The 121,896-nt window shown below is 37.0% G+C and overlaps 3 protein-coding genes across 4 annotated transcripts; 1 reads left to right on the top strand and 2 right to left on the bottom strand.

Moving 5' to 3' along the window:
- Nucleotides 1–2,157: 2,157 nt before the first annotated feature.
- On the bottom strand, nucleotides 2,158–12,284 carry LOC137012199 (prolyl 4-hydroxylase subunit alpha-1). Its single transcript, XM_067375339.1, has 10 exons — nucleotides 12,150–12,284; nucleotides 11,623–11,790; nucleotides 11,144–11,214; nucleotides 6,819–6,918; nucleotides 4,806–4,856; nucleotides 4,627–4,686; nucleotides 4,503–4,526; nucleotides 2,624–2,668; nucleotides 2,418–2,514; nucleotides 2,158–2,228 (listed from the first exon to the last, which is right to left on the bottom strand). Exons 1-10 carry the CDS (start codon nucleotides 12,282–12,284, stop codon nucleotides 2,158–2,160), a joined length of 822 nt encoding a protein of 273 aa, XP_067231440.1.
- Nucleotides 12,285–17,890: 5,606 nt separating this feature from the next.
- p4ha2 (procollagen-proline, 2-oxoglutarate 4-dioxygenase (proline 4-hydroxylase), alpha polypeptide 2) lies at nucleotides 17,891–46,379 on the bottom strand. Of its 2 annotated transcripts, XM_067376099.1 has the most exons (15): nucleotides 45,917–46,379; nucleotides 41,814–41,908; nucleotides 40,912–41,008; nucleotides 40,655–40,806; nucleotides 36,377–36,514; nucleotides 29,921–30,160; nucleotides 29,566–29,765; nucleotides 29,170–29,346; nucleotides 27,697–27,767; nucleotides 27,344–27,443; nucleotides 25,314–25,367; nucleotides 22,237–22,296; nucleotides 18,842–18,910; nucleotides 18,422–18,518; nucleotides 17,913–18,236 (listed from the first exon to the last, which is right to left on the bottom strand). In XM_067376099.1, the coding sequence occupies exons 2-15, from the start codon at nucleotides 41,893–41,895 to the stop codon at nucleotides 18,166–18,168; spliced, it is 1,608 nt and encodes a 535-aa protein (XP_067232200.1). In that variant the 5' UTR covers nucleotides 41,896–41,908; nucleotides 45,917–46,379; the 3' UTR covers nucleotides 17,913–18,165. The 2 variants fall into 2 exon arrangements, with proteins under 2 accessions (XP_067232199.1, XP_067232200.1); XM_067376098.1 differs by lacking the exons at nucleotides 22,237–22,296; nucleotides 36,377–36,514; nucleotides 40,655–40,806; ... (1 more) ...; nucleotides 41,814–41,908; nucleotides 45,917–46,379 and adding exons at nucleotides 22,086–22,151; nucleotides 32,399–32,552 and having other exon boundaries at nucleotides 17,891–18,236.
- A 3,012-nt stretch (nucleotides 46,380–49,391) lies between these two features.
- Nucleotides 49,392–117,013, top strand: cngk (cyclic nucleotide-gated potassium channel). Its single transcript, XM_067375338.1, has 42 exons — nucleotides 49,392–49,517; nucleotides 59,469–59,748; nucleotides 59,851–59,950; nucleotides 60,107–60,192; nucleotides 66,366–66,444; nucleotides 66,561–66,735; nucleotides 66,814–66,978; nucleotides 67,096–67,242; nucleotides 67,325–67,387; nucleotides 67,657–67,771; nucleotides 67,882–68,012; nucleotides 72,969–73,034; nucleotides 73,109–73,244; nucleotides 73,499–73,612; nucleotides 77,507–77,670; nucleotides 77,899–78,041; nucleotides 78,138–78,247; nucleotides 80,628–80,760; nucleotides 81,166–81,282; nucleotides 81,967–82,066; nucleotides 82,566–82,712; nucleotides 85,397–85,459; nucleotides 86,470–86,591; nucleotides 86,684–86,741; nucleotides 87,656–87,945; nucleotides 93,997–94,059; nucleotides 94,835–95,487; nucleotides 95,606–95,709; nucleotides 97,616–97,759; nucleotides 99,730–99,891; nucleotides 99,977–100,057; nucleotides 100,216–100,365; nucleotides 100,836–100,969; nucleotides 104,494–104,687; nucleotides 106,802–107,046; nucleotides 108,574–108,645; nucleotides 108,786–109,057; nucleotides 110,523–110,644; nucleotides 114,430–114,656; nucleotides 114,786–114,943; nucleotides 116,489–116,592; nucleotides 116,721–117,013. Exons 1-42 carry the CDS (start codon nucleotides 49,392–49,394, stop codon nucleotides 117,011–117,013), a joined length of 6,408 nt encoding a protein of 2,135 aa, XP_067231439.1.
- The last annotated feature ends 4,883 nt before the right edge of the window (nucleotides 117,014–121,896 follow it).

Raw genomic sequence — 121,896 nt, 5'->3', positions numbered from 1 at the left:
TGCATTTCTCTAAGCCTTAATACAGTGATTGTGTCGGGTGACTCTGAAGCACATCTCAGCGACGGCGCTCACACACAGTTAAACCAGCAGCGACTCAAATACGCCCAGAATAAAGCCAGGCTTACCTAGAAAACAATCCGCCACGATGTGCCACAGTCCACAAACCTCAAATCCACAATCATGGTCCTACATTTTTCTCAGCATCAGCAGCCGTACAATAAAACGACAAGCTCCGATGATGCTGCGTAACACCGCCCTCCTCCTGCTGTCAGAGTGATGCTGCGTAACCCCGCCCCCTTCTGCTGTTGAATGATGCTGCGTAGCCCCGCCCACTCTCGCTGTCACAATGATACTGCGTAACTCCGCCCACTTGTAATGTCAAAATGACCTCATCACATTCAGTTTACTCACTGCAGTCCTTTAGATAGATAGATAGATAGATAGATAGATAGATAGATAGATAGATAGATAGATAGATAGATAGATAGATAGATAGATAGATAGATAGATAGATAGATAGATAGATAGATAGATAGATAGATAGATAGATAGATAGATAGATAGATAGATAGATAGATAGATAGATAGATAGATAGATAGATAGATAGATAGATGTTATGCTGGTTTAAAAACAACCCAAGTTGGGTTGAAAATGGACAAACCCAGTGGTTGGGTTAAATGTTTGATCAATCTGCTGCATAGTTTTCTCAACTATTGTTTAAAAATTATTGTATTGCATGCTTAAAATGAACCCAAAATATGTTGGAAATCGCCATTTATTAATTATTAATAAGTTTAATGAATACTAATTAAACCATTTATTAAATTGCATAAATGTTCATTATTATTGTTGCCTCTATAATTATGTCTGATTTTTAATTTCCATTTCATTTTAAGCCAGTCATATAGTAACTTTTTTAACAATTTGTAAAGTAATTTTTAAATGTTTACCCAACTGCCCAGCATGTAAACATTTAACCCAACTGCTGGGTTAAAACAACCCAATCTCTGGGTTTGTCCATATTTAACCCAATTTGGTTTGTTTTTAATCGAGCATTTTTAGAGTGTATATAGTATAAAAATCATTTTGAACAAGTAATTTTTGTTCATTAACAAAATAAATGGTGAATTCTTGTAAAAGCCTTGATGTCCTTGTTTTCAGTGTCTTCATGTCTATCTTGTAATGTTAAAATCCACCATATAATTAATTTGAAGCAGATACATGTAGAAAAAAAACACTGCAGTTACAGATGTTAAAAGCAAAAAATGTTTCGCTAAAATAAATGACGTGTACATTTTTCCATGACATCACATTGTCTCTCAAAGGGTTAGTTCACTGAAAAATTAAAATAATGTCATTAATTACTCGCCCTCATGTCGTTCCGCACCCGTAAGACCTTCATTCATCTTCAGAAAACAAATTAAGATATTTTTGATGAAGTCCGATGGCTCAGTGAAGCCTCCATAGGGAGCAATGACATTTCCTCTCTCAAGATCCATTAATGTACTAAAAACATATTTAAATCAGTTCATGTGAGTACAGTGGTTCAATATTAATATTATAAAGCGATGAGAATATTTTTGGTGCGCCAAAAAAACTAAATAATGACTTATTTAGTGATGGCCGATTTCAAAACACTGCTTCAGGAAGCTTCGGAGCACATATGAATCAGTGTGTCGAATCAGTGGTTCGGAGCGCCAAAGTCACGTGATTTCAGCAGTTTGGCGGTTTGACACGTGATCTGAATCATGATTTGACATAAAAGATTCATAACGCTCCGAAGCTTCCTGAAGCAGTGTTTTGAAATCGGCCATCACTATATAAGTCGTTATTTTGTTTTTTTGGCGCACCAAAAATATTCTCATCACTTTATAATATTAATATTGAACCACTGTACTCACATTAACTGATTTAAATATGTTTTTAGTACATTAATGGATCTTGAGAGAGGAAATGTCACTGCTCCCTATGCAGGCCTCACTGAGCCATCGGATTTCAACTAAAATATCTTAATTTGCGTTCCGAAGATAAACAAAGGTCTTACGGGTGTAGAATGGCATGAGGGCGAGTAATTAATGACATTATTTTCATTTTTGAGTGAACTAACCCTTTAATGACATCATATTGTCTCTTCTGTGCAGTCTTCTTTGGGTCTTTTAATCAGATTTGATCGCAGAGCACTTTCTTCTGAACTCTTGCCCATGAGAACGAATCCACTTGTTGGCAACTAGAATGAGGAATTCAAAGAAAGAAGTTTTAAATTGTGTAAGAATGTCTAGTGCACACTGCACATGAGTCACATTTATATTATTCCTTTGATTTTGGGATGAAATGTGACCTGGTCATGTTTTCTTAATTTTCACCATAAGAGAAACTCTTTTTCACTAATATAATACAAGCCTCGCAGAACACTTACCCCATTTATTGCCTACAAACACAGGACATGCTGCATGTAAAGTTCTGGCATCTTCATCTCCATTTCTTAGCAGGTTAAACCACAACACTGCTGTACCCTGATGGAATAATCATAAACACGTGAGCACAATTATAAGTAATTTAGTTATTTTGTCTATTTAAATTTCAGTTGAAAACATTGTGGTAAATAAAGGTGTTTCAACTAACCCTCTTTGGCTGAAGAGCTGCACCAATGACAGGAAACACTGTTGCCTATGGAAGCCCGTTTCCGCCACTAAAAAAAAAAAAAAAAAACGCCACTTAAAAGAAAAAAAAAAAAAAGCCACTAAAAAAAAAAAAAAAAACAAGATTAATTGCGACTTTTTATCTCAGAATTGCGAGTTATAAAGTCAGAATTCTGAGATATAAAGTCGCAATTGCGAGTTATAAAGTCAGAATTCTGAGATATAAAGTCGCAATTGCGAGTTATAAAGTCAGAATTCTGAGATATAAAGTCGCAATTGCGAGTTATAAAGTCAGAATTCTGAGATATAAAGTCGCAATTGCGTGATAAAAAGTCAGAATTCTGAGATATAAAGTCGCAATTGCGAGTTATAAAGTCAGAATTCTGAGATATAAAGTCGCAATTGCGAGTTATAAAGTCAGAATTCTGAGATATAAAGTCGCAATTGCGAGTTATAAAGTCAGAATTCTGAGATATAAAGTCGCAATTGCGAGTTATAAAGTCAGAATTCTGAGATATAAAGTCGCAACTGCGAGTTATAAAGTCAGAATTCTGAGATATAAAGTCGCAATTGCGTGATAAAAAGTCAGAATTCTGAGATATAAAGTCGCAATTGCGTGATAAAAAGTCAGAATTCTGAGATATAAAGTCGCAATTGCGTGATAAAAAGTCAGAATTCTGACTTTTTTTCTCGCAATTAACTGATGGTCAGTATCTCTGTCTGTAACAGCGCATCCAACGATAGCTGTGCTGCCGTGAAGTCTGAAGCTGTTGGATGTATTAAAATGTTCCACTTCAGCTTTGTCTGATTTATTGCGCCTCCGCCACAGCTGATTCTTCTTCTTCTTATGATTATTATGATATTGTTATTATCGTGTAAAATTCATTAGTGTATCCATTCTGTTAAAAACAACTTTTATTGTCCAAATACCTCGACTGTAATTTGCAGAATTGCATGATTCTATTTCTACCCTTGAGTTGCAAAGTTAATGAAACATGATAGGTATTGGTTGTTTTAGTATTAAGCCCACTAGATGGCAGTAAAAGCTGTTTTTTCTCCTTGAAACGCTGTGTACAAGGTTACCGTGGAAACATTCTATATGCATATTCCTGCGTAATGCATATGTCCGGAGACTAATCTATATGTGTCTCCTCCAGTAAATTCAATATTTCTTTATTGGTAAATCGGCGCTAGAAATAATCCTTTATGATGTCCTCTATTTAATGTATAATAATAACAAAGCAGTAATACTGATGGTCAGTCGCAATGAAAGGAAACGCAAGCAAAGTAAGAACTGTGAGAAATAACGTTTCACAGTAGTGAGAAAAAGTCAGAATTCTGAGATATAAAGTCGCAATTGCGAGAAATAAAGTCAGAATTCTGACTTTATATCACGCAATTGCGACTTTATATCTCAGAATTCTGACTTTATAATTCGCAATTGCGACTTTATATCTCAGAATTCTGACTTTATAACTCGCAATTGCGACTTTATATCTCAGAATTCTGACTTTATAACTCGCAATTGCGACTTTATATCTCAGAATTCTGACTTTATAACTCGCAATTGCGACTTTATATCTCAGAATTCTGACTTTATAACTCGCAATTGCGACTTTATATCTCAGAATTCTGACTTTATAACTCGCAATTGCGACTTTATATCTCAGAATTCTGACTTTTTATCACGCAATTGCGACTTTATATCTCAGAATTCTGACTTTATAACTCGCAATTCTGAGATAAAAAGTCGCAATTAATCTTTTTTTTTTTTTTTTTAGTGGCTTTTTTTTTTTTTTTTTAAGTGGCGTTTTTTTTTTTTTTTTTTTTTTTTAGTGGCGGAAACGGGCTTCCATAGTTGCCCCACCAATGTCCACATCACTCATCTACAATAAAGTAGTCAACTGTCAATAATCTGGAAAGTGGGAAATATTTAAAGTAAATTAAATAATTGGTTATATTATACTCCACTTATTACACCCTCACATAGATTAGGACAGTAGAAATCCGGCCTCCTCTGAGTTGAAAGTCTGAGTCATTTGTCAGCTGTGGAGAGATTTTGGAACAAAGTAATGAAATGTTTCTTCTCTATTGCAGGTACATATCTTCAAACAGGCCCAGAGGAATAACAATAACACATATTTAAAAATGTTCTTATATTCTACCTTTGAGTCATAATGTGGCTCATACTGGCCTCCAATTCCATAATTTGCAATCTGTCAAAAAAAGTGAAATTTTAGAAAACCATAACAGATAGACTCAATTCTCATGTGAACAGTCAATTCTGGCCTCTGTTTGAATGTTGAAGGAACCAACAGGGTGTACTGTACGTTTTCCAAACATGGGAAATGTGACCTACACGTTGATTGCATCTCTACATACATAGACCTACACGAAATCTGACAATGCTATTAAAGAAAATCATATTGCAGTAATTAAGAACTGAATTAAGTTAAAGTAATTAAGGTTTTTGATGAAAACATTCCAGGATTATTCTCCTTATAATGGACTTCAATGGCCTCCAGACGGTTGAAGGTCAAAATGACAGTTTCAGTGCAACTTCAAAGACCTTTAAACGATATCAGACGAGGAATAAGAGTCTTAGCTAGCGATACGATCTGTCATTTTCAAAAAAAAAATATAGCTGTATATGCTTTATAAACACAAAATATCGCCTTGAATGTATTTCCGGTTTCCGCATTCTTCAAAACGCTTACGCTGTATGTCCTACGCCTTCCCTATTCTATTTACGGAAAAAAACAAAACTGGCACCGCTTTCGTTCCTTAAAATGTTCAAGGCGATATTTTGTGTTTATAAAGCATATACAGCTGTACTTTTTTCGAAAATGACCGATCGTTTCGCTAGATAAGACTCTTATTCCTCATCTGGTATCATTTAAAGCTCTTTGAAGCTGCACTGAAACTGTAATTTTGACTTTCAACCATTTGGTGCCCATTGAAGTCCACTATAAGGAGAATAATCTTGCAATGTTTTCATCAAAAACCTTAATTTCTTTTTGACTGACGAAAGAAAGACATGAACATCTTGGATGACATGGGGGTGAGTAAATTATCAGGAAAAGATTATTTAAAAGTGGACTAATCCTTTAATTACATGATCAGAAATTACATGAACAGAAACCATCTGTATTGTACGTATAAAGTGCTATATAAATAAAAGTGACTTCACATGACTTATTACAAGGTAATACTTCTGTTTGTGTTACATAAGTTTTGGTAATGCACATAGCTAATAAATCCTAAATCTATATATCTTGTTCTGTAATATCCAGTTCTGTAATATTCTTGGACTGAAAGTCTAAAAGTTAACTATTTAAAATTAGCATTCTAAACAGATCAATCCATTACACTAGTTTATGCTTAAAATTCAACCTACCATTAGGGGCTTTCGCATCGGGTAGTTCTAGGAAATTTGTTCTAGGAACTAGCCACCAGGGTGGTTCCCCAAGAACTAATAGTGCCGTTTTCCTGGTTGCATCTGCACCGCCAGTGGGAACTATGAAGTGACATAAGCTGCGCTTGTTGTTGTGACTTTTATTTTGAAAGCGCGGCAGACTTTATTGTAACGGTGCTGACAATGCCAGAGCCTGAGTACACATCGCTCACATTCTCCGTCTTCATTAGTTTACAATTTGTTTAACAGCCTGTCTAACATGTTATTAGATTGAACTCTTATACAAAGAAAGAACACAGTATATGAAAAAGTATTAGCATTTGCCATGTGGTTGATGTCCAATGTCACTAACTGAGCAGAAATACATAATCATGTTTCGCTTGGTCCCCTCAAAGTTGTGTTGGATTTTTTCCTTAACTTGCCATCTATCATTATTTACCATGTTTGTAGAGTTAATTTGTGGAGTAAATATATAGGATATAAAGCTTTTTTAAAAATGGCAGTTGCCGCTGTTTTGCGTGCGTTTGGCCAATCAACATACACTTATGTCACTGGTAGTTCCTATAGTGCTGGTTTAGACTCTACTCTGAAGTAGAAGCTAATTTAGTTCCCCCAAAAGGAGTTCCTAGAAATGAAATCATTCCTAGTTCCTGTGGTGCAAACACAGCAAAATCCAGGTACTTCCGCTAATAGTTCTAGGAACTATGAAAAGGTTCCTCCAGTGTGAAAGCCCCTATTGTGATTTGGTTAGGAATGTGAATACCTGGAGCTCCTCTGCTGTCTCCAATTCTAGACCAGTGACATCAGCGATTCTTTGGTTGATCTGTGTGATCACAGGATCTTCATCTTCAGAGAGCCATGCACTGAGAGACAAAGCGGACAGTCACATTAAGATCTGTGTCTTCTCAACTGCAAACTGAAGACTGCCCTAGACTACAAATATTCCCTTACGGAGTAGTTTTCTGTTCGTGTCACGTAAAGCACAGAGACAAGAAGGTAAAATCCATATGCAGCTTTAATGGGGTAATCCAGAAACGTAATCCAAACAGGCAAGGGTCAAAATCCACAGAAACAGTCCATACAAAAACAAGAAAAACAGGAAAACCAAAATGGAGAAACCAGAAACCTTACATGAAAACACCATAAAAAAGCAGAGACAACCCAGGTATAAATAGACAGACACTAATGAACAAACACAAAACAGCTGGGTGCAATGAAACAGGATAATGAGTCCAGGAAGTGTGTTATGGGAAATGAAGTCCAAGAGTGAAAACAACAGTCCGGGTTGGAGTGCCCTCTAGTGGTTGATTAGGGCACTCCCACTAGTGATCATGACAGTTCGTGTTTTGTTTTGTTTTGTTTTAATTTAATTACAAGCCCATCCTAGTACACACACTGCACAAGTCCTCAACCTTGACACTAATAACTTAACTCACTGTACAAAGCTAAGCTGCATATTATACAAAAGTGCAATTATTTGTCATGCCATTGACTATTATTTACTGTATATTAACCTGTTAGCGTTCCACTCTACCGCCAGTGGTACACATACCTTTCAAAAGAAACCATGCATACTTAACATTCCTAAGGTCTCTTTTTCAATGGTATTTGTACCACGGTGGTACAGTGGAAAGCTAAGGGGATATACTCCAAATGGTTCAAGAACAGCATACAATTTACTTTGGGTATGCCTTTTTTAGGCGTTTAGGCAAATTTTACAGGAATGGGCAAATGTGGGGAAACAGGTGTCACATCACAACCTTGTATGCCCATTCTTCCTTGATACCCTCAAGGGGCTGTCTGGCTAAACCTGCCACAATCTGGGATTCAGTCAGTGGCAGTTCCCAACAGGTCGTTCACCCATTTTCCACACATCACGTCTGCCGAAACATGGTACGCGCCCATAATTTGGAAGGTTTCAGGACATATGAGGTTATTAGAGCAGTTTGCCCCTAGAGAATACTGGCACTGCCTTTTCAGAAAGTCCCTTGTTCCAGAAGTTTGGCTGTTCCCTGCAGTGACATTTCAGACAGCCGAACGCCATTCCCCCACCTTATTTCAGGCTATGCCCCATGTCAATTGGGTAGACAAGTACAGACACTTGATACCTTTTTTCAGAACATTTGGCAATGTGGCAACTTCTGCCAAATGTGTCATTGTGGATCTGGAAAAAGGTAAGCACAAAGTCCAGTTCTAGATGAAAACATTCCAGGATTATTCTCCTTATAATGGACTCCCACTATTCGGGAAACCATGCATAATGGGTGGCCCTGGCTCCACTGTGACTCCAGGGCACCCATATACTGAATAACCTTGATGACTGGCCTAATCCTAGCTCAGACTGAGGCTTTAGCAGTTTAATATCAAGTTGTTGTTCTAGCTGACTTAAGTTGCCTGTGTCAGTCTATTTTAAAGGCTTCTGGGTCTCATGGCAACAGCTTCCCCGGTTATTCCGCTAGGCTTACTGGGACTCTTTATGAGATCATTATAATATAGGCTCCAGGGCAGAGGCTTTGCCCTTGGTGTCACCCTCCCTTGGCCACAATGGTTACTCGCCGGTGCGGTAACCCCAGTATTTGATTAGGCTGTCACACTGGGCGTGTATTAACGTCAAAAAATGATGAAGTTTATTTATGAAGTCTTCTTTATGGGCTGGGGTGTGCTCCTGGAAGGCCAGACTGAGCAAAAGCTGTCATCTCACTTGGCACATAAATTGCTTGTAGATTATGGCAGTGCTTCTGGCATTGAAGTACTTTCTCCCAGACCTGAGGGGCTGAATATACAACATGTCAGTAGTGTCATATATAAATCACCAAGGCAGGTAGAGTTCGCACCCACTGTTCAGGTTGGCGCAACATACCTTGCTTTGAGCTCAGGGTAGGCTAGTCTCACTGAGAGCAGTCTATATCCTGGGATGTCTGAATGTGAGAGCAGACTTCCTGTCAAGAATGGGGCTGAGGCAATATAACAAAAATGGCACAGACTGAGGGCACGTCTGTATGCTTTCTCTAATAGCACTGCTTCTGGTTCTGGCAAGAGTATGGCAGAGTGCATCCCTTGTTTGTAGCTCTGTTTGGCATGCCTGAATATGGTACTTGGACCTAGTAGCTCTCCTGGGAGGCTCTCCTTAGGATATTTCAAACAGGAGCGACCTTCTGTCTCATGTACAGGGTTCAATATGGTGCCCTTGTCATAAGATATGGAAAATGTCCCTGAGGACGACCCATTTCTAGATTATTGTCTCTTGACTGATGTTGTTGAGACCATCTTGAATGCTAAAACACCCTCCACAAGGAAACTGTACACTCTAAGTGGCAGCTCTTCACATAGTGGTGCGAACAGCACCATTTGAATCCAGTCCACTGCATGGTTGGTTCAGTGCTGGAGATCATCCAAGAGCTGCTTTTGGCAGGGATGGCCCCTGCGATGCATGTGCCATTTTATGGCATTTCATTAGGGAGACATTTCCTCGCTTTTTATGTGGAGACAGACAGCTGAGGACTATCTGCCCATCAAATGTTCCTTCATATGATCTTTCTATAGTCCTGGAAGGTTTATCAGGTTGTATCAGGTTATCTATCTGAACCATTGGAGTCAGTGTCTAAGACATTTTTTGACCCTTAAGGTGGTTCTTTTACTAGCCTTAACGTCCCTTAAAAGAGAAGGTGATTTGCAGGCCTTTTCACTTGCTTCAATTTCAATTGCAATTTTCAAATTAATAATGAATTTTCCTCTGGTCTGGTCAAAGTATTATTGCACTCTAGGCCGGATTACGTTCTGAACTTGTCTAAATTATGCATCACTACGTGCAACTGGCTCTAAACCAAACCCTAATCCTATACTAAGTACATGTTGTTAACTAATATTACTCAGTATTTCAATATATAATTACATTGTAACGGACACCTTAAAATAAAGTGTAACCATGTCTTCTTCTCTCCGCCATTCCAGTCACCAGAGCCAGAAAGGTTTATTGTGCCAAATCATACCCTTAAGATTTATGCAGATTACTCAGCTCAGTGGAGTAAATTTACTTATAAATGGTGTGCTGTAATGGTCGCAGCAAAAAGAATTGGCATGATTACACACATGCTTCAGACACAGTCAAGCAGGAGGTGTTACCCATAGCTTCAGCTCATAATGCAGCGTCTTGTTCCCTTCTCAGGGAACCAGGGTTACATGTGTAACTGAGACGTTTCCATCAACCTAATTTTATGCAAACTTTGGGATATCACATTTAAAAAATGCTGGATGGAAACTCCAAGTTTTAAGAATGAGCATAAAATCATATGCGGTCAATTGAGGCGAATATTTGTTTTATCTGATAAGAAGACATGAGCATAAACTACGATGAAAACATATTTACCAAATGAATCCCTCCATGTGCAACAAAAATCTCACGTGACTTTGCCTCAGCAGAGAATGTGATTAGATAAGTGGACTAACCAGCGGACTAGTCACATCACAGCATCTCAAATGTTGGTTCTGCAATGCCTGAGCCAAAGTCTGTCATCAAAATGGCTCGGTATAATAATTACCTCCCAGATATATCTCACACAATTGTGTTCTCAAACATCAGACATCTGCCTCCAAATGCAAGATAACATGATAGTGTTTATTGCATTTTGTATGCGTGATCTGAGATATATCATTATAGTTATTGTCTTGGCTGTGAATGGTCCTTTAACATACTAAAATCCAAAAGGATGTAAACACAAGGAAAAGTGTAACGATGAAAAAAGTTCACCGACTAGCACTCTGGTTTTGTTATATTTGTGAGGTTATCTGAGAATTACATGCATTTTTGAAGGGATACTCCACCTAAATAAATTTACTCATGCTCATGTGGTTCCAAACCTGTAAACATTTCTGAAAAACACAAAAGAAGATATATTTGAAGAATACTGGGAACCAAGCAACAATGAAGTTCATTGACTTCCATTGTATGGAAAAAAACAAAAAAACAAAACCTTGAGACATATCTCAAAATATCTTTTTTTATGTTCCACAGAAGAAAGAGAATCATACCTTTTTGGAAAGACAGGAGTGCAAGTAAATGAGTTTTCATTTTGGGGTGGAGGCACATACCTTTTTGACACACGGGATGCAGCAGAAACTTTTTGCCCAGTGACTGGATCTATGACTTTAGCTCTGGAAAGCTAAATATAAACAGAGTTTTGTGTTGCATTAGATGAATATTGTTAATTACTAATAATACATTATTTGATATTTAAAAAATGGTACAGAGAATAATAATAATATTAGTTATCAATTAAATTTTTTTTTAAATTCCCTATATATACATATATAATCACACTGAATGCTTCAGGGAATAATTCTTCCTCAAATATTAACCTTTTCCCCACCAACTATTTAAAAAAAAAAAAAAAAAAGTTGCCAGGGAAAAAGTTAACATGTCAACACTGAAATAATACTTTTAAAGAGCAGTTTAAAATATGCAATTGTAACCTGTTATAATTATTTTATATAAAGAATTGATGATCATGTTGTACCGCTACTTTAACATAAATGGCATTTAATGTACCTTTTAAATTAAATTTGCATACCTTTGGCCTGGCCAGTGTTTTGATGGTGTCTATCTCTCCTTCAGAAAGAAAGTCATGGTATCGTAGTATTGTAGGCTGATCCCACTCCACTTCCTCTTTGAATAGCACCAGCGGGTTTCCTCTTCCTGTTCTGTACCTGCACACCAGTTTTCTCTTTCTCTGTGGTGTCTATAAACCATAATACAATATTAATCCACATTAACACATTCAGTCTAATCTTCAACACTTTAAGTGAACGCTTTAGATTATACAGTGTTATACCAATTTTCCAATATTCTTGTTTTGTGTAAAACTTTAAAAATTTAATTTTGGTGTGTAATGTTTGTTTTATTAAACCTTTTGCTGCATAGATAGCTATGCTATGGAGTATATTAGCCCAGATTATCCCAGTAGCTAACCTAGCAAACTTTAGTAATTCCAGTGAATATTTAGTTCTCAAAAGCACTTGTTGTATCACACTAGTAACTTATTAAATTACTTTGTTTGCAGGCAGACTTAAAAAAAAAACTCTGGCGTCCAGGGGATACTCGGTGGTCCCACAGGTCGAGCATGCCATTGCGATACATCTGTGCCCGCAGAATGCCGCCACCTGGAGGAACTGTCTGAGGCTCCTCCAGGCAAGGGCGTACATAGACCCTGGACAGGCTGCCTCTGCCCTGCATGCCATAGCGATCAGACCAATTCACTTAAAGATCTGCATGAGGGTAGTCCTGACCCAGAGCTGACGCAGGAGCTGCGTTCGGCAACTGAACTTGCCCTACAGGCGACCAAGGTCATAGTGCAAGCTCTGGGTCCGGCAATGTCCACTCTGGTGGTCCTGGAGCACCATCTGTGGCTTAACCTTGCAAAGATGAGTGATGCTGAGAAAGCGAGCTTTCTTGATGCTCCCATCTTCCAAGGTGGCGTCTTTGGAGATAGTGTCGAGGACTTCTCACAGCAGTTCTCAGCACTGAAAAAGCAGACGGTGGCGATTAGACACATATTGCCCCGGAGCGACTCGGCAACCACCTACAAACAGGCCTCCGAGGTCTTGAACTCCATCTTCCTGTCACCAGGGATGTCCCCCTGCAGCAGCTGCACCAGCTCCGCCACAGCCTGAGCTGGCAACCAGGCTTCAACGGAGGGCCAGACCACTGCCAAAAACCCAGGGAAAAGTTTAGCTGCTCTGACACGCCTGGCCAAGAGGAAGGCACAGCCTCCACTCTGTCCCCCGGTGGAGATCCAGGAGGAGATGGATCTTTGATATAATTTGGATTTTTGTTCGGAGGAGGTGATGCAAGATGCCGAAGGGGCGATGTCTTTATCATTGGCAGAAAAGGAGCAGTTTCCTCATTCCCTGGGCCATTCACACTGTCTGAAGTCTGCCCAGATGAAATAGGAAACAGGAGGCGAGAAGGAAAACCTGAGGCAAATTAACTGGCAGCCTGGATGTGGAGCCTCCTCAACCGTTACAGACCAATTCCGTTGCGGGCTCTCGGAGTGAGGTAGGTGTTTCAATGCCTCTATGGCTATGGTCACTAGATTGAGACGCGAAGCCTCTCAACATGGAGACTTCTGCCCCTCTAAGGGAAGTGGGCATTCACATGCTAAACTATCTCGATGACTGGCTAATTCTAGTGCACTCTCAAGACCTATTGTGTCCACACAGATATATGATGCTCGAGCACCTCAGCTGGTTGCAGCTTCAGGTTAACTGGGAAAAGAGCAAGCTCTCCTAGGTGCACAACATCTTGGTATGGAGTTGGACTAAATCACTATGACAGTGTGTCTTAAGTTGGGGTGTGCCTGGTCAGTGCTGAGCTGCCTGAATTCATTACAATGTTCGCCTCCAATACAGGCTGGGGCACTGTATTCAATGGGCATGCAAATCTCGGGACCCCGGACAGGGCCTTGACTGCGTTGACACATCAACTGCCTCAAGTTACCGGCTGTATTGCTGGCCCTGCAGAGGTTCTGGCTGTTGATTCATGGCAAGCATGTGTCGATCCAGATGGACAACATGGTGATGGTGGCGTATATAAATTGCTAGGGCGGTGTCTGTTCTCGTTGCATGTCACAACTCACCTGCCATCTCGTCCTTTGGACTGAAGTCACTGCATGCCACTCACATCCCAGGCAACCTCAATCACGCAGTGGACTTGCTCTCGTGACAGATGACACTCCGCAGAGAGTGGAGACTCCATCACCAGGTGTTCCAGCTGATCCACAGATAGATCTGTTTGCTTCCCCAGGAGTCCTCCCACTGCCCTCTGTGGTATTTTCTGATCGAAGCTCTGCTCGACCCCGATGCCCTGGTACAAAACTGGCCTGGGGTTTCTGTGCAAGTATGCATTCCCCCCAGTGAGCCTGATTGCACAGACTCTGTGCAAAATCAGGGAGGACGGAGAGCAAGTCTTGCTGGTTGTGCCTTTCTGGCCCACCCAGATTTGGTTCTCAGAGCTCACGCTTCTTGCGTCAGCCCCTCCCTGGCAAATTCCCCTCAGGAAGGAACTCCTTTCTCAGGGAAAGGGCACAATTTAGCACCCATGCCCAGACATGAGTGGACTATCACCAGCAGTGATTGACACGATCACTCAAGCCATCTACAAGGTTGCTGTGTGCTTTGAATTGGCAACAAGTGGTCAGTGCTTTCTTCTTATATGAAGGAAAGGCTGTAGAGGAGATTATCTCCCTCCACCCTGAAGGTGTATGTGGCTGTTATAGTGGCACATCATGACACTGTGGGCGGTAAGTCCTTAGGAAAGCACAATCTGATCATTAGGTTCCTCAGAGGGTAATTCCTCTGAGACTGTACCTTATTCCTTCTTGGGATCTCTCTTTGGTCCTGCTGGCCCTACAGAGAGCTCCATTTTAGCACTTGGAGTCAGTCGAGCTCAGTGCCCTCTCTTTGAAGACAGCCCTCCTGACCGCAAGTGCCCTTTGTTACCGATGCATATATGGATATTTATAGATCTTCTCAGGCTACAACTCACCATCATAACCTTCTTGCCTGTGCATAGAGCCTCATATGCTTTGTCCATGGAGTGAACAGGTGAGTCAAAGTGAGGGATGTATTTTGCGGTCCAGTCCCAGGTCTTGATGCTCTCTATTAGGCTTTTGTAAAGTGCAGGCTGAAGCAGATCTCCCTCGGTGAGGTCTAAGAACAGTTGTAAATTAGATGCATTATAAATGAGTGTGAATTAGTGGATTTGTTTCAGGTGATTTTCATTTAACCTGTGTTGGTTATTGTTAAAGCACACTGCTAACATGTAGCATTGTTTTGGTTTGAATTATTATGCATAATGCTTTAGAAGTCAACATAGAGTGTGGAGCTAATGTGTAAGATTATTTTAAAAATCTTGGAATTATTTATCCATTTAAACCTGGAAAATCTTTAAAACAGAGAAAGTTTTCTTGGGCAAATGGAAAACCTACTTACAGGAGTTGTTTTTCTTTAGCAGAAGAGGTAGATGAATACATGGGAGGTGAATATAATGGAAAAATCTCTGAATTAATTACCATTCTTGTAAACTCCTTACCTTGCCCAGATGACAGCTGAATCTGATGGGAAAATGAAGCAAGCTGGTAAAGAACCTCCTCTTTAGTAACAACGGCTTCCTCTCCCTTATTGAGTTTCCTGAAGGTTTCTTCCATCCAGAGGAGGGCATACTGAAAGCGTTGTTTGAGATAAGAGATCGTGGCGATATGGAAAGTTTCATCTGGATCCAGTTTTAAGTTGTGGTTAATTTCTGAAAAGCCACACATCAAGTTGACGTCACTAAAACCCTCATACCCTCAAGATTTTTCATGTAGAGTGGGGCTTGGCCATGTGTGTGGTTGCCAAGGCATTGCTAGGTGGTTTGTTACTGTTCCCAGATGAAAGTACCCACCCCAAAACTCTTTTCTGATCTCTACATATGACTCTGTCTAATGTAATTCTATGGGATTGTTCACATGTTTTATCATCGACAAGTCAATTTTATTTCTAGAGTGCTATTTCACCATACACATTGTTTAAAAGCAGCTTTACTGAAAATCATAATGTTAATGTTTTTAAAATGTTAATGTCAGGCCTTATGGTCACATTTAGCAGATTAGTTCTGGGTGAAAATATAGTTTACATTTTGCAACGATAGAAAAAATCAAAAGTTGAGATACAGAGCTCTGCAAGTATATGTATGCAGATAAAGTAAGACATAATATCCAACTTTACATCAAGATCTCGGTGATAAAAAAAAGTTACATTTTGTGATGTAATAAAAAATAAAAAAAATCATGCAGTTGAGTTTTGCTTTATAGTGTTACACTGTTTAATACTCATGGTTAGGGGCTGTTCAAATCACTAAGCAAACCTTATCAATCAAGAAGAGTGATAAAGAAAAAATAAAACCTCCATGAAACGCACCAGAAAACAACGTGATGTTCCTCGGATCCAATCTGTACATTTCTTGCAGTCTAACCAAAGCCATCACTACACCTTCTACATCATCTGCACCGGGGAGTGTCTGAGCTGTAGATCTCAGGTTTTCCAAAGCATCTGCGAGAAATTAAAAATGTTACTGACAATGACCTTGATCTTTAAGACCTGTTCAGTTTAGTTTTCCATCATATTTACATAAGTCCCTCAGAAACCTCTCAGTTGCCTCAACAACAGGACAAGCCTTCACAAATTCACATTGCAGTTAATAGCCTAATTAATCATAATCATATTATAATAATAAAAAAAACAGTTTCTGAATGATATATTCTGAATGTCTAAAGTTAAAGTTGTGTGTGTCTCCTTAAACCTTTTGCATGTCTTCCCTCTATAAGGTCCAGTGTAGCGGGCCAGACTTGACTTAGCTTTCTCACAAGCTGGTACGCTGCAAGAGGGTTGCTGATGAATTTCTCTGGATCTTTGGGAGCATCATCAAAGTCATTCTCAAATGCATTCAGAGTCCTGATAAATAAATTATATCAATAATAAAAATATATATATTTTAAGATGCATTACAGACTGTGGCAAAATAAACACAAAACTCACCATTTGTGCTCTGTGAATGTCCCCATAACTTACTGATAATTAACGGACACTGAACTTAGTCACATTATTCTATTAAACGCGCCTAATTTAATTAATGTAATAAAACCTTTGTTAAAATTAAATTTAGCATGCTTTCACTGTTTGTGTAGTTGTTAAAAAAATACTTGATGCATTTTATTAATGTTGAACTCAACTTACATAATACTCTCCTCTCGACCAGTCTCAACTGGTTTTAAGATTTTAAAGTTTAAATATTCTATATATTCCAAAATAAAGTTCTTTGTGGCTCTTTTAATGCTCTGCTCTATTTCTTTATACACCATCACCCCCATAACAAAGTAACACTTACCTTCTCAGAAGGTCTGATTGGTGCTCCAGCGCTTCTATATATTCATGAAGGCATGTGACAAACTTTTTTTTGATGTCTATAAGCTGAACCATATGATCTGCAGATAGTATATCACAACCGTTGGCACTTGTTCAAAAACATGCATGGTTAAAGAGAGACAGAGATGACATAAACATGCTGTTTTATCATCTTATTGCAATAGACTAACCTGTTGAAGAGTAGAATTCATTTACAGCAACACAAGAAATCCAGCATGTTGATAACAATATAATCCACTTTACTTCCATTTTGAGCCGTTAGTTGAGCTGAATGTTCAGTCTCATTCTGTTCAGCACAGAACTAGTCTCTATGTTCTGATGCAATGTGGTGAGTTAACTCACACCTTTCAAGAAAACAGATTACAGCTAATTGTGTTGTTGTCTGACTGAATAATCTGCTATGATTAGACACGCTTACAACCATGACAGGTTAGAAATCTAGGTAATTACAGCAGGTAACATACCCAGACATTGAGGTTTTCATACTGAAAAGAGAACTGTGGTCTAAACAAAGATGTGTTTACAGTAAAAACATTACAAAATCAAATCTAATTGAGAAACAGGTCATTACAGAGGCTGTTTATGCTTGTGGTGAGTCATTTCATAGTTTCATGGTCTTATTATTCCTGATTTATATTTACTTGAATTCTAGTGACTATAATACTGTATTGAACACATCACAATGCAAAACAATCAATGCAAAGCAAATAAAATATATGCACAGTGTGTGTGTGAATGAACAGATGGATCTGTTCTCGTCAGTCGGTGAAAATATTCCAGATTTTGGAACAATATTAACAGCTCACAAAAGGCAAACAAAGAAACATGACTTCAAATTTGGACATTTTTATTGCAAACGAATATAAAATAAAACACTGAAGAACAATAATTTATGCATTACATGAACACAATGAGAGTTCTGTTATGATGTGATACTCCAGTTTAATCTGCCAAGAAAGGTTAAGCAACGGTAAAAACACTCAAAATAAAAGAGAAATCCCTCACAGACAGAATGGCTGACAAAACCCAGCCTGCTCACATCTCTTAGCAGTAAGTCCTGACTGGAGCTGATGTGTGTTCTCGAGGAGTCTGGAGTGTCTGATTGTGTAGTCAAGGCACTGATGGTACTGAGTCCAAACGCTGACATCACTGGATCAGTCCACTTCAGTCAGGCCACATGGCCGTCTGAACTCTTGACCTCTCTCATGGATCCATTTGTTTGAAACTGCCAAACGAGAGGAACTTGTAAATGCGAATTGGTGGCCTGGACATTTGATGGATTTAAATCAACCTACTTTTCATGCCATGCCTGATTTAAAAAATATTGATTTTTGCATTTAAAAAGCAATTGCACACCAATCTCTAGCCTATTCATGAGCATTGCTGGCATTCTTTACTTAGACCACTTACCCCATTTACTGCCTACTAGAACAGGACAGGCTGCATGTCTCGTTCTGTAGTCTCCTTCTCCACTTTTAAAGAGGTTGTACCAGAACACAGCTGTTCCCTACAGAAAGAATAGGAGTTTAAATGCTACATCTGTGAAATGTAAAACACTACAAGCTGATGTCAGATCAGATTGGCAGATGGTCGATATTATTCCAATATATCAAATACAATGTAATGACAGAAACTAAATGTATATTTACTTAAAATTCTTTTTAAAAATTTTAAAATCACAAAATCTTTATTATACATTGATTGGAGAGGCTGTTGGTAGATTTTGAAACTAACATAAGGGAAAGATAATAGTTTGGGGAAGAGGACATCATCTTTGATGTAATGATTTCATACATAAGGTTTATAAAGTATTTTAAAAGGTGTCCACACCTTTCTAGGCCAAATAGCAGCACCAAAATCAGGGAAAACCGTCGCCCCACCGGCCTCAACATCACTCATCTGTAAATGTAGAAAGATTATTAACATCAACATGATATGTCATCAGTGTTTCACATTTTTGTTGTAGAAAACTACACAGTCCAGAATAGGACATATCAGAAGGGTCTAATTTTTGAAGATCTGGACTGCTAATGCAAAAGATACAAGTTCAGCCCGAAGTAAAGCCATGTTAGGAACTGGAGACGTACTAGGACCCCTGTATTGTACTTCTATAAAGTGCTCTGAATGAAATATATCTGCTATATGACAACTTTTGATTAGAGTTATTCAATGTAACAAAATATGAACAAAAGAGCTTTGAAAAGTGTAGTGCAGTGGCTCAAGCTTTTTTGACTCCAAGACCTAATTGTTGCACCACATTTTCCAATTGTTTGCGAATTTACTGGATGAGGATTAAAGGGTTAGTTCACCAAAAAAATGACATTTCTGTCATTTATTACTCACCATCATGTCCGTTCCACACCAGTAAGACCTTCATTCATCTTCAGAACACAAATTAAGATGTTTTTAATGAAATCCAAGGTTTTTATAGAATAGAAAGCAATGTAATTACCATCATTCAAAGTCTAGAAAAGTAGTAAAGACATTGATGAAATAGTCAATGGGACTACAGTGTTTCAACGTTAATGTTATGAAGCGACGAGAATAAACACGCATGCGTCGTGCCGCTCACGTGAACAGCATCGACCAATACTGAGCTGGCGTTCTGACTTAAACATGGAAGTGCTGCATTGAGTACGAGACTGACAGGCTAGAGAAGAGATTGTTGAATAAAGTCGTTATTTTTGTTGTTTTTGTGCACAAAAAGTATTCTGGTTGAACCACTGCAGTCACATGAACTGTTTCAACAATGTCTTTCTGAACCTTGAATGACATTTATTATGTTGCTTTCTATGGGGGGAAAAAAACGAAACTCTCGGATTTCATCAAAAATATCTTGATGAAAGAAGGTCTTACGAGTATGTAATGACACAAGGGTGAGTAATTAATGACAGAAATTTCATTTTTGGGTGAACTAACCCTTAAATGAAAAACAGACATTCTACTGACTATAAGTAACTTTGCAACTACATGTAATCTTATTCTGCTAACCCGAACCCTAACACCTAACCCTAACCCTACCCTTGCTTGCAGTTAGTAAAATGTCTAATGTAGACCATCGAAATAAAGTGTAACCAAGAAATATCTATTTTTATTTTTATTTAAAGTTTGTTTTGTAGGGGTGTAGCGGTACATGTATTCGTCCTGAACCGTCACAGTCACATGTGATCCACACTCCACTCCAGAAGGGGGCGCATGAGGTAATGCAATGCTGTTTGCTAACCACCACAACAGGAAAAAGAGCAGAAGAAGAGACGATCTACACACCAACCCAAAACAAGAGTTCAGATGGCACAAAAGAGATTGCTAGTAGCCTATAGACCCCTTAAAAGTTTGTAAACATTGCAACGTTTCCTGGTGGGCGGGGCTTAGCTGGAGGCAAAAAGAGACGCTGGACTCAATGTTGACAAGCGTAAGCTAGCATGTTTTAGGAGGGATTTATTAAACATGGATGCAGAAGAAGGTTCAGAACTGTCCGAATATGTACAGTCACAGACTGCGGGATTGTGACAGCTATTTTTGTAAATCAACTTAGGTTTTGGATATTTCCTAGACAACATATTAATTACTTTCGGGTGGTTCTGGGAATTTTGTCAAGTCTTATTGTCTAATGTAACCTACGCTGGGTTAACTATGATTATGGCTAGCAATGTGGATTATTTTAAGAGACCATTCAAATGATGGCACACACATCTATAGCTGTATGTTTGTTTAACATTTAAGCTAGCGCACTGAAAGTTGGCGACTTTTCACCTATAAAACAGAAACTTGCTGATTTGTACTAGATAAAACCAACACACCATTACATATGCATCGATTATTTTACCTGATATGAAATGTGCACTGCAAACACAAGCATTATTTATGATCATCTCCTTCCAGTCTGTACGCTGTATTGCATTCAACCACAATTATCTTATTGATTTCTGTGAAGGAATGTCTGCCGGGATCTGGTAAAACTTTAGTTTTGAACCAAAAGTGCTGTTCCTTCTATTCTGGCAGCCAAAAACACAACAAGACGACATTTTAAAGTCAAAACCTCAAACTTTTAACGCGCCCGCTATTAGTTCTTATTTATGTTTTGCCTCCAGCTAGAGCGGTGACGTCACAGTGATGTAGGCGATTAAGGGGTCTATACGCTGAGTTTCGATTAATTTTTGTGACGCATTCCACAGATTTCACAGACAAGGGAACCGGGATGGCAGAAAGTGTCATCCTGTGTGTGTTTTCTTTATTTTTCAAAAGCACACACAAATCAAAATAAAACCCTTTAGTTTCAAATGATGTCTTACTCTTATCTGTATGACGATACATGACGGAGTATTTTAAGTTGTTTCCATTGTTATAATGAGAGAAAATCATTTGGCATTGTGCCGATTTGCGTGGTGGAAGTCTCACTACAATCCAGTGATGAAATATGCGCGTCCTGGAAACGGGAAACCTCAGGTGCCACTTTACTCTCTGTCTCCTCATGGAAAGGTCTCCTTCTCGCTCATCTTTCCATGATTTCTTGAAAAAGCGTAATATTGAACTTTGTACAGCCGCCATTATTAATGAACTCATGCGCAAAGAAAACTAATATTTTATTTTTCATTATTTTGTACTTTTATAACACAAGAGATGCTTTTTAGTTTTGCAGCTGATTGTGACCAAATACCTTTTGTCTACAAAAAAAAAAAAAAAAAAAAATGACCTATGCAAGAGTGCTTAATACACTAAAGGAGGCTGTACTGTACTGTAATACCTCAGGAGGACTAAATGCCGCTAGGTGGAACAAACTGAAATTTGCACTACTGTCTGTTCAAAATAAATGAAAAGAAACCTAGCATTGGGAATTTGTTGCTTTTTTCCTGTTGTACCGAACTCACATCGAACCATGACCCCTAAAGCGAGGTATGCACCGAACCATGACCCTATTGTTTTGTGTTATTGTCCCTGGCTGAGACCCACTGGTGTTGTGTGTAGTGTTCATGTGGATCCATAGAAGCCGATGACACAAGACCTGATGCCAAGTCAAGAGCAATCAAATACACATGAGTTCTGGAACCAGGTACCACAAGATACACATACTTACATAATTTAAAAAAGTAGCCACACGATTTCCAGTGCCTAATGTTTTGAAAGCATCAGGTTCATCTTTCTATGAAGATAAAATTTTAGAGCAGAGTAAAGACAGGCAGAGAGGCAAGAAACGCTCGTCTCCGAGCGCACACACATGTACTTACGTAGTTCAGATAGGTGGCAAGTCTATTTCCATCAACCTTGAGGTTGCTGTCAAAAGGACGCTGCAACAGACGTTTGTAACTTTTAAACCAGATTGAAGAGCAGCAGTGGAATATCTCCGCCTCTGAGGCAACATTACTTTACACTAAATATGCTTATGCTACAACAAAAAAGCTGAGTGTTGGGTGTCAAATCAATTTACAAACATGTACTCAATCTAAAACCATATGAAAATACTTAAGCTCCAGTGTTTTCTATGAGAGTTGCAGGTACTTTTGTCAAAATCAAAATCACTAATGCATTCAAGTTATCAATAAAAATCCCAATTAAATGATCAGGAAACTTATTACCACCAGAAATAAACTATGTACAAGCTTCTACTTCAAACATTTAAGTTACAGACACATTTTAAAACTCTTTTTTTCCCCATCAATTGACACACTATACCCTCACATAAACATATTAAATATAATAATAAAGCTGCGAGCAGCAATTATCGGGGTTCAAGCGCTTTTAGGCCTTTTTTAGACCTGAGTAAAAAGGTATCGTGTTTTATTTAGAAAGCATGTAACCACTTAGATCATAGACTGAAAAGACCATTTACAGCCAACACAGGAAATGCATGTTTTTTTAAAAAGCTTTTTAACAGTTATAGCACCACCTATTGTCTGATCTCAATAAAGGTTTGCATGCTTGTTTAGAATCATATGTCACATGTGATCACCTATTTTCATGAAGTTCTGAGTTTTTGTTTAGGAATTATAGGCTTTTGCATGCACTTGGCCATGCTCATTTACTAAATGACTCCCCAAGCTACCCAAAGGGTATAATTCAACTTATTATTATTTTTTTTGATAATTATTGACCTAGAGAGTCCAGAGAATTGTACTGCATTGTTTTTTTTGTTTTTTTTTTTTTTTTTAGGTTGAGCAAAAAAACTAGGACTAGTTCATAAAAGTAGGTGTTTTACATAATTGCAAATATTTAATAAACAATTTGATTGACAGCAGTGGTTTGAGGCAAATTTGTTCAGTATGAGGAGATCTAATGGTAAGAGCATTGTGAAACACCACATGATTAGAGGCTTAAAACTTAATATCAAAACCTAGTTTCTTTCAAAATTCTCACAGACCTCTAGGGCCGTGAGTCGAAAATGCCCACAGAGTTCAGATCGGCCTCTGTTAACCTTGTCTAATAAGTACTCAAACTTCATTGGCAGATGGCGGCCATGTTTTTTGAGATACACCATAGTCCTAAAAAGACAATCATGGCACCTTGGGCAATAACACTGCATGCCAATTTTCAAGTCAACGGGACTAACGGTTAAGTAGTTGAACGTTTTGGCGGCCCTTAGAGTCCGTGACTTTTCAACTTTTGTTTTGATAATTATTGACAATCAGGCTCCAGAGAATCTTGCTGCACTGTTTGGTGCCAAAGACACTTGAGGATGGTTTAGGAGTCATGAGCGTTTTCGTATTTTTCACATCTGTAGCGCCCCCCTTAGGCCGATCAGGGTCGAGTCTTAGTGACGTTATAGACTGTGTGAGTACTACCAGTTCTCAAAGTTTCTACGACTTACGGTTTGGTCTACCAGTCCACTTTTAGGGGAGAATGCTGATCCTTGGAAATTTTAACAATTACATTTGGGTTTTTAGTACTACGAGCTTGAACCCCTAACTCAGTGGTTCCCAAACTGGTGTACGCGGACCCCTGGGGGTACGTGACGTGACAAAAGGGGGTACGTGGACAAAATGTTGAGTAGTTCATTTAATTGTACCTTAAAATAATATTAAAATCGAGCATGTATTTCTAACTGCCAAAATGTCGTTTAATCAGATTACCTCATCATCAAAATAACTCTATCCACACAAGCAGCATGCATATGATAGATTGCGTAGACTGCACGCTGCCTTAAATCGCGCTAAATTACTGTCAACAATGCACCTTTGTAAAAGTGGGGAATTTAGCACTTACTCACATGAAGAACAAATATAGACACAGATAATGGATTAATTTCGATTTAAGACAAACTTTCTCCGATACAAAAACATACCTTGTGTGAGTTCTTGTATTTAATGTTGATAACGAGCAAGAACGCAATTGTTCCCAAATATCCACATGACTACAAACGTGACATTATTATACAACAGGTCAAAAAATAAAATGTTCATTTTAAACACAGTACTGTCATATTTACTCTATTTTGCAATAAAACCACAGCAGAACTACAACACACGTCTGTGTTTCATGAACAATTCTGCGGCTTTGAACGAATCGTGAGAGTCAATGATTCATTCACAGCCACTTGCTTCATTACTGAATGAATGATTCAATGACTCACTCATAAAAACAGTGAATTGATGCCACCTACTGGTGGTTTTAGTTTAATATTTAAAAATTTTACTTAATTTTACCAACATTGCATATTTCTCTATTGAACATTTTTTATTTAAAACATTATAAAATAAATAAAGTTATTCATAAAGCTAAAAAAAATGCACTGGAAATTCAATTTAGGAGGCAAATATTGTCCCTTAATTGTAAAGGTGTGACTGCAGTCGAAGTGGAAGAGAGTACGCAGAAGGATGGGAATCCCTTCAGGGGGTACTCCAAGATAAAAAGTTTAGGAACCACTGCCCTAACTTCAATGTAATTGTTGGAAAAGGGATCTTTTTTTCTTATAAGCATAGTAAATGGTAGCACTCTGAAGTCATAAGGTATTGGGTGCCATTTACTTTCAATGCTATACAGTTTTCTCCTGTTTTTAAGTAAAGACAGAGTCACTTCTATGCTTCTGTTGTTTTTTGTAATATATATAATATATTGTAGATTTCTAATGTATTGTTACTTCCTCCAACCAAGACTGGAAGAGGCCTAAACATATGTTATATGGATGAAGGTGAGAAATAGATATTGTGTGTCAATTGACAGTAAAAAACCCACTGATATAGAATTCCTTTATTGTCAGAGAAACATTATTACTTATTATATATTTCTTCATGCACATGCCAATGATTGTTTTGATGAAATATCATGCCACATAATTGAAAGCAATGCAGTTTTTGCACAATTGTCTTACCCTTGAGAAATCATAATGTGGTTCATATTGACCTCCAACACCATAGTTAGCAACCTAAGATGAAACAGAATTCACAAGAACAATGGCCCCCTTATCACAAAGATTCAATTCATTATTCACATAAGCAAACATCAAATTAAATCATGACCCTTGTACTACTGTGCATGATTCCCTAAACATTTGTTTACATTTTTGTTTAAATATCTAGAGGCTATATTCTACTAATTAAAATGGTTCATCAAGAATTATCTTGAAAAAAAAATTGTATTGTTAAATTTTTTTATTCTGTAACTCTTTACTATTATATTATATTATATTATATTATATTACATTATATTATATATATACACAGGTGCTGGTCATATAATTAGAATATCATCAAAAAGTAGATTTTTCACTAATTCAATTCAAAAAGTGAAACTTGTATATTATATTCATTCATTACACACAGACTGATATATTTCAAATGTTTATTTCTTTTAATTTTGATGATTATAACTGACAACTAAGGAAAATCCCAAATTCAGTATCTCAGAAAATAAGAATATTGTGAAAAGGTTCAATATTGAAGACACCTGGTGCCACACTCTAATCAGATAATTAACTCAAAACACCTGTAAAGGCCTTTAAATGGTCTCTCAGTCTAGTTCTGTAGGCCACACAATCATGGAGAAGACTGCTGACTTGACAGTTGTCCAGAAGACGACCATTGACACCTTGCACAAGGCGGGCAAGACACAAAAGGTCATTGCAAAAGAGGCTGGCTGTTCACAGAGCTCTGTGTCCAAGCACATTAATAGAGAGGCGAAGGGAAGGAAAAGATGTGGTAGAAAAAAGTATACAAGCAATAGTGATAACCGCACCCTGGAGAGGATTGTGAAACAAAACCCATTCAAAAATGTGGGGGAGATTCACAAAGAGTGGATTGCAGCTGGAGTCAGTGCTTCAAGAACCACCACGCACAGACGTATGCAAGACATGGGTTTCAGCTGTCACATTCCTTGTGTCAAGCCACTCTTGAACAACAGACAGCGTCAGAAGCGTCTAAAGACAAAAAGGACTGGACTGCTGCTGAGTGGTCCAAAGTTATGTTCTTTGATGAAAGTAAATTTTGCATGTCCTTTGGAAATCAGGGTCCCAGAGTCTGGAGGAAGAGAGGAGAGGCACACAATCCACGTTGCTTTAGGTCCAGTGTAAAGTTTCCACAGTCAGTGATGGTTTGGGGTGCCATGTCATCTGCTGGTGTTGGTCCACTGTGTTTTCTGAGGTCCAAGGTCAACGCAGCCGTATACCAGGAAGTTTTAAAGCACTTCCTGCTGCTGACCAACTTTATGGAGATGCAGATTTCATTTTCCAACAGGACTTGGCACCTGCACACAGTGCCAAAGCTACCAGTTCCTGGTTTAAGGACCATGCTATCCCTGTTCTTAATTGGCCAGCAAACTCGCCTGACCTTAACCCCACAGAAAATCTATGGGGTATTGTGAAGAGGAAGATGCGATATGTCAGACCCAACAATGCAGAAGAGCTGAAGGCCACTATCAGAGCAACCTGGGCTCTCATAACACCTGAGCAGTGCCACAGACTGATCGACTCCATGCCACGCCGCATTGCTGCAGTAATTCAGGCAAAAGGAGCCCCAACTAAGTATTGAGTGCTGTACATGCTCATACTTTTCATGTTCATACTTTTCAGTTGGCCAAGATTTCTAAAAATCCTTTCTTTGTATTGGTCTTAAGTAATATTCTAATTTTCTGAGATACTGAATTTGGGATTTTCCTTAGTTGTCAGTTATAATCATCAAAATTAAAAGAAATAAACATTTGAAATATATCAGTCTGTGTGTAATGAATGAATATAATATACAAGTTTCACTTTTTGAATGGAATTAGTGAAATAAATCAACTTTTTGATGATATTCTAATTATATGATATTCTAATTATATATTATATTATATTATATTATAATATTATATTATAATATTATTTGGTGGGATACTGAAGCCAATGGAGTATTTTGGATGAATCACCTGTAGCAATTCTGCAGTGTCCACAGTTAACCCAGTGATGTCCTCTATTCTCTGATTGACCCGCGCAATCACTGGATCATCTTCTCCTTCTAGCCATGCACTGGAGACACATGAGAACAGAACCAGATAATAGACAAAATTCTGTTGAACAGCTGTATCTCAACACAAACAACACACTTATTATTTTCTCTAGATGGTTTGAATGTTAAAGTTTGGCCGGGCTAGAATACAGAATTTTCTTGTGCACTGGCATATCAACTGTAATATAAATGCTGTGGCAAAATCAGTTAACAGTTCTGTCATCATATCAGCCAGTTACCTCACCTTAAATAAATGATTTCATGTATACTCACCTTTTGGAAACTCTATAATTGGCGACTGTAAGAATGCCTGTTTTAGGATCTCTCACTGTGGCCCTCGCAAGCTACAGAGAATAACACAGAATTAGCTTTGAGACAACAAAAAATAAAGTAAAATAACATGCATAACATTTCAGTTTCTTCACATTTCTTCACAATGACTGAGCAGTGGGAACTAGATTACAAAACTTTAAAAAGGATAGTTCATCCAAAAATTACCCTTGTGTCATTTCAAACCAGTATTGTGATATTTTTTTATTCTCGTGTCATGATCAGACCAAAAATTCAGCAATTATCACCTTTAAGAATTAGTTCACTTCAGAATTATTTTCCTGATCAATTACTCCCCCCATGTCATCCAAGATGTTCATGTCTTTCTTTCTTCGGTTGAAAAGAAATTGAGGAAAACATTCCAGGATTATTCTCCATTTTTCAGTGCAGCTTCAAAGAGCTCTACATGATCCCAGATGAGGAATAAGAGTCTTATCTAGAAAACCCATCAGCTATTTTTTATAAAAAAAATAAATAAATAAAAATGTATATACTTTTTAACCACAAATGCTCATCTTGCATTGCTCTGTGATGCTCCACGCATTACGTAATCATGTTAGAAAGGTCACGTGTGACATAGGTGGAAGTACCGCAGTAGGGCGAAAAACATCTCATTTTCTCCTCCAACTTCAAAATCGTCCAACATCGTTGTTTTACCTTTTTTGGTAGAGGCCGTTTGACTTAGTCTTTGTTAACACTTGCTTGGTACTTCCGCGTGACCTTCCCAACGTGATTATGTAATAAACATTTTTTAGAAAACGACCAATGGTTTTTCTAGATAAGACTCTTATTCCTTGTCTGGGATCGTGTAAAGCCAACTATATGGAGAAAAGTCCTTGCCCAGTTTGTGTCCACAATGAAAATAATGTAAGTTCAGCAGTAAATCACCTGATGCTTTTAGTATGAAGTTCTTAGCTTAGTGGGTTTATTAGGAGATGGTGCAGTTACCTTTACGTTCTATTGACAAAAAAAAAGTGATATTTATGGATCATAAATACAGATAGAACATTAAATCTACTAAATCTATCTAGTAAATTATGCATAATTACAAGTAACTAACCCTAAACCAAACCCTAACCCTAACCGTAGCTCTATAGTAAGTACATGTAGTTAATTAATAGTACTCAGTACTTATTTGAGATGTTACAATGTAACTACGACACTGTAAAATAACCCAATTGTAAAATAACCCAATCTTAATTGTAAAATTCTTATCAATGTTGAGCCAGTTTCTTCAAACTGGAGGCAGTGACTGTCAAGATTGTCAATCACAATTTGATTAAAAAAAATTGATTAAAAGCTTTCTGTCTTTTTCACATTTCAAAATAAACACACAGATGAGCTCATATGGTATGTGTGATTTTTGGATGAACTATTCTTTAAACTGGTCTAATGGTTCACATACTGCGCACTCACCTTGGGTTTGGCTAACTCCTTGATCTTCTCAATCTCTTCATCAGACAGGGCTTCAAGAAAGCGGACAATATGAGGACTGTCCCACTCATCCTCCTCCTTCATCGGCTTCAGCAGCAGACGTGGGTTCCTGTTGCCATCCTGGTAACGGCAGAACAGTCTGCTACGTCTCTTCACAGTCTGTTGGAAAATTAAGATTAAGATTAAACTTAAAAAAAAAAACTTCCTGACATTTTATAAGAACCTACAGCTTATTTGATTCATCCAAATGTGTTCATACAATTCCAAATCCAATCAATTCCTATTCTACAAAATTAAACCTGTAAATAACTCACTAACAGCTGCTTAAAAAAGCAAAAAAGTGAAGATTTAAAGGTAAATCGAGTCATTATGGCTCACCAGTTTGACGCCTTCTCCCCTGCAGAGGGCCTCATAGACCTCTCTCTCAGGCAGGTAGTCTTTGGGCCGCTCATAAGTGTCAAGCTGAATGGGCCTCTCGTCCGTGAGCTCCTGTTGGCTCCGACCCATGTCCCTCAGCTCCTTAGAAAGCATCCGCTCAAAGTAGCGCAGATTTCCTCCTGCCCTCTGGTGGCTGGGATCTGCAATGGTTAGTTTAAGTTTTAAATATGATGCATTGCAGCAAAGAAAAACACAGCCAAAAAAAATGTATTATGGATATTTTCCTTATAATCTATCTCATATCTCATTACATTATGATGTATTGCATTTCCAAGAGAGAGGGAAAATGGCCTACCAATGGCCACCAAGCGTCGGGTGAGTTCGATGGCTCGTGGCAGATCACCCATCTGATAGACAGAGTAACTAAGATAATCTAAAATATCAGCCTTGGGCGTCTTGGCGTCTTCCCCAGAGTCCATCTGTCTCAGTGCCTGCTGCATCCACAGCACTGCATGATAGTAGTCGTTCTCATTGTAGGCCAGTTTCCCCATGTCAAAGCAGTCATCCACTGTCAACAGAGCGTTATAGCGCACCCCTGTGGACAGAACAGGACATAATTTAACACAGGAGTTTATATTGGAAATCTTGCTTATTTGCATCTGACTCTTTTCAGGATAATTCACATAAAGCAAATAGTTATGAATAAAGTTATACTTAGAGGAAAAAACTACGAAATAAGCATATTCATTAACAAAAAAATATATACCTTCAACTTATTCTCATGAAGATGCAATTTAAACGGTTAGTTCACCCGGAAATGAAAATTCTGTCGTTACTCACTCAACCTCGTGTCATTCCACATCCTTAAGACCTTCATTCATCTTCGGATCACAAATTAAGATATTTTTCATGAAATCTGAGAGGTTTCTTTCCCTTCATAGAGATCCAACGCAACTACCACTTTCAAGCCCCAGGAAAGGTAATAAAGACATCATTAAGGTCATCCATGTGACTCAAGTGGTTTAACCTCAAGTTTATGAAGTGTCATGAGTGCTTTGTTTGTGCAAAAAAACAATTTACCACTTTATTTACAAAATAATATTATCCAAAGCATGTTCACGCAACGTCAGCTCTCGCATGTGTCATGATGCTCTCACGAATGTGTGTTGCAGATCAATAGTTGAGTTGGATGTCTATGGAGGGACAGAAAGTCTTACAGATGTGGAACGACATGAGGGTGAGTAATAAATGACAGAATTATCATTTTTGGGTGAACTATCCCTTTAAGTCTCAGAAATCCATTGCATGGGTAGTGAGGGTGTATTTGATTCGTTCCCCCTATAAAGTGTTGCAATGATGGGTTTAATTTTATCACCGTCTCTTAAAGGATTAGTTCACTTCAGAATTCAAATTTCCTGATCATTTACTCACCCCCATGTCATCCAAGATGTTCATGTCTTTCTTTCTTCAGTCGAAAAGAAATGAAGGTTTCTGAGGAAAACATTCCAGGATTTTTCTCCATATAGTGGACTTCACTGGGGTTCAACGGGTTGAAGGTCCAAATGTCAGTTTCAGTGCAGCTTCAAAGAGCTCTACATGATCCCAGACGAGGAATAAGAGTCTTATCTAGAGAAACCATCGCTCATTTTCTAAAAATAAATAAAAATGTATATATTTTTTAACCACAAATGCTCGTCTTGCACTGCTCTGTGATGCACCACACATTACATAATCATGTTGGAAAGATCACACGTGATGTAGGCAAAGACTAAATCAAACGACCTTTACAAAAATAAGGTAAAACGATGTTGGATGGTTTTGAAGTTAAAGGTGCCATCGAACATTTTTGTAAAATGTAATATAAGTCTAAGGTGTCCCCTGAATGTGTCTGTGAAGTTTCAGCTCAAAATACCCCATAGATTTTTTTAAATTACAATTTTTAACTGCCTATTTTGAGGCATCATTATAAATGCGCCGATTTAGGCTGCTGCCCCATTAAATTCTCGTGCTCTCCGCCCACGGAGCTCACGCTTGCCTTAAACAGCATAAACAAAGTTCACACAGCTAATATAACCCTCAAAATGGATCTTTACAAAGTGTTCGTCATGCATGCTTCGGGTCATGTGAGTATAGCATTTATTTGGATGTTTACATTTGATTCTGAATGAGTTTGATAGTGCTCCATGGCTAAAGCTAACATTACACACTGTTGGAGAGATTTATAAAGAATGAAGTTGTTTATGAATTATACAGACTGCAAGTGTTTAATAATGAAAATAGTGACGACTCTTGTCTCCGTGAATACAGTAAGAAACGATGGTAACTTTAACCACATTTAACAGTACATTGGCAACATGCTAACAAAACATTTAGAAAGACAATTTACAAATATCACTAAAAATATCATGTTATCATGGATCATGTCAGTTATTATTGCTCCATCTGCCATTTTTCACTGTTGTTCTTGCTTGCTTACCTAGTGTGATGAGCATTTGTGGTTAAAAAGTATATACATTTTTATATATTTTTAGAAAATGAGCGATGGTTTCTCTAGATAAGACTCTTATTCCTCGTCTGGGATCATGTAGAGCTCTTTGAAGCTGCACTGAAACTGACATTTGGACCTTCAACCCGTTGAACCCCAGTGAAGTCCACTATATGGAGAATAATCCTGGAATGTTTTCCTCAACCTTCATTTCTCTTCGACTGAAGAAAGAAAGACATGAACATCTTGGATGACATGGGGGTGAGTAAATGATCAGGACATTTTAATTCTGAAGTGAACTAATCCTTTATAAGGCCTGTATAACATGAAAACAAGAGTTGGAGTTACCAGAGTGCTGCCTCTGACCTGGCAGTTTGCCTTTGGAGAAACTCTCAGAGTCCAGTTTATACGTGTCCTGCAGACGCATGAGCGCTTTGGCTGCTCCTTTCTCATCCTCTTCATCAGGGAAATATTGTCTGTGCACAGACATGTTTGATATGAAGCCTTCAGGAGGAAAAGAGAGAGAGAAAAAAAGAGCTTTGTGGGTTTTTTAATTAGACATGACCTGAAGGTATCTGGTGTTTACTGAAGAAAAAAAAAAAAAAAGATTTGAGAATAATTTATTACTTTTAATGACACAATGAGAATCAAATACACCAATGGCAGCATTATGTGATCAAACATTCTTAAATAATCACATCTTAACTGTATAACTGACATTACTAAATAATCTGCTTTATGTCGGGGTCCTGATCCCCCTGTCAGGGTTACTTCCTGTGATGGTGACTGGCTGACTGTACATTATCCTTTACTTGACTTTCAATTTAAGTGAAAACATTCTCAAGAACTCCACGTGGCAACATGTTGCAACACATGCTCACACAAGTTCATATTAAGGTGAGAGTGAAAATAAATCAGTGGCTGCAATGACTGACTCTATTCACACACACCCACACAGATTTTACAGAGTCAAGTCAATTTTATTTGAATAGCGCTTTTGCTCCTTTTCACAAGATGTGATATCAGTCTCTGGTGTCTCCAGAATGTGTGTGTGAAGTTTCAGCTCCAAATCCCCCACAGATCATTTATTATAGCTTGTCAAATTTGCCCCTATTTGGGTGTGAGCAAAAACACACGGTTTTTGTGTGTGTCCCTTTAAATGCAAATGAGCTCCACTTTCCAGAAGAGGGCGGAGCTTTAACAGCTCAACAAAAACAAAGCTGGAGAATCTCACGCAGCCAAAATGAGGATTGAAAGCTCATCCGTCAGTTTGTCTGAATGATCTGTCAATTTTCCTTCATGTTATAACATGAACATCTGTGGCAAAAGCTCTTTTCAGTCTCCTCACGATTATTTTCTTTTTTCTCCTTTGCATTCCACTGTAACAGTATGAAAAAGGACAACACTGCACATTTGTGGTCTGTTCTCCTGATTTAATTTACGATATATCCCATTAATAATTCACTGGAATGCATGAAGAATCTCTCCTCAAATCTCTTTCCAGGTTTGTTTTCACAGGTAAATACAATTTATTATCTGTCAGAATGACAGAAATCCCTTTGAAATATTATCACGCAATGCTGAATTTAATGAACATCTTTGATTAAGGCAACATTTGTTACATAATACAGATATATATTACTAGATAAGTATTTAACCCGTCCATTATTGCTGTGGGGTTACTCATGGTCTGCTGAAAGTACCTTGTTGATGCTTTTACACTTTTAAATGTCTTTTTAATGTTTGATGGTTGTAGGGTGAGTAGAATAATGTCATCTCACTGTACCCAGTTTAAAAAAAAAAACGTATTATTGCGTTCATAGAGTGAGGCTTTCACTGAATGTTTACAGCTTAAATGGAAGTTACAGCCATAATTCGAGCAAAGCGTTATGTGGCGCAGGAATAAGGTGGATATGAAAAAGTAGAATAGCATTTGCTTTTATATTATTAGTAATAAAAAGGTCAGGATGCACGATTGACAAACTTTAAATAATTGGTTGAGTCATATCCAGTTGCTCACTGTGTGCTGTATGTAAAATGAGTATATATTTTCTTTATTTAAAAAAAATAAATAAAAAAAATAATATATATATATATATATATATATATATATATATATATATATATATATATATATTATATATATATTATATATATATATATATATATATATATATATATGATAAACATGCCCTGTTGGTTGCAGTGTTTACTTCTTTTATTCATATATATTTAAAAAGTATATTTTTTCTAATAGGATTTCAGAATCAAGAATTTGCCATCTAAAGTATGTCTAATTTATTTTTAATAGATTTTAAAATTATTTAATTACTAATTTATTAAATATTATGTCAAATAAATAGAAATTATACATATATCAGCTTATACTGGCCATCCTGCTCTCTAAAATATTAGCATCAACCATTAAATAAAATAAATTAATAAATAAATAAAATATCGGAGGACCACTAGTATATATAACTGTTATATTCTTAAAAGCTTTTAAATGGTATTAAACTATATTTGACCTGGTCTGGGATCTCCATCTTCCACCAGTTAAAACATGTGCTTCAGCTTAAAAATGTTGTCATATCTCAAAAAGAAACATAAAAGATGCCAAAAGATAATACTGTATAATAACAACCATACCACAAAATCATGGTGTGTCCAAAAACATACAAACTATGATAAAGTTGAAGTGCCTTCCAGTCCATTTTCTTTGATTATATCATTCTTCAATACAACTTTCTCAAAGTTAAAGCTACCATGGCTTCTTTGTTTTTCCTGCATTTTAGATTATTTAGAGGCACTTCCGGTTTGGGAAAGTTCCACTCAAAAAGATTGAAATCATTTCAAATCATACAGTTGCACTACAAATAATCCTTGTCTGTCAGTTAGACTGAATGAGCTGTAAAATTTCCAGACTTCAGGAGAATAATGTAACACTTGGTATTTTAATGTGACGCAGTATCACAAGAATATCTGTGGCAACTGCTCTTTTCAGTCGCTGCATTCTTTTCCTCAAGATTATTTTCTCTCTTTTTCTTCATATCCTATGAACAATTCCCTGGAATTCACTTAGAATCTCTTGTTTTCTCCCCAATCCCCATGTCTCTTTCCAGGTTTGTTTTCACACGGATGCTTTAACCCGTGTGCGGTCTTCATTTGGGAAGTACACTCAGGGTTTTCGGGGTCTCCAGAGACCCCAGGCAACAAAATGTAATTTTGTAACAAAATAATAGCTTTTTTTTTTTTTTTTTTTTTTAAACAAATACAATTTATTAATGTTTTTACTCCACATTTGTGCAGTTTTTGGAGGATTTATTATATTTTTATACAAAACCAGCTTTTTATGTAAAATTCACTTTATAAAAGAACCACATTATTCACATAGATTTTTTTAAATTACAATTTTTAACTGCCTATTTTGAGGCATCATTATAAATGCGCCGATTTAGGCTGCTGCCCCATTAAATTCTCGTGCTCTCCGCCCACGGAGCTCACGCTTGCCTTAAACAGCATAAACAAAGTTCACACAGCTAATATAACCCTCAAAATGGATCTTTACAAAGTGTTCGTCATGCATGCTTCGGGTCATGTGAGTATAGCATTTATTTGGATGTTTACATTTGATTCTGAATGAGTTTGATAGTGCTCCATGGCTAAAGCTAACATTACACACTGTTGGAGAGATTTATAAAGAATGAAGTTGTTTATGAATTATACAGACTGCAAGTGTTTAATAATGAAAATAGTGACGACTCTTGTCTCCGTGAATACAGTAAGAAACGATGGTAACTTTAACCACATTTAACAGTACATTGGCAACATGCTAACAAAACATTTAGAAAGACAATTTACAAATATCACTAAAAATATCATGTTATCATGGATCATGTCAGTTATTATTGCTCCATCTGCCATTTTTCACTGTTGTTCTTGCTTGCTTACCTAGTGTGATGAGCATTTGTGGTTAAAAAGTATATACATTTTTATATATTTTTAGAAAATGAGCGATGGTTTCTCTAGATAAGACTCTTATTCCTCGTCTGGGATCATGTAGAGCTCTTTGAAGCTGCACTGAAACTGACATTTGGACCTTCAACCCGTTGAACCCCAGTGAAGTCCACTATATGGAGAATAATCCTGGAATGTTTTCCTCAACCTTCATTTCTCTTCGACTGAAGAAAGAAAGACATGAACATCTTGGATGACATGGGGGTGAGTAAATGATCAGGACATTTTAATTCTGAAGTGAACTAATCCTTTATAAGGCCTGTATAACATGAAAACAAGAGTTGGAGTTACCAGAGTGCTGCCTCTGACCTGGCAGTTTGCCTTTGGAGAAACTCTCAGAGTCCAGTTTATACGTGTCCTGCAGACGCATGAGCGCTTTGGCTGCTCCTTTCTCATCCTCTTCATCAGGGAAATATTGTCTGTGCACAGACATGTTTGATATGAAGCCTTCAGGAGGAAAAGAGAGAGAGAAAAAAAGAGCTTTGTGGGTTTTTTTTAATTAGACATGACCTGAAGGTATCTGGTGTTTACTGAAGAAAAAAAAAAAAAAAGATTTGAGAATAATTTATTACTTTTAATGACACAATGAGAATCAAATACACCAATGGCAGCATTATGTGATCAAACATTCTTAAATAATCACATCTTAACTGTATAACTGACATTACTAAATAATCTGCTTTATGTCGGGGTCCTGATCCCCCTGTCAGGGTTACTTCCTGTGATGGTGACTGGCTGACTGTACATTATCCTTTACTTGACTTTCAATTTAAGTGAAAACATTCTCAAGAACTCCACGTGGCAACATGTTGCAACACATGCTCACACAAGTTCATATTAAGGTGAGAGTGAAAATAAATCAGTGGCTGCAATGACTGACTCTATTCACACACACCCACACAGATTTTACAGAGTCAAGTCAATTTTATTTGAATAGCGCTTTTGCTCCTTTTCACAAGATGTGATATCAGTCTCTGGTGTCTCCAGAATGTGTGTGTGAAGTTTCAGCTCCAAATCCCCCACAGATCATTTATTATAGCTTGTCAAATTTGCCCCTATTTGGGTGTGAGCAAAAACACACGGTTTTTGTGTGTGTCCCTTTAAATGCAAATGAGCTCCACTTTCCAGAAGAGGGCGGAGCTTTAACAGCTCAACAAAAACAAAGCTGGAGAATCTCACGCAGCCAAAATGAGGATTGAAAGCTCATCCGTCAGTTTGTCTGAATGATCTGTCAATTTTCCTTCATGTTATAACATGAACATCTGTGGCAAAAGCTCTTTTCAGTCTCCTCACGATTATTTTCTTTTTCTCCTTTGCATTCCACTGTAACAGTATGAAAAAGGACAACACTGCACATTTGTGGTCTGTTCTCCTGATTTAATTTACGATATATCCCATTAATAATTCACTGGAATGCATGAAGAATCTCTCCTCAAATCTCTTTCCAGGTTTGTTTTCACAGGTAAATACAATTTATTATCTGTCAGAATGACAGAAATCCCTTTGAAATATTATCACGCAATGCTGAATTTAATGAACATCTTTGATTAAGGCAACATTTGTTACATAATACAGATATATATTACTAGATAAGTATTTAACCCGTCCATTATTGCTGTGGGGTTACTCATGGTCTGCTGAAAGTACCTTGTTGATGCTTTTACACTTTTAAATGTCTTTTTAATGTTTGATGGTTGTAGGGTGAGTAGAATAATGTCATCTCACTGTACCCAGTTTAAAAAAAAAAACGTATTATTGCGTTCATAGAGTGAGGCTTTCACTGAATGTTTACAGCTTAAATGGAAGTTACAGCCATAATTCGAGCAAAGCGTTATGTGGCGCAGGAATAAGGTGGATATGAAAAAGTAGAATAGCATTTGCTTTTATATTATTAGTAATAAAAAGGTCAGGATGCACGATTGACAAACTTTAAATAATTGGTTGAGTCATATCCAGTTGCTCACTGTGTGCTGTATGTAAAATGAGTATATATTTTCTTTATTTAAAAAAAATAAATAAAAAAAATAATATATATATATATATATATATATATATATATATATATATATATATATATATTATATATATATTATATTATATATATATATATATATATATATATATGATAAACATGCCCTGTTGGTTGCAGTGTTTACTTCTTTTATTCATATATATTTAAAAAGTATATTTTTTCTAATAGGATTTCAGAATCAAGAATTTGCCATCTAAAGTATGTCTAATTTATTTTTAATAGATTTTAAAATTATTTAATTACTAATTTATTAAATATTATGTCAAATAAATAGAAATTATACATATATCAGCTTATACTGGCCATCCTGCTCTCTAAAATATTAGCATCAACCATTAAATAAAATAAATTAATAAATAAATAAAATATCGGAGGACCACTAGTATATATAACTGTTATATTCTTAAAAGCTTTTAAATGGTATTAAACTATATTTGACCTGGTCTGGGATCTCCATCTTCCACCAGTTAAAACATGTGCTTCAGCTTAAAAATGTTGTCATATCTCAAAAAGAAACATAAAAGATGCCAAAAGATAATACTGTATAATAACAACCATACCACAAAATCATGGTGTGTCCAAAAACATACAAACTATGATAAAGTTGAAGTGCCTTCCAGTCCATTTTCTTTGATTATATCATTCTTCAATACAACTTTCTCAAAGTTAAAGCTACCATGGCTTCTTTGTTTTTCCTGCATTTTAGATTATTTAGAGGCACTTCCGGTTTGGGAAAGTTCCACTCAAAAAGATTGAAATCATTTCAAATCATACAGTTGCACTACAAATAATCCTTGTCTGTCAGTTAGACTGAATGAGCTGTAAAATTTCCAGACTTCAGGAGAATAATGTAACACTTGGTATTTTAATGTGACGCAGTATCACAAGAATATCTGTGGCAACTGCTCTTTTCAGTCGCTGCATTCTTTTCCTCAAGATTATTTTCTCTCTTTTTCTTCATATCCTATGAACAATTCCCTGGAATTCACTTAGAATCTCTTGTTTTCTCCCCAATCCCCATGTCTCTTTCCAGGTTTGTTTTCACACGGATGCTTTAACCCGTGTGCGGTCTTCATTTGGGAAGTACACTCAGGGTTTTCGGGGTCTCCAGAGACCCCAGGCAACAAAATGTAATTTTGTAACAAAATAATAGCTTTTTTTTTTTTTTTTTTTTTTAAAAAAATAAAATTTATTAATGTTTTTACTCCACATTTGTGCAGTTTTTGGAGGATTTATTATATTTTTATACAAAACCAGCTTTTTATGTAAAATTCACTTTATAAAAGAACCACATTTCTAAATTTCATTCATGGGGAAAACATGGATAATTTGACATGGTTTAGTGAGAGATTTTTGCCCATCTTTTGGAAAACGCAGTTTTTCTTTTACCAGTAGATGGCAGCAGAGCTTCACTATTTGCTGTTTGACTGACTGAAAGACTCTTTTCACAAGTATTTTTTTTAGTTGGATTCATATCTAAATATTATGAAATCACAATTATAACAATAAAAGATACTTTTTGTCAAAGTTTAGTATTTTTTTTAATAAAAAGTTTTTCAATATTGTTACATTATGATGAGACTCCACTTGTGGACAAAAATGGAAAAATGGACAAAATTCATCCTCAAAATCAACATTTTTGAAAAAATGATTTTTTTTTTCAGTACAAAAAATACTAAACTTTGACAAAAAGTAATTTTTATTGTCATAATTGTGATTTCATAATATTTAGATATGAATCCAAATGAAAAATACTTGTGAAAAGAGTCTTTCAGTCAGTCAAACAGCAAATAGTGGAGCTCTGCTGCCATCTACTGGTAAAAGTGATCATTTTTTACTTTTAAAACTGCGTTTTCCAAAAGATGGGCAAAAATCTCACACTAAACCATGTCAAATTATCCATGTTATCCCCATGAATGAAAGTTAGAAATATCAGTCTTTTATGAAGTGAATTTTACATAAAAAGCTGTTTTTGTATAAAAACCTATTTAATAAATTTAAATCTTCCAAAAACTGCACAAATGTGAAGTAAAAACAATTATTTTGTTACAAATTTACATTTTGTTTTAATTTTAAAAAATGTATTTTGTTGTGACTTTTTTTTACACTAACATAAAAACAAGATATCACTAATTTTTTTTTATTTATAGATCCAGAAGGCGTTAACCACTGTACAAAGTTTCATGTCATTTGGACAAAGATAATTTTTTTTTTTTATTTTAGCAAATGTTGTAAGGGTTAAGATCTAACTTCCTCCCCTTTTCACTCTAATACAGACATATATTACTTAACGTCTGTAATATTGCTGTGGAAATAATCAAGCTTTTAGGGTTATTTATGTATTCTTTTGGGCTCTGTTGTTGTAATTTGATAATGCTTTTACACTTCTAATTTTCAGTGGTTGAAGCGTGAGTGGAATAATGTCATCTCATTGTACCCAGTTTTTGAAAATGCTTATTTTGTTCCTTTCACTGACTGTTTACAGTCTAACAGAAGTTGCTCCCACAATCTGCGCAAAGCATCATGGGGTGTAGGAAAAGGTGGACAGACTGTACCATCTGATGGGTCTTGCAGCACCAGGCTCTCTAATTCAGACCACTCCGTGTTGAGTCTCTTCATCAGCTTGTAGGCGTTCACCGGGTGAGCCAGGAAGCCTTCGGGGTCCGATGTGGATGCATGCGTCAGCATATCTAATTTATTAGCCCAGCTGAAGCCAGCAGATGGACACACACACACACACACACACACACACACAAATGAGTCCTGGCTTCATGTGAGTCATACAAAAAAATCATTTTAGTTAAAGATTCACCTCTTCACAGCTTCAAGTTTCAACTCTTCTGCCTCGATGTATTCCTTCAGCGATTTGACGAGCTCCCTCTCGGTGAATATCAGGTCTGTCATTTGGCCTATGAAAGGAGGTGAGAAAATTACCATAAAAAAGAAATGACCACAAAACCAAAAAGGCACACTTATTCAAGCTTTACCATCCTTCAGCAAAGCCACTAATGATGGATCATGTCTTAGTATCTGAAAGCATTACAGACTTACTAAGTTTTTACCATTTCATTTAATAACATAATATAAAGTGCTGATTAGACCATCATATTTAGACTTACTATCACTGTATTTTGCAGTGTAAACAGCATTATTGAACAGGAGTTTTGGTGAGAATGTAGATTCCTTGATTGCTTTCTGTATATAATCATGATTTAATTAACAGTTGATTTTCATGCTACTAAGAGGAACGGTGTGAAGTTTGCTATATATTCACTGGCTTGGCAAGAAGATATTTAGTAATTTTGACAACTTTGTTTCAATAGAAGTTGTTTTTGGACTAATAAGGAAGTTTTGAGTTCTGAAACTTAAAATACAGTATGTTTTATAGCATAATGACATTTATTGTCAAAGGAACGGGAAAAAATAAGATTTCGCAATTCATGACCTAAAAAGACCCAAAAGAATGTTTTATCATTAAAGCATCAGCATATAATTTCTGCAAGATTAGTATCACTAAATGGAATTGCAAAAATACGGTTTGCCAAACACTCCCCTCATCTGCCAGATCAACAGCTGCGTTGGGCTGGACAAGAAGCTCAAACAAACAGATGCATTGTTAAAGCACTATAATGCCACAGGATTTACACCGTTTGGGGAAATCACAGTCTCTGCAAGTTCAATTGCAAATTAGAATGACTTTATTTAGAAATTTACCGATTGATGTGAAGATTTCCGCTTGCGTGGGTGAAGAGAAGATTGACAGAGTCAACAGAGTTAGTGCCAGAAATGCTGCCATTGTCGAGCAAAACCTGCAAGAAAAAGAAAGACATTTTAGAAATGTGCAGACGTACCGTATATCGCTTTAAAGTCTTTAACTAAAAATTGCTGAGGTTGATAAAATAAATTAGTAATAAAGGAGTCTCTTCTGCTCACCAAGGCTTGCATTCATTTAAATAATTGTGTGAAATATTTACATATTTACAATAATAATATTATTGTATATAGTAATAAAATTAAAAATGTAATTTAAAAATGAATTTTCAGCATCATTATTCCAGTCACATGATACTTCTGAAATCATTCTGATTTTAGGGTGAACTATCCCTTTAACATTTTTGTGGAAACAATTTGTGGTAAGACTGGGAAAAAAAAAAAAAAAAAAAAAAAGAAATTAATACTTTTATTCATCAAGGGTGCATTAAAAGTGATCAAAAGTGACAGTGAGGACCTTTATAATGTTACAAAAGATTTCTATTTAATAAATGCTTTCCTAAATTTTATAAATGCTGTTCATTGAACTTTCTGTTCTTTAAAAAAATCCTGAAAAAAAAAAAAGATAATTTCCACAAAAGTATGAAGCAACACAACCGTTTTCAACATTGATAATAAATCATCATATCAGAATGATTTCTGAAGGATCATGTGACACTGAAGACTGGTTAATGATGCTGAAAATTCAGCTTTGATCATAGGAATAAATTTATTTATATTTTATTTTATTTATATAAAATAAAATAAATAAATAAAATATTTATTTTATATATATATATATATATATATATATATATATATATATATATATATATATATATATATATATATATATATATATATATATATATATATATATATATATATATATATATATAAACAAATTTAATGTTTCCAAACTTGTATTTTTTACTATTGCGGAAAGACTAAATACTAAGCCAAGTCTGACATAGTCTACAGAAAGCTCTTTGGTGTTGAACCACAACTGGGGCAATAAACAGCTGCAGAGTTTTTCTTGAAGAAGAGTATGAAAAAAAGTATGACCAGAAAAGACAGTTTGTGTACTGTAGATTGGAAAACTTGCCATGCAACTAAGCGACTACACAACAGTATTTTTTTATACAGCAACCAATTCAATTTGCTTAGAGGTAAGAAAGTGAATAAAATCTGAGACCAATATATTCAGTCTGATGTCTGAATCAGAAAGTTTGTAAACATTATTCAGAACTGATGGAACTGAGCTGAATGGAAGATGCTGACCAGACTTCATAGACACGAGACATTGGTAGACCTGAAACAGTAAACTACTATGCATTCACCAGAATACAGTTTACATGTAAAGTAGCTTATTTATTATAAATTATTCATGCTTAAAGGGTTAGTTCACCCAAAAAAGAAAATTCTGTCACCCTCGTGCTGTTCCACACCCGTAAGACCTTCGTCATTCACAAATTAAGATATTTTTGATGAAATCCGATGGCTCAGTGAGGCCTGCATAGCCAGCAATGACATTTCCTCTATCAAGATCCATTAATGTACTAAAAACATATTTAAATCAGTTCATGTGAGTACAGTGGTTCAATATTAATATTATGAAGCGACAAGAATATTTTTGGTGCACCAAAAAAACTAAATAACGACTTATTTAGTGATGGCAGATTTCAAAACACTGATTCATAACGCTCCGAAGCTTCCTGAAGCAGTGTATCGAATCATGATTCGGATCGCGTGTCAAACCGCCAACGGCTGAAATCACGTGACTTTGGCGCTCTGAACCACTGATTCGACACGCTGAATTTTTTTGGTTTACTGGTTATTTATTTAATTTTCTATTTTAGTGCATTAATATAATATAATATAATAATATAATATTATTAATTATTTAATAGTAATATTATTGCATAATATTAATATTGAACCACTGTACTCACATGAACTAATTTAAATATGTTTTTAGTACATTAATGGATCTTGAGAGAGGAAATGTCATTGCTGGCTATGCAGGCCTCACTGAGCCATCGGATTTCATCAAAAATATCTTAATTTTAACGACATGAGGTTGAGTAATTAATGACATTATTTTCATTTTTGGGTGAACTAACCCTTTAAAATATGTTATACAGATAACCACTGAATGGATTATATATACACAACTTTATGATTTTTATAATTGAATTAGTCACTTAATTTTCCCTTTCCTTTCTATGTATAGATAAAATGTTATCAAAAGTATTCCAGTTCAAATAAATCCGCGGACACAACTAATTTTTTGGTATTATATCATTTATAAAAAAAAAAAAAAAAAAAGACCAAGCTTTTGCGCAAATACACACTCAGACACGCAAACATAGACTAAACATGTGACTAAGCACGTAAATAAACGGCAAGAATGCATTAGGGGTATTCGGTTTTCAGTGAGAAAGGTGTTGTTTAAGCGGCCCCTAAAGTAATAATTAACGGAAGTTATTCAATCAAAAACCAACTTTAGCTCGATAAGAATTTTCCTATTGTCACTGTGAAGCTGCTTTGAAGCAACATGTATTGTGAAAAGCGCTATATAAATGAAAATGACTTGACAAAAGGCAAAGATTTTGGTACAAATGTGAGGTTGAGAACTAACTAATCTTTTATCTAATGACCACTCATCACTGTCAAATCATACAGAGGGAAGTGTTTAACTGGGCGTGGGTGAAAATGGTTGACCTCGAAATGGAAACCACAGAGAGCATCTTTAAAAAGTTCACCATAAAGACCTCACAATTCCATTCGTTTTTAGATTCAGGAAGTCACACTCCAATTACAACACAACTGTGATGCATTTGCAACAGTGCAGGGGTGAAAACTTTGGCTGTGCCAACATTTTTGTAAAGATTATGTATAAAGCTCCTACTAAAATCTGTTTGTCTGAGAAAAAACAGAATGTCTGTTATTTGTGCAATTGGGTTAGTAACATGACTCAAGCACTGTACTTGGCAAAGATTCATTAAACAGAAATACTCAATCCACTTCTTAAACATCTGGAGTTCAGATTGACTGTCTTTGCACCTACTTTAAAAGTCGTGTAAACTCAGCTGTGTTTGTGCTAATGGCCCTTCTTAAAGGTTTTGAATGGCGACAGCTCACTGAAGATTCTTCCATGTGTGAAAACAGGACAATTCCCACCCTAACAGAGATCTGCCTGTTCCATCTGAATAGAGTTAGGAATTCAGACGAATCAACAATGTTCATCAAAGAATTTACTTTAAGGTGAATAATCTGAAGGTACTGTTAGAAGACTGATTATACTTTAAGAGCAATTCCTCTAAACTCCCAAATGTTTCTGAAGTCAGTCAGTGCACAAGAGCGATGACGACATCTTCTAGAAAATTTCCTGTCCACCCCATGAGGATTTGCTGCTTACATGTGCATGTGCCTTGAGCTGCAGAACATCAGCGAAACACTTAATATAACTATAAATAATATTAATTCATATTAATTACACTCATTGCAGCAGCTAACCATGAATTCAATAAGCGAAAATAAGTCAAAGTAGTATATTTCATACATCTGATTTAACACCTGCAGAAAGAAAAAAAACAAAAATTCAGAAGTGAACCTAAAACAAATAGCTTGTATTTAAAGTGTTCAAGGAATAAAGAAATACAAATAACGTTTTTATACTTATTTTACTTACACTAAAACACTATTTTAAAACGTCCATTATGAACATTAACTATGGTTTTACTACAAAAAAAAAAAAGAAAAGAAAAGGATTTTAAGGATTTAAACCATGGTAACCACAAATTAAACATAGTTTAACCATGGTATTTGTAGTAAAACAACATTTCCCCATCTGCTGACAGGCTGCATTTTCAAAACGTGCATGCAATGGATCGCAATAGCCTGAATACAAATGATAACACCAGGATAAGAAACACTGTAAATAATAAGAGGTGAAATGTTAGAGGTTTAAGTTGTTGTTGTTGTTGTCATCATGCAGATTCGATGCAAATCAAACAATCGACTTAATTCAATCTGAAAACATACAAGAATATATGAGCTCTTACCTCGTTTTGAGTTGAAATTCAAGTGTGATGGGGCAGACCCAGTCTGAGTTTTATAAACACTCCTCTGCTCGGTTTTGCAGTGATTTTAGTCGCTGCCACGTACAGAAGACCAACACTTTCCACGCGCACTCACAATCCTTCTAATACACACGCACCCGCATTCCCAAACTACATGACGATCCGCTATATCAGGAAAAACATTTAACAAACAGCATTTAATGGCGTGAAATACAACATTTTATCATCTGATCCATACTTGACTATAACTCAACTACATATTAAAAGTCAGTGAATCTCTAATGGCATTAAAGGACAATGTATAAATTCTTGACCCGTCTCTGCGTCGCCGTTATAGCCTTGATTCGGCAGAAATTACTGTTTTGATCCTCTTATGTCCAAATGAAATGCAGGTTGCTGGATGTTAATCGACGGACTGAATTAGATTAGAGATTTACACCCCTTAAAGCTTACCAACATCTGAGACGAGACAAAAAGGATCAGGGTATATACGGTGTTTTACGGTAAAAACGAGTCATGCTGGACTGCACGTTCTCTTTTTGACTTGGGGCTCTGGTGAATCATTCAGCATTTATTATAATTTGTGACATTAAAGTATGGAGAAGAATCGTTCATTTGTTTTAAATAAATATACTATGATCCACAAATAAATGTAGAGATAAACAAAAATTTAATATATTCACAAATAAATAGAATGAGATCCTAAATAATGATATTTCCCAATGAAAAAAGCACTTCACCAGTGGTGGATAAAGCACTTGAAAGCCATACTTGAGTAAAAGTTTAGATATCTTACCAGAAAATGTAAAAGTTTTAAAGTATGTGATATTTTTTGTATGAAAAGTATTTATATGTATATTAAAGTATATATATATAGTGTATATATTAAACGTTCTGAAGTATTGAAAGTAAAAGTACAAGTAAACGTAAAATACAAAAGGAGCAAAAAACATATTAAAAATTGTTCTATAGCAGTTTGAGCAGCAAGATTGTGTTCAGTTTTAGAGTTTTAACTCTTACATTTTGTTTTCTTTTAATTAAAAAATGGTTAAGTGTATATTGTAAGTTTTACATATAAAAAATACTAATATATTAATTATACATTGATCGTTCATGTTTATTCATAGTGCATTATAACTAATGTAAGAGACATCTTTAAAATGTTAAAATGTAAATGTTGAAATTAAAAATGAACAATACTTTTATTAACCTTATTTAATGTAACAAATGGACTCTTACCGTAAAGTGTTTCCATTTCATATAAATCCAAACAGTCATGCTTAAAAATTACCATTTTACACACAAAGGCATAGCATGGGTCTATTATATGTATACTTAAGGATTTTCTAATCTAAATATGTGTTACAGTGCAGATAAAGAACTGAAATCGAATACATTTCTGATTTATGTTTCTGTCTCTGAATAATGAGAATAAAGTTTAAATATGCAACTTCGCTGGATAATGAATGCATAACAGTGAACAAAGGGATATGAACTAATGCAAATTAATGGTAACAATAGTGACATTAAACAGTTGGTGTTTTTGTTACATTGTTTTAACCGCTTGAGATACTACTAATGTTAGCATCCTCCCAGCCTCGACGGCAAACATACTGCTGTTCTCCACTAATGCAGCATCTACTCAACAAACTAATGACTTTATAATGAAAACATGTACTGTAATATAACATACTGTTTTGTAGTTTGTTTTAAATCCGTTTTTGAAGTGTCCCGCTCTGTGCAGCACGCAGCCTCACGTCATGTGTCAAAACAAACTCAACGAGGCATCAGGAATAAGTGGGTTTGGAAGATAGATGGATCAGTGGTGGAAATCAACACAGCAAACACCTTTAAGGCTTATTCCATTATTCCAGCACATTTGCCTCTTAAATACACAGTTTTAAATAACAAGTTATACACTCCCAGTCAAAAGTTTGGAAACATTACTATTTTTAATGTTTTTGAATGAAGTCTCTTATGCTCATTAAGGCTGCATTTATTTCATAATAAATACAGAAAAAACAATAGTATTGTGAGATATTATTACAATTTAAAATGATGGTTTTCTATTTTAATATACTTTAAAATATAATTTATTTCTGTGATCAAAGCTGAATTTTCAGCATCATTACTCCAGTCTTCAGTGTCACATGATCCTTCAGAAATCATTCTAATATGATTATTTATTATCAATGTTGGAAACAGTTAATTTATAACCTGTGATACTTTTTTTCAGGATTCTTTGATTAATAAAAAGTTAAAAAATATCAGCATTTATTTAAAATAGAAATCTTTTGTAACAATATACACTAAGTTTGGGGTCAGTATTTTTTTTTCTTTCTTTTTGTTAAAAGAAATTAATACTTTTATTCAGCACGTACTGTTAAATTGATAAAAAGTGATAGTAAAGATTTATAGTGTTAGAAAAGATTTATATTTTGAATAAATGCCGTTCTTTTTAAACTTTTATTCATCAATGAATCCTGAAAGTATCACAGGTTATAAAATAATATTAAACAGCATAACTCTTTCCAACATTGATAATAACTGAGCATAAAATCAGGATATTAGAATGAGTACTGAAGGATCATGTGACACTGAACACTGGAGTAATGATGCTGAAAATTCAGCTTTGATCACAGAAATAAACTATATTTTAAAGTATATTAAAATAGAAAACCACAATTTTAAATTGTATCAATATTTCACAATATTATTGTTTTTTTCTGTATTTATTATAAATGCAGCCGGGGGGTTATACATATTATATAACATACCAGAGCAATACACTAATTTCATTTCATTTCAAATATTTTTCCCCATTGAACTCCAGGGGTCGCAAGAGAACTTTAGGGGGTTCACAGAAAGTTTCATCGAAAAAAGTTGCTTTGCACTAATATTTGTGAAAGGTGATATACAAATTAATTTAAATTATTAATAATTATTTAAAATGAGTATATTCCAGAAATGCCAATTATTTTATTTTAAATGTTATTTTTAACGTTTTATAGCACATATAAAATAATCTATATAAATAAATCCTAAATAATAATAATAATAAAAAAAGGATTTTGTGTATTTTTGCATTCTTTGGGCGCGCTCCCGAGTGTGACGTAAGCGGTGACGTTCTTCAAATTTCCAACGGATTTAACGGAAACTACCGGTCGAAATGTGAAGAGTCGATGATTTTCAAGCGTACAATGTAAGTAAAGTTAGTAAAATGCATCAAAGTTATCACAACTATCGTGTCTAAATACATTTATGTTGTTTTCGCTTGATTCGGAAGGGGTTTAAGCGGTCACTCGCTTTCTGAATTCAGTAAGTTAGGCCTGACGGTCGTTCAGTTAGCGATCGCGTTTTTTCTTCGTAGCTAACGTTACTGCTCTAAAATGATATCTGCATTATTAGTGTAGCTACTTAGGGTGTGTCAGAGATAATATCTCGGGTCTGGTTGCAGATGCAGGACACAAAGGAGCTGGAGGATGAGGAGTCTGTTCATTCTCCAAAGGAGCACAATGTTCGCATGTGGAACATGTTCATTTCCATGACTTGCCTGGCAGCAGTAATGGTGGCTCTGTATGAGGTAACAGTTAAGATGTTTTTCATCAGACCTTGTCTTATTTTGAGTCAGTTCTTGGAGGTTGTAGTGAAAAGGTTATGCGTTTCATGTACTTTAATGACTAAACAATTTTCCTTGAGTGGGAAATCCATTATAGTGCTGTCTCAACACATTAGGGTTGCCAACTTCTGGAAAGGAAAATAAGGGACAGAATAAGGGATACTCAAAACATTTGTAGTGTATCAGACAGTGTATGTCATTTCATTTTCTGCAGTTAAGTATGTGTATAAAAGATGTATAAAAGGTTCTCATATATAACTTTTGGGTAATTTAGTGTCAAAATCAACTAACGTTACATTTTCAGAAACTTTCCCTGCTCATTTTTTTTTTCTTTTCTGAAGAAAGACAAACATAAATGAAGACGGAAGCCAAAATATTAAATAAAATGGATGTATATTTACTGAGTAATCCAAGATTTTGTTGAGGGGGGAATTACAATTTTCACCTGAGATTTGGAGTCAGATGACAGTGCTTCCCACATGTTTGAAATATACTTGCGGTGGTAGTCGGGTAAAAATTCTCTTATTACCCACGGCACAAAAATGGTCTACTACATATGACAAACAAATGAAGTGTGATTTTTAACAGTATTTTTATTTATTGAAATTAATTTTAATTATATAGCATACTATTACATTTAATTACATACTAATATTATGCATTGTAAATTATGCAAAATTACAGCATTTAAATGGTTATCCTTTTCCTATGTTCTCATTGCTGTCATATAGTGTCTCTCTCAGTAAATGGGACACAGATTTTACTAGTAAAATTTATAAAATGAATAATATATGTGTCAAATAATGTTAGTGTTTTCTTCCTTTGGGGGAGACTACAATAATTTACTATGAATTAAATGGAAATCAAATTAAATAAAATTTATTGTGTAACCAAAATGCCAATAATGCCCAAAAGAAAAAAACTTAGCGTGTGACTTTTAATTATAAACAAGCCCGAAATTGTTACGGGTGGCTGGTAGAGAGATGAGGCAGATACGGATTTCCACGATAATAGAGACTTTACTTCAAACAATGGCAATGAACAACAGACAGACACCTTAACAAAACAGAGAACGGACCAGGAGTGAAGGGAGTGAGTGCAATATATGGGGAGTGCTGACAATAGAGTCCAGGTGCAGGTGATGAGTGACGATGAGGAGCTGACGAGGGAAGTGAGTGCAGGTGTGGAGAACAGGAGGATTCTGGGAAATGGAGTCCAGGGAAACAAGGGATCTGTAACAGTACCTCCCCCTCCCGGTAGGCGCGTCCTCGCGCCGTAGATGTAACAACCGGGAGGGGGGCGGGCGCCCTGGAGACCTCAAACCGGAGCAGGGGAAGGAGTAAACTGGAGTGGAGGTCTCCAGGGCAGGTCCAAAAACCATGGGGGGTCAGGAGCCGTGGGCAACCATGGCGGGTCAGGGGTTGAAGGCAGCCATGGCGGGTCAGGAGCCGTGGGCAGCCATGGCGGGTCAGGGGTTAAAGGCAGCCATGGCGGGTCAGGAGCCGAAGGCAGCCATGGCGGGTCAGGAGCCGAAGGCAGCCATGGCGGGTCAGGTGCAGCGGGCAGCCATGGCGGGTCAGGTGCAGCGGGCAGACATGCAGCGGGCATACATGGCGGGTCAGGTGCAGCGGGCAGCCATGGCGGGTCAGGTGCAGCGGGCAGCCATGGCGGGTCAGGAGCCGAAGCCTTCGAGGCGTTGAGCCCAGGCGTCGCTGAAGGACTGGCGGGTGATGGCGGAACCGAAGGCTCCGCCGACCGAAAGCGCAGCCGGGGTTCCAGAAGGCCGCAGTGAAAGCAGAAGGACAGCCAACAAAACGAACACCGGGGGGAGTGAGGAGGCCAACTGAATCCGAGGGACGGAGTGACGGAGCGGAGACGGAGGAGTGAAGTCCAGAGGAGAGGGCAGGCTGATGAATGACCAAGGTGTGAGTGGAGGCAGGATGGAGACTGGTGAAGCTGGAGGACTGATGGGCAACGGTGGAGCAGAGGGAGGTTGGAGCCGGGGTGAAGGTAATCGCCCAGAGGTCCGAGGTGGAGATCTGGGCGAGGGGGCTTGAGGTGGAGGTGCAGTATAGACTTGACTTGGTGGAGGCGGGAGAGGGAGGCTGGGAGGGAAAACAGTCTTTGGGCTGGAGAGTTCAATCACAGAGACCATACTAGGAGCGGCTGGCTCGGCGGCGGCGGCTGGAGCGGCAGGCTCGGCGGCGGCGGCTGGAGCGGCAGGCTCGGCGGCGGCGGCTGGAGCGGCTGGCTCGGCGGCGGCGGCTGGAGCTGAGGGCTCGGCGGCGGCGGCTGGAGCTGAGGGCTCGTGGGCGTCGGAGACTGGAGAACTTTGCTCGGCGTCGGAGACTGGAGAACTTTGCTCGGCGTCGGAGACTGGAGAACTTTGCTCGGCGGCGGAGACTGGAGAACTTTGCTCGGCGGCGGAGACTGGAGAACTTTGCTCGGCGGCGGAGACTGGAGAACTTTGCTCGGCGGCGGAGACTGGAGAACTTTGCTCGGCGGCGGAGACTGGAGAACTTTGCTCGGCGGCGGAGAGTGGAGAACTTTGCTCGGCGGCGGAGACTGGAGAACTTTGCTCGGCGGCGGAGACTGGAGAACTTTGCTCGGCGGCGGAGACTGGAGAACTTTGCTCGGCGGCGGAGACTGGAGAACTTTGCTCGGCGGCGGAGACTGGAGAACTTTGCTCGGCGGCGGAGACTGGAGAACTTTGCTCGGCGGCGGAGACTGGAGAACTTGGCTCGGAGGCGGAGACTGGAGAACTTGCTCGGCGGCGGAGACTGGAGAACTTTGCTCGGCGGCGGAGACTGGAGAACTTTGCTCGGCGGCGGAGACTGGAGAACTTGGCTCGGAGGAGACTGGAGAACTTGGCTCGGAGGAGACTGGAGAACTTGGCTCGGCGGAGACTGGGGTTGAGGGCCATTTCATCCCCTCAAATACAATTAAAATCCCCACAGGCACTGGAGCTGGCTCTGTGGGGACTGGAGCTGGCTCTGGAGATACTGGAGCTGGCTCTGGAGATACTGGAGCTGGCTCTGGAGATACTGGAGCGGGCTCTGGAGATACTGGAGCGGGCTCTGGAGATACTGGAGCGGGCTCTGGAGATACTGGAGCGGGCTCTGGAGATACTGGAGCGGGCTCTGGAGATACTGGAGCGGGCTCTGGAGATACTGGAGCGGGCTCTGGAGACACTGGAGCGGGCTCTGGAGATACTGGAGCGAGCTCTGGAGATACTGGAGCGGGCTCTGGAGATACTGGAGCGGGCTCTGGAGATACTGGAGCGGGCTCTGGAGATACTGGAGCGGGCTCTGGAGACATTGGGGCCGCTTTCTTCCTCCTCCTCCGCTTACTGGGCCCAGTAGCGGAATATGGGTCCAGCCTGGGGCAGGCAGGGAGTTCGCTGGAGCGGTGTGCGGAGGAAGCCGGAGGTTGACTAACTGGCCCGGCCAACCGTGTTTCTGGATGGACCGGACGACAACACTGATCCTGAACCTCTTTCACTAAGAATTTGGAGCCATTCAACCACAAAATTAAATTGATAGTTTCGCTTAAGGAGAAACAAAAAACAGGTTCATCAAAACGGATAGTGTCGTCATCCAATCCATCCAAAAACAGGGAGATCAACTGAGCGTCGGGCCAGTTAGACAAGTAAGCAAGCTCAACGAACTCCTCCACATACCTCTCCAGCGAACGTCCTACCTGCAGGAGCCCGATAATGCGTTCGCTGGCTGTTAGGGTGAGAGGCGATGGAGGAGCTGGATCCAGGGAGCTGGGGAAAGTCTCCATTTTTTTTTTTCGTGGAAAATCCGGTCGGTTTAGGTCCGTTCTTCTGTTACGGGTGGCTGGTAGAGAGATGAGGCAGATACGGATTTCCACGATAATAGAGACTTTACTTCAAACAATGGCAATGAACAACAGACAGACACCTTAACAAAACAGAGAACGGACCAGGAGTGAAGGGAGTGAGTGCAATATATGGGGAGTGCTGACAATAGAGTCCAGGTGCAGGTGATGAGTGACGATGAGGAGCTGACGAGGGAAGTGAGTGCAGGTGTGGAGAACAGGAGGATTCTGGGAAATGGAGTCCAGGGAAACAAGGGATCTGTAACAGAAATACACTGACTCTTATTTTGAAATGTCTGTACTACTGCAGGCTGATACTTCAGATTCTTACAACCTTATCCACAAGTTTCCTACACCCCATGAGGCCTTGCGTCAAACGTGGGAGTGTCTTCCGGTTCGAAGTAAACAAGCTGGACGTGACACTCATTCATTCAACAGTTGACAGTCATTCAAGATTTAACGATCCAAACTTGCGAACGTTTGTTTTTTACTTAAAGATTTAAGATTCCGGCATCAATATTTGAACAATGTTTTACAATAAAAAAATGTTACAGTAATTAGTAATGTATTAATTTATGTCAGGAGTGCACATCAATCATGCTAAATCTAACTGATATTTATATTGACATAAAAAGAAAACACAGAACTATTCAGTTGCTTCCATTTATTTGAGATCACAAGAACGCAAAAAACAACTTCACTAAAGCTTTTAAATCCAAAGGCTTACACATTTAGAAATATATTGATTACATACCCTATGTTTACGTCACTTTTCTAAGCATTTCTATTTATTTTCCTCTAAATTATGCGATGATTGCTATCCGAGGATGTATGCGCGATCTCTCAGTCTATCTATCCTGATCCTTTCAGCCAGAGCAACAGAGGGAGCTCATGAGAAGACAACAGGAGTTATGAGTTATACGAGTTAACCGGAGTGTGTGAATCTTTGAAATATACGCATTTGTCAGGCTTCAATCAACAGGCACAGGGAAGAGACAGATAAAACATTAAACCAAATAAATACACGATTATAATCATATAAGAATTGTCTTCAAGCAGTCTTTGATATTTTCCATAAACGTGTGTATTTACTATCGCAATGGTTAACATAAGTAGCCTTTAGCATCGCATACAGTGGAAACGTTATTTTTTTGAGATTTGCAACTTTACAAAGTAAACAATGATCCAAAAAACACTTAGCCTCTTCGCTAATTAGCACACAAAATACCATTGGTATGCTACTTCCCCCGCCTCACCGGAAGTTGTACCCATGTTCTCTTTTACAGTAGCACCCCGCGGAAAAAGGTGGATACAACATTTTATATAAAGGCCATGAAGTAGACATTGTAATAATTCATCAGCTTGAGTTCATTAGCAATCGCTTGGCATAAATCTGCAATTTTCATTGATTGAGAATCACTTTGAAGCAGTTTTGCGCAGGCTTGTAGAGCGTGCAACAGCACCCCCTTGTGACTTTGCAAAATGCAGCACCCGTGGGAATGTCAGCGGGATCAAACAGTTCATAGACTTTACTTGGGTGGGCCGCCCACGTATAATAACGGCCGCCCAAGTATATTCGGAGACACATTTTTGCTTTTATTATTTTTATCCTCTTTTATATCCACGCAAGATAATGAAACCATCCGCGATCGATTAACTATTGTTTCGTACCTGCTCATTATGTGGGCGTCAGAACTGCTACATTCCCACGGGCGCTGCATGTTGCAAAGTCACAAGGGGGTGCTGTTGTGCTTTCTACAAGCTCGCGCAACATCGCTTCAGACTGCTTCAAAGTGATTCTCAATCAATGAAAAGCAGAGATTTATGCCAAGCATTGCTAATGAACCCAAAGTTGATGAATTATTACAATGTCTACTTTATGGCCATTATATAAAAAAATTTTAGACGATTGTAAGAATCTGAAGGATCAGCCTGCAATAGTACAGACATTTCAAAATAAGAGTCCTGGTGTATTTTCGGGCTTGTTTATAATTAAAAGTCACATGCTAAGTTTTTTCTCTTTCTTTTGGGCATTATTGGTATTTTGGTTACACAATAAATTGTATTTAATTTGATTTCCATTTAATTCATAGTAAGTTATTGTAGTCTCCCCCACAGGAAGAAAAGACTAAGAACATTATTTGACAGATATATTCATTTTATAAATTTTACTAGTAAAATCTGTGTCCCATTCACTGAGAGAGACACTATATGACAGCAAGGAGAACATAGGAAAATGTGAACCATTTAACCCTCAGGGGTCTCTTTGGGGCCTTGGAGAAGTTTTCACATGCCGTGACATTTGTGCTTTTTTCAGTTGTTCATAAACATATTAATGGAAAAAGTGCCATTACACTGTATTCAGCACCAATAATATGTGAGGAACATGTATGTACATGTTTGTGTTTTTGAAGGAATAACGTTTATGCGTGGTTATTGAAAAAACAAAAAACTTAAGTCACTGAAATAAAGCCAAAAAATATATATTAAATCTTTGTTCACAAGACGTCTGGGTATTTGAGGTTGTAGACTAGAGATTTTGCTTCAAAATGAGGTAGAAATTATGCTGCCTGCTTGTTCATATAAAACCATAGAGAGATTTACATTTTCTAAAACATCTTTGGTAGGGCTGGACAATAATTCAATATCAATATATATCGCAATATAATTTTTTTCGATAACGGTGATATGATTTTTAAACACATTTCCGGTATTTCGATACATTACAGCATTTCTCACTGACTTGAGGCGAGGCGGATAGAAAGAGCAGAACGTGATTGGCTATTTGCGTGATGACGTACACCACAGAGACACGCTGCCATCAGCGTATCTATTGGTTAATATGGTTTGTTTAAAATAGCAACGTGGAAAACAGACAGAGTTCAGATTATGTATGTTTCTGTCGATGGATGCGCAAAACGTTACAACAACGATAATCAGAAAACATGGACAAAACAGTCACTCTTTGTAAACTGTTAACTGCGAGTGCCGTCTGCTGTAATGCCCTTGTAATGCCCTTAAGCCTTGCTGATTTAAACAGAACAAGACGCGAAAGAGAGCTCGCAAATACTGATTTCTCTTTCAAGTCTTGCGCTTCGGCGGCCACATTCATACAAAAATTATGTCAACATGCCCGTCTTAGCGAGTATCCTAGCAAACATAGTCGGTTATGTCTTAAGTGAACGTATATTAGTCGAGAAAGACATTGCATGTGTAATATGTAGGCCTACTGGATTGTGCATGTCTTAAAGGGACTTTAATGTTAAATCAAACAACAAATAACAAAGAAATCACTCACTGCTCTTGACTGAATAGTTTTTGTAACTTCAATAATGATTCATCTTTATTTATTTTATACAGTAAAGATAATATGCAGTGTTATTTTATATTTGATTACTTTATCCATTTTCTGTACCTGAAAGCTACTGTTAGATACCTGGAAAACCTGAAAAGCACTGTTTATTTTATTTGAATATTTGCTTTATTGTTCTTATTTGTGATGTTGCTTGTAGTTGGATTGTTTGTTCTTATTTTTTTTATTTTTATTTGAAAGTAGTCCTATTTTTATGGTCACGGGTTCGGTACGTGATATTAGCACATACCGAAACCGTGACTTTAAAACCGTGATACGAACCGAACCGTGAGCATCAACACTCAACAACGTCCCTGCCCCAGCAATGTGTTTTTGTTGTTTCTCACTGATTTTTTCTGTTTTTACTGTTCAGAATCTTTATCTTGGCTGAAGCACTTTTGTTTTAATCTATATTAAGGATAATAAAATCAGCCTACATTATTTTAATGTTAAATATATTATTATTAAAGTGAGTGAGTCTTATGTTTATTTTTTATGTTTGTATGAAGGCTAAATACAAATAAAAGCTGAACATAAATTTATTTGTACTGTTTTTATTTCTAAAATATTATATATTTTTATAGGAAGAAATTTCATAGATTTGGCAAATTCATTTTTCAGACGTTTGTAGGTACAGACATCCATTGTGGCCGTTCTTGGCAGTTTTTCTGAGGCTATTATATAGTTCATATCGATATCGGAATTATATTGTATAGACCGAAATTAAGAATTAAATTATAAATAATAAATTGATATAAATGTGATATAAATTTTGGCCATATCGTCCAGCCCTAATCTTTGGTCAAGAAACACAGTATGCGTGGAGGCATGAATAATCATGAATAATGGATGATTCTCACCTGAGAAGACAAAAGAATTGCATAAAGAGCTCTAATGACCTGCATAAATAATGAGCTCTTTCAGACAGGTAGGCTGTGAAAAAACCCTCTGTGATCATGATTCAAATCTCATCATGGTGTAAATCAAACATACAGAAAAATAGCAATACTGTGAAATATTATTACAATTTAAAATAATGATATTCTATTATATTCTTTAAAATATAATGTATTTCTGTGATGCAAAGTGTCTGAACAATTATGTTACCTCTATGGCATTTCATATAGGCTTTTAGCTTAAAAGCATGCACATTTGGAGAAATACTGATGGATTCTCATATGTTTGTCAATTTTCTATACAGAGGAGTAATATTTATTCAGGATTTATTGTCATTACTATGAATGCTGGATACTGTGTTTTGAATTCATACTTGCAGCCGGAGGGCGCTCTGTACACCTTTAGTCCACAAATGCCTGAGCACTAAAGAAGAATAGGCAATACAGGAAATAACTGAACTAACAGGGGCCAGAGATCGCTAACTATGGCTATTCAAAACACTTTTCAAGACAATAAATACACGATTGAGACGATGAATGCATGCATTGACTCAGAATTTGCGTCTGAGTAGTGCTGGCTCTGTGGGCGTGGCCGCATTAGCGGATAATGAGCTGAATCACAGATTTCTGACATGGCTCTCTTTTCATACAGATAACATAAACACAGAATGTTTGTTTTCGATTTGACTTACACGATTTAAAACCTGACATTTCAACGTTTTTTTAGACATAAGTCTAATTTTTTTTGTCATTAGTATTCACTAAGTTACAGTTCATTTTCTGAGAACTATCAGATTGGATTTCCGTCAGAGGGAGACGAGAGATCACGCATCATGTTAGTTTTCTTTATTTTACAAAAAGCACAACATTTTATTGTTACTCTGAGTATACACAAATAAAAGAAGATATTCTACAGATTAAAATGGTGTATAACTCTTAATTGTATGTGCAACATTGACAGAGTATTTTGAGTCTCTTTCACACTGGTTAGAAAAAACGCTGTGACCGCCGACCCGAGAGTGTTAAATGCTGTAATTTTGCATAATTTACAATGCATAATAATGCATAATATTAGTATGTAATTAAATGTTATATGTTATGTAATTAAAATTAATTGCAATAAATACAAATAATGTTAAAAATCACACATTGTTTGTCACATGTAGTAGACCATATTTGTGCCTTGGGTAATAAGAGGATTTTTCGCCCGGCTACCACCGCAAGTATATTTCAAACCTGTGGGAAGCACTGTACCGGTCTACTTCCTGATTCCTGTCATGTGATCAGTCACATGACAGGCAGACCCAGACTCATTTTAAGACATACACACATTAAAATACGTAAGAGGAATAAAATGGACTATAAAAAACATGTAAACCAATTAAAACTCTATCATACATAAAATCATTGTAATAAATAGAGTGGTAAAACATGTATTTTATGTGACAGCGTTACAGAATAAAAATGTCGATTCTTGTCGCTTTTTCCCCATTTAATTTTTTTGGACTTTTTGGACATTTAAATTGAAGTATTCAAAAAGCATGCCCAATTAGTTGAAATCATGAAACTCATGCAGTTTAACAACAATTTATTAAAAGAAAAATTACATTTTTAGGGCCCTATGAAATACTGTCAGGGATATGTGTGTTTTGCCTTTGTTTTTGGATTTGTCTTCTGTGTTTTCAGTTTGACCCAGTTTTTCCCCATGTGTTTCACCAGTTAATCCCATTCCCCTGTTTAAAAACAGCTGTGAATCATTCTTAGTTAATTATTTCTAATGTATATGAAATAACACAACTAATTCATTTTAATTCTATTTTTCAGCTGTTTTTCAACTCTACTGTCCAGGAACTCATCTTCATCAGATACTCTCTTGATTTGATCTTTATCTTGAACATCATTTCACGCTTTTACATTGGATATGAAACCCATGGAGTGGTCATAACAGACCCTAAAAAAGCCCGGAAAAAATACCTCAGGACTTGGTTTTTATTGGATCTCTTGTCTGTTTTACCCCTTGAAACAATAAAAGTGTCTATCTCGGAGCTGAGGTTTATACTTGCAAATAGATGTCTGAGAGTGTTCAGACTGTTTGGCATAATATGTAAGTTATTTATTCATATACTTTATATAATTTATTTTACAATTCCAATTATTATTATATTTATTATTATATTCACCTGTTAATGTTTTTGTTTGTTTCTAGCCTCGTTCAGTAAGGAACCAGACACTAACAAACTTCATCTGGCGGTTCTCAATTCGTTTTCCATTATGGTTCTGTGTATACACACCTCAGCATGCATTTGGTAAGCCTGATAAATAATCAAATATAATACTCTTGAAAGGGTCCTTTTGAAATTGATATAGAATTTTTCTTTAACAGTAATGTAGCATTCTCTCTCTTAAATGTTAGAACAGAACAATAGCAATGGTAAAAAAGTAATCATGGCTTGTTCCTTAAGGTTTCATCAGGCATGTGATGCAGCTTATGATGGCCATGACAGGTATTGCCCCAAAGAGGAGAACTGGTTGCAGCTGCTACCAGATTGTAAGTTTTTTTTTTTCATTCAATTCCCAGTAACATATAAAAAGTTAATGTAGAAATATCTTGAAAGAATTGTAGAAAGAATTGACCATTCATCTGTGAGGCCATTCACCCCCCTCAGAGTTGTCATGAAGGGCAAAATTAGCAGTATAAACCAAAACCACAATAAGTACCAGCTGTAAGCATTTTTTTTTTTCTGCTGTAAATTTGGGCATTTTAACATGGGGGTCAGTGAGATTCTGCTATCTTTTAGAGACTGTCCCTAGTATTCCGTATTGACTATAGAAACTGAAGGAGGTTGCTGCTTGTTATTATCACTATCGGCCATTGGCCAATTGTTTAAAAACAGCCAATGATCAGAGCCTATCACACAACAGAAGAGGTCAGACAGGTGAAATATAAACAGAGTTTATTGAATGACTGGGTGCAAAACAGGAACGTGATGCAGCAACGGTGAGTATGGCAGTTCAATGAATCATGAAGGCTAAAGCCGGGCACACATTTAATGATTGTAAGGCCGATTATGAATGTAATTTGATACTTACGACTGATCATGTCCAATCGGCTCGAGTTAGAGCCAGTTGCGTTCAGTCTGTGTTTACAGTTGGTGCTTAAAATCGTGCAGTGTGCTGTGTCTAACGATTCTAGTCTTAGAATTTTAGAAACAGTCATTGCCAGTCCTCCTCACAAAGATTCGTCTCAAATTTGATAATTCCCACTTCTGAAGTAGTGATTATGAGCAAATCGCATTCAAGTTTCGTTCAATTTTTTTTCAAAGAAAGTCATCTTTACAATAGCACTGAGAGCACGTGAAGGCAGCATAATATTTGCGACCGATGACGTTTCTGTTTCCTTGGAGACTGTGTCAGGCGATTGTAAACAAGCTGCGAAATGTCGTCAAAAAACGTTTGAAACATAAAAACACATTGGACAACCGGTATGGAAGAAAAACTGGTTGAACTCTGGCAAGAGTACGAATACAACATATCTTCGAAGGAATACCATAATAGAAGTGATAAGGAAAGAAGCTGGGCTGCGGAAGCTTTGAACGTGTCAGGTAATGTACAGGGCCGGATTATCCATAGATGGCATTGGGCGAGTGTCCTGGAGCACCAGCCAATAGGGGGGCAACAAATGATAAAGATAATAACTTTATTTTTTTTTTTTATCATGTTTTTTACATATATTATTTATCTGATACGGATACAAAATTAACAGTTGATACAATATATACAGAGAGAATATAAAGAGCCCTGCCCCTTTGATCGCAAAAGTGAAAGTGCCCTTTGAGGTCGCATTGTGGTAGTATAACGTTACTTCTGTGGTAATTTAATGGTCTGTACAGTGCCGTTTCAAGTCGAACAAGCTTCATTGAGGATCGCAGCTTATCGTTGCTTAACAACAGCCGACACCACCGGAGTGCAAGCCCTAAAAATAGATTTAACAAAGTTTACTCACCTCAAATTTTCTCTGTAAAGAACAAATCCATGTTGCCTCTCCAGCCAGGACCTCACACATATCCTGCGCGTTTTTCCTCTTTTTTAGTTATTTTCCGCACAAATATAGCTGCAGATGAAGAGCGCGAGCTGTTTGTTTACATCCATTTTCAAGATCCCGCGCACAGTGTGTTGCTTAGCAGCGGTCTCAATCATAAACGTTTGTGTTCTTCTCCGACTGTCAACGATAAAAATCGGCTCCAATCGAAGGAAACAATCGGTATGTGTGTTCAGTTCAGTCTTAGAATGTTACAGCTAATCGTTAGGTGTGTCCCCGGCTTAAGCAAAATGGAAATAGAATGTCTCTTACAGCAGATGCAGCCTGAGAGCTGGACGGATCACACAATGGGCAGGTGACAGGTGACAGAAAACTGGATCCTTGGCGGCAAGTAAGTAGACAGGTAAGTAGCAGGTTAGGAGTCTGTTTGTGTGGAAATGACGAGACCAGACAAAGGAGAGCAGGTTGAGATGGTATAAATGGGGTGCGATGATGAGGTGCAGGTCTAGTGAATAAGAATTCTGGGGAGAGTGAACGAGTGGGCGGAGAGTGCTGATCTGGTGATGATGGGCTAATAGGTGTCAGGGATGGTTACGATTCCGTGACAGTACCCCTCCACCACGGGTGGCTCCTGACGTTCGGATAGTGTGACGATTTGGATGGTCAGAGTGGAACTGGGTGAGAAGAGATGGATCGAGCACATCATCACGAGCAACCCAGGATCGTTCTTCAGGGCCATAACCCTCCCAGTCAATGAGGTATTCAATACGATTGCCCTGCCACTGCGAGTCGATGATGGAGCGGACCTAGTAGATGACCTCCTCATCAGCCAGTTAGGGAGGACGAGGTACCTCATTGCCACCAGATCCTGTGAGGGGAGAAGACAAGGTTCAGTATATGGTTTTAGGAGTGATACGTGAAATGAAGGTGAGATTTTGTAATGAGATGATAAATTTAGCCTGTATGTGACATCGTTGATTTGCCTTTGCATTGCCAGTTGGAAATGCACATATGCTGAGTCCCACACCTTCTCGCTCTGCCTGGAATCAGTGATTGACAGATTGACAGAACCTCCGATGGTTCACCGGACCAGGGGAACAAAGGAGGCTTGTACCCATGCATGCACTGGAATGGCATGAGTCCGGTGGTGTATTGCCTGAGGGAGTTCTGGGCGTACTCTGCCCAGGGGAGGAATCTGCTCCAGCTGTCTTGGTTCTGGTGGTAATAGCACGTACTGCAGGTGCCTCACGATCTCTTGGATCTTCCGCTCAGTCTGGCCATTTGTTTGCGGATGATAATCGGAGGAGAGGCTGATAGAAACTCCTAGGATCTTGAAGAAGGCTTGCCATACCTGTGAGATGAATTGAGGGCCACGGTCTGATATTATGTCTTCAGGTAGCCCAAAATGATGGACAACGTGCTGGAAGAGAGTTTCTGTGGCTTCAAAAGCAGTAGGCAGGCCCATTAGAGTAATGAGTTTACAGGCTCGGGGGAAGCGGTCGACTATGACAAACACACAGATATGGTGATCTGATGGAGGAAGGTCGGTCATGATGTCTATCCCCAGATGGGACCATGGACAGTGTGGAATTGGTAGGGGAACCAATTTTCCCTCTGGGAGCTTATGTGGTGTCTTGGTGATGGCACAGACGAATCAGTAGATGTCCTGGATCATGGAAGGCTGCCAGTAGCGATGACGTAGGAGCGAGATGGTACGCTGACCACCTGAGTGTCCAGAGCCCGAAGATATGTGAGTTAAGTCCATGAGGGAACGTAGAGGAGCCCCTCAGGACCTCCTGGCAGAGCATGTTCTGAGCGTGCAGCCCGTACGATCTGATCAAAGGACCATTGGATGGGACTGATGATCATGGCTGGAGGGACAATGTGTTCTGGAGAGCTGGATTCAGGATTGGGCTGATAAAGTCATGACAGGGCATCAGCTCTGTCATTCTTATTGCCAGGACGATAAGTGACAGTGAAGTCAAATTTGGTGAAGAATAGGGCCCATCTAGCTTGATGTGAGTTAAGGCGTTTGACTTCACGCAGATGTTTGAGGTTCCATTGATCCCTAATATCTTTGAAGTGGTGATTTGCTTCCTCCAGCCAATGTCTCTTCATTCTTCCAGGGCTAGCTTGATGGCCAGGAGCTCATGATTACCGATGTCATAGTTCTGCTGTGCCGAGGATAGCTTTTTAGAGATAAAAGTACATGGATAGAGGCGTGGAGGATCACCCTGCTGCTGTGATAGGACCGCTCCGACCCAAGGGGTGGAGGCATTCACCTCGACAACAAAGGGGAAATCAGGATTAGGGTGTACCAGGATCGGAGCAGACTGGAAGACTTCTTTAAGATGATGAAATGCTTTGATGGCTGAAGGGTTCTAGGACAGAGACTTGGCCCGGCCCTTGAGGAGTCAGGTGAGGGGTGAGCTGAGTAGACTGTAGTTGTGGATGAATCGTCTGTAGAAGTTAGCGAATCCCAGGAAACACTGAAGTTCCTTTACACGGCTGGGTTGGGGCCAGTTTTGGATAGTTTCCACCTTCCTCTGGTCCATTTGGATGCTGTGTTGGTCGATGATGTATCCCAGAAAGTGCACAGAGGTTGTGTGGAACTCGTGAAACTCTACAAGGGATGTAGATGGACAAATGAATTGCTGTTGTAGTGCCTCCTGGATGCACTCTTCCATGGCCTTCTGCTCCGGGATGGACAAGTCGCCCCAGGTAGCAGGTCAATAGCACAGTCCAGCATCGGCCTATATCATTCTGAATAATCGGCAATATGTATCGGCACAGAAATGTAGTATCATTGCATCACTAGTATATTTTAAATATTTGTTTAATGGTATCTATTTATGAATGAAGGCCAGTATCACTGATTCTAATACTGGTACTGATGTCTATATGAAATGCATTTTTTTGTAACATTAATTATAGACATTCAACATTACAAAATAACTGAAAGCTATCAATTTCAACATTTATTACAACAACTTTTAATTTAAGTGAACTAAACAATCTTCACATAGAACCATTATAATAAATGTCATAGAACCTGTCTGGAATTTGTTGTGTCACGCCACGCCCCATCCAGTGTAGACAGTATCACTGGATTCTATTGTCTTTTGATGCGTTGCGCCACGCAGCTTGCGTCTGATGTGGGCATGGTGTAAGAGCTGCCTTTGCCGAACATGACGCGGATCTGATGTGCATCTCATTTTCTCACAACTCTTTAAGTTCATTTAAAACATTATTTAACTAATTTAAGATTGCTCTTATGAGGATACTCAACAAACTGGCATTTTGGCATAATTCTGTGTCTTATTGTTTGTTCAAGTGCAAAAGAGAACTCGATACTTGCGCACGTCTTTCTGTGTCACACAGACATGACATTCACAGGCAGCTCATTCTCGTTCCTCTTGTGGCGCCTGAATGGTCTAAAAGCATTTGCGCAAATAAGAGTGTGATCATATAATGTAACGCTAGCCAAATTATAATGGAAAAACGGATGCTGCTTTAAGTGCATTAAATATTTTAACACGTTAAACTGAAAAAATGAATTGCATGCATAAACACGCATAAAAATAGGTGTATGGAAACATATCATATCCCCGTTACAACGAACAAGGAATAAAGATTACCAGTATTAGCACATACGAAGTTAGAACATGCTGACGTAAGAAGTTTGCTCTGGGACAATCATAAAATTCATATGGAGATGATGTCGTCACTCCTCGCTGTTTACAGTAAGCTCCACTGCTTTTTTCTTTGTAAATATGCGCTAGATGGACATCTTTGACCATTGGGTCACTGATAAAAAGCCAGAATACCATTGTGTGAACAGCATATTTGTGTATTTACAGCGAGTAACTTGTTTGTACCATGCCTCAGAGACAACACTATTTTGTTAAGTTGCTAACATAGCATAATCAGAATGACCTATTATGCCCCTTTTTACAAGAATATCTTGTAATAATATTATAATATATTTAAAAAATACAAGAAGTCAGTTCAAAATACCCCACAGATCATTAATTATATTTTCGGAACTTAAATTAAGATATTGTGGATGAAATCTGATGGCTCAGTGAGGCCTCTATTGAGAGCAAGGCCATTGAAACTCTTAAGGTCTAAAAACATATTTGAAACAGTTCATGTGACTACAGTGGTTAAACTTTAATATACTAAAGCGACGAGAATACATTTTGTGTGCCAAAAAAAAAAAAACTAAATCACGACTTTTCAACAATATCTAGTGATGGGCCGATTTCAAAACACTGCTTTGGATCGGAGCGCCAAAGTCACGTGATTTCAGCAGTTTAGCCGTTTGATAGGAGATCCGAATCACTAAATCGAAACAAAAGATTCATAAAGCTCAGAAGCTTCATGAAGCAGTGTTTTGAAATCGACTAGATATTGTTGAGAAGCCATTATTTTGTCTTTTTTTTTTGGAGCAAAAAGTATTTTATTGTCGCTTGTATATATATATATTATTAAGATAGAACCACTGAACTCACATGAACTGTTTCAAACAGCATGTTTTTCCTTCCACTCAAAAATGGGCATTTACAACAGGGTATAATAAATTATCTGTGGGGTATTTTGAGCTGAAACTTCTCAAACACATTCTGGAGACACCAGAGATATATTCATATGCTATGTTTTTGTTTCTTCTACAGTTTCAGCCAATTCGACAGGAGTAAAAGACATGGAGTTCTATGCTACCTCGGTTTACTGGTCAACCATCACACTATGCTCCATAGGGTGAGAATTGTTAGAAATCATTATCAAGGACCCCTTTTAAATACTGTACCTTATATATTCTTTGCTCTTCAAAAGACATTATTTCGTCATATTGACTCATTAAATATATTGAACAGCTATGGAGACATACATGCCACAAATTTGGAAGAGGCAACAGTTGCATCGCTTGTGATGGTGGTTGGATTTCTTGCCTTTGGAATCAGCATGTCTAGTTTGAGCTCAGTTATAAGCAACATGATGGCTCAAAGAGGAAGATTTTACCATAGAATGGAGGCTGTTCATCATTACATGGTTTGTAATAAGATTTTAGTTTTCTGTCTGTCATTTCTACTTGTAATTTCATCTTTATTTCCCCCCTTTTAATCAAAGAGGCATATGGAATTGCCAGAGGAAATCCAGTTGTGGGTGCACGACTATTATTACCATCTTTGGTACCACCACAAGGGTCGCGTCGTTCAAGGACTCTTGGACGGTCTCCCGTTTGTCCTGCATTCAGATGTTTCAAGTTCTTGTCACAAATCTCTGTTTAAAAAAGTGAGTCATCTAATAAATTATCTGAGGCCATAATAATGCATAATAGCGTCTTTGATTAACTGTTGATACAATTGCAAAGACTTTTTATGTTTATCTTAAAGTTGTCCATCTTTCTAGGCCAAGATGTTCAGAGACGCAGAACATGGCTTTAAAAGGGCTTTGTCACTGAGATTAAAAACCTACATGTACAGTCCTGGACAAGTTCTGGCTAAAACTGGAGAAATTAATCAAAATCTGTATTACATTAAGCATGGATTTCTACAGGTACGCCTAACATAAGTCTGTGAGGACATCTGAGGACAATGATTTAGTAAGTTTTGAAGAACTCATTTGCTCTATTTTTCAGGTTCTTTGTATGGATTCTGGAAATGAGATTGCAAAATTGCTACCTGGCACATTGTTTGGAGAGGTATAATGCTCAGATCTCTGTTCTCAATATTAACATCTATAAATGATTTACTAAAATATAATAGACTATCCTAAATTATTATATCCTAAAAATATTTTAGTCTAAAATGCTTGTTATATTATATAAGATATATAATTATCTCTCTTTGATAATATGGTGAAAACTTTTCATTAAAAGTAGGATTTGTTTTTTTTTTTGAAGATTTTAGAAAACCTAATTCAATTGTATATTCTGTAAACACATTTGTTTTTTATCTGTTTTTTCCCCAGACCCTTTTGCTGTACAAAATCCCTAGAAATGTTATAGTGCGAACATTAACATTGTGTGAAATTACCGTTTTGAAACACAAGGAATTGCTTTCACTCTTTATTGACTACCCTGAAGGTAATAACATTTAGCTTTTTTTTTTTTTTTGCTGATTTATGATGGTTTGTTTTTACAATAAGAATTCTCAATGATGGCACACTAACAGAGTTTCATATCTTTTTTTAAAGCTGGTGCTAAGATTGTCAGAATTCCCAAGACACGTATTCAAAATTTTAAGCATCCCCTACGAGAAGCATATGGAGTTGCCTATCTCCCCAAAAATGTTGCATTTGACAAGAAGCAGGCCATGAATCTTAAGGTTAGTGACTGAAGGACTATGTTTATATGTGCACCAATAATGTCATTATTATCATAAGTAGGACTTAGGCCCAATCCCAATTCTATTTTATACCCCTTCCCCTTGCCCCTTGAAACAAGGGGTAGGGCTGAAAATATTCCCCTAAGAAATGGGACACCACTACTAGACCGTTACACGTCATCATAAGTCGTCGCTAGCTCCTACGTCATAGATGCGCTGATGTTTATCACACACTTCTAAAGGCATCTTTACACAGAAAAAGTGGCACAGAAACCAACTCTGAAGCGGCATAAAATCACAAAAATGTGCATTTACACAGACTGTTTAATGCTCCTCTGAAACGGCATGAATGCATTTACGCAGGAATTAAAATTGCGGGAAACAATGCTTTGAACATAAGTATTTCAAAACTAACAGTTTTAACAAAATTAATTTGAAAAATTATTAAATAATAAATAAAAATAAATAAAAATACGAAAATTTAAAGTAGTAAACTGCGTGCTATATCTCACGCTTTGATGTTTGTCATAATAAAAATTGAACGATGCAACAAAAAATTATTCATTATTACACCAGGTAGTTCACAACAGGATTAAAAGAGGTCGAACATTTTTTTTTTTTTTTTTTTCAAAGAGACAGAAACAACATGATGCTAGCATTTGCGTGTATCAGGCAGCAGCAGATCACCAGACAGACCGTCGTGTGTGGGTGAAATATCGTCCTCAAGGAGATGATTTTTGGAAGATAATATAACAGTACACAATCAAAGTGACGCCGATTGTTTTAAGCATTTACCTTATCTGAGAGAAATGTAGCAGCGGCGTTGATCTGACAGTCTCTTCATAGGATTATTACAAACGGCGAAAGCCAATTGATGACACACGACGATTCTCTGCTGTTATTTTGGTGGTTTGCTTCACGATGTGAGTACAGGACTCTTTTACTTCAATGCCTCTTGAGGGTAGACAATATTTTTATTATTTGCCCTAAGTTATATGTTTCGTCTCCTGCTTCTTGAATCTCGCGCTGCCTGAGCTGACTGGAATGCTTTTGGTTGTCATGACAATGACGTAGTTTAGAGCGGCTATATTCCGCATTCATTTATACTGAACCAGAACAGTATCAGACTCGCCTTTGATACTAGGGGCTGAGGTGGGTCAGACCCGGCGTATTTTAGGTCTTCTTTAACACGGCATTGCGTCTTTACACTGAATTCTGAGCAGGTACAGACCCGCTTCAGAACAGCCATAAATCTGCTGTGTAAAGATGCCATCGTTAGCTGTAGTGACCTCTGTTGCTTGGGCGACAGCTATTTTTTTGCTTTTGTCTTCAGTTCTTCGCATAAGACAAAGGAGACGAGCCTGCGTGTTTCCTCAGGAGTCCCTGGTTGATACAGAACATACAATACTGATGAAAAAGCACTCAAACTGAATGCACTTTTTGTTTATATCATGTAACGTACACGTATTTATGGACATAACCACAAAAAAACAATACATTAATCAGGCATGCGGCAAAAAGACAAGTTAGCTGCCACCGGATTTGAATTTATGTTGTCAAATCAACGCGGGTTTCAATAAAATATAAAAAAATATGTTGTGGAACTATCATTAAAGTAAAAAACATTAGCGAACTTTTTTATAGCGATTTTAACAAATCTTTTTTCTGAGAACATAACCGTATACATGAACACAAGATTAAAGGCAACATAAAAGTGATTATTTATTACTAAAATACTGTTTACCGTAAAAAAAAAATACATTTATGGGTCTCTCTGCTCGCTCGGTCGGCCATGTTGGAAATTTATCATACCCCTTCGTCTGAAGTGTGGTCCCGAAAAATCTTCATTTGAAGGGCTACCTGGCCCTTCCCCCTAAATGAGAATTGGGACACCCCTACCCCTTCACGTGCACGTGTGAAACAAAGGGAAAGGGGAAGGGGTAAGGGGTAGAATTGGGATTGGGCCTTAATCACAGTAAGATGTTTACATGACACAAGCAAACCTCTTCATTCCAGTTTACAGGCAATTTTCATTATTCTGATTATTAGCTAAGAATTGTGGTTATTTTTACTGCTAGTATTCACATATGCACAGCATAAATGATGAAGTCACATACTGGTCACTGTTTTAATCTACTTCATCATATCATCATATTCAAAACACATTTCTATTGACATCTTGGACTTTTTTTTTTCCAATGGCGCTCCTTAAATGTGTTCTTTTCAATGTTTTCAACCATCAGTATACTGCATTATATTAACCCTCTGGAGTCTGAGGCTGATTTGGGGCCTGGAGAAGTTTTGACATGCCCTGACATTTGTGCTTTTTTCAGTTGTTCATAAACATATTAAAGGAAAAAGTGTCATTACACTGTATTCAGCACAAACTAGGCTACAATAATATGTGAGGAACATGTATGTACATGTTTGTGTTTTTGAAGGAATAACATTTACATTTATGCGTGGTTATTGAAAAAACAAAAAACTTAAGTCACTGAAATAAGGCCAAAAAAAGTATAGTAAATCTGTGTTTACAAGACTTTAGGGTATTGGAGGTTGTAGACTAGAGTTTTTGCTTCAAAATTATGTAACAATTATGCTGCCTACTCCTTCATATAAAACAATATATTGATTTAGTTTTTGTAAGACACTTTTTGCCAAGAAACACAGTATGTGAGGAGGTGTGAATCACCACTGAAAATGGGTCATTCTCACCTGAGAGGACAAAATAAATGGATAGTAATGAGTTGAAATGACTTGCATATTAATGAGGCATTTCAGTCAGGTAGGCTGTGAAAAAAAACTTCTGTGATGTCTCAAGCTCATTATGATATATGAAACATACAGAAAAATATTATTACAATATAAAGTAATGGTTTTATATTATACTTTAAAATATAATGTATTTCTGTGATGCAAAGAGTCTGAATATAGGCTTTCAGTTTAAAAGCATGCACATTTGGAGAAATATTGGATTCTCATATGCTTATGTCAATTTTCTATATAGAGGAGTTATTTTTATTTAATATTCATTGTCATTACTATGAGCGCTGGTGTTTTCAATTCATCCTTGAAATTGGAGGGCGCTCTGTGCATTTTAGTCCACAAATTCATCTAAAAGAAGAAGAGGCAATTCCATGAATGGAGTTTCCAATACATACTGCAGCCGGAGGGCGCTAAAGAAACAAAAACTCATCTAAAATTCATCTATAGAAGAAAAGAAAACAGGAACTAACTGCATGTCTTCTAGAGCTCCCTAACCATGACTTTTACATCCAGATAAACACTTTTCAAGACAATAAATACACGATTGAGACGATGAATGCATGTATTGACTGAATTTGCGTCTGAATAGCGCTCCCTCCGTGGGCGTGGCCGCATTAGCGGATAATGAGCTGAACCACAGACTTCTGACATGGCTCTCTTTTCATACAGATTACATAAACACAGAAGGTTTGTTTTTTATTTGACTTACATGATTTAAAACCTGACATCTTAACGTTTTTTTTAGACATAAGTGTAATTTTTCCGTGATTAGTATTCACTAAGTTACAGTTCATTTTCTGAGAACTATCAGATTGGACTTCGTTCAGAGGGAGAGGAGAGATCACGCATCATGTTAGTTTTCTTTATTTTACAAAAAGCACAACATTTTGTTTTTACTTTGAGTGTATACAAATAAAAGAAGATATTCTATAGTTTCAATTGATATATTACTTATGTCTCTATGACAAAAAATGACGGAGTATTTTAAGTCTGTTTTGCTGCAATGTGAAAAAAATCCTGCAAAACGCGCCGGCACGTTTTCAGACCTCAGGGAGTTAAAGTGTCATTAATGTGAGAAAATTACTCACTGCTTTTGACTAGAGAACTAGTTCATTCTGTGCTTTATTTATTTGATTCCAGAGTTTCCACTGTTTGGTCTGTTTTTTATATAAATGTTGTGCCAGTTAGCCTGTTTGTTATTTTATGTTAGACCTAGCATGGTGTATTCTCATTCATTTTGTTAATAAATGTTTAAAGTCCCTGTAATCAATTATAAATGTTTCAAATGTATTGCTGAAACACATTACAAATACGGTGAGCTCTGTTATACTGAATTGTGAAGTTAGAGCGTTAAAGAATTTTTCACCAATTCTGTGTTCAGGATTTTTTGGGCGGAGCTAAAATGGGGGTTTGATGACGAATTTGAGCCCCCGAGCATGGCCCCGCCCCTAACAACATATAACTATCGATGAAGCACTAGAGTCACCGAGCATAGCGCCGCCCCTACAGCGGCTCGCCTGCTCAATCTTGAGTGACATACTCATTAACGTTAGTTATACAACCTACATTTTGTTAGCTAGTACTGCCTTCGTCATGCAAATCCATATTACCTGGTTGTGATAATACGCAAAACAGCTTGGTCACCTTATTTAAATTTATTAATTTATTATGATATGAAGAAGGGGTTGATTAATTTAGGCTCTGCAGTGATCATTTTACACTGGATAGTTTTACAAACTTTCATCACAGACTTTCACTGATAATCCGCTGTTATTGGTGATGGGCCGGACAGAGTATCTCCCGTCCTCCTGTCTCGCGGCGCTGACATCTTTGAGTGTAAACACTCACCAATGAGTGTAAGTTGCCTTGTGTGCATAAGCTTATGTTATAATTAGTAGGTAGTCCACAGTAACTCTACTAAATTTTGCAACCCTCTAACGTGATTCTTTTCTGTGTACTTTTCTGATTCTCAATCTAGTGTACATAAGGTGAAATGTAATCACTATATTGCCTAAATCTCATTATAATCACATTAAAAGTGTGCATGCAGACATTGTTAATGACTGCTCTTGGCTATTTTTGAAATGGATTTAAGTTTTGTTTTAGGGTAAAAACCCTTTGAAAACCTGTTAGGGTATTGTCCCTTTTTTTGTACAGATGTTCTAAATGAATGCAAAATTTTTGTTATAGACAAGGGAGCAGAGGATTTTTGTCGCATCCTTGGAACATGTTTCAAACCAGCCTCCTCAAGTTGAGGTGAGTTTGGTGGATTTATATGAATTTGAATTGTTATGCCATTTAATATTTAATTGCCATGTCCATTTCTTTAGGTGTTTTGGAAGAGAACTTTACAGCCTGACAGTGCTTTTGTAAAGTCCTGGAAGAACTTTTTTTTCTGGTGCATCACTGTTTCAGTTTTCCTGAAGACATGGGTGTTTTTTTTCACCCACAATGCAGACCTAAAGGGTATGTTTCTGTTTGATTTAGAGCATTGTTTTTTCATTGAGAGGTTTACATCATTATATTTCATGTTGAAAAAAATGAACAAAACATTATTTATAAAAACAAAATAGTAAAAATGTAAAACAAACTTTATTTGGTTCAGTAGAGATGGTAAAATCAAAATATTTCAATAAATACTGTGGTGCATGTAATGGCTTTTTAAGGTTTGAAATGTTTTGTCTAATATCAGATGTCAAATTTTGTTGTTGCTTGTTAAGGGCTCTTCAGTGGAGGCTGGGCTGTCTATTACCTTGCAGCTGATTGCCTGGTTAACATTGTTGCTTTATTTGACATCCTGGTGAATCTCCGCACTGCCGTGTTTACAGAAGATGGTACTATTTAATTTACATGTTCATTTTTTAAATGAAGGCACATTTAAAATATCTTCGTAAATTATTCTTTTAAAAATGTTGTTTAATAACATGTTTTCTGTAAATACTACATCGAGACTATCAATTGGTCTCAACTGGACCCATTGCATATTTAGGGCCCTATGAAATCTGTTTTATTTTTTCCCAAATTTTGTTTTATATCTTTCAAGTTTTCCACTTTAATTTTTTCTGGATTCCGTTTTTCCCTATTTTATTTTTTTGGACTCTTTGGACATTTTAATGGTTAAATTAAATTGTCTAATTAGTTGAAATCATAAAACTAATACAATTTAACAACAGTTTATTAAAAGTTCAACAAAAATTACATTTTTAGGACCCTATGAGATTTTTTTTTTCTCAAATTCTGTTTATTTGACCAAATTCGGAAAATTTTCTGGATTCATTAAATTTTCAATTAAAGAGATTGTTTAATTAATTACATTTTTACTAATCAAAACGCATGTCTGGTTAATTGAATTCATAATAACAACAATTTATTAATATTCGGGAATTTGTTGTCGTGCCGCTCCACATCCAGTGTAGACAATATCACTGATTATAATGGATTCTGTTGTGTTTTGACATGTCGCGCTGCTCGCGTCCAGTGTAGACTAGGGTTGTAACGGTATGAGATTTCCACGGTATGATAACCGTCTGAGTAAATATCACGGTTTCACGGTATCACGGTATACGGTATTAAACAATCAATTTTTATTTATATCAATTAAAATGACCAACAAATTAATTAAAATGTTTGTTTTCTCTATGCAGATTTCAGTAATCAAAAACAATCAAACACATTTAATAAATGGGTAACACTTTACAATACGGTTCATTTGTTAAACATTAGTTAAAGGATTAACTAACATGAACTAACAATGAGCAATACATTTGTTACTGTATTTACTAATCTTCGTTAGTGTTAGTTAATGAGAATACAGTTGTTCATTCTTTGTTCATGTTAGTTCACAGTGCATTAACTAATGTTAACAAGCTTTTAATAATGTATTAGTAAATGTTGAAATTAACATTAACAAAGATTAATAAATGCTGTATAAGTGCAGTTCATTATTAGTTCATGTTAACAAATGTAGTTAACTAATGTTAACTAATGAACCGTATTGTTAAGTGTTACCAATAAATGATTATGGATTAGAACATGAACAACTTTTATTAATAATTAAAATTCAGAAATTCTGCCTTGACTAATTCTTCTGGCTTTTATTTTTTAATACAAATATTATCAAAACGATGAAAATGAAATTAACTTTTTTATTATTATTTTGAGAAGTACATTCTATTTAACAATCATAATAAATTTCAGTCAATTTCTTCGAGTTAAAAAGTGGTCTTTTATTTTGACAGGATGTAATGAAGAGCTTTGTGTTTCAGTGTATTTGACAATGGTTTTTCTCAAATAAAATGATGAAATGCTCATTAAGCGCTATCTCAGAGCAACCTTGGATATGTTTGTGTTCATGTCCTCTGATAACGAGACAGCAAACACTGAAAAAACAATAAGAGCGTCGCACATACTTGAGTATGTAGTACAGGAAACGGCTCAGCTCATTCACGCAGACTGACACGCAAAACAAACAGATTTATACAGCCGTCTTTTTGCGCTTTAATATTCACAGACCCCGCCTAGACCATGTCACGATTTTATTTATTGTACAGCTCTGCTTTCGTTTTATTCATCAGTCCAACAAATCGCACGTTTTTACCTGACATCGCTGCGTTATACTGTACATTCCGTTTTCATGACTGGATTCCTGGATTCCCTCTCCATAACGCATATCATACGAACTAAGTTATAAACGGAACATACCTGCATCTACACGGATGGTGTTCTCGAATATAGGTGAACATGTTCGATGCGTTTCCTCCTTTTGCAGGTAGGCCTATTTTGCGCCCACATTGTTTTTGGATATCTACACTCGAGGACAGCCCCGCGTTTGTTTTTCTATATCTAAAGTATTCCCATAATGCAAATTGTAACTTATTTTTCAAGGGGGCTTAGAGATAGCAACTTCTGTCTCTGACATTGTCTGCTGTATGTGTGGAGCAAGTTTAGAGTGTAGTGAAGTAGAAAGTTTTGTCTATGCGCAAGTGAAATTCTGCGTCTTATTTTTTTTTTTACAATACCGTAAATAAGCAAATGTACACGATATGATAATCGTACGTGTTCATACCGTGATATATCGTCATACCGGTATATCGTTACAACCCTAGTGTAGACACGGTGTAAGACTTTAGTATGGGAAACAATTCTCACTTTTAACTAGTGATCGACCGATATTGATTTTTTTATAACCGATACCAATACAGATTATTTGCATGTTTATGTACCCGTTAACCGATATGCAGAACCGATATTTATTTACTGTTACACTTCTGTTTTTGACAATTATTACAACACAAATGAGCTGAACAAACCATTTTATTTATAACAATCACTCCCTCCTTGCATACAAAAAGAAAAAAACTTTACTGAATAATATTAGCTGGAATATATAACATTGTCAGGAAAGTAACAAACAAAACAGCATACATCATTGCATTTTCCAACTAGTGTTATTAATTATGTTTTGTCGGTCTAGATCATGAAATGCTTTCTGACAAAGTGCTGTAACTTATCTATGCATTTACACAAAACTATAAATTGGGCTACTCAACCGCGATCGCGTGTGGAGATACTAAATAATTTCCACAGAGCTGCATTTATTTAGATTTGTATTAACTAAATCATGGTTATGTAGTAAATCAAATGATTATATAATCTAATAATGTTAAACAGCACTTGCCAGTTGGCATTTTATGATCTAAATTTAATCTAACGTTAAATCATGAAATGCCAACTGACAAAGTGCAGTTTGACTATAACTTAATCAACCGCGATCGCGCAGATAATAAATAATTAATTTCCACAAAGCGGTAGGCTATATTTATATGTGTAGTAGCGAAATAACTGTTATGTAGTAAATGATAATATAATCTAGGGTGTTTAAACAATATAATCTTGTCAAAAGTTTCATTCAGTGGCCGTGCTTAAGCCTCCTGATCATCCGTCAGTTGCTAAGCAATATGAACAAACTTTTTCTTCTAGACTAATGGTGAGCAAATACAACAGATAAAGAATTAAATTCAGCGCTTTTATTTTCAACATGCACTCATTCACGTCTGTTTTATTTAATTCAAGTAAAGTTACGTCTTTATTGGGGCAGGACATGACGAATTACACTATGTGACTCAATGAGTTCGTCTCAATTGTTTAGAAACATGCTGCATAAATTAACTATATCAGGAATTTGTCTCAGACCTAATTTGTGCATGTCTGTTATGTTAAATAAAGTTGATTAATTAAAGCAAACCAAGTAGAACATATACTTTACCTGTGCACTGAGTTGTTGTTGACTGATCTCCTCAGACGGAGAAAGTCTCAAAACGGCCACAAGATGGCGCCGTAAATCGGCGAATCCGATATTACAAAACCGATACCCGATTATGGAAAAATGCTTAAATATCGGGAAAAATATCGGTAAACCGATACATCGGTCGATCACTACTTTTAACTAGTTGCTTATTAGCTTGCAAATTGGCTGTTTATTAGTACTTATATATCACATATTAAGGCCTTATTCTGCAAGACCTTATTCTACGTCCCTAAATCCTACCCAGTACCTGAACTTAAACGCTACAACAACTACCTTAATAACTATTAATAAGCAGCAAATTAGAAGTTAATAGAGAATAAGTGTTCCCTATACCAAAGCATTACCAAATTTACTATACTAATTAGTTGGAGTGTTATTGATTGATGCCTAACACTTTCTTCTTCTTTTTTTTTTTCTCCAGGACTTGTAACTGATTTTGCAATAATATTTCAAGCGCATCGAAGGTCTTGGGACTTGTATTATGATGTCCTTGCAGTTTTACCCTTGGAATTGGTATATTTTGCCTTCGGCGGTACAGAATACTTGAGAATTTTTGGCCTAGTCAAGCTGATTCTGATTCACAAGGTATTTTAAATAGTTTGATGTACAGTATTTTTTTTTTTTTTTTTCTTTTTCTTTTTTTGGGTAATATGTTGTAATACTAATAATGAAAAGTATAATTGCAGGGCCTTGAAGTTGACTTTATCTTTGTGGTTGGGATAGTAGAACCAGTGTATGGCTTAATTGGGGTTCAGTTAGGTAGTTGAGTTGATATCCAGATACTTCATCATTGTAATTGTGTTATGGTTTCAGATCTATAAGCATTTCTGTCAAAATGAACGTGACATCTATAAGAACATATTTGAACAAAGAATAGCAAAATGCCTCTTCATCTTGATTTTCTTTGTGCATTTTTGTGCTGGCTTAATGTACCTGTCAGCATGCCATGAAGAAAGGTAAGTGTGTTTTATTAAAGCGCTAGACTAGAAAAAAAGTGATAGAATTATTTTAAAGAACTTCAGTTTTATTCAAGCCTTTTATTTACTTTTAAGTTGTAATGAGGAATCATGGGCATGGAATGCTGGACTTAAATCTACTCAGTCCAAATTTGATCAGTATATATATGCAGCATATTGGACAGCTACGACTTTCACAAGTGTTGGTAAGTACCATATATCTATGTGATTTGGGCCAGATTTACTAAGAACTTGCGCCGATGCAAACCCTCAACAAAAACCCTTGGAGAAATCTACAGTCAGGATTTACTAAAGACACGCGGTGCAAAATCAGCGTTGAAAAGGTGATGTTTTTGCGGCTGATTTTATTGCATGTGTATTTGTAAGAGTTTCCCTTTCAGACGCAACATTCATGGGAGCAGAATATTTAAATAAATCACGCAACATGTTTTACTAATGATTGCGCTTGTCAATTTAATGCTATTTGGCCATTATTTAACGCCCCAAAAAAGCAAGTCTTAACCCATTTTGGCGACATGACTGCAATTGTTGCTGCTAGAAGGAGACACCGCAGAGAGCAGAAGGGAGAAGGGAGAAAATATCTTCCATTTGTATTAATTTTTTTGGAATGCCAGAGGAAGACGTTATCCATACAGTACATGTAACAAGTTGCGCCTGTGTCGACCCGCACCTGATGAGCATCAGTTCTGCTTTTTTGCGACCAAACGCTAATTTGCGCTGCTCGTGTTAGATTGTGTTGTTTATTATGTAAATGATTTGACTGCATCTTTGTTTTTTAATTTGCATGTCAGCAGTAGATCATATGCAAAACTTGCCACATCAGCACATTTGTGGAATTGCGCTCTCGCGCTAAATTGCCCCGTTTCGTAAATTTGTCCCTTTGTGTGTTTAAATGTGCCATTCTTTTGAATTGCTTCAAACTCAAAGTTAGAAACATTTTGACTATACATTTTAGGTACACATATCTAGTAACATTTCTGTGTGGAGTTTGCATGTTCTTGTAGCTTTCCTCCAGGCTCTTGGGTTTCTCCCACAATCCACAGACATGCAGCATAGGTGAAGGCTAAATTGCCTGTGTGTGAGGCCTGTGATTGACTGGCCATTTATAATCATTTAAGATTCTGAGACAGGCTCCACTCCTCCTGTGACCCAACAGTGATCAAGTGGTATAAAAGATGGATTAATAGATAGATTTATTGCAAAGAAAATACTTTTTATTTGCTATGTACACATAAGGGCTTTTCACAAAGGTCATTCAAAACCCTGGGTAAGCGGAATCCTCGGTTATCTTGCCTTCAAGGGATAGTTCACCCAAAAATGAAAATTTGATATTTATCTGCTTACCCCCAGTGCATCCAAGATGTAGATGACTTTGTTTCTTCAGTAGAACACAAATGATGATTTTTAACTCCAACCGCTGCCATCTGTCAGTCAAATAATAAGAGTGAATGGTCACACAATCTATGAGAGTCAGTAAACATGCACAGACGAATCCAAATTAAACCATGCAGCTCGTGACGGCACATTGATGTCCTAAAACACAAAACGATTGGTTTGTGCGAGAAACCGAACAGTATTTATATCATTTTTTATCTCTAAAACATCACTATGTCCAACTGCGTCCAGCATACGCTTGGAGATGTCTGATTGCGCTCTGACAACGGAAGTGATGTCTGGCACTCATTGAAGTATATGCGCGAGACATCACTGCCATTATCAGAGAACGATCAGACATCACCAAGCGAATGCTGAACGCAGTTGGACATAGTGGTGTTTTAGAGGTAAAAAATTATATAAATACTGTTCGGTAAATCATAATTTCTGTTCTACTGAAGAAACAAAGTCACCTACATCTTGAATGCCCTGGGGGTAAGCAGATAAACATCAAATTTTCATTTTTGGGTGAACTATCCCTTTAACATTTCTCATAATTTACCTGGGTTCAACAATTAATCCTGGCTATTCATGAGCGTTTCACCTCAAATGCTCAAACAGTCTACATTTTATACAACACACTGTATTTCTATGACTGTGAAAATGAGGCACGCGATTTGGTGTTTGTTGCTAATCATATAGATGTAACTTTCTAACACTGCATCATTTCACGCTGCACACGCTGTACATCACAATGCGGGGTTAACATTTCAAAAGCAGTGCTAACCCTGCTTCTAAATTACAAGTGTGAAATGTTCTTTTACCTGAGGATAAAAGCGGGGTTTAGATCCACGATAAACCAGGGTTTAACAGTGTGAAAAGCCCTATAGTGGAGATAGCATCTATTATCTATTAAAGTTAAAAAATAACAACTTTATGACAGTGACTTCCTGAAAGAAATAACACGTACTCTATTAATTATAATTTTGAATATATTTAGCTTATTTTATATCCCAATTAATGTTTTGGTTTAAGCAGATAACACATCATATTCATAACATATATGAAATAGCCAAAATTTTAATTTCCAAGTACTTTTAAGTTCTTGTCACCAAGACAAATGATGCTCACATTGTTAATATGAAACCAAAGTTGACAAAAGCATTAAGAAGCACAATTTTTATATTTCAGGATATGGAGACATCGTTCCTGGCTCTTTGGTTGAACAATGTCTGACAGCAGTTGTTGGTCTTTTTGGCTTGCTGATTCTTAACTATATTGTTAGCCAAATGTCTGCCACATTATCTGGTGAAAATGCTAACAGGTAAATGTTTTTGATTACAGATACTAATTTTAGTCTAGTTCAAAATGCTTTTTTGTGGAGCAAAAGTTCATATAGCATAGTAAAGTATACTGTAGTACAAGGGCAATTTATTGTAATTTCATTGATTGACTGAAATTGGACTATGTTCTGTCCTGTGACAGACAGTTTGGATCACTATGCTGAAATTCTGAGAAAATTAGGTTTTTAAATCACTCAAAACTTTGAATCTTCAGTACCAGTTGCATTTTGCCTTTGTACAGCAATAAAGTTCTTCACTGGTTCTCACTGTAAAATGTTTAATTTTTACAAATACATTCTCTGATAACAAGATTCATTATTATAGCTTAATTTATGCACATATTGATGTTTTTTTCTTTTCTTTTCTTTTTTTTTTTTTTTGCTTAGGGTGAATTTCCAGAATCTTTTTTTAGAAATGCATCACTTCATGGAGCGACATAAAATCAAAGCTTCCCTACAGATCAGAGTCATGAATTATATGAATCTCCTGTGGTCCAAATATCAGTATGCCTCTAATTTGTTTTATAGCACAAACATTAAAACTGTGAGCAACTTGAGCAAAATCTTCTGACTTATAGTCTACATAAAAAGGGCGCATTACCATTAACTAAAATAGACTATGGTTTGATAGATGACCCTTATATGAAGTATTTAACAAGTCCAGTAACTAATAATATGATATAATTATATTTAAGTACAATATTTTTGACTAGACACATTTTATTAAACCACAAACACAACAACATCATAGTGCTTCATCAGTTCTTGACTGGCCCTGATGGTCTGTGAAGAACTTCGCTCAAAACATTTGTTCAAACATTGACTATGTTATATGTGGTCAATGGCACATAATGCACTACATAGGGGATAGAGAGCGATTCATACAGTTGTGATGGTGTATTTTCAGAAGACATTGATTAAACTGCTCATTTTAAATGGATTTCTTTTACAATATCTTTATGAACTTTCTGAAGCATTAGAGTACTTATCACTTTTACTGAAGTGATATTTCATTAGAATATCTGTGCTTTTGATTTAAGTAGATGATTTTAGGAACACAACTTTGACAAATAAGTGACTCTCAGTGTGTGCTGTGTCAAAGGTCATTGCTGCTTACAAACTATTGTCTTATGCCTGGATATGACTAGATTTTTTTTTGAGAAGCCTTGTTTATTTATTTTTCATCAGAGGTGAAGCTTCCCCAAGAGGAAAATTTTTAATGTACGACTTGCCAATTGAACTTCAACAGAATGTCGTAATGGCAGAGAGAGGGGAGCTTCTGTCACAGGTCAGTATTTTTTAAATGATTTCAAAAAGGACTCTGTTATATATATATATATATATATATATATATATATATATATATATATATATATATATATATATATATAGATATAAACATTGTATGGGTTATATATATGCATAGCACATCAAACAAACATTGTTGATGAAATATATGAAATGTATGTGCTATAATGTATAATAATATTGCCTTTATGTTCTCATATCACATTATTTTCATAGCACAAAATGATTTATTTTACGAAACAATCAAAAAATGGCTGGGTCGTATGGGACGTAAAGCCAGCTTTTCCACCTTTTAAACACAAGATGTTGTGTGTTTTAATTATAATAGTGATCATTCCCTAATTTAAACAGAAGTATAGAAACAGCCTTGAATTTCAATCTGGATAATTGATGGGCAAGAATTATTATACTCTTTTGCCAAAGAATATTTGATCAGGAAGGGTTGGTTCATTCAATTTTTTTTCTCTCTCTCTTTATAGATTCCTTACTTCGCAGAAGCTGGAGAGTCATTTATGCTGGACCTTACTTTAACTTCAGTTTTGTACTTTTTTCCTAAAGGGGAAATCATCCAGTACACTAATACTTTCACAAGAGAACTATTTTGCATTCTGAGAGGATCATGTCAGGTGAGCATATAAATTTGATTTTTTTATAAAAATGCATATCTTAGTTTTATATTGGTAGGTTATGAAATTAAATCTAACACAAACCAAAACACATTTTGTACACTAAATTTATAAATAACCACTGATTTGTGCTGATAATTGATAAGAATAACAATAGATCAGGTGATGAAATGTAAAATGTTATGTAAGATATACAAAACTCATTTATTGTTATAATCTGTGCAACAATAGCATCCATTACGAGTTCTTCTCAAATCTGTTCAGGGAATCTCCCACCACTGCACATTCTTGATGTCTCCCTCATTGGTCACACCGAATTCATATCACTTGTACTCTCTACTAATGAGCTTATGAGTTGAATCAGGTTGTGTTAGATGAGGTAAACATCCAAATGTGCAGTGGTGGGAGGTTTCCTGAACAGGTTTGAGAAACACTGGTTGCTCTTTTGACAAGCAAAATAATACATTGGTATTAGCTACATGAAAAAAAGCTACATGACATTACTTACTAGTGAGGTGGTAATATTGCTGTTTTTGATGCAGGTAAACATTTGATGCCACGTTCACACAGCAGCAGAATATGGTTGTCAGTCTTGTATTTAAGTCCTTAATACGGTTATGTTCTCACACAGTATGGTTATTTACGGGTTATTCACTGTTCTCCACCGGAGCGGCTCCCGTCAGTTTTGTGTTAAATTTTCCAAATTCAAATGCCGCCTCATGTACGAGATGTCGCAAAGGACGTAACATGTGTGTGCAATGGTTAAAGACAATGGTTGAGACATTTCAGACTCAAACCTGTAAGTAAATACGGTTGTCAATCCCAAAAACTGTGAACGTGGCCATAGTTTCACTAGTAGTATAGATTCTGCCAAAGGCTCAGATAATTCACACTCTTAAACTCTCTAGCTCTAGCTTTAAAATGACATTAATTATCTCTAAAATTACACTTTGGAATAGCAACGGAGGCTTGGGATGAAATGTGTCAGAAATTAGTTCTACCCACAAGGACATATATTATTGAAAAATAATGCACATCCAAGATGTAACAGCATTACCCCTCAGGTGTGCCCGTCATCAATTATTTCTTTACATTTATGGAAAGCGTAATTACAGATGGTACTCAACCAGAATACGTTTTTTGCCATCATGGGTACATGGGAGGGAAATGCATTTCTGCTCTTGGCTGCCAGTCCATTTTAGAATTAAAATTACAAATTTGACTTGTGTGCATATCTTTAAATAATCAGACTGCCCCTCATTTTGCAAATTTACTGACTCCATATAACCCCTTCAGACGTTGAGATCAGAAAATCAAAAACAGCTCGTAGTGCCCAGGACTATATTAAAACCTCAGTAATTAGCCCTTCAGGCTACAACTTTCGATGTTGCTGCTCCAAAGGGAGGAAAAAGAGAGAAGGGTATAACTCAGTGTGCCCAGTAACTCTCATCACTCCGACTCTAAACCCCAAGGGAGCCTTAGAGGTCTGTGGGAAATATAACTTGACAATACTTTGATGTTTTGTTCTGCAAAGTAAACTGCACACAAACGTTCTTATCCAGCTACTTATTAGAGACATACGTTTTAAAAAATAAACATAACTGCTTCGAAATTCATATCTTCGGTATGGGTGTGTGTTTACCACAGACCTAAATTTTAACTTGAAAACCCCATTATAAAACCTCATAAGAAAATCTGCAGCGAATTAGTATTTCAGGTTCTGACGTCATACCTGCACCACTCTATTAATCATTCACTTTTGTTGAAACATGAGGACGTTTTATTGGGCTAATTCATTGCTGAGTTTTAATTTCATTGCTTTAGTTAAATTGTGGATACCTTTTAGCCTACTTTTTTATTTCTTCATTTTTCAAATCATAAGAACAAATTAATTGGTATTATGTTCTCACGTTTTAACTAATAGGCTATATAAACGATTTAATAAAGATGATCAACAATTTCTTAATTCATGAACACTATAATTTTTTTGCATGTTATCTCTGTGTTGTACAGATAACGAATATGCATGACCTGAGTGAATTTTTAAATGTAGTTTCAAACATTTTATTTTCAAATGATTTGGTCACAGTAATTTGGTCAGGAAATCATGTGTTAGAAAACTTGGCTATATCACTCCCATTCAGAGTAATCCACCTGTTCTATCGTTTTATTTGTAATGCACACCTTATCTGGCTAGTACTATACAGTAAGCAGACTTAAAAGTAAGCACACTTCATGCACTGCTGTCACTGCAATATTTCACTGCAACAGAAGTCAAATAGCTGGAGCATTAAGCATTTATATGATAAATATATGAGATTAAATATTGCAATGCTATATTATTATTGGTATTATTATTATTACTACCAGTAAATTATTTAATTATTTTATATTAATTTACAAGTAAAAATGTAAGAATTACAGCCTTACTGAGCAATGTTGCAAACTGTCCCTTTGTGCCACCTGGTGGTGATTTCATAAACAAATGTCACATGTGACAGGGTTTTATTTAATGGTGTTGTGACTGTGGTACCCATGGCGGCAATAGGCATTTTGGTTGACTACTGAAATGGACAATAAAACTCTGTAACACCCGTAAGAAAAAATAACTAAAAATACAGCTTATAATTTCATTATTTAATCATTGTTGAGTAATAATTTACATTTTTATATGTATTTTATAGTGTTTGAATGATGACCTTTCAGAAGTTGTTGGTTATTATCACAAAGGAATGTATTTTGGAGAGGTAATATTTAAAAATTTTGTTTAGTTTAATATCAATGACACAGTAAAAAATGTCTGATATGAAAGGGAACCGGCGTAAGCTTGGTTCCTTTAATGAAGGAATGTCATGTTTTGCAGCTTGGCCACTTCACTGACTTTTTGCTGTGATAGTATTCACTCCATCAGCAGAAATTCTGTAGGGGTGGGGCTTAAACACCATCTGCCAATAAATTGCAGTTATTTTATTCAGGCTTCAGAGGTTGTATGTATAAAATAGCACTTTCCACACCACAGCTACAACAATAACAATATAGAGGAACAATATTGTTGGGATCAGTTTCAGAATTATTTTTTTCCAGCTGTTGAATGATAAAACACTGTCAGCCAATCAGAATCCATTCTAATTTGAGGGCTAGCTCATTTAAAATGGCAGACAACATTGCGGAGAAGTTAATTGCCAAGGTCCAGAAAAAGCCACCACTGTTTGACAAATCAAACCTTCTTTTCAAGGATACTTTAAAGAAATTGGATGTATGGAAAACAATCGGTCAAACCCTAGGAATAAATGGTGAGAAGTATTGATGATGAGATCATTATGCCAGGCTAGCAAACAGTGTAGCATAAAATTACCCCAGGTATCCATCGCTAGTTTCAACAACATTGTCTTGCTTCCTTTGAAGTTGCAGTGAAAAAGACTAGGCATTGTTTTTATTCCACTATATTAACTTTGTCAGCTAAATTCATTGTTAGATTAGATCGATTACACTAGCTATTCACTCAAAACATGGCATGCAGTGGATACCTGCTGGTTAAAGCCATGTAAATGCAACAATAGCAGCAAAAACACATTGTACACACTTTGAAACTACAACGCATGAGCTTAGAATAAGCAGACTGTTATTGTTCTTTGGTGTGGACGCAAATATAGTTATCATAATAGTTATCGTTCATAGTGTGAAGGGGCCTTAAGAGTGTCTTGTTCTCTTGCTTAGAGAACCTTGGTTATTATCAAATTCTCTTTTTTTTCTGCAGGAAGGTTTTTTGTTTGGAAAAAAAACCACATTGACAGTACAGGCTAAGACATGCTGTGAAATTGTAGTAATTGATTTTGACAAGGTCAGAGTACTTCTTGAGAAATATCCCCTTTTTAAAAGGTATGTTTTATAAACTCAAACAATTTAAATATTAGAGTAAAATCTCTGTTTACATTAAAGAATATTTTATTAGGAAATTGTCAATCCTTTAGGCAAATTGAAGAATTCCGATCAAAATGCTCCAAGAAATTGATGGAGACTGCAGCGAAAGTACTGAAAAGGCAATTCAAACACCAAGAATCTGATGCTGTGGAGAATCAAAAAGCCCCACTGACATTTCATGGCTGTAGATACTCCAAGAAATCAAAATGCTGTGAGTATTTTGAGAGATAACTCTTTATGTTTTGCTTTTTTGCTTTATTATTTTACTTCAGTAACTAATTACCCTAGAGTATATATCTTCTGAATCTGAACACTTTCCTATTGTTATAAATCAGTGATTCTGACTAAACTAATCTTCATAATATTAATTTGGGCTTCACTGTAGTTAATGAATTTAGATACTTTTTGATTTGTGACTAATGCTTGCAAACACAGCTGACCGAAAGCTGACAAGTTGTAGTAATGTTGCCACTGGGTTGGTGCGTCAGATGGTGGGTGGAGGAAGGGTGTATTGTTTTAAACTGTCAGTGAGATTGACCCAGCCACTAACCCAATGGCTGGGTAACAAAAACTAACATGGAAAAAAATATAACCTGTCATGCACAGTACAAAAAACAAAACAAAACAAAAACAAAAACAAAAAAAAAAAACCCCAAAGACCAGGAAGAGAATCAAAAACAAGACTTGGGAAAACCAGGATACAAGGCTCAGGGAAGCAGTACAAACAGACATAAGACCTAACGAAGAGTGACTGAGTGAACCAGTATAGTCTAGAATAGAAAGTATAGACAGAGCTAATGATCTAATGTGAAACAGCTGTGGACAATCAGAGGATGGAGGGCCAGGTCCATTAAGTGGAGGAGGGCCAGGTCCATTAAGTGGAAGAGGGCCTGAAGACTGAGGCAGAGCAGACGGCCAGGGTGGAGCAGGCAGCCAGGGTAGAGTAGACCAGGTAGATGACTAAGGTGGCACAGGCTGTGCAGGTGTCCAGGGTGGTGTAGGCTGTGCAAGTGGTCTTTTAGATGGGCTTGAAGACCCCCACGGCAGAGCAGAAGACCACCACAGCAGCACAGACGGGCCTAAAGACCCCCACGGTGGAGCAGATGACCACCACAGCAGTGCAGACTGGCTTGAAGACCCCCACAGCAGGGCAGACGACCACTACAGCAGTGCAGATGGGCCTGAAGACCCACACGGCAGAGCAGACGGGACTGAAGTCCACCAAGGCATTGCTGAGGACCACCAAGGTGGGGCAGGAACTGGAGTCCACCACGGCTGAGCAGGTGGAACTGAAACATGAAGCACAGAGAGGGTAGCATTGGCCACTAGGGCCATAACAGGACTGGCAGGGGGCTCAGGAAAGCCCTCCAGGGCTCTGACTGGAATGTCCTCTCTGGTTGTGTTGAGGCAGGCAGACAGTTCTGAAACTCTGGAGCAGACTCATGGGATGTAGCGGGCTCTGGAGCAGACTGATGTGCTGGAGGCAGCTCTGGAATGGATTCATGGGACGAGTGGGTTCAGGGACTGGAGCCGATGGCCACCAAATGTCTTTGAATTTCTGAGGGCTCAGGCATGGCGGCCATCTTTTCCGAAGACACCAGCTTGGTGGTCACGATGGAACCAGTGCCCAAGGAAGTCGACCGGAAGTTGAAGTCGGCCGCGTGCCGCCATCTTGTAGCAGAACTTCACTTGCGTTAGCATCCCATTGACTCCCATTCATTTTGGCGTCACTTTGACAGCGAATAACTTTACATCTGAGGTGTTTAAAGACTCCATTTGTCCATAATTTATTTCTAAACATACACGACAATGTATAAAGGGCTCCATTACCTTCTATGTTACATTATGGCCCCGTAGAAACAGTTTTTGTAAAAATAGGCTAACGATTGCGTCATAACCACTCGACTCTCTGTCGCACAGTAGAGAAATTACCGTACAGACAGGAGGAGAAGCTCGCAGGCAATAGTATGCATTAACTTAATATGGCGTACTGGCGTTACATTTTAAAATACTATACAAATTAATTAATCAGAATACTTACTTCTGCTCACTCACGCCAAAGAACTCTCCGCTCAAGCTCGCCGTCTCTGCAAGATTAACGATGGCAGTTTTCATGCACAGCTACTAGGAGAATTACATCTGTCAGACAGGTTGCTGACGTCATCAAGCTTAGTTTGAGTCTGCGCGTCAGAAACAGAAGTGCTAAAAATGGGCTTCACTTGTCTCAATTGAGTTCCAATGGGGTTGCTGTGTCCATTTCTTTTACTGTCTATGGATGGAACAAGACTCAGGAGTGGCGGCCATCTTGTCTGAATATTCTGACATGACAGCCATCTTGATCGGGGACTGTGGTATAACAGCCATGTTGTGAACTGACTTGACTGTGGTGGGCCAAGCCCTGTGGCCATTGGAGCTTGATGCATGATGGTGCTTCCCTCCTAAAAAAAAAAAAAAAAAAAAAAAATCCTCCTTAACCTCCCCGACAGTGAAGGAGGATCTGATTAGCTGGAGGGCAAAATCTAGGAACTCACTCAGTGATTCTCGAGGACCATCATGAAACAGTGTGGATTGCAATGGGTTGTTGAGTCCATAACAAAAAAAGTCAATGAAAGCATAGTCTGCAAGGTTATTGGAATTGGCAATACCTAAGAAGTTCTGAATGTGGTCCTCGAGCGAGTGAGTTCCCTGATGAAGGTGGACAAGTTGTACTGCTGGATCCATTGTTGGTTAGGTCTTCTGTCATACACTTCTCTAAGATACAAATAGTTGAGGATCCAATTTCAGTCTTTATTTAGAGGGTAATCCTAAACAGGTAAAGGTCAAACACAGGAGAGCAATCCAAACCATAACTGAGATAAGGGCAGATGTAAACTATAAAAATCCAAAAGACCAGGCAGAGAATCAAAAACAAGACTTGGGAAAACCAGGCTACAAGGCTCAGGGAAGCAGTACAAACAGTACTGTTTGTGTAAGACCTAACAAAAAGTGACTGAGTGAACCAGGCTTTTATAGACAGAGCTAATGTGAAACAGCTGTGGACAATCAGTGATAATGAAACCAGGCAGAGGATGATGGGAAATGAAGTACATTGCTGAGTGGCAGTAGTCTGGGGTGGAGTGCCCTCTAGTGGACAACCAAGGCAATCGTGACATAACCCATGGTTATTAAAAAAATAAACATTTTGTTGTGAAAAGGCTGTAAGGATTTGAAACCAACCAATGCCGAACCCTTATCTTATTTTACCTACTGAGAATTTACATATAAATATATTTCTAGATGTGGAGGACTTTGGAAACATTCCAATATATGCTGGATCAGAGGTGGAGACCATTGAAATGAAACGGTTCAAAGATCGGCCAAAGTAAGCATTTATTTTGGTGATGTGAAAATGTATACAGTGCCATCATGTACAACTGTTAATAACTTGCCTTTTATGTGAATGATACACATGACAGGAAGTCCACAAACATATATATATATATATATATATATATATATATATACACACAAACACACACACACATATATATATATATATATATATATATATATTAGGGCTGTCAATGTTAACGCATTAACGCATGCAATTAATTAAAAGTCCTTAATACGTTTAAATAATTTGACGCATTTAACGCAAAAAAAATTATGGAAGTATGTGAAATTGCGTCATAACATCATTTACGTCACGCAGTTAAATGATCTTAAAGTCCATGCTGATTATATCAGAGATGGCAGAGAGAATTATTCATTCCAGCATCTGTTTCGCTTTAAAACACGAACTCTCTGAACATATTCTGTCATTGTATCTGAAGAGCGTGAGCCTTCCCGCATCGCTGTTCCTGTCTGAACGGAACATCGAAACATCCCACCTCTGTATGGCCAGATGATATGAAAACTATGTTTCTCGGCTGGATAAAGCTAACTAGCTTCTTGCTATGAAAGTTTTGATGAATAAGGATTGCAATCAAAGTAAAGACGATTGCACAGAACCTGGAGCGGTACCCAGCTCCAGGTACGAGGCTCACTGCAAACTTTGAAGAAAAAAAAAAATCAGTTAGAGAGTCTGGGTGTGAAGTGGTGTAAAGGCGCTGGAGTCACACGCCAGAGTGGAGAAACACAAGCTAGCCGCAAAATCCCTTCAGCGGACTCGGCCAATTAGCCTCACCACTGCCGTCGTCCTCAATGCCTGGTCCCTCCGGTCTCCAGCGCAATATCATCACAGCTCCGTAGAACAACCTTCGGGGTACTTCACTCTTAGCCCGGATTTTATATTTACTTAAAAATATAATTACAATATACTTAAAATATTTAAGTTTGGTTATAAAATATAAGTAAATTCTACTAATTTGTGGGTGTATTTGAATGTGTTAATAAATGTAAGTTAAATGCACTTGAATTATGAAGTTTTTCTCCTGACCACGCCTCCTTCACACTGGTTTGCGGCAGGTAATGACGCCATTTTGTCGTGGTGTGTATGAATTCAAGGAGCTGTTGATGAGCAGTTGGAACATTTGTTTTGGCTGTTCTACAGACATTTTTTCCTAACATTTACCTTTTTATAGTTTTTCACCAAAGGAGAAAATCACAATTTTTAAGTTACCATCATCGAGGGTCAGGGTTTGTTTTAGTTGAGCTCTTGACCCTTAACTTTTTAATATTAGATTTTGTTTGGGCAGTTTTAACTGCATTAAAACCAACCAAACAAGCAAAGTTAAAAGATGATCAGGTGGTGTTGGTTATGTTTTCACATAATCATTATTTGATCTGAATCACTGAACTCATTTAGAGCCCAATCTCTAAGTTAGATTTACATTATTGATTACAGAAGCACTGTGATTCTACAGCGGAGGATCAACTTCTACAATACAACTTTTTTTTTTTTTTTTTAAAGTTGTCCTTATTACAAAAAAATATATATATATATTTTAGGCACACACAGACATCAAGAATCAGTCTGTGAATCTCAATGACGGTGACAAGCAACATGTTCTGATAAACAGATCAACTCTGAACATTAGAAAACAAGCTACTAAAAAGTCACAGAAAAACAGCAAAATTTAAATAGTGAGAATAAAGAAAATTACTAAGACAATTCAGCTCATAATTTATTCATGCAGCAATGCATGATGGGAGGCATGGATGAATTTTGATTGGTGGCAAGTTAACTTGCTTAGTACATTGAACTTAAATATACTAGTTGTAATAACTACAAAATAATTAATATTACAAAACATTTTAAGTTAAATGAACTTGAATTATTAAGTTCACATTACTTAATCATTACTTAATTTTTTTAGGGCAACCAGTTTCCTCAAATTTTTTAAGTAAATTCAACTTATCCGGGCTAACAGTGTTTTGGAGCGACTGACACATCGAAAGCTGAGGTGCTTTGGATACTACACACGGCGACTAAACAAACACCACTCATTTAATAGCAACAGTGAGATTAGCGATCTCTTTCAAGTGATGTTCCCTGATTCAGTAATCGCGAAGCTGTTCTCTTGCGGGCCCAACAAGATCGCTTATGGCGAGATTTGGATTGGGGGAGTTTACAAAGAAGGAATTGATTCGTACTCCTACCGGGCCGTATGTCGTAACGTTCAATGAAAGCCAAAATCAGACCACCAGGACCATTGTTCTGGAACAATGGAATTGTTAAGTCGAGGTACCTGGGCTCACAGTTTATGGACAGTGCGGGACACACACACACACAAACAGGCGCACCTATCTTAGTGGGGTCTCTCCATAGGCGTAATGGTTTTTATACTGTACAAACCATACTTCCTATCCCCCTACCCTACCCCTAAACCTAACCATCACAGGAACCATTCTGCATTTTTACATTTTCAAAAATACATCTTTTAGTATGTTTATTAATCCATTTCCCTCGTGGGGACCGCTGGCTGGACCCCACAATGTAGGTGATCTCAGGTTTTTATTACATTGTGGGGCCATTTGGTCCCCACGATGTAATATAAACAAGAACACACACACACACACACACACACACACACATATATATCAGATAATCCATGTTAGATAGATACTCTAATTATCCCGAGGTAAGTATCTATCTATCTATCTAAAATGGATTATCTGGTGTGAGTGTGTGTGTGTGTGCTACATTGGTTGTCACATGGGTTGGAGTAGCCTGTTCAATCTTTATTAGGCTATTAATATGCTGTTTTGTAATGTAAATAAATATGAGATGAAATCTATTCTATTTGATGGCAAGTTTGTTTTAGCCTATTTTCATTTTGGGCCTAAGGTTTTGGGCATTTGGCACATTGATGTGTGTGGAAGGTTACTAATGTGATTGCTTTATCTGTAAATTAAATTAATGCTTTTTCAATGACTGAATTCATTGAAATAAAATGATTTTTTTCAGAATTTCTTTGATTTTAATATTTTTTGGTAATGCGTCGTGTAGGTCTTAAATTTCAATCTTTATGGTCTTAAAATGTCTTAAAAAGGTCTTAAATTTGACTTACTGAAACCTGCATAAACCCTGTGTGCAGCTACACTTGGTCGCGGCGCGCCGCTACTTCATGAAAACTGAATCTGGATCTGGACCAGAGCAAAGCGTCATTATCGTCAAATATCAAAATAAACACTGTTATCAGTGTCTAAAATGCTAAATAAAATTTACAAATTTAAGTTATAACAGTTGTTATTTCTGTATACAGTAAAAACAGCTTGTGAACATTAAAATATTAAATTCAGTAATGTTAAAAAATAATTGTTAAATGCGTTTTATATTTATCTTCTTATATTTGTTTTATTTTTGTAATGTAATGTGCTTTTGTAAAGTCATAATTCTGTTAGCCTATAACAGGCATATTGTTTTAAACTGCTTTTACAATGGTTACCATTAATCGTGTAAAAGGTTTTTTAGTGAATTGTATTAAAACCAGAGCAAAAATCATAATAATAAAACTAAATCATAATTATTAATGTAATAATAGCCTTTTTTTTAATTTTATTTTTAAGGGTGCTTTAGTGCATCTAAATTTACCTTGAAAAAAGCAGAAAAATACAGTTTTGTGATCACACTTCAATCTGATGGTTTACTTTGCTGGATATAGGCAATGATGGCAAAATGGACGTGTTAAATAAGATAAATGGTGTATGCTTAATTTCACGATAAGTGTGTGATTAATCGCGATTAAGATATATATATATATATATATATATATATATATATATATATATATATATATATATATATATATATATATATATTTATAAAAATATATATTCATTTCATTGCATTTAACATGAAAATGAAAATTCTGTCATGAGTGCGAGGAAATGGTGTGGGTGAACTATTTCTTTTTTCTGAACTATGTTTTTGTCTCTACAGAAATTTAATGGAACACATTATATATTTCTTCTTGAGGACATGCCCATCCATTTTCTTAATGAGGTAAATGCAGTGCTACTGTGATGTTTTAATTATACTGATAAAGTTAAAATGTTCTCTAAAAAATGATGACCTCACATCAGGAAGAAACCTCAAAAACTTGGAAGCTTTGTGCGATTTTTACGTCACTCGAGATCAACATTCATCATGATTCTGCACTGATGGGAGTCTGTTCAAAGATTTTACATACCCAATGTTATCAAGACAGTTACGAAAGACCTGTAGTCAGTAGAAGGGCAGTGATGAGTATTACAGAGTCAGCTCTATAATTCAAGCAAAACATGAGGGCTTGTATCATAAAAGTTTCACAACTCTTTTCACGTCATTGTCTTTATTTTTCATATTGCCTGAACATAATTTTGCTGGCTTACGCAGTAGATCACACTATAAATAAATGCATTATCACTTACTATAATGCCCTCCGTGTTTACTTCTGTATGACAGTGCACTGTGTGTTGCCAAGTTTTTACTGTTACCGCGGGTTGTTTTTTTCAACTCTGTGGGTTGAAGCGACCACGTTAACGTGATGCGTAACCCCCGGAACGCGATTCCTACCTGGGTACCCCAAGGAACTTGATTAGGCTAGTTTTGGACTAGTTTTGAGAAGTAATTGAGTGTATTTTGTGGTAAAAACCTGGCAACCCCGTTTGTATCGTTCTTTTGCGTATGCAGGTCAGTTCAGAACCATGATCTGTTCACATTGGAAATATCCTAATTTAGTAAGCATCACAGTACTTCCTGTCTTCATTCATTTATTCATTCATTCATTTTGTTGCAGGAGTTCCATTCTGCCCAGCAGCGAATTTTATGTTAGATGGGAGTTTTTCCGGAGCATGATAGCTGTCACCGTCAGCATCATTTCCTCATTGCTTTTTACATTTCTACACTTCAGAATGGAGCTGTGGATTGTTTCTTACATACTTGGATTGTTTTGTTGGGTGGACATCTATCTCCGCATGCATTTTGCTTTCTATGAAGGCAATGATCTCAAAGCTGACACTGTGGAAACAGCACATCATTATATCAAAACCGGGTTCCTTATGGATTTCATAACCTGCTTTCCTTGGGAACTTGTGGGTTGGATTATGATTTCACCATTTAGTGAGAATGGATTTTATGCCAATAATGAAGCACTGCATCTTTATGCATGCTTAAGGATTCCACATATTTTTCAGTTATATCGCATTCCCTTTGTATTTTCATTCTTGCAGGCTAACATTGCGTCAGAAACAAACATTGTTTGTTTTTTTAAGTTGTTCTTATATTTAACTCTTTTTGTGCACTTCAGCACTTGTCTTGTCTTTGCAAGTGCATGCCCTTTAGCAGACTTTTATGGAAACACGAGTAATTATTTATTACCAGTGATAAAGCACAACTGTACACCATTGTCCTGGGTGACACACTTGGACACCTCATTTGATGTTCAATTTGGTAAGTGTTGTTCTTCAGACCTTTAACAATTGAAACTAATACATATTTTATTCATCATGTTTTTCATATTTCTAATAAATTAAAATAAATCTGTTTATTTAATCATGTGTTCTTTCAGATACTATTACTTTCCAGCAGCTGTATTTAATGAGCTTGTACTATATCACTGCAACAGTATGTAGTGTTGGATTTGGGGACATCCATCCATACACAACTTCAGCGGTAAGTATCATAGCAGTCAAATATTAGATGTATAAAAACATGTAGGTGACATTTTACCCCAAAAGTAAAAGCAGACATTCAGTCAATACATATATAGATAAATAATAAATAAATAAATAATAAATTGGCTTTAAAAAGAAATACATTTATATATATATATATATATATATATATATATATATATATATATATATATATATATATTTATATATATCAGAGTTTCTGCTAGAAAAAAATGGTGCCGGTCAAAGTGACCGGCAGATGTTTCGTTTCCGGACATTTTGATGATATGCCGGTCAAATATCGCCTCTTAATTAGTCAAGTTGAGGAAAACTGAAAGCAGTTTATGTAAATTAAAAAATGACATAATCAGGCCATAAATGCAACATGTTTATTAGACATTTAACATTTAAATTGGCCACCGTGTGAAATGACTCCTTGTCAAATGAACTTGAGCAAACAAATGACTAGGCCTATAACATTGTCTCGCGTCATTTTTGGCTACTTTTTACGCTTTTTTGGCATTAAATTGTGCGCCGCAACATGGTCATTGCTCTGACTATGTTCAATGAGAGCAGACATTCTCAAATTATTCGACCCTCTTGTGAATCCGTTGCGTCGTCCTGCCTTTTCGCAGCGCGAACAGAAAATTTTTTCGTTACCATCAACTACCTCACATCTTAGCCATGGGAACTTGTCACTCCATTCTGACCGATACGCCCTACACTTCGGCTTTTTCTCCGGTGGTGGCGGAGCTGTCTGGCTCTGGACATCTGAAGCTTCAGGCGTTCCTGATTCAGTATCCTCCTTCGTGTCTGGCCTCTGAAAAAAACTTTTAAGGCTAGGGCCTGGGCCTGGCCATATTTGAAACGTCTCTCAGTAGTTTGTGGTTTAGGTCTGTATTATAGCCATTAGGCATGCGCTTCATTTGAAATGCAACATGCGATGTTGTTTAAAAACTTTCAAACGGTCGATTCAGATTGTGTTAGGGGGGCGGGATTATTAGGCAATTTTAATCGGACAATTTGACCGGAGAGATTTAATTTTGTCGGACATTTAATTTTTTTTCCGGCCAATGTCCGGCAATTACCGGACAACGGAAACCCTGATATATATATATATATATATATATATATATATATATATATATATATATATATATATATATATATATATATATATATATATTTTTTTTTTTTTTTTTTGTTTTTTGAAAAATAAATCCTTACCCTATTCTTTTTCTTTTTTATGTAGTGATAATTGGAATGAGAGATGTTTAAAAACAATCATAAGCTTTGTTTTGCAATTTTTCATTTTGAGTTCAAATAGAGCCAGGTTTTGTAATTTTCTGCCTTATAGTAGACTGAAATAAATATAAATATATAAATATATAGATTTAGTTAATATGCTAAAAGTAAACTGTGAGACTTGAATTCACTCTTTTTGAAATTTAAAGATGCAGTGTGTAAATTTTAGCAGCATTTAATTGCAATATAGAGAGGCTAAGGTGGCCAACACTGGACAAAGATGTCGTTATCTGAGACAGAAGAGAGTAACCAGTCAAGCAAACGTGCTCTGTAGAGCAGTTTGTCTGTTTAGGGCTACTGTAGAAACTAACCGCCGGTGCAAAATGGCGACTTTGTTGTAAGGGGACCCCGGTGTATGTAGACAGAAATGGCCCATTCTAAGCTAATAAAAACATAACAGTTCATTATTGTATTGCATTTTTGTCAATAGATCTGCTGAAAATGTACACATTGCACCTTTAAACCTCTTTATTTTAACCAACAAATCAAAGCCCCATTTTTTTCATATTTCACACAATGATTTTATCTCATATGCATGTTTAGAGACTTTATGCATCTCCAGATACTGACTTTTCTTTGTGCATAAACAAAATTTTCAGAAAGTTATGATGATTTTCATCATGATTTCTGGGACACTGTTTTGTGGCTGGTTATCAGGCACTATTACTGCTTTGCTGGCGAACACAGATGCTATGAGAGCTGCTTATACAGAGAAAACTGAGAGCATGAAATTATTCTTGAAGGTATTCATTTTCACTCAGAGTCTGTTTATTAGAGATACACATTAAAATGTTTTGAAATATGTATAAACAAAATTCCTTTTATTAATAACATGTATCATTTAATTAAAATACAATCAAATAAAATAATATTGTAAATTAACGTTATAATAAGTCTTTGTTCTGTTTTTTAGCTGTAATGGCAAAATAATGGTTGTAATGGTTTTAAAATGACTAAACAGAAACACATCCATGCTTCATGGGATTCTTTGATGAACAGAGATTCTGTATTTATTTGAAATAGTGTTGTCAAAAGTAACGACTTCAATACCAAGTTAAAAATGTGATGCTTTGAGCGCTGTAAGCTGATTTGTAAACACCTCTGGCCATTGTGTTCACACACTCATAAGATATGTCTGTGATTGGCTACAATGATCAATGCTTCAAAAACATGTTGTAAATAGACATCAATGACGCTCTTCACCAAGCGCTTACGCAGATACACTAAGAAGCTTTTGAAAGCAGGCGTCTGTCGTGGACCATCTGCTGATAGATGCTTGCTTTACAATGGTCCCACTTTCAAACACTTCCGTGTGCTTTCAAATGCTCCCGTGTGTTGATCATTGTAGTCAATCACAGACATATATGTTGAGTGTGTGTACACAGTGGCCAATCAGAGGTGTTTACAAATCCGCTTACATACACGTCACATTTTAAAAATTTCAGTATCGACTTAGTTTCGAAGTCGTTACTTTTGACAACACTAATTTGAAATGGAAATAGTTTAAATAGTATAAATTATAAACCGATCAGGAATAACATTATGAGCACTGACAGCCAAATTGAGTTTGACAAGAGCCAAATGGTGATGGCTAGACGACTGCGTCAGAGCATCTCCAAAACTGCAGCTCTTGTGGGGTGTTCCCGGTCTGCAGTTGTCAGTATCTATCAAAAGTGCTCCAAGGATGGAACAGTGGTGAACCGGCGACAGGGTCATGGGCGGCTGAGGCTCATTGATGCGCGTGGGGGTGAAGGCTGGCCCGTGTGGTCTGATCCAAAAGACAAGCTCCTCAAATTGCTCAAGAAGTTAATGCTGGTTCTGATAAAAAGGTGTCAGAATACACAGTGCATCAGTTTGTTGCGTATGGAGCTGCATAGCTGCAGACCAGTCAGGGCGCCCATGCTGACCCCTGTCCACCACCGAAAGAGCCAACAGTGGACATGTGAGAATGAGAACTGAAGCATGGAGCAATGGAAGAAGGTGGTCTGGTCTGATGAATCATGTTTTCTTTTACATCACGTGGATGGCTGGGTGCATGTGCGTCGCTTACCTGGGGAACACATGGCACCAGGATGCACTATGGGAAGAAGGCTAGCCGGCGGAGGCAGTGTGATGTTTTGGGCAATGTTCTGCTGGGAAACCTTGGGTCCTGCCATCCAGGTGGATGTTACTTTGACACGTACCACCTACCTAAGCATTGTTGCAGACCATGTACAGCCTTTCATGGAAACGGTATTCCCTGGTGTCTGTGGCCTCTTTCAGCAGGATAATGCTCCTGCCACAAAGCAACAATTTTGAGGAATGGTTTGAGGAGGACAACAGTGAGTTTGTGGTGTTGACTACGCCTCAATTCCCCAGATCTCAATCCAATGGAGCATCTGTGGGATGTGCTGAACAAACAAGTCCGATCCATGGAGGATCCACCTCACAACTTACAGGACTTAAAGTATCTGCTGCTAACATCTTGGAGCAGATACCACAGCACACCTTCAGGGGTCTAGAGGAGTCCATGCCTCCACGGGTCAGGGCTGTTTTGGCAGCAAAAGGGGATCAATACAATATTAGCTCATAATGCTTGATCGGTGTAAATGTCTTTACAGTAACTTTTGATCAATGTAATTTATTGTAGGTGAATAAAATTCTTTAAAATGACATCTTTGAATGTTAGTGTACTATGTGTTGTATTAACTTATTTTTCCCCCCCTTTTTTAAGAGCCACAAAATAACTGGGCCTTTATATGACAGAGTAATTGGATTTTACACATTCCGATGGATGCGCACAAAAGGATTTGATCAGGATAAATTGTCTGAGTATTTGCCCTCTTCACTAGTCAGTGATATTTCAACAGTTCTTTATTCTGATTTTATAGCAAAGGTAAATATTTTCTTGGCAATTACTAATGTAACAATGACTGAAGAATGACACATTAATTATGTAAATGCATGATCTCTTTTTCTAGGTGTTTGGTCTTAATATCCATAGGAAGTCTGAGACATGTCGTCTGTCTCCTATGGCAATCAACAAAGCAGGGAAACTCGATGTAATAACATGAATGACAACTTCATTTCAAGATCATTTTGTTTGATCTTGTGCATATTTTTTTTTTTTTTTACTTTTTGTTTAGAATTAAATACATGTTGAAATGGCTGATTATTTTAATAAGCTAAAAGACTCTGACTTACAAGGTGTTGTTTGCAGGGGCCATTTTTTGAGAAGATCCTAACAAAGGAGTCTCTGGAACAGTTAAAAAATGATGGATGCTTCATTCGCTTATTAGCCAAAAGTATTTCACAAAGCCTGTACAGAGCCGGTGATCTCATATTTATGAAAGATGACATTGCATCAGAGGTTATTATTATTTATTAATATTACTATTTATGAAGGGCATAAATGCAAATAGGTTGGTAGTTAGATGTATAGAGTCACAAATTTTCGATTTCTATGTATAAATATACATTTCAATTATTCACTTTTTTTTTCCTAATGTTTTAATATCATTCGAAATGTTACAGTAGGTCTTTTTAAAAAAAATTTGCAAGCATTATGAAAAGCTTATGGAAATTTAAGGACTGGAATTGGAATTAGACTTGATATTTTCTGTGGGTGACTCTAAGTGCTCACCATTACACCAAGGTGAAGATCACTGTTAGACGTTTACCTCTGATTGCTGTTGTATTCATAGTGTCAAGCTGAACACATTAAGATCAAGAGCTATGGAAACATGTTGTGCATCTGCAAATTTTGTATGTCCACAATATGAGCCTGAAAGGGTAACAGCATGCTTATGATTGTTTAAAAATTGCACTTTGTTTTCCTAGATGTATTTCATCGATGAGGGAGAAGTGTCGGTTTTATCAAATAATGAATCAGCAGTTCTTTTCAAACTAAACCCTGGACAGTATTTTGGTGAGAGAACTTTCCTGTTTGGAGAACCAAGACCTTCCACAGTAAGGTTAGAATTGCTTTTATTTATTTATCTACTTAGTGGTACATTGAGTATGTTGGTATGTTAGGATTAATGAGGTGGGTTTATAGTGTCCTCCCATATATTTGACATATGAACAATGATGTATTCTAAAAATCGATTTTGGGCAGATTCACATGCAGTTAGACACGTTTCTCTAAATTTTACTGCTTTCTTATCATTTTTTTTATAAACGGCTTGTTGCTGACATTGTTGGGGAAAATTACATTTAAAAGTATTGCATTACAATATACTCCCTAAAAAAATAACTAATTGCATTAGTTACTTTTTATGTAAAGTAATGCGTTACATTACTTTTGCGTTACTTTTCCTTACCTGGGCTGGGTTTGCTTGTTTGTTTTTTTAATACTAAAATGTTTCTATTTTTTGGTCAAATGTTAAGGCCCTTTCACACCAAAAGTGAAATGAATAAGCCTCAGGCTGAAGAAAATGCATATTTACATTTGTACAGTAGAAGGCGCAGCTCAAACAAACCTCTTAGCTGTGCTGCCATTCTGGATTAAAGGTGCTCTAAGCCAGTGGTTCCCAACCTTTTGTCCATGAAGCCCCCCCTCCATACAGTACATATAAGAAACCCTGCAAACGCAAATTCACTCTCTACCAGAAGGTTGTGCTTATAGAACAGCAGCAATACATGGCTTTTCTTACTTAGTATTTAAATATCTACAAAAATCTTAAATCAAGATGCTTTTACTAGATAAGTAAAATTACATAAGATATTTTTTCTTGTTTTCTGGCAAAAAAATCAAAATGATGTGAGTTTTTGATAAAAGCAAGCTAAATTATCTGCCAATGGGGTAATAAAATAATCTTGTTTCTGTTTGGGACAATAACAAGAAACAAGATTTCAAACAGAAACAAGATTATTTGATTATTAAACAACATTTTTACATCCTTGTGGCATGTTTTCATCTCGATGCGTCTGGAAAACGCACCGTATGCACGTTGCAACGCATTGTTTTCGTTATGAGCGCGCCTGCCCCGCGTCTTGAAATAACTGACTTGCGCACGGAAAATACACGTTATGTGAACGTCCCTAAAAGAAAATGACATCAAAACTTTTGTGAAGTAAGCCAGTTCCTTCAGAAATGCGTTCATATAAGCCCCCACCCCAATTTAATGTGTAGAATTGTTTTACAATATTCTGAGCATCGCAACAGTGAGCTTGCTCTGCCCGGTACAGTATTTTCTCTCCTCTTCTCTTTGCGTCCGTCTTCAGTGTGTCCCATCTCTTGCCTCTGTTAATGGCCTCACAAATTACATTATGGGAAATTATTGCAGTGCATTTTGTTTGCAAGTCTGGGGCAAAAAATGGAACTGGACGGTTCTGACTGATGGTGGATAGACCAGTGCATCTCTACTACTGGCAACAAAAATAAAGTAGTTTGAACCATACACACGTTTTCACTGCGTTATTGTATACACACCAGCCGCTGCTGACTTTTCATTTTTGCCGCGGCTCTCGCAGCTGGTGTGAACAAGCTTGCGTCTTTTGTATCATAAAAATGTTATCGGTTTATGTGATCGACGAGCTGAGAGACCACATATAGAATCAAAGGAATTAATTGACATTTTCGGATAAATGGGCGATCATTTGGTGCATTCCTAGCCCCCCTAAGGGAACCACTGCTCTAACCGATGTCATGCGTTTTTAGGCCAAAACATTTTTTGTCACATACAGCAAACATCTCTTCACTATCCGCAAGCTGCCTGTCCCCTGAACACACTGTAAAAAAACACGGTCTCTGTAGTCGCCACAAGCTCCAAAAATGTCAACAAAAACTACCTGGTGCAGCCTGGACCACGAATAATAATAAACATGCTCCAGCCAATAACCGACAAGAATGATTTTAAATGCGAGTTCATGACCGTTTTAGGAAGCACGGAGGGTAGGAGGAGGAGGAGGCGGGAGGGTCTAGCTAACCTCTCTTTTGTTTGACAACATTTCGAACGTCAACACTCTTACTTCTAAATCTAATCTAAAGTAAAATCTGCTTACTAGTATGGTTGAATTAGATAATTGAAGGTCAGCAGCAAAGACACTGGTTAATAAGTGAGATTAAACACAAAGTATATCTGTGTAATTTAATATATTATTTTTTACAGTTTTTTGTAAAATTCTGAGACTGCATTTTACTATATATTTACTATATCCACTCGCTAGTACCTTTACTTACCGTGCCGCAGAACAGTTCAGCCTGATGGTGGAAAGCACTTGATTAGCATCGTCAGGTAAAATAACTTGTTAATGTCTTTAACAATAGGCTATTTCTGACATGACTGCAGATATGGTTAATGCCATTATTCATAGTTAAACTTTGAAAAAAAATGTTTAAAGTAAATATTTGATGCATTTGTTGGCATGTACTTGCAAAATTACTTACCTGAATACATTATAGGTATTGCTCGTGTTAAGGCAGCATCAAAAAACAGGACTTTGCACTATTGTACTGTAGTTCTCTATGTATAACTATAGTTGTTTTTATAGTGCATCAGAACTAGAGATGAAATGGTATGAAAACAGCAAATAAAATTAGCAGAATTGTGCATTTTTTGTTTGCATAAACATTAAAATAACATGTTAAACATGTTAAAAATAATGTTAAAATAACATTAAAAACGACAGCTGGATTTTTAAACAGGTGTCTTACAACATAACATGTTATCTACTAATGCGTATTACATGTTTAAACGAAGTTTTGACACAAAAAAAGTTTTATAAAATGATGAACTTCACATTTCTGCCTTTAAAGGATTAGTCCACTTTTAAATAAACTTTTCCTGATAATTTACTCACCCCCATGTCATCCAAGATGTCCATGTCTTTCTTTCGTCAGTCGAAAAGTAATTAAGGTTTTTGATGAAAACATTCCAGGATTTTTCTCCTTACAGTGGACTTCACTGGACTCCAAATGGTTGAAGGTCAAAATTACAGTTTCAGTGCAGCTTCAAAGAGCTTTAAACGATACCAGACGAGGAATAAGAGTCTTATCTAGCGAAACGATCTGTCATTTTCGGAAAAAAAAATATAACTGTATATGCTTTATAAACACAAAGTATCGCCTTGAACATACTTCCGGTTTGCGGAAAAAAACGAAACTGGCGCCGCGTTCGTTCTGTAAGTAGAATAGGAAATGGATAGGACATACAGTGTCTGGTATCATTTAAAGCCCTTTGAAGCTGCACTGAAACTGTAATTTTGACCTTCAACCATTTGGAGGCCATTGAAATCCACAATAAAGAGAATAATCCTGGAATGTTTTCATCAAAAACCTTGATATCTTTTTGACTGAAGAAAGAATGACATGAACATCTTGAATGACATGGGGGAAAGGGTGTCAAAATAATAAATTATAAACATTTGATCTGCTCCATAAATTCATCGGTGACATATAATAGAAATATAATAAAATACTTTTAATAAAATAAAAGTAATAAAATACCAATTTGCTGTATGTGTAGCTTATTGATATTCCCCATTTGTTTTTCAGGGCTGAGACAAACTGTGACTTGTATGTGTTATCAAAGGCAAGCCTTGATGAGGTATTGAAGCATTATCCTAAGATTTACGAGGAAATGAATAGCAACACTGAAACAATAAAACAACTGTTACAAAACGAAGATCATCCGAGAAAGAAATTTACAATGCCTGACTCTGCAGAAGAGACTTTCTTTCGAGCTGGATGTAAGTTATTTGTAATCCCTTTTAATGTTGAACTATTGCGTTTAATCTATGTACGATGGGCCAGTTGCATAAACATAGCTGCTAAGTTAAGACTGTCTTTAGAACTAGTCTGACTACTAGCAATTAGTTAAGGCTAATCAGTCTTACTGACCCGTTTTGAAAAAGAAAAAAAATGAGATGAGTAACAGTTTATGCAACTGGTCACAGAAACGCAATACATGACTTTCAAACTACCCAAATTTTTTTACTGCTCAGATGAAATAACACAGTGTTCACCTTTATTCATCTCATTTTTAGGATCCTTTGTCTTAGACAAAATCTGGACCAACAGTTAAACTCTTATAAATGTGAAATAAAGAAATGGAGCTTCACGAGCAACTGGCTTCCCAAGTTGTTTGTGTACTCATTTTTGCAGTAACAGAAAATATGCCATGATAAAAACATATATTTAGGTAATAAACAAATACTATGATCTTGAAATAAAAGAGAGCAGAGGTGTACATCATGTTATATATGTTACTGGCAATGTGTGAAATCCGGCACTGTGTAGAATATATAGCCTAGGGAATATATAGAATGCCTGAAGTTCGTAGACAAAATATCAAGTGATTTATATTTCACACATTTCCTAGGTATTCTATACAATGCCAAAGGGCCACCCGGCTTGTCATTCTGTATAATACCTAGGTGATGTATAGAACTGCCTACATTCTATATATTCCCTAAGCATTCTATAGAATACATTGAATACATTATATACTTTGAAAACTTGAAAATATCAGGGAATTTCTCCTGTAAAGCTGAAGGACTGGAAAATTTGTGGAAATGTATGTAATAAATGTAAATGTATTATTATTATTATTATTATTAATAATATTTTTAAGAACATTCTTTTTGGGAATATGAATATTTCTTAAATTGTATCTTAAGAAAAAAAAGGAACACTCCACTTTTTTTGAAAATAGTCTCATTTTCCAACTGCCCTAGAGTTAAACAGTTGAGTTTTTGAATCCATTCAGCCGATCTCCGGGTCTGGCGGTACCACTTTTACCATAGCTTAGCATAGTTCACTGAATCTGATTAGAGCGTTAGCATCTCGCTCAAAAATGACCAAAGAGTTTCGATATTTTTCCTATTTAAAACTTGACTCTTCTGTAGTTAAATCGTGTACTGAGACCGACGGAAAATGAAAAGTTGCGATTCTCTAGGCTGATATGGCTAGGAACTATACTCTCATTCCGGTGTAATAATCGAGGAACTTTGCTGCCGTACCATGGGTGCAGCAGTGCAATGATATTATGCAGTGCCACTCACAAATGTCTCCATGGTTACAAGGCACACTCCCTGTGCAAGCAGGGGGTCGGTGCGTAATATCATTGTGCCTGCTGCACCCGTGGAACGGCAGCAAAGCCCCTTGATTACTACGCCAGAATGAGAGTATAGTTCCTAGCCAGTAAGCAATAACACTAGCTAGCTAAATATAATTTTACTACTAGTAACATGAATGTGGAAGAGTAGTCTGAAGTGACACAGATCGATCATTTAGCCGTATGATGTGCTCTCTCTAGCTACAGATACAGGATACATTCACTCTAGAGAGAGTGCAAAAGGCGCAAATGAATGGGAATAACTGTGGCATCTTCTATCTTTGAGACAGGTTTTTATAAAATAACTATTTTAACTTGACACGGCTCATTAAAAACATGCCACTGACTGATTAACTCCCATTAAGCCAGTCGCAACAAAAATAGTCTGAGGTCTTATTATGATGCAGGAAGTGCAAAAAGACAAGCTTTGAGCTTTTTCATGCAGCAAATCTTCAGCAGTACCTGCCTTTCAATCAAATAACACCAAAGCCTGTCGTTTTCTTCTTAAGAAAAAAATTAAGATGTTCTTAAGAAAATATTTGAGAACTTAAACTTTCGAACCTCTTAAAAAAGATAAATGAAATATTTACGATTCCTGAAATTGGTTTCAGATGGCAAAATCATAGCAAAAAATTGTACAGTGTACTGTTAACACACCTATAATTCTTATTCATCTGCCACGTTTCTCTTGAATGCATTTTCATCCTATGAACACAACATGTAAAATGATGTTTGTATCTCTTACAGGTGCAAAACTTTATAGGGATAAAATGGCTGAGGAGGAGCACAGAGCTAAACTCCGTTCACGTCCTGTGATCATAAGACTGTGCACATCAATCTCATCAATGCTCATCCAATTTTTCCTGAAGATTTTCAACAACATGAGAAGTGTACACAACAAAACCATTGTTCCTGAGAACAGTTTTCGAGTGGTCTATCAGTACACATCTTGTCTGCTGATCACAATTGTTTTCTGGGCAATAACATTCATGGTGTGTATCTTTTGTGCAATTTAGCAGTTCTCTTGCAATGAAATTTATTCTTAAAAAAAATTGCCATTTTTCAACCCACTTTGGATTGAAACAATGTCGGTAGTTCTTGGTAGCACCTTGGAACTACCGACCCTGGAACTATACAAGTCGACACCATTTTGACTAAAACTTTGCTAAGAAGTATTTCATTAATTTCTAAGAAGTAATCATTCCTACTTGAGCTTGATGGTTTGCCATGGTTTGTTGTGCTAGTCTGAATAGACTTTTGACTGTAAATGTTCACCTAGTGGCTGAAATTGCTGCAGTAAAACCTATAGACTTAGTGTTAGTTCACCCAAAAATGACAATTCCTGTCATTAATTACTCACCCTCATGTCGTTCCAAACCTGTAAGACTTTCATTCATCTTCGAAACACAAATACAGATCTTTTTGATCAAATCTGAGGGTGTTCTGTCCCTTCATAAAAAGCCTATGCAACTCACACTTTCAAGCCTCAGAATAGTAGTACAGACAAAATTAATCCATGTGACTCCAGTGGTTTAACCTCAATTTTATGAAGCCATGCGAGTGCTTTGCTTGCACCAAAACCCCCAAAACATACATAATATACCACTTTATTTGCGAGATACTGAATCTCCAACTGGCATTCACTCAACAACATCTGTTCTTGTGTCATGTTGTTTGTGGAGATAAATATTTTGAAAAGCTCTCAAATTTGATCAAAAAGATCTTTATTTGTGTTCCAAAGATTACAGGTGTGGAACGACATTAGGGTGAGTAATTAATGACACAATATTCAAGGTTTCAATGTTGTTTTATTTATACAGCACATTTAAAAACAGCAAGCATGGCTGACCAAAGTGCTGAACAATAAAGCGAAGGAAAAAAAGAAAATACAAAGTGAAACATACATTCACACAATATACTCATACTGAATTAAAAGCTAAAGAAAAAAAGTAAGTTTTAAGAGAAGATTTAAAAATAATTTTCATTTTGGGGTGAACTAAGCCTTTAAAATAAAAGAGGAAACCTTATTCAAAACTCTTTTTTGAATTTGAGTTTATTTCAAATATATTAATCAAGACAGGCTGTCTGTCACACTATCCCTTACTGCAAATGATTCTCTTTCTTAAACATCAAAGGGTTAGTTTACCCAAAAATGAAAATTCTGTCATCATTTACTCACCCTCAAATTGTTCCAAACCTGGATACATTTCTTTGGTCTGTTGAACACAAATGAAGATATTTTGAAGAAAATTTGTAACTAGGCTGCTTTGGGGCACCATTGAAAAAATAAATAAATAAATAAATACTATGGAAGTCAATGGTGCCCCAACAGTTCACTTTCTCACATTCTTCAAAATATCTTCCTTTGTGTTCAGCAGAACAAAGAAAGTCATACAGGTTTGGAACAACCTGAGGGTGAGTAAATGATGACAGAACTTTAATGTTTGTGTAAACTATCCCTTTAAGTATTGGCACAACACTAAATCTAAAAAGGCTCTCCTCTGTTCTCTCTCTCTCAGCCTGCTGTGTTTGATGTTAACTGGTATTTGTTATTGCTCACACAAGTTGTTGAGTTTCTTCAGATATGTGAGGTGAGCCAAAGATTATCACAGATTTACATTCAACTCAAGATTATTCCCAAAACATAACACAAAACTATATTATAGCTGATATGCTATAAAGATGTAGACCTTATTAAATGTAATTCTTCCCACCTTTTTTTTTTTTCCAGATTTTCCTGAAGTTTCACTTTTCTTATTATAATACCAAAGGAACATGTATTTCAGATTACAGATCAGCGTCCCGTAACTACTTGAATCGAAAATTGGGATATGTCTTTGATATGGTCTGTTCATTTCCATATGGCCTTCTAGTTATGCACCATATGAAAAAGGAGCCTGCAGATTTCCTGCCTATGATTATTTATGTCCGGATTGGTCACTTGCCACGCATTATTTCACTATTAGTTTTTATGTGGAAAGAAGAACAGTCAATAACATCCAAGTATGTCTTTTAGTAATATTTGTTCATTAAAGGTGCAATATGTAATATTTTTGCAATAAAATATCCCAAAACCGCTAGGCCAGTGTTATATATATATATTTTTTTTTCACTTGAGTACTTACAATATCCCAAATGTTTGCAACTATTTGTAAATCTTGAGAAAATTGCAATTTTAACCAAGGCTCCGGAATGTGTGAGGAGTCGCCTGTCAATACCTGCGTTACCCTCGGTTTCCGGTTTGATTTTGTAGAAACCATGGAAACACCAAAAACGCTTTAATATATTACATGTTTTAATAGGCAAGGGAACAACTGTTTTAATATATTTATAGACAGAAAACTAATTATTGTTATATAGCTCAACACGTTTAGTCTTAATGTTTAAATCTAATTTTCTTGATTTTGTTTTTTTGTACCATGCTTTACCATGCCTCAGAGAAAAACACTATTTTGTGAAGTAGCTAACATAGCATGATCAGAAGCAGCTTTATTTTTAGTAACAGTAATACTGTATTTTCTCCATCATACAATATGATTTAAAATTAATTGCATGCCATTTATCAACACAAGCCATAAAGCATTTAATATGAAATTGTAAAATCTGCAGTGTGTAACAGTGTCTCACAGCAGCCGCCGAGTGAACGCATAGAGTAACGTTATAACATAATTTTCAACACACTCAAATGTATCTAATATGATAAACAGAGCTGTGTTACCTCATACTCATGACTGGAAAAGCGGAAGCGTGAGGCGTGTGTTGATCAATCGCTCCAGCTCCTCGTTCACCTCCACAACACTCGCTCCTGCTCTGCTTCATACTACAGTAACGTTAATAATCGCATCCATGAACATTTCTTCCTGAGTCCAATCCCTATTTTTTTCCACCATCCGTTGAGGTGAAGACCACATGTCCCTAGATTCCGCTCTCAAACTTGGCGTCATCAAGTTACTCCTTTGTTTTTAATAGGCATCTAGCGACCTCTAGCAGACAGAAAATCTCACATAGTGCACCTTTAATTTGATTTACATTTAATATTACTTGCATTTCCCTAAAGTCCATTGGTCCTACTTTATATTGTGTCTTTTACTACTGTGTAACTTTTAAATTAATCATTTGATACAATGCACTTATTGTGTACATACATGTTTTTACATTGTACTTATGTAATTACAGGTGCCTTCACTTACACCTTACCCCACCCTTAAACCTAACCATACTGTAACACCAAACCTGTCCCAAACATCACTCGTATCCACCTCAATAGTGTTTCACAAAAAAACATGAACACAATAAGTACAGTGCACCTATTATTTATTTGATATAAGTACATAGTAGTTAAAGACAACTAATATAAAGTGCGACCAATCTATGTATTTAAAATATTTTATTATTGTATGCCTAGTTTTTCATTTGCAAAACAAAGTCACATTTGCCCCTTTTTTCCCCCTTGTTTTTATGTTTTCAGTGTTCTGTACATTAGGATGATCAAGTACTTCGTACACTCAATCCTTTTTGTCCACTGTGCGACAGTGCTCTGCATTTCATTTGTTGAAAGTCATGGAGTAATGTCATGGATTACCAAAACAGGTAAGCAAAACAAAAACATACAATAATTTAAAGGAGTCAGAGCATTATACATCAAAATCCCCTTGATCTTTTAAAATTATATTTGAAATAATGTTTTAAGAATATACTGTAACTTTCAGAACATCCGACAAAATGTGTATCAATTTAGATTTATGCATTTGGCAGATGCACATTACATGCAGCTTGCATTGTATTCAAACTAATATATATGAACTTTTAGTTTGCTTATTGGTTTAAATAACGATGTCTGTACATAATGTGTTACTTGTGCAGATCTATACTGTCTGTACATGTAACGCCTGTGGCGTTTCCATATTTATGGTGTCGGCATATGTCTCTAAATCATTATAAGACGCAAAAGGCACTTTTGGCTTTTTGCAATTTGTATAATGTGTGAGCAAGCAGCAGAACATGAACACCTTGTAAGTGAGAATGGTTTGTTGTTTTGAGCATATTCACAGTTTAACATACTCACCCTCATGTTGTCCCAAACTCGTAAGACCTTCATTCATCTTCAGGACACAAATTAAGATATTTTTTAATGAAATCCGAGGGTATCTGAACCACACATAGGCAGCAACGTCATTGCACCTTTTGAGGTCCAGAAAAAGGCCCAGTAAAGACATACAGTAGATAAAAAAAGTGTATGTGACTACAGTGGTTCAACCCTACTGTTATGAAGCGATGAGAATACATTTTGTGCGCCAAAACAAAAATAACGACTTTATTTAACAATTTGAAATGTTGCCGTGGTGAACGCAGTGCAGGCTTCCGTGTTTATGTCTGAATGCCGTCTCAGTATTGGCCGGCTCCTGCATCAGCATCACACACATGCGTCGTGCTCCTCACATGAACAGCGTTGGGTAATACTGAGCTGGCTATTGGCTGATGCTGTATTCTTGTTGCTTCATAACATTAAGGTTGAACCATTGTAGTCATGTTGACTGTTTTAAAGATATCTTTAATACCTTTCTTGACCTCAAAAGGTGCAGTGATGTTGCTGACTATGTGTGGTATACCCTTGGATTTCATTAAATAATATCTTAATCTGTGTTCTGAAGATGAATGAAGGTCTTTTGGGTTTGGGACAACATTTCACCCTTTTTATTTCACCCTGTAAGTGTCTGCAGTGAACTGAGTTCTGGTGGACCAGCTGCACCAGCTCAGTTTTGCACTACTATCCTGGTCCACTAGTGATCGCAACCGAATCATTCTTTTAAACCAGTTCACCAAATCGGACTGAACTGCGACTCGAGTCTGCATCTGCAAGTTACTTAATCAAAACTCAATTTCGGACGTACCTGAGAGTCACAACTAGAAAGAGTTGGTTACAATAGGTGTCGAGTCACCAGTACACTGAACTGTTGAAAGAAACTGAGCAGTTTACTTGAATGAGGGATTGAAATGTAAATTTCTTTATAGTTTCTAATGGTTTACTTAAAAAGGTGAGTTGATTAAGACTAGTTTTTTCTACACATGTAAAACATCCACATTTCACATCATTATTGGGTGATTTTTTTTGTCGTCAGTGTTTGAATACAGGTGTGTATTTTTATTTGAAGTGCTTTATTTTCATCAAATAATACCTTCATCACAACTGCAGGACGTTTCACATACAGTAAGAGAGATTCAGTGTCACCCTTTAAAGTTGTTATTGGGTGCATAGGGTTTTTCCTGAGTCAAAAATGGTCTCTGGTGGTGGCGGATAAACACAGTCATCCACACACAGTACCCATGTGAACTGCGAGCCCCGTACTACTGACAATAAATCCAGAATAAATGCAATGAAACAGTTTGTAATATTAACTTATCCTATTCATGAAATAAGACAATAATCACTGTCAGGACAGATCTTAAAACTATCACACTTTGGGTTCTTAAAGAAGACAAGGAAAAGGACGGCAGTTCAAATAACAGTGAAGCTTTAATTACTCAGAACAAAAGAGATGTCCATGTAATAGTGTGTAGTAAAACACAACCAACACCAGACAATGAACACAAAACTGAAGGGGTGCTTCTCAATATCCCTCCTCGTTTCCTCGCTCCTCCGTCCTCCATCCTATGACCCGGAAACCAATCAAGCTCAGCCATCTTGAAGGACATCTCAATTCTCTAATTGCGCCTTGAGGATCGAGGAGTGAGGAATGTATGCTAAATGTATGCTTTACTTTTGCAGTTTAAATAAACTTTACATCTCACGTATTTCAACAGGCATCTTGCTTTATTAATATATCTTATATTTTTTTAAATAACCAAACTTTAACAGCATATGGGTAGATCCCTCGAGTGCAGCTGATGACGCTTTGAAGTGACGCTAAAGAGAACGAGGATATCATTTCACTTGATTCAGTTCCTCCATCCTCAAGTCTTTTCCTTGCGTCCTTCTCTTGCATCCTGAAGGGGTGGAGCTAAGACGCGAGGAAAGGAAATGAGGATGCACAAATAAGGATTGAGGAGCACCCAAGGTCTTAAATACATCAGGTAACAAACTCAAATGAAAACAGGTGTGCACTAATTAATACCGAAATGAATAACAATGACAACAAATGATGAGAGAGGAACCCAGGACACAAAGAAAAGCAAAATAAAAGTCTTTGAAAACTAAACCAAACAGGCTAAACATGTTTTATATTTTAAAAATGTCAATATTTATAAATAGAAGCTGTCAATTACAACACAAGTCACACAAAGCTGCACTCTTGCGAAAACTCCTGTCAATGAAGCCATCTACATCTCTTATTGACATTTTTTTATACTATGTTGGTTATACAGAACTCAGTGGTGAACAAATTCAGTGGTGTTGAGTGTATTCTGACTAACTTAAAGGGATAGTTCACCCAAAAATGAAAATTCAGTAATTACTCACCCTCATGTTGATACAACCATGTAAGTCTTTCATCTTTGGATCACAAATTAATATTTTTGTGATTAAATATGAGCGGTGGAATACTCCTCCATTGGCTTTAAGGGGGCCCAAACTTGTCTGTCCAGAAAGTCAGTGAAGAAAATGTTTAAATAGTCCATGCCACTACAGTGGCTCAACCGTGCGTTTCTCAAGCGACGATAATACTTTTCGTGCGAAAAAAAGCAAACAAAAGAATGACTTTATTCAACTATTAATTTTCTCTCTTGTAGGCCTCTGACGTTAGTTCACGAGAGCTCCATGACGCATGCGCGAGAACTAAACTGACGACGGTCTTCTTCTACTACTACTTGTTACTGGCTGCTCACTCCTTAGGAGTATTACCGCCACCTAGTGTTCAAGATGAAGTGCTGGCATCGCCGGAGGCACTAAACTTTGTTTACAAGCAGGTGAACGCGCACGCTGTATGTAAAAACCATTATTACCAAAAGCACGATCAATGTCGAATTCAATAGCTTACATACAGCGCGCACGTTCACCTGCTTGTAAACAAAGTTTTGCGCTTCCGGCGATCCCAGCACTTCATCTTGAGTAATTACTGACAGAATTTTCATTTTTGGGTGAACTATCCCTTTAAAAACGTCTGATTGGCCATTGTGTTTACATGCTCAACAGATACACAAACACTCACAGGAGTGTTTTAAAGCAGCCGGCTATCAGGAGAACTGCAGAATGGCAGATATCGTCACATTAAATGATCAAATAAATCTTTGGCGGGACAAAGATTCATTTTAATAGTTTTAATCCAGGAAAAAGCACTATATCTCCTCTAACTAGCTCAAACCAGCCTTGTCCAACAAGGAATTCATGCTGGTTTATGCAGGATTTTTCAGCAGGGCAATTCTTTTTTTCTTCTTTTCAGAGATCTATGACTTCACTGAAATGTATAGATATGCTACGTACTGGTTATTACAAATTTACACAACAACAGGATATGGTGACATAAAGGCAACACACTTTGGAGAAGTGATGGCATGTGTTTTTCTAATGATTCTGTCTAAAGTTCAAGTGATTTATAAAATTGGACTTCTCGTCGCTACACAAACAAACAAGATAACAAAGCAGGAAGCCTTTGAGGAAAAACTGCAGGTAATTATAAACATTGTATTTCGGAGAACAACAGTCTTATTTAAAGTGTTTATGACATTGTAAAGTGTTAGGTTATTTGCAAGTACTCTAGTTCTGTTTATTTCCGAATAACCATGTAATCTGTTCCAGACTATTCAGGGGTACATGAAGCATGAGAGAATCCCCTCTGCACTACAAAATCGGGTGACGAGGTTCTATAGTTATCAGTGGAATCGCACTAGAGGGACAAGCACAGAGGTTTTATTCAAAGGCATCCCCCGCTCTTTGAAAATTGAGATTGTGTCAAGGTAAACAAGCCTATTAGGCAGTGTGTCTACCAAAGCATTTTAACCCGCCTGGAAACGCCTAGCTGGGGGTGCTTAAAGGGTTAGTTCACCCAAAAATGAAAATTCTGTCATTAATTACTCACCCTCATGCCGTTCCACACCCGTAAGACCTTCGTTCATCTTCAGAACGCAAATTAAGATATTTTTGTTGAAATCCGATTGCTCAGTGAGGCCTCCATAGCCAGCAATGACATTTCCAAACCATATTTAAATCAGTTCATGTGAGTACAGTGGTTCAATATTAATATTATAAAGCCACAAGAATATTTTATATAGTGATGGCCGATTTCAAAACACTGCTTCAGGAAGCTTCGGATCGTTAAATCAGCGTGTCTAATCAGCGGTTCGGAGCGCCAAAGTCACATGATTTCAGCAGTTTGACGTGATCCGAATCATGATGCGACACACTGATTCATAACACTCTGAAGCTTCATGAAGCAGTGTTTTGAAATCGGCCATCACCTATATTAAGTCATTATTTTGTTTTTTTGGCGCACCAAAAATATTCTTGTCGCTTTATAATATTAATATTGAACCACTGTACTCACATGAACTGATTTAAATATATTTTTTGTACATTAATGGATCTTGAGAGAGGAAATGTCATTGCTGGCTATGCAGGCCTCACTGAGCCATCGGATTTCAACAAAAAGATCTTAATTTGTGTTCTGAAGATGATCGAAGGTCTTAGGGGTGTGGAATAGCATGAGGGTGAGTAATAAATGACAGAATTTTTGGGTGAACCAACCCAAAGTGTCCATTTTGAAAATATCCATTTTTGGGGGAACTAACCCTTTAAGATTGAAAATAATAGGGGTGCACACTGTATCGACGGTTTTGGTCGTATCTGACATTTTTTTTCCAATTTAAAGGGTTAGTTCACCAAAAAATGAAAATTATGTCATTAATTACTCACCCTCGTATCGTTCCACACCCGTAAGACCTTTGTTCATCTTCAGAACATAAATTAAGATATTTTTGATAAAAACAAAATAACAACTTTATTCAACAATATCTATTGTGATTTCAAAACACTGCTTCATGAAGCTTTGAAGCTTTACAAATCTTATGTTTCAAATCTGTGGTTTGGTGCGTGTATCAGACTACCAAAGTCATGCCCCCCAGTGGTGAACCATTGAAATTTTAAAACACTTATGACGTAACGAAGTCTCGTTTAGTGAAATCACGTGACTTTGGCAGTTTGACACGCGCTCCGAACCACTGATTTGAAATAAAAGATTTGTAAAGCTTCATGCAGTGTTTTGAAATTGCCCATCACTACATGTTGTTGAATAAATTCGGTGCCATTGGATTTTTAAAAAATATCCTAATTTGTGTTCCGAAGATGAACGAAAGTCTTACAGGTTTGGAAGGACATGAGGGTGAGTAATTAATGACAGAATTTTCATTTTTTGGTGAACTATTTATATAACATACTCTATTCAAAGTTTCATTAAAATGTTTTTGAATTTGGTTATTAATACTATTTTTTTTTTTCTGATTTAGAATCTGCATACAGTATTTCAAGAGGCATGAGTTTTTCTCCCACTTTACAGAACCTCTCCTGAGGGAACTTGCCACAGGAATTTTCTTCCGATGTTTCCCTGCTGGTGAGCATTTGATAAATCTTTGATTGTGTATAACTGAAGCTTATAACTAGGTCTCAAGCTTACAACTTTACAACATTACTGAATAACTATTGTTGCATATTGATTTTTTTCTTTTCTTTGTTTTTAAGGGGAATATATTTACAGAAAGGGAGACATTTGCACTGCAATGTATGTGATAATAATTGGCAAGGTTAATCTGTGCCTGGACACAAAAGGTAAAAACACATTTCAGCGTCTCTCTGCTGGAGCAGCTTTTGGTGATCATGCTTTACTGCAAACTAAACACCATGAGACTGCTGTCGCCGCAAACTATGTGGATATTGCTATACTCTCAAAAGACTCTTTGTACAATCTGGACCTCTTATATCCAGCTGCTATGAGCCATGTGCTAAAGAAAGCATCTGATATTCTACAGCAGTAGTATACTTGTCACGCTTCTTCACTGCGACTGATAGTAATTAGTAGTTGATCAAATAGATAGCTGTGTGGTAGGTATATTGTTAAGTGCGACTGCAAGTCCATATTATTTTAGGATAATTTGTTTATCTACTATGGTAGATTTTGTAATGTAATGTTAATGTATAGAGTGATGCTGCTGATAAAAGCAATAGTTAATTTGTCATGTTCTATTTGTCCGACTAAATAACAAAATTTCCACATGAAATAAAAATCTTCAAAATTGCATATCATTACTTTGTGCTGAAAATTTATCCTCTGCAAAAATAAATACAAATAGAAATATTACATACAAATATTTAATAATCACTTGCACATGAATGGTTCTGCATGAATCGCCTATATTTTAGGCTCAAAACTTAAGAAATTTACCAAAAGATGACAACTTCACTATTCATTCTAAGATTAAAGTAAACTTTAGTTACCTACGCAATGTGTAGACAGGTTTTCCGCGGGGTCATAAAAAGTCATAAATTTAACAATAAGAATTTAAGGCCATAAAAAGTCATAAAAACGTCCGGATTTTCCATACAAGGTCATAAAAAACATTTAACCACGTCTTAAATTGATATGCTCGTCCATTAATTTGTTCTTCCATCAAAATGCGCTCGCGGCGACAATGGCATTCATTTGTTTCGCCTGTTGTAGTTCTGTATGAGGAATCTGGGTGGTATCACACTGGTACCACAGCGTTCCAGAACTACAAGGTCCATGCGGCAGCATACAGACTTGTCGGAAGGACTTTCACAGAAACCCGCGCGAACTCTGAACATACTGTATCATACTGAGTCACTGCTTAGTTTAATTGAAATCATCTTGGCTATCACAATTGGAAAATGTACCTTTAACGATCTATGGCTCGAAGACGGTGCGTTTAGTAGCTGGCTCAAGCCCATCGCTAACAATCGGTATCAAGTCTATTGCACTCTGTATAAGAAGACGATGGAGCTGTCTAGTTTAGGCATAAAAGCCTTGAAGTTGCATGCAAAGTCGGAAAAGCATGTCGTTGCTGTAAAAGGCCTGCAGCGGGTGCAGGTGATCCGTCAGTTTTGTTCGGCTCCGTCACTAACGTTACCCGGTCCAAGTACAGCGAGGGATTCCGTTTCTGTCGCATCCAGTGCCACACACACTGGTTTCGGATCAACCTCCACACTGAAAGCGGAGGTCCTGTGGGTGTTGAATACTGTGACCAAACACCAGTCGTACAACGGGAACGAGGATATTGCCAAACTTTTCCGAACAATGTTCCCAGACTCTGACATAGCCAAAACATGTATGTGCGGGAAAGATAAGACCTCATACATCACCCGGTTTGGCTTGGCAGATTATATTAAAAAAGACCTCATCTCCAATGTCTCGGGGCCTTATGTTCTCATGTTTGATGAAAGCTTAAATCACACAAGCAAGAAGAAACAGCTGGACATACACGTTCAGTTCTGGAATGACGACAAGGTGCATTCCCGGTACCTGGGATCACACTTCATTGGCCATTCCACGGCCCAGGATTTGCTAAATCACTTTAAAGTAAGTAATTAAAGTTTAATGTTTAAAACAAATACGATTTCTAATGCAGCATGTAATATTTGAAATAATTTCATCTTCAAACCTACGATTATGAATAGCCTAAAACCTGTGTTTGATCCATTTATTCAAACCAATTTGGTGAGTAGGGAAACCGTTATATAATAATATATGTTAATGGTGTCTACTCTGCACCACTCTAGTCATACTCTTTTGAGAAAACAGAAAAATAACTATATATAATATAACTAAATATAATCTAAATCTTTTAAATTGTTTCATCAATTGCATGGCGTGGTTGTATTTTCAGAAACAGCCCACATGGATAACTTGAATAGAAACAGACATGTAGGCCTAGTCAAACATTATACTTGCTTGAACTTGAAAAGTGCAAAAGTGTGTGTGTGTGTTATCAATTAAGTGGTATATTTATTTATCCTCATCTTTTTATTGTTTTCCCTCAAGGAGTGTGTGCAGCAGCTGAATCTCAGCAGGCTGGTCTCTGTATCGACGGATGGGCCCAATGTAAATTTAAAGTTCTTTGAGCTTCTCCAATCCGACTTAAATGAAATGTATGGGGGTGCTCAGCTGGTGTCCGTGGGGAGCTGTGGGCTTCATACTCTGCATAATGCTTTCAAGGCAGGTTTCTACATGTGGCAGGTGGAAAAGCTAGACGTTAAGAGCAATGCACATACTCTTTTAACAATGTTCCAGCAAGGAGGGAAGACTACATGACAGTCACAAAGTCATCAGTGTTCCCGCTATCATTCTGTGGCCATCGATGGTGCCTGCCTGTGGTAGAGAGAGCTCTGGAGGTCTGTCCTTCACTTCAGCTGTAAGAAAGAAGCTGCCAAACCCTGGTATAGGCTCGTATGATACAATAGAGGCTGCTCAAAAGGATCCCCTGATCTTGGCAAAGTTGCATTTTCTTGCAACTGCTGGTATCGGTGGGTGAAGTCAGGTAGAGGTACCGCATTTTCCTTGATCAGCAGCGTGCAAGGAAGGAGAGTGAAACAGGGACACAGAAAAGAAAGCCAAGAGGTTTCCACCTGTCTCGCCAGAGAGGCTGACATGCTGGCAGAGGAAGCAGAGGGCAAATCGTGTTCAAAGATGGCCCAGCTCCTTTCAAAATCAAACGCCCTCAGGCAGGCAAGCAAGGAGAAATTGGCTGAGCTGAAAAAGGTTGAGGAGGAGATCACCATTAAAGGAGACGAACTGAGAAAAATGTAGACAGACACTGACTGACTGACTTACTTGTTATTTTGGAAAGTAATGCCATAAAATAATTGTTAATTTACAATGTTACAATTGTTAAGTGTTCCTGTGTTCTTGATACTCAAGAAAAAGAAGGCGAAGGCTTCAGTTTCTTAATCTTAAGTAAGAAATAATAGAATTACTCTTTAAATAATAAAACTTGTTACTTTCAATGAAAGTCAATAATAAAGACTTTTGAAAGGAATTTTAATGACTGAGGTTATCGTAATTCGTGCATGTCATAAATTCAAATCATAATGGTCATAAAAAGGTCTTAAAAAGTCTTAAATTTGACTGATTAAACCCTGCAGAAACCCTGTGTAGAATATCGGATATCAGTAAAACATCATCAAATTAGATTTGAACTTGTGTATATTTTACAAAATGTAAATAGTTTTTTTTCTAGTACTTATGTTTATTTTATGTTTTTGACATTTAAATACAGATATGGTTGAAAACACTGAACAGTTGTGATAAATGACAAGCTCTAGGCACGTCCATCTCTGGTTCAGCGCCAGCCGAAGCACAAATGCAGATTTCATTTTACCAGTTGATAACGTGACGCACTGTTCACCCAAACGTTCACATAGTAAAAAGCTATATTAATAAGTATAGAAAACACTAAGGATTATTTGTTTGTTTTGACCCATGTAAACTACCACTTCAGAGATGTTAGAAACATTATTTTTCTTTGAAGCGAGAAGCTGCCATCATGTTTAAAAAAAAACAACATTTTATTAACAGCAAAAATTAATACTAGCCTAACTAACGCAAGTAAAAAGTTCTCAAGTTTACTGAACACAGGTAAACAAAAGGACAAATACATTAATCAAAATTACAACTGAAATAAACCTTTTTCCATGCAGGTCTATATAGTATAGGCTACTACAGAAAGAGTCTACTCCAGACATGGGCGGCATTAGGGGGGGGCAGTTGCCCCCCCATAATTTTTCCCGATGTGAGCCGTCAGCTCGTCCACTACAATTTGGAGCGGTTAATATATATATATATATATATATATATATAAAATTTCTCGGGTAGGCTACAGCTCCATCGCTACTTCTCGCGCACAGTTGAGCGCGAGCTTTTCAAAGATAGCCTACTCCGAGTCCTTTGCCCATGAGCGCGGAAAGACCGTGGTCACAAAAAACGCGGCCACTATTCAGAGAGTCAAAGCAAGTCCACCGTCTAGTAAACGTTTCTGAAAACACATGATAAACATCAGATACAGGAGACATGCAGTACTGAACATTGGACGGTCCATGCATGTGGATTTGGATAAAACAGTTAATCGCTTTGATGCCGTGCCCGAACGCCGTTTATCCCTTCACAGTGGCGTATATCGGACGGGCACGCAGGGCTATTAAATTCTTCTAATTATTATTATGATGCTTTTATTATTCAGATAATATTGTAATTAATTTTCCCCACAATATCATAGCGCATCACCGCGTAACCGATGCGCTGTGAGTGACGATAAAAGATTAGTTGGATACTCCTCATTTAAAAAACAACTAGTTTATTTTCGTAAAATTTTACATTTTTTTCCTCACTATGGACCACAAGAGAACTATTAAGAAAATAAATTAATAGTCTCTAAGAGGATATGCGCCGACAGATGCCAAAAGCTCAGTTTTTACCACAGTCTATGGTTTTTACTTTCAGTTTCTGTACCAGCCGCGGCTCTGTATGGGCAGGTGGGGCAGAGCCTTACCAAAATATTAATCCTAAAATATAGGCCTACACCTATGTACACTGAATTAATAATACATTATAAATGTGTTCAGCATTCTGCAACAAATAATTTTCAGATTTTCTAGACTACTTTAAGTCGTAAAGTGAGCTGGATATATTAAATTGTAGCGCATGGATTCGACAGGCATGTATTCATAATACTAAGCAGGGAAGCCCCATCCCAGCTCTACAGCGCCACACAACTTTCCTATGTAAATCTGTGGTGAAAAATGGAATTGCAGCACCCTCTCATAGAGAGCCATAGTGGCAGATTTCTGGCTGCCCCGCTTATTTCCACGTTAAACACACCTCACGTACACCTCGCTCCAGACCAAGACG

The sequence above is a fragment of the Chanodichthys erythropterus genome, chromosome 22, assembly GCF_024489055.1.
Source record: "Chanodichthys erythropterus isolate Z2021 chromosome 22, ASM2448905v1, whole genome shotgun sequence".
Lineage (NCBI taxonomy): Eukaryota > Metazoa > Chordata > Actinopteri > Cypriniformes > Xenocyprididae > Chanodichthys > Chanodichthys erythropterus.
This window is presented reverse-complemented; position numbering and strand designations above follow the sequence as displayed.

Bases quoted from the DNA above. Each gene is read 5' to 3' on its own strand.
- LOC137012199 (XM_067375339.1), bottom strand. From the start codon at position 12,284: ATGCAGGGCAGAGGCAGCCTGTCCAGGGTCTATGTACGCCCTTGCCTG. The intron at 11,215-11,622 runs GTATGCAAATTT...GTTTATATTTAG, and splicing joins AAACACTGGCCAGGCCAAAG to CTTTCCAGAGCTAAAGTCAT. The intron at 4,527-4,626 runs GTGAGGGTGTAA...ACTTTATTGTAG, and splicing joins TTTCTACTGTCCTAATCTAT to ATGAGTGATGTGGACATTGG.
- p4ha2 (XM_067376099.1), bottom strand. From the start codon at position 41,895: ATGGCAGCATTTCTGGCACTAACTCTGTTGACTCTGTCAATCTTCTCT. The intron at 27,768-29,169 runs GTGAGTGCGCAG...TATTCTCTGTAG, and splicing joins AGGAGTTAGCCAAACCCAAG to CTTGCGAGGGCCACAGTGAG. The intron at 18,911-22,236 runs GTAAGTACATGT...CTACATTTACAG, and splicing joins TTGCCACCTATCTGAACTAC to ATGAGTGATGTTGAGGCCGG.
- cngk (XM_067375338.1), top strand. From the start codon at position 49,392: ATGCAGGACACAAAGGAGCTGGAGGATGAGGAGTCTGTTCATTCTCCA. The intron at 82,067-82,565 runs GTCAGTATTTTT...CTCTCTTTATAG, and splicing joins GAGGGGAGCTTCTGTCACAG to ATTCCTTACTTCGCAGAAGC. The intron at 82,713-85,396 runs GTGAGCATATAA...TGTATTTTATAG, and splicing joins TTCTGAGAGGATCATGTCAG to TGTTTGAATGATGACCTTTC.